This window comes from Trematomus bernacchii, unplaced genomic scaffold (genome assembly GCF_902827165.1).
Source record: "Trematomus bernacchii unplaced genomic scaffold, fTreBer1.1, whole genome shotgun sequence".
Taxonomy (NCBI): Eukaryota; Metazoa; Chordata; class Actinopteri; order Perciformes; family Nototheniidae; genus Trematomus; species Trematomus bernacchii.
This window is the reverse complement of record NW_022988097.1, coordinates 7,377,037-7,521,215: the sequence shown is the minus strand read 5'-3', so window position 1 is coordinate 7,521,215 and position 144,179 is coordinate 7,377,037. Positions and strand designations below refer to the sequence as shown.

Below are 144,179 nucleotides of genomic sequence, written 5' to 3'. Positions count from 1 at the left end.
CAATTTTCATTACAGTAGATCATAGCAATCGTTTCCTTTTTAAAAAATAAGTTAACAATCAATGTTATATGAATGTTATGTTAAAGAAACTAATAAATAATATTTTAACCCATAAGAACCCGGACCCATTTCTACTTTTGGGGAAATTATGGGGAACATAATAGACCACATTTCTGACATTGTTTTCAAAATAACCCCCTCTAGTGTCATAGATCTGAAAAGTGACATACATTTAACTTAATAATTTGAATCGAAAGATATAAAATACATTGATTTAATATAATTGAATCAGCTAAATTAATTGAGCAGATCGTACTAATATTTCTTATTGAAACATATATGTTACTCTAGATTTTCTTAAATATTTTAAGGTTAAGGTCCCGATGTGACATTAATGTCAGAGCGATATTTATCTTACTTGTTTCATATCAATTTGATCAATAAATGTTCTCACAACAGGTTAAATGTAATAAAGGACATGTTATATAAGCATTATAATTCTTAAATGGCTTGAATCTTACCTTTAGCAACATAAAACAAGCTTTTGAAATGTAGCTAGTAGCATGTGGCTGTGTTAGTCTGGCACACAGACATCTTAGACTTTTTCTTTTTTCTTTTTTTTTTGGACATCATGGATATTTTGTTATGGCAACACAAAATTACATGACCCACCAGACTGTTCAGTGTGTGTCAGAACATTTAAATGTTACATCTGTGTCACCGTGTTTTGTTATAGGTAAAATGTGAAATATGTTCAAGAATACACATGTATGCAATTGTTTATAACAGATATGAACATTACAGTCACATACTAATAGTACGTATACAAACCATATAAACATGCTATACAATGTTAAACATATAGCACTAGTATAAAAACAAATATATATATAATAGGCCTAAAGCAGGGGTGCCCAATACGTCGATCGCAAGGGTAGTGTGGGTAGATCACATGGCAGTGAAAAAAAAAATTTATTTTTCAAAGTTAGCCTTTCATCCATCCTTACTATGGCATTTGCCACTTGATTGACGTACAGGAAAGCCAGTCTGAGTTGTATTGTGCCATACGGGTTCATGCAGTTATGAGGGGGCCTCACCTCCTCATCTGAAGCGCAAATGCGGCGCACTATTATACGCTTATGCGGCGCACTATTATATGCTTATGCGGCGCAATTAGTGTAAGCACGCCACAGTTTATCCGTCAGTTAGTCCCCCCCCCCCCCCCCCCCCCCCCCCCCCGCTCAAGACACAGATTGGCCAGGGGCGGCCCTGTAGGTAGATCATTTGGGCGTCATCATTTTAAAAGTAGCTTCCAAGCTGAAAAAGTGTGAGCACCCGTGGCCTAAAGTAAACATAGTTAGTGTGTTTGGTACCTTTCATGTCAACTGGAGGCCATTACCTCCAAGGCCTATTCTAGGAACTAAATACTACTCGTGTGCTGTTCACATGAGAGGCTGCTGGACAAGGAATTCTGTCTTCTGTAAGAATTTAAAATGTGAATGAAGTTAAAATCGGAAGCAATAGAGGTCATGCATTATTGCTGTACAGCCTCAAACCACATGACATTTTGTCTAACTGACTGGCGCAATGATCAGACTCCATTTAGTGGTTGGATAGTAAATCATGTCTTTGTTGTTTGTGTTGGTTGAGGTAATCAATTATATAAATAAAGCTAGAATTGGATTTACTTTTTTTTTTAGCTGCTACTGCAGGCGAGGTGGTGGTGAATTGTTTAATAATTGTATGAAGCACACAATCATTTATAGAGTCTAGCTCTCGGCTAATATCATATAAACTCATATCTGCGGCGCGATGGCTTTTACCCCAAGTAATGGATGTAATGTTGTAGTCAAACCAGGGCAAGGAAAGTTACTGAAGTGGTAGTTTGTGTTTTATCTCTCAAGTCTTAAATCACCAAAATAAGTTGTGTTAAGTACACATCGTCTGCTCAATACCAGGAAGGATACACGGGTTGTTTTGTCCAGTGTGTCTTATGTGTCTCGTATTGTTTTTGCCTTCGGTACTAAAGATATTTAAGTATTAACTTGTGTTGGTGTGAGTGTGGAAATAAACACATTCATGTTGATTGTTAATCTGACATTGTTGCATTGAGCCAAGTTTATAGGAAAGTGAAGCTGCCTTAATACCAACATTTGGTGCTTTTAAAGTCATTTTCGTTTCAGCAAACAGGTGCTACACTTGCAGAAAAACACAAAAATAGCAGCTTTATAGAAATACTGTGTAACATTCATTGTTAGGCTGCGCAGTCATCAAATTGCAGCAGAATTGTATTTCTTTGCCTGAATGGGCCACATCTCTTCATCATCTTTTGCAGCTATTTAAACTCCTGCTTTTGATTTCCTTATTCTCAGGATGACGTTTAACATCAATTTATGAAATAGGTCTGATTGAAGAGCTTTTTCTAGTGAAGAATCGCCAACCTGTTGACCGTGAATATGTGAAGACCCGATTCCTTGAGGTGCTTTGTATGTCAATATTTTAGATTTAATAAATTATTTAATTTCCACCTTAATAGTTTTTGTATTAAGTACCGGTAAATGCACTCTACTATATGTTTAAAACATTAACTGGATTATCTTTGGCTGTTTTTAAACTTGTGAGTCTTTTTCTGACCTAAAGCTGCTCTGCCAAGGAGGTCTAAAGGCTGTTTTTTTACCCTGCAGAAATGTAAGTTATATTTCAGTTGGTCGACTATATATATGATCATGTGAATGACAGCAGGGGCCTCGGTTGCACATCTTGGCATTCATGCTGTGTCCGACTCACCAAAAGTCATTTGTGTTCAGGATTTCACTGAGTTGTTTTAATCCTTTTCTGAGTAGCTAAATTAGATCCACACAGTTTGGAATTAGCCAATTAAAGAGTATGTTGGCGGCTCATTTCGCAACCTTGAAGGAGCTGTGTGGCCTCCATTCAACACCAAGAGAAAAAATGCCTCTTTCTCCCAAAAGTGTGTCACTCTGAGCTCAACCTTATATATTTATCCAAAAAGAAATGTTTTTGCAATATAAATACAATCCATGCTTTAAAAAATCCCCTTGCAATGTCTAAACTCTTCCACAACAAGTTAAATGGAAAAAACACAAACCTTAATATGGTTACACCATTTAAGCAAGCGTAGCAAATCTTTGGTTCAGACACAAATGAAACCCACAACTTTCGAGTAATAGGTGGACAACCCGCAACAGATTCAAGATTCAAGTGCTGATTGATCTGAAGGAGCATCAATCATCCAGGAACACCAACCCATTATGAGGCAGTGGGAAAGGTCCCTGTGGTTCTCCACGAGGGAAGGACTATGTCAGCCTCAAGACAGGGATGTTTGTCCCGCTGGCATAGACAGCAATTGATTTTATTGATGCGCTCTGCAGAGAAAACTAACCCCACCAAACTGTCAAAGGCGCCCTTTCAGTAGCGGGTGACATCACATGTGCATCAGCTAACTTGGAGAAACAGACATCACATGACAACACTCAGCTCCTTGCCTTTTCATGTGGTGTGTTGTTGAAGGCACTCTTTGAGAGCATCTAGGGCAGAGATGAAGCGGCATCAGGAAGTTATTGATATTCAGAGGTTGCTAGAAATATTTGGGAAAAAAAACATGAATATGTTAAGTTGTGATCCTTCCTCCTTATGTGTTTTCGTAGTTTGAAAATAATATAAATGTTTGTCTCTTATCCTTTTAGATTTAACCACTCATAATCTGCAATCAATTTAACAGACGATGGCCTTCAAACCAGACAGGTAGACAGCAATGATGTCATGGTGTCTGAACTCAGTGGCATTTGCTGTGGTCTACAGGACCTGATCGTTTGATGGTGTAATTGAATGGGTTTCTGGAATTATCTGAAAAACAGTGATCGAATCAGAGGCCAATTTAATTAATGGCAAGAAGAAGGATTGTGGCCCAAGCACAAAACTTGCAGCAATGCTCTTAATCTGCTGGCACCTCGGTCACAGGAGCGTGCCGTGGGGTTAAGTTGAAGGATAGAGCTTCTCAGGCCAACCATAATTCACCCAAGAGGCTCTGCTTTAAAGACAGAATCACACAGGAGCTAATTGCATGTCAGCCATTTTTAGCTGGAATATTTATCTCTGCTATCTATATTTATAGTGCTTTCAAGGCGCTTGACCAGGTGTGTGTGTGTGTGTGTGTGTGTGTGTGTGTGTGTGTGTGTGTGTGTGTGTGTGTGTGTGTGTGTGTGTGTGTGTGTGTGTGTGGTGTGTGTGTGTGTGTGTGTGTGTGTGTGTGTGTGTGTGTGTGTGTGTGTGTGTGTGTGTGTGTGTGTGTGTGTGTGTGTGTGTGTGTGTGTGTGTGTGTGTGTGTGTGTTTCTGAGCCAGAGCCAGGCCACTTATGGTGACACAGGTTTTACATGTAAACCAATTGATGGGGGGCTTTTTCGGTCTAAGTGGGGACCAATCGTTTCCACTACAGTTGCATTTATTACAATATACACATGCTGAATGGTTGCAGTTGAACATGCATTCCTCATGGTTAAGGTCAGCCTTTGCTGAATTAGCGTACTTGTAATTCTTTCTAGTAAAGTCTTTGAAAGACTTGTTGATACGACTCTCGCTTTCTTATGGGAGTGAGTTGAATGCCTCGCAGGAATTCACTGCATCCGATACAATGTTCTTATTGCTAGTTTTTCTGCTTGTAGGCCTACTTTGTTGTTTATTGAAATTATTTCTAGCACCCTTAACTACAATTGTGAACACAGTCAAACTTAATGCTAATCATCTGCATGTTAGCATTGTCATTATGAGCATATTTGAATGCTTACATTAGCCCAAAGCATCACTCTGCCAAAGTTCAACCTCACTGACCGGCTAGCATAGCTGTAGACACAGTGAGGTATAACTGACATTTAACTTCGGACAGACACAGGAATGCAGTTTTTCTTGGCTGGTGACAGTGTGTATGCTAAGCTAGGCTTACCGTTCACCGGGCTTTTCTTCATATTTTACAGTACAGACATGAGATCATTGCATGCCTGTTTTTGTGTGATCTTAGAGCTTGAAGAAGTTGCCCCAAAACACTAAAAAGGATTATCCCTGAGTGCCTAAAAAGAAGTCTTATTTCTCATCATAAATACTGAAGAATTAAAGTGTAAAAGTAAAGCTTTTTAAAGGGCTTGAATCGTGTTAATTAACGAGGCAATGGCTGCCTTTCCAGAATATTAGTCATGTCACACTCCACCATGAAGGGATCAGCTAATGGTATCCTGAAAAAGCCTGAAAGTGAAGTGCAATAAGAGTTCCTTACACACTTCATGTACCAAGCAGTTTAAGCTTTATTTAGCATGAAATATGGATTCCTATCCACACAGCCGTATGCTCATAATCACATAATTCCTCTATATATCATCAAGGCAAGGTTACATAACACATGCAGCTGCCAACAAGTCCTACTTAATCATATTTGTGAGAAACAGGTTTTTCAATACCTTTGACTTATCCCTTACCATCTTTAGAGCTGCAGATTTGTTTATCTCCTGCCTGAATGTATGTTAAACGAGGCCATTTCAGCACACGTCTCTTATGTTTGTTTTGAGTGAAGCCACAGACTGATAGCTACTGTAGCTGAGAGCGACATCAACCGAATAACCCTTCACAGACAGTCAAATCTTGAGGCAACCTTGATGAAAGGGACCTTTGTACTTCTCAGGAATGGATGAGGGAGGTTGAAAAGCACATGTCATAATCTTCATCAACAGATTGAGTCTGCCTGGTAGACAAGAAATTCAGAAATAGTTCAGGAGAACAAATGGAAATGTTCTTAATTTCCATGGATAACTGGATAAACTCCATCTGCGGATGAAGATCATGTGATATGATCAAAGGCAGCATAACAGCTAATTAGGCTAAGTGGACCCTGTGTTTACTTGCGAAAATGTGTGAATGTAACAAATAAAGTTATGAAACTGCAAATCCTTAAAAGTCTGACAACAAAGAATGCACAAAAGACTAAAGTAAAAAAGAATGTCCAGCAATAAACAGTTTTCTAATAGCCCTAAGGCTCTTTCATATCTCCACTGTCATTCTGTGAACTTTAAAACAAGTGTTTTAACATTTTCACTTTAAGCATTACTAGCATTTCTGTAGAGAAATCTCTCACCGACTGAACTGGTTCAACATTGTTAAAAAGCAATCGATAGCATCGCAAAACGCACCAGATGGCCTAAAAACAAGGCCATTCTTTATAACATTCTCCGAAAAGTTGACTCTTCACAGATCTAAAGTTCAACTGTACATGCCTCTCAGTCAGAAAAACATCATCAGAGTAATGCATACACACATTTACTGCAGCCAACACACACACACACACACACACACACACACCCACACCCACACCCACACACACACACACACACACACACACACACACACACACACACACACACACACACACACACACACACACACACACACACACCCACACCGTCAGCGTGCCAACACTGTTCCAATGATGTGTGGTTAACGATCTATATAATAAATGATGTACTGTACTCCAAGTGAGCACAGCGGCCTTGGTCTTGTCATTACTGTTGGCGGCCATATTTATATTTTAAACTCCAGAGCAGATTTGTGCACCGAGCGTCTGCACCTATTTAACTGGTCTGCTGGTTTTGGCTGCCAAAACTCTCGTCTTCTGGCCATTTATGGTCCCCTGAGCTCTGAGCCAATACCTTAAACCATATTCTCCCCTTTAAGCTCCACAGCGAGAACAGAACGTTCTCTGGCAAGCCCACTGCAACCACCACCACTGAATGTCTTTTTGCAGATTCAGAGTTGCCTTATTGCTTAAGAGAACAATATTAAAACTAGAAATGAAAAATGCTAATCACGTAGTTGCTATTGAGGAAAGACAGAAGATGATATTTTCACAACTTTTTTTGCCTGAAATGTATGAATGACTTTCTGTGGTCTTATAGAGTTTGATAAGAAATAGAATATGAACAACAGCAGGAAACTTTGAGCGGCATGTATTTATCGGCAGTAGACGTGGCCGACCAGCATGCACTGTGTAAGGGCTCAGCAGGAGTCCCTCTCAGAAAGACAAACACTACGGCCTCTGGCTGTGCGTATGAAAGCGGAAAAGTGTTTTTCAGCGCTGAAATTGAATGTCGAAATCGATGTTCAGATTTAGTTTTGATATGGCTTAGGGTTGTCATATCACATTAAGATGGATACCCTGTGGGAGGTATTGCCAGGAAGTGTGATGAGGAGAATCCTTTCCTCCAGGAGCAGCTAATCAATATGCCTCTCAGACACTCTCTTTTTCAGCCTGAGCACCACTTTTTTTAACACTGCTGACACAGTTCAATTAAACTTGTGCTGCAAAAAAAAATATGTCTGGATTCAGTGGTTGGAACTCATTTCAATTTCAGTACACTCAAGCATTTCCATCACTATTTAATCTAGATCTCACAACTTCCTATAAGTGGATGATCAAAACAATAAAGGTTTGATGCATTTGCATCAGCGTTTGAATGTAACCTAATCTCAGTCTCATAACTGGTTTATGTGTTTGTTTGAATGCATTGAGTTATGACAAATCACACCTCGCGAGCGTGGTTGCATCCTCTGCCATCACTCCATCAGCCACGCTCAGAAGGAGACAGAACAAGTGTGGAAGTGATTATATTGAGGTGCCCCAAGGCTGTACACAGGGTGCCTGATCAATATTCAATCTCAGTTATTTCACCCAACATTACCATCCCACACAGGGCTGCTCGATGACTGAGAATCGCTTAATCAGAGGGAGTAACCAGACACCATGCGTCAATAAGTGCATGTGAGCTCGTGTGTTTAAAGCAGGTGGAGATATCATGTTGAGCTTTTGATGCCCTGTAATAAATTGAAAAAGGACACCTTCCATGATGAGAGAAACATATGTTTTGGTAGATGTGCCAATGTGGGTTTACGTGGGTGGATGTGTTATATATTAGTTAGCTATTAGCTGTTGTTTGTTCTGTGGATAATTGCATAAGTGGATAACAGATATAGAAACATTTTCTTGGAAAAATGTTCTGCTGGGATGTGAGAAATGTGGCATTGGTTTGAAAAGATTCTTGAATCACGCAGGTTTACATGCATTAGTCAAAGAAATCTAATTGTCCAAAAGTTTCTCAATATCCTTGTGAAAAATCTCAGGGCCATTTCCACATCAATTAAACAAACTGATGAAGACCATGAGATGTGACTTGAGATTTTTTTGACACAGATCTTTATTTGATCCCCTTCTTTTGAGCATCAAACCCTCACCACATGTAGGTTTGGAAGATGACTGTCAAAAGTTTGTAGTTTGCTTCTACGTTGAGAGCATGTATTCTTCTATCTAATTTGTCATTTTTAACGTACCCACCAACAGAGGTTGTATACACGAGTTTACTTGCTTGAAACGCAGGTACTTACAACATAAACTGTATTTGAGATTTGGTCGATGTATGTGTACTGCAACCTACAGTTACCCATTACACCCTACTTGTAACTCCACTTTAAATCCACTGCTTCCGTTTTCCGCACAACCTTGTGCTCGTACGCAGTCACGATTGTTGGTTTGTGTGCTTTTGAGCACCCAGCATTTCTTCTCCAATGGTCAGCCCTCTAATTGGTTCACATAAAAACACCTCAGGCCCGTCTGGTAGTCTGTATTACTATTATTTTTTTTTTTTGTCTCATTAGAGGTAGGGAAGTGGTATATTTTTGGCATCAATTGGCCAAGACATTCATCAGAACCTCTTATCTAATTTGTAATTCAATGGGGTACCCCAGGGTGCGCAGTTTTTTGAAAGAGTCAAAATTGGAAAGTACAGCCGTCAATAGCTTCTAGCTATGGTTAGCAGTGGGCTTAATTATTTACAACATTTACTGAAATTCTATGAAGTGCCTCACCAATATTAACAGGCTCTCTATTTGACAAGTGCATCTTTCCTTTTTTGTGTTGCCTTGCAGTGAAGGCAGCTGTTGCCAATGCTTAAATAGCTACTTTTGCTGCAGGATAGTTTGCTATTAAATACGACTTGCACACACATCTGCATTTGTAGATCAGCCAATATGGACGCCATCTCTCTAAAAAGACCTGTGATAGTCTCCTCTCAAGGCTTCCAAAGCCTGAAAACAAATCCAAAAGAAGGTGACCAAGTCTAGTTGTCTCTCAAAACACTAACATATATGCTGAAAGGTTACTATTATATCTTCCCATTTAGTTTATGTCATATTTCTGCTCACTTCCCTTAGTCTTCACTCCATGAGATTAACCTCATATCGAACATCTTCTTGGCCACACTGTGTTTTGTATGAGAGCAGCTTAGGGCAAGTGCTTTACACAAAGTAAACACTCAGAAGATACGGGTATCTTTGTTGCACTAAATCACCCGGCACACTTAGGTTCTCAGAGAAAATACAAAAAGCTTTATAAAGTGATTAATTTAGTTCTCGTGTATTCTCCTTTAGAGACTAACATAATAGCGGTGCCATGTTACATTTTCTCTTTGTTTATGTTGTGGGACCGTGATGTATCCAATAATCTTGTTTACTGGACTTTGCCTGGAAATACTGCTGAGCAGCTTGCTGTTGATTATGGCAAAGAGAGTGGGGACTTTTACTAGAGTATGATTTTCCTAAAAGCCTTCACGAGAACACAGCACACTTTATCGATTCTTAAGTCGTGCAAGAATACACAAAACAGTCTTTCAACACAGACTTGTCTTAGTTTTCTTCAGAATGCATGAATGTTGGATATACAGTCTTTGTAACTGCAGATTCATTTTGGGCAAGGCCTGGAGGAAGGTGTTTATGAGAACAAGGCCGTTCATTATGTCTAAATGAAAGGATTGCATGACTTATGCTTTATGAAACTAGCTCAATACACAAACAGCTTCCAGTGTGGATCATTGATGCACACATTTAACTACATGAAACACTTAGCAAGTATTTTTTCATTTAAGACACCATGAACCGGTTTTATATTGCTTTAAGTCGCACTTTATTATTGCAATGAATAGTTGGAAGTATGGCTTCATATCCAGAGCTACAGTTTACAGCCTTTTTTGTGTGTGTACCTCTTAGTATTACATTATAGTGTCAGAAAGCCTTTCATGTTGTCTGACTGGCGACCAAACTAATTTTACCTCTGAGGATCAATGAAGTTATCCAATGTAATCTAATTGATACATGCAAATAGAAGAACTGAGGAAATGATGTTTGTTTTGTTCACAAACATCCATAGCTCCCCTTCCATATGTGTTGCCAAACCTTTTGTGACAAATTCTACACTTTTAAGAGGATTTAACGTGACACTGTAGTAATGCTTTACCAACCTTTATGAGCTGAAACAAAGGGATACAAAGCCAGCTGACTGAAGAGCAGCCTGCTCCTTTAAGTGCAGTCAAAAGCTAACAGGATTTAGTGGAATAACAGCATTTTCCTATTCATTGAAAAAGCAATGAAGACAAAACTGAACAGGTCAAATGAACCAAAAAATACCCAAGTTTAATCGCTGGAAAGAAAAAAGGAAAGTTTGAACCAAAGGTTAATGCAACATCGCTTGACCTAAACAGTTAGCTAATGGAAGCACGTGGGAATAAGGTTTAGCAAATTCAGAGCATCAGATCTGCACACCAACCGCAGAGAAGAGCTGATCTGTCCTGCAGAAGCATGCAGTTAAGTCCCTCCTGACTTTAAAAAAGTGTTGTGGTTTTCTGGCAATTGGGGAAACGTGCATCAGAGCTCTCTGTCGGGCCTATTTAAAGTCCGAGTAAGAGCAACAAGTGTTCACTCGCGTGGCTTTCTGTAAGCAGTCACAAGACCTCAGCTCCAATCTTTGGGAACATTGAGAAGGAGAAGAATTCAAAAAACATCACAAGACAGACTCTGGGAAGTTCTAAAAGAGAGCTGGAATGTGTTTTTTCAAATGTTTCAAGAATTGGTTAAAAAAAAAAAAGTCTGGCTGCAAACTGTGTGTATACTATATTTGATAAATAGCGGACTTTACAGATTTGTGAACTTTGCTTTGACAGGAGAAATCTGATTTATGACCAACTGAATGTTATCTGGGGTTATGGGCTGCGTCCACATTGATGGAAATTCAACCACAGGCAACTTTTATCCTTTGTGTCTTGTCAACACACCGTCCCTTGTTTCAGTGTAGGCGAGGACAACTGAATATTTAAAACAGATATGTTTGGTTGTTAACCTTCACTGTCAAAGTTAGTACTTCTGTGTGGCAGCAACGTGAAGAAGCCTTTCATCTCTCTCTTTGATCATATCTTATTCCTGTATAGCTTATCACACAATGGAGGTGTTGACATACTGTATCTTCATATCTTCACGAAAGTCTTCATTAGCAGTGACTTTACTAAAGAGCTCAATGCAGCAGATCAATATCACCATCAGCCATGGTGAGGTAGCACTGTTAAGCCTGACAAGTAAACTATCTTCTTCAGTCCTCAAACAACAAAATATAACGATGAGTCGACCGAAACGCTCATATTGGAGTTGAAAACTGTGATCACAGAAGGTAGAGAAGACTGAATACCTGCTGTGAAAAAGCACAACATGTCCAGACATGTTTTGCAAACGTGTCTATTGATCTGACCCCACTCCCTACCAGATGATGGCTGCAATGCACAATGATGTTGTCAACTCAGGAAGAAGGAAGCAGCTAGGAGACATGTAATCGTTTTTCTTGTTTTATATAGAAAGTTAACTTTTAAGTTTCAATTTGTGGATGACATTTGAGATAGGGAGCATCTTCAAATGGATCAGTGTTGGCATGGTAGTGTAATTAGATTTTTGGAGTGCATATAAATACTTCAATAGTAATTTGGTCCCCCGTCTGGTCTTGAGAACACCAAGAAAGTTTTTTTCAGTGGTTCATATTCAAGAAGTATTCAGTGCAGTGTGTTGCACCTAACTGCTTAAGGGTTTTGAGTCCACACTCTTAAGGCCTCCGAGTGCCCTTGTATTTAGTTTGTACTTCATTGGTGAAAGTGTCAAACACTACAGGTCCCGTTCACGTGTACTTCTCTGGGAAGCTGGGTTGTGAGTTGAGCTCAGTTTTGGGTCAAGTTCTGAATCATTTCATAGCATTTTTCATACAATTTATGTAACATGGCCTCATGAAGCCTACAAATATATAAAGAGAACTTTGATTGTGTTGTTTTAAAATGTATCGCACCAATGTTTAATTGATATTAATATGATATCTGTGTGTATCATTTTGGTCGAAAAAACAAGTTTAGAGAAGAAATAGTTTGAGTTCAGTGTTTCATCTTGTAAGAGATTAGTGGAGTTCGGACAGCGGGGGGAGAGTGCTTGTGAGAAGCCAGACGGAAAACTTAAATGCTGTACATATTGTACATTTTCTGCTTGAGTTAATCAACTGAAATGCAAAAGTGTAGTAAGGTTGCTGATTTTGAGCTTAAATTAAATCAGCAAGCGTGGAAGAAGTAGCCATATTGGTTGGTTGAATTAAAGGATAAAACTGGTGTATTTTCATATTTTTCTGATTATCAACAAATCCTTTTTTGTGTCTATCACTCAGTAATTTCTTTAAAAATGGGGCACAAATATATAACTTTACAAAAAAAAAAGGCATAAACATTTCCTAAAAAAAGTGTGGCCTGTTGTTCATAGAAATGACTCAGGAACAGGATTGAATGATGTATTTTTGAGGAACTAACTTAACCTGCGGATGAATACGCATTTGGTGCTTTAATGAATATTAGCTTTAAAGAAGCGGGATGGTTTATTAGAATTGACAAAAAATAAACTGCCAATGTTAGATCGAAGTAAGGAGAGTTTCAGCCAGTGCACTGGTGTAGCTTATTGATGTGTTTTATTGAATAGTTTGTTTAATGAAGCAGTAGAGGAATAGGCTATGTCTGGCTCGAGCTACGCAGACCATGCTTATTAGTAGGATCCTGTGAGTCATTTTGGCAAAACAGTTAACAGATAGAAATAGCAGCGTTGTGTGGGACAGTGTGATAATTTTAGTAAAGATTTAGTATGGACGATGGATGAGCATGAAATGTGCTATTCATTTATAGTCAAGCTCCTGGAAAGATAGTTGTCCACATCACCTCCACTTTCAAAGGTCAATATTTTCAAGTGTAATATCCATGTGATTGTGATAGCACTCTGCTCCAGTAGCATTTTAGAGTTAACGTGTGAAGTTTTTATGGTCAACAGTTTTCACAAGCCATAACTCACTACCTGAGAACCTGAAAAATGCTGTAAAAGCAGCCACTTACTCTACATGTGGTGATATTCCTTAATGTTTCAGCAGCAGAGCAGGGAATTTGTCAGATGCGCATCTTTTATGATCTGGTGATGATAGCACTTCCTGTAGTGCATGGGGGCGGGGGTTCGTTTGGCGTCTCTTCTTAGACCAGACATGAGTGTAAAGAATCCATATTTTGATTTATGTTGTCTCCGGTGGGACTCGGAGGGATCTGCTTCACTGAGATAGGAAGAAGAAGTCAGTGTGAAGAAGAGGTTAGAAGAAAAATCATATGATTTATGTGTTTTCTCCGATCATAAAAGGACTGCAGTCCAATCATTCTCCGAACAGGTGCTGTTGAGGTAATGTGAAGAGTTGGGTAGACGACATGTTTAACTCTTTTATCTTTAATAATGAACTGTCAACACCATCTCACTTTAGTAACACAATTTACAGGCACAAGAGAAGACATTTATTTCAGAATAAAATAAGATGCACATTCAAAACATACCATTTTTCACACATTTAAATATACACAGTGACTTTGTACGCTACTTACTGCCTTCTTTCTCAGCTCTTGTTTTCTTATGTATGCAATGTGAAAGGATTTATTATGGATATTCCACTACATTTTATCTGAAAAAATAAATCAAATCTTATATTTTTCCATTTATTTTTCTTGAATAACCCTGTCCTGCCAATTTAATTCAATCCGAAATTATGTTCTGGCAGGAAAAGTTTGACATTTTGAAAAATAAGCTTAATAGCTTTATTGCAGAAAGTTGGACTGATACAATGTCACATTTGTACTCAGAGGGTTGGAATCTCACAAATGACAAGTTATATCTCATCTCCTTCATCTGAATAGAGGCCCACATGTAAAAACAATGGTTTATGGTGTTAGCATACATGCTAAAATGGCGGAGCATGCACTACGTGAGGCTATGCGTCTCTCCGCTGTAACCTCACACACTTCTCTTCCCTTCTCTAGTCTTTGCACTTTCTGATTTGATGCAAACTGCATTTTGTTGTACGATGTGCAATGACCATGAAGTTCAATCTAATCTAATCTCATCTCATCTAATGATAGCCTATTTCTTAGCAGCTATCAGCTAAGAAACCTCCTGGAGTGTTGCGTGTTGCCTGGTAACCTCATGGTCGAGCTATGATCTGGTAAGACTACCGATTAAAAACAACATGTAACTTTAAAACAAAGCTTTAGAGGTTCTGGTCTGCATATGTTTGAGACTTTAGACAGAGCCAGGCTGTTTTTCTTCCTCTTTGTTTGTCTTTATGCTAAACTAAGCTAACCGGTGTCATAACTCCTGTGTAAAATTACACTTTCTGTAATGCAATGTTAAATATAAATATGTGTGCATGTGTTATGTTTTCCTCAAAGGCCAAATTGCACATTAGCATCACGTATCTGCTGTGTTAGTCTAGTCTGAAATTAAAGATTGAAAAAATTGCAAAGCAACTACCATGATAATTTGGTTCAACTGTGTTCACAACTTTCAAATCAAATTTCACAGAGGATCCATAATTCCCAAATAGTTTTGGCCTCATAAAAATAAAAAAGTCCTACATAAAAGTGCTGCGGGGACACAATACTTCAGAGGAAATTTTGAAATGTTAATGAAATCCTCTGTGGTATGAACCTGCAGTTGTTAATATAAAAATCAAACAAAGTGAACTTCTTATCCTCCTTGGTCACTTATATGGATGATTGATCGTGAGTTTGACACTGTTTCTGCTGTCAAGCCTCTGAGTTTGTGCCTCCTAAAGGTCATAGACCATCAGCGTGTCCCTCAACATCGGACAAACTTGATGCAAATAGACTCCCACAAGACGGCGCTTCTCATTTCCATGCAGTCCTTTCTACTGCCGCTGTTGGGATCCCCTGGCAGCCTCCTACAGTCATAAATAATTTAAGAGCTCATGAAAAACACTGTAAATTGCAAAGTCAAGTGTTTTTGTTTCATGCGGGCGAGGGCAATGAAAGGCAAATGCAGAATATTTCCTCAGCACCAATCAATGATTAAAAGCTGTCCAGGTGTTTTTATGTTTGTTAGATAAGAAATAAGAGGACTGACAAATGAAATAAAAGTAAAAGTCGTCTCTGGACAAGTTTGTTTGACTTTACTTGAATAACTGACTTTCAACGTACAAGCTGCAGTTTCTCCATTGACAGCATTTGGAAAACAATTAAAAGTATAAAAGTACCCTTTACAATATCAATATGAATCTTCACAAACAAAGTTTACATTTAGTTATGACTCACATAATAATCTATTATACGAGATCAGATGGCATGTTTTTACTGTAGACTACAACAACCACATGTGCTTTGAAAGATTTCATTGGCCAGTGGATACACAAAACAGTGAAAGCTACTCAACAATACCAAACACTAACAAAGACTATTTCAAAATCAGGGCCAGATAAACACATTTTAGGCCAACAAAATGTAACAATGAACTTTCATGAACTGAAAACACATTGTGAAAGGGTTACATTTCTAAGACGAAAACATGTAGAGCACCCAAACAAGGAAAACAGTGCCAGCAACCTGTCAATCACAATGTAGACCCTCCTCAAAGCATATGCTGCTGTATCGTCTATTTGACTCTACATAGGACCACCATAAACAAAATGTAATGAAAGTCAATTGTTAACTTCCCCTGATATTAACCGTGATTTGTCACAGCGATGTCATCAGGGGTCACTTACTGTGGCCCTGAGAGATCAACCTACGCAATTAAAAAAACATCCTAAAGTTAAAATGACCATACTGTTAACATTTTGCCTATATGTTTTAGCCTGCAAATTCAAAAAATGTGATGAATATAACCAAACACATTATTATTATGAACCTAATTATCATACACTAATTACCACAGAGTAAATCTACAGCCCATTTTGCCCGGCTGGTAATTCAATTTTGATCATAGAAAAAACAATGCCTACAATCTTTGCACACGGCACAGAGAAATATAATATTTGACATGACACACCTCTATTTGAACGTAGGCCACAAGATTAGTGTACAAGATGCACAGTATCACATTTAGTGCTCCAGTGCCATTGTAAACATACATACATTAATGAATAACTCTGATGACTAAAGATAATGCAATACATACATTTCCTGTACATGCCTCTCACTTTTCATTATGCAAATGTTCAATCAGGGCAGATTACTTGATATTAATGCGGGAGCATTGCCTGTCCTTCATGCTTTGTTTGTTGTCTCATGCAGAGCACTGCATTCGTCCCTTGAGTCCATTATGAAAATAGCTTTTTATCATAAACAATACACTTCAAAACCCAAAAGCAGCTCCTGAGCAATTTGGGTGAATACAGATGCATTTAATCTTTAATAAAACAGTCAAAATCTGAAGGACATTGTACATTAAATACAACAACAGGAGAACATGAATTGTGGATAGGTGTGAGTTAATATCTCAGGAGGCTTAAGGACTTGGATGAATAAACAAAGAGAGACAAAAAGCACAGAATGTCAGATGCGTTTTAAAATCCATCCACTGAGATCGTAATACATCCACTGGGATAAACCTCCCTGCCATGGGCCTATCATGACAATCTGACAGATTCTTGTTAGCCTTTATTTTGGTGCGACACCGACTGTAAAGCAGTCACTGGTGTTTTACGCTGCATGAGATTAAAGTCTCAAACAATCAGGAGGGGACTGTTCTGCTGAGTCTAGAAATAGTAAAACAACAGACTCTCAATCTGTGCGCATGGTGAACAACCAGTAATACTCTGATGTCTGACTACCGTGAAATATACCATAAAAGGCCTTCTCTCTTTCCTATGAAACAATGCCTTTATTAACAATTGGGATTTAAATGGATTAATTGCTAGTAATGGTTGATAAATCGTTTACATTTTTAGTTTGAATCTGTTATGGGCCATTGATAGGTACCAATTTGGGGTTAAGTAGTTAACCAGTTAAGTATACCAACATCTCAATAACAACAATCTATTAACTTTAACAGTGACATACTTCATTATATCAATAATAATAGCAGACTTTTCTCATAGTTAAACATTTATTTGTGGATTTACATGAATAACTTCATTCTTATCAAATATAAAAATGATAAACAGCAGTGAATGATCAACTTTTACAACCTGAAATTCCATTATGAGTTTGTAATTAATGGCTAATAACTGATCTATAAAGCACGAGTGCATTATTTATCAGCCATTATTATGCCAATTTATAAGCCCTTAATTTTCATAGTCATTTATGGCAGTCTAAGGACGTCACAATGAGTAAAGATAAAATCAAACCACTGTTGTAAAGTGGAATTACATTTCATGGTGAGCCCTGAGGAGGCTGGCTGATAATAAGAAATGTTAAACATATCACACTTGAACATTCTGATGTTTGTCAGTGACTGATCTCAAAGGCTGCACTTCAGTGTTGTCAGTAAACCAGCAGGACACTTGGTGCGCCCAGTAGTAGATAAAGGTTAATGAAAGCTCTCAGTCCAAAAGGGAATAGATTCACACTTGAGCTGCTCCCTCAGAGTCCTTTCTCATCTGTGCATCTTTGAAAGTCAGTGCTGTTATTCCCTGTAGGATTGGCTCAGAAACAGCCGCTTTCCTTTTTAGCGTTCCAACCTTCGTCTGAGGAGTGGATTTATTTTTGCAATATAATTTCGGTTGTTTTTGTGGGGAGTTTTTTGTGCGAAAAGACAGTCCCCAAACAGACACAGACAGAGGTAGAGACATACAAATAAAACATAGAAATAGGGACAATCATCTTATAATATGGACAAATTAGTCATATGTCTCCAGAAATATGACTAATATAACTAAACTGAACCACCAACCAAAAAATAAGAAGGATTTATGCAAGCCAGTTTCCGTTGCTAAGAGTGGTTATGTAGGGTTTTTGTGTATAAGTCTGTTTGTATCAATAACTGAAAAAGGAAAATATATAAGATGGAAAGAAAACTGAAAAAATGCACCAAAACATACATAGCAAGTAAAATCTGCAATTTGCGCCTCTGGGGTCCCATCCATCAGAGAATAAAATGATCCGTATGGCAAAAAAGGAAAACAAAAAGTGGCATTGACAAATAACATAACTTCACTTACAGAAATGTATATAAATGAATGAACCAATGAAAGACTCAGTGGCTGGATCTTAAGCATGTGTGTGATACCTCAGGTGTGCTTGGCTGGGCCCAAGTTTTAGGAGACAAATATAATACAAATATGAATCCTTAAATTAAACGAATTACATAGTAACAATCACTGAATGGTTCAACACACTGTGTAGAAAAAACATATAGGCTACTACAAATATTACATTATAACTAATCCCATCCAATTAATATGTTTAATTTATCATTATCATCATGAGTGTAGGGCAATGTGAATTGCATAATGTATGTTGAGTGAGTAAATGAGTGAGTCAGTGCATATTGCACTGCAAATGTAACAAATAATTTTACTTTTAAAATACATATTACTTACGCATGGTTGACTTTTATGCTAAAGCTTCATACCCAGTTTTTTTGTTTCTGTTTTGAAGGGTATCAATCTCCAAAGCTGCGAAAACATGACTTCACAGGCCACAAGTAACTTCCTTATTGGGCAAGAACATCGACATGTGTATGTACAAAAAAAAAAGAAAGGAAAAAAGTCCACTGTGATTAGATGACAGTGCAGCGGTAGTTGGGGTCGTTGGTCGTACTGGAGCCGTCCGTTTTGACCACCGTGACCTTGGAGGAGTGCTGGGAGCTGTAGAGCGCGTTCCTGGAGCAAAGACGCTCGCGGTAATTCTGGGCGAAGATTAGCAACATGAGCGGGTTGATGCAGCTGTGGGAGTAGCAGAGGCAGATGCTGATGTTGTAGGCGTAGACGAAGACCAGATTCTGGTTGTCGTTGCTCAGGTTGATCACCTGAATGACGTGGTAGGGCGACCAGCAGATCAGGAACAGGGCGATGACCATGAGGACCATCTTGGTGGCTCTTTTAGCCCAAACGGACTGCTTGCGCTTGACGCGGCGGATGGAGCTGAAGACGTGGTAGAGGGTGAGAGAGTAGAAGGTGCTGATGATGAAAAGAGGGATGATGAAGCCCAGGATAGACTGGTAGAGAGTGTACCAGTACATGTCCTCAGGCCCTTCCAGGTCCATTATGCACACCTCAAATTGCTGCCTGCGCACGGCCTTGGCGTACAGCATGACGGGGACGGTGAGGAGCATGCTGCCCAGCCACACCAGCATGTTGATGATGATGGTCCACTGGATGGTTCTCTTCTCGGAGGTGGGGTGGACAATAGCTATGTACCTAAAGGAGGAAGAAGATATTTTAGTGTGAGTCCTGTCAGTAACACAAATGACTGAAGCAACATCACTGAAGGGCAGTTTTGCTTCAAGTGGTCGTTTTCATTTTTGACAATCTCAGAGACTCAAATCAAGTAAAGGAATATAATTACATGTCATGCACTCTCAATATATTTCTTGCGCAAATTAGTATAATTTACCCAGGATGGCAGCAGTGGAAAATGAACACATTTCCATTTGGATTATTCATTTGATTGTTTCATTTTGAAAGCCGCTCAGCTAGTTTGGACAAAATTGACAGTCTTGAGGACATTTGCTGGAAATGAATGACCACTTTGTCATCACCAACATGTCATTTAAGTGGGGCAAATTACCTATTTCCAGTTCCTTTTTACAGTATGTTTATCCGTGTCCGTCCCTTTAGCAGTCCTGTTAAGACTCCGACATTCTTGTGATTGGTTCCAGGACAGCCTGCTAAATTGCAATTATCATAGACTATTCATTTATTTGCTTTCATGTAGTGTTTGGAATTCTGATCCTTGACAAAAGTAACATAAATAAAGTTTTAGTGTGATAGTTGAATCATGTGTGTACCAAATTTGGCAGGCCTGCAGATGTGCTGCCGCTGATCAGCCAAGCTAAGATATTGATATGTTCAAAAATGTGCACTTTGGACTGCCCAAACCATAGTGCAGTAGATATGTAATGCTCTGTGGTTGTCTCTGTTGTGTGAGGAAAGGCATTAGGCTTGAGCAAATAGGTTCAGGTGAAACGTTTTTTTTTCTTTTTGTGAAAGTTTCTCTTTCTACTTCTTGTATTACTACAATTGCTGTTCTAATAATGTTTATACGTGACTCTTCTTTGATTTGGAAACGGGTACATGTTGATATCCAAATAACTTGAAACCATGAAATCAAATTAAATTACACACTGTCCTCAGTCGGGAACACACAGAAATAACTCTTTCCTGTGTGGATTAAAGCAACTCTTTGTTGGTAGTGTGCTTTCTCTTCACCACTGGTTCAAGTTATATTGTTTGTTTGGTGGCTGGAACATTTTAAAACTTAGAGAAAGTTGTTGTTTGAACTAGACGTGCATGTTTTAGACAGACATAACTTTGTAAGTTTAGCATCAGAAGTTAACTTTTTCCATGTGACTTGATGCGCTCATTAACTTGGATAATCCATTGGACAGAAATGTGATCTTGTTTTGATCGGGCATGAAGCAGAGGAGTATTATTAGAGCTGTCAACTGGAATAATAGTCCCTTTTTTATATAATTAGGATTTTAAAAAATACATTTAAACAGCCCTACGAAAGAATTGTAATTATGTTGCTCTTTGTATTGTTAGTAATCTTAATGTTAGCTTTCTTTTGTCTGCTGGTGTGTGAATGGTTATATTAGTGACCTCATTTCAGCAGAAGATTACAGCCTATCATTTCTTGTGTTGAACACGTTGGAGCTGAATTTCTTCTTGATTTCCTTCCAGTATTTGCTTCAGCAAACCTTTGTGACTTTTTAAAACTTATAATTAAAGTTATTGAAAAGGATAGAGCTGAATTGTTGAAATGTCAAGGCTAGATTAAAAAATATGTTGATGAAATGAAAACAACAAACAAGACTTAAGTGCTCTACAACCACATGTGATGGAACCAGTAAATGCTGTTTTTCTCTGCAGGTGCTGCTCTCAGAACACAATTAGCTGGTCAAATGGCCCTACAGAAAAGCATTATGTATGTTACACTGAAGATGTGTTACATTAAAGCTGTGAGAGCAACTCCTGCTCCGGTGATTACCTTCAAATGGAGATGTTTATCAGTCCAACACTTGGCACACAGACTCATTAAAATGTCCTTGATGTGCTCAGATCATAAACATGACTCTAATTTCATTTATGTGGTGAACATTAGGTCTTCATGGGCTGTTGCACAGATGTTACCCTGCTCCATGAGTGTATCTTCAGATGGACTGCTGCTAAGTGACCTCTTTTTTTAACAATGGCATCTGTATACATTAAACTGAGTAACAGGGAATATGTAATACTTAAAAGTAAATGAAATGTAGACAAAATACATTGCAGCTGTCACATTTATTCCAAGAATGATTAGTTCAACAAAAAATTAATTGCCAGCTTTTTCAATAATCAATTAAAAGTCATTTTTCTAGCAGGGATGGCAGAACATGCCGCTTAAAGCCTCTTACAGCCTCTTAAATGTGGAGATTTCCTACTTTTTCTCAGTTTTATATCATGTAGGCTAAATGTAAAATATACATTTTGGGTTTAAGGAAAAATACATTTACAGACATCATCTTGAACTTTAAAAAAACACTTTTCCTATTTTCAAACAAGTCGAAAAGATTAATAGAGAAAATAATTGTCATATTATCTGATAATGAAAATAATCCCGAACCGAAGCCCTGGTAGCCTATATATGCTATATTATCTTCAAAACGTGATAATGGGATGCTTTAAAAATATATCTTACTTTTTTCCAACAACTTGTCATACACTTAGAATATAATATCGACGAACATTGGCACCAAGTCTGTGATATGGAGTTATTTAACACTTACCGATCAATGCACAACACAGTCACAATTCCCACTGTGGTAAACTGGTTGCTGACATCCACGACCACCACCGCTTTGCACATAAAGTTTCCAAAGACCCATTGCCTGTCTCTGACCAGCTGGTGAATGTTGAACGGCATCACCAGCAAGAACAGCATGTCGGCTATTGCTAAGTTCAGCACGTATATGTCTGATACCATTTTCTTCTTGCATGCTTTCACCGCGTAAATGACCAGTCCATTGGCTATAACTCCCACTGAACACAGGATGCCGTAAATTGAAGGCAATATGTGCATGAAAGTGGCGAGGTCGACCTGGCTGTGGGACGCGGGAGTTGGTTTCACACATGACGGGTCGGTCATGTTCCCTGTTTGGTTGTTTTTGCAAAAATCGTCCGAGTCATTCATCTTGAGATCCTCTTAAAAAGCCTCGATGTTTTAATAGTTGTTGACGTTGTTTTTGTTGTGATGGAGGCACTCGACACTCCAGCTGGCGTCTGGTCTCCAAACTTGGGAACCAAACTCGCGCACTCTCCAAAAGCACGTATCCTCTCCTTAAGTCCCTAACACATATTATGTGATTTAAAACTGGAAAACGCGAAATATAATCAATTCTGAATCCTTGAAGAGCGATGGTCCGTGGCACATGTTTATCCCTGGAAGCAAACTATGAGTTGACCATTAACTGTGCGCATCCGCTGTGCGCTTTACCAAACGCAGCTTGCGCCTCAGGGGACACTAGTTCCCTCCTCTCAAAGATCATTCACTGTGTCTTGTAACAAGATAAGCACATCTAAAAAAGCTACTTCAAACTGATTCCCAGAAATATTGTCATTTTTTGCACCTTGCATCACAAATTTAATCATTAAGGAGAGTAAAACAAACTACTCCTCGAAGCATTTTGATGCAGTGTACAATTTCGTGCATCCCCATAATTCACTCTCTGCTAGACGTTTATTTAATAATTTAATGAGTGTTAAGTAATGTTCATTCTTCAAATATGACAAGTATTTCATGTTAAAGTTAGTAAAATGGAAGAATCAATAACAGCTATCTTTAGGGTTACTTGAGGCAATCGGATGAAACAGAAATCTAACGGACTCTTCGACAGAAAATACCTGCACAATTGAGATACATGTTTAATTACTTTTAAATAAAGACGTGTGTTTATTGAATTTTAATCACACAGCACATGGCCAAAAAGCTTTTAAATATTCCACGGTTTGTTTTTTCCTCAAATTCTGATTAGTTTTAGCCTTTAAGAAAATAATCTGATTCAGGCAATTCTTTTTATTTTATTTATTAAATACAGCTACAGATAAATACAGCCTAAAGCAGGCATTTTCAATTAAAATTCCAAGAGGTCCAGTCACTAAAATGTTTGTCTATATTGTGTCACATAAACCTGACTTCTGAGAGGAGCTCTAAACTGACACCAATTTGATAAGAGTTTATCCCGGGGTCCCCGGTATTTATTTTATTTTGAATTTGTTTCATTACTGAGTGCATAACAATTGTGACCAAAATAAAATAACATGCATTTTGACAGTCTTTACGGTATGTTCAGTTTGAAAAACCAACATGTATGGCACACAAAGCTATCTTTAACATTAAAAACATCAGTTGTAGCACAAAAACATTTAAACAAAAAGAAAACAGGACCTGTTCAGAAAAATGTTAATTCTAATGCAGGATTGTAGGTGCTCATTGGTGAGGTGATGGAAACAGGGCAAAGCTCTGTAGACCAGGGAACAGTGAGAGATACGGTCTGTAGACAGAAAGTAGCAGGTCACTTTCTGTCATCTCTCACATCTTTCACTCTGTCACTCTCTGCAGCGGACTGTCGTGGTTAACAATAGATCTGATCTGAATCTATTGAGTGAAGCTACTGTGTAACCTAACCTTCTCACCAAAGATGGAATTTCTGCCATCATTAGAATTCAGCTGGAGAGGAGAGTTAGTCAGAGTTTGATCCAACTCAACTTTGAGAGCTCTGCTGGGATCTGACCACAGGTGAGTGAGCTTTCCCCTGACTGTACTGTTTATTCATTCCTTATGATGCTTCCCTCTCTCCCAACTGATGTTCAAAGTGGACCATAATATAATTTGTTTAACACAGCCACTTTGAGCTGTTATTTCTGCTCCAGGACAATAGCTGACCTGCTTTAATTAGCCTGTTGAGCTCTATTGGCTACTTACAGCAAAAGAAAAATACAACCCTGAATCAAAATCACATAATTAATTTATAGTATATCATTTTTCCTCCCTTTCGTTTTGTATTAGTTATAACCAAGATGTTGTCAACAAGTCAAAATATCTTACGTGGCCAAATGTCTGCAATGTCAAGTTTGCTTTGACTTTTTGCTGCAGATAAAGTAGATTCAGGATAAGGAGGGATTCCCAGAGGGGAAGAAATGGATGACTCATGCTAGCTTTGATGATCTTCTGTCATTTCATTTAGCGCGAACATCATGTGAATAAAATGTATCCTATATTTTGATTTATGACAAAATAACTGATGACATTCCCATCAAGATAAGTTATACTTTGTGTGTAGTGCTATTTGCTAATGGCAGTATGCTAACACGCGAAACGAAAATGATGAACTACTGTACCATGTAAACATTGTCATTGAGAGCTTGTTAGCATGCCGATGTTAGCATTGACCTCAAAGCACTGCTGTGCTCAGATGTCATTTACACAGAGGACACAGGTCCACCACAATGTTGTGTTTCATGCTGAGTATTTTTGTATTTTCTATAGGCTATGCCTTTTTAATGCGCCTTAATGCCATTTTTTACCAACCCGCCACTCTGATCCTCATTTTATTTCCTTATATCTCATGTATGTTTCATCGGAGCCCTTTTGTCCCAACCACTTTAATCACAAACTGACGCCTTCGGCTGTGCTTGACGGTGCAGTCTCACTGAGCTATTATCATGACTGGACTTAGTAATGTGATGTGAATACAAGCACACATAATGTGATATTTCTCGACACAAATGATTGTATTATTTGCAAGTTGCTGCTGCTACCATCGTCAAACTAATGTGAGTTTAGGTGGAGGCGTTTTGAAGAGAGAAACTGATTTTGATGAATAAATTAAGGAGGAGGTTTAATATTTTTCAAGAGCAGCCTTTTGTCAGTTTGAAAGTCATGGCCAATGACAGCCCTGCTGTGTTCATACAGGGAAAGGTGCATGCTAATTTCTCAGTGAAGTATGGCAATGATGCTGTAAGAATAATGATCCAAAACTCCACTGAAAAGGGACTCTGAGAGTTAATATTACATTTGAATTGACAGCAGATTAAAACCTTCTCCGGTGCACATTACTGTCAAATTCACACATAACAAAAGCTCACATCCTCAACAGCAAGCTGTCAGAGAACGTTGAGTAATTAGAGCAGGATGCCAAAGACAAGATGTGGCCTATAAAAACTCAATCTAACAATTTAAATCTTTCTATGCACTTGACCAGCTCCGTTCTCCCCCATAATTTTTAATGTCACTATTTTGAAATGATAAACATATATAGTATATATTCTGTGTTTATTCTAAACATATTTTGCTTCTCTTGAAAGAAATACAGTTGTCCACATCTGTCCATGTGTTGTGTGATTAGTCATGTCTTAGAAGGCGCTTATTTATCGATTATTCACAGCCGCATAGATAAAGCATTGTGTGAAATTTCAAATGAGACATGCCATTGTTCAGTTTTGTGCAGCCTGCTACAAAACAAAGTTGAACTTTCTTCACCTGATAGCTATCAGGTACATGGAGCTTCAATAATTGTACTTATGGCTGCTACAAATCTCCAGCAGTCTTTTTGTTTTCCTTCAAGGTGCGACTGGTGCAAACTCAGGTTACGAGTGCAGGGTCAAACCTCATCCGCTCAGTGATCCATACGACGGACGACGGTGCTAGCCCCGGGTCAGCTCCTGAGATCACAGGTGTGCACTGGTATGAATAAGAAGCAGGGCATTGCTGAAAAAAGAGCACAAGCACTCAATAAAGCTCGGAACAGGACCAAGTGCAGAACAACCATAAAACCGTGTTAAAGTATGTAGACAGTTGTGGCCATTCATGCTATAAATTAAAGCCAAAGCAGGTCCGAGTAGATTAACCCAGGCCTAAAAATTGGCTTTCAAAAGACGTCTCAAATATGATTAAGCTACTTTTTGACAATGGAGTCCTGGATTACTAAATTGCAACAACCTACATTATGGTAATCCTCATTAATGAGATAATGTGAACAGAACACTGACCGGAGGCGGCTCATAAAAGCTGGAACAGATCACATAAAACCACAGTATGAGAGGATATTACAGACGCTACAGCAGAACAAAGTCACAAACACATAACCCTTAAAGTGATCAGCATGCGGAGATGAAATACTGGCCTTGTTCTTTGTAATACCAATTTAATCTCAAAGAAGTGAACTGTCCACTGCTTTTTAAACTGCATGTAAAGGTAGTGCCATCTACAAAATGATTGCACATATTGTTCCTTTTATTGAAAAAATGTCTGGCTTGTTCACTGAAATTGGCAAGATTTCCAAAAACCATCCATGTGACTAACAGCATTGTTCTGAAGTTAAATGTGCTTCTTTTGGGGTTGAATTGACTTTAATTGACTTTACTGTCCTGATATTTGTTCAGAAATTCAGTACAGTACATTCTGTACAGGCTAGTGTGCTGTAAATGGTTATCTACAGTATACAACATCCAAGAGAGCCAGTTTAAATCAGCTTTAGCCTTTGCAGACCTTTTACAAGCACAACACCCTTTATAAATCCCTACAGGAAAGGGAAAACCCCCAAAAGCATAATAGAGCCCCTTGATGAAGTTTGTGTGTAACAGTGTCATATATGGTTTGAACTTGTCCCTTGACTTGGATCCTTTATATTTCCAATATGTTTAAATAGCATATTGACGCAACTTTTGATGTTTTGGGGTGTTAATGTGCTGGACTGTTTATTTGGTGCAACTCCACCAGTAACAACAGCTGTTTTTATACTTTAGTTTGTATATTAATGAAATAAAACCATGTACAGTATGAAATTGAGTGGCTGGTAGGTGGATTTTGCTTCCTTGACAGACAGCCAGGCTAAGTCATTTACTTTTCGGTTTTCTTTACGCTAAGCTAACCATCTGCTGGCTCAAGCTGTACATTTATAATACAAAAGCAAGGTTGTAAGCAATCTTGTTATCTAACCCTCAGCCAGAAAGTGAGTACTGTACGTCTATTTCCAAATATGTCAAACTGTTCGTTTAAATTCCTAAAATCCATTTCCCCCCTTGGAGTCTAAAGACACTGCCTGCATTGCCTTTTAATAAACTATTGATTATTCTAGAACATTTCTAAAAATGTAGAAGAAAAGGTGATTTCAAAATGTCTAAAAGCTGGGCTGTAATGTCACTGCAGGTGGCCGCTGAACATCATCCTCTTCCTGATGAACCCTATTTATAGCGAAGCGTATCATTTTCTGTGACATAAAGTTATTTGACAGGATTAAGAAGATTTCATCATTCCTTTCTTTGCTTAGGGCTGTTTCCTGTAGTATAGGTGAACTGTATATATACATCTGTGAACGCAGCATTTAGATCAAGTGTTGTTAAAGGGGATGATTCTTCAATGCGGGTTGATGCTTCAATTGCAACAAAAGTGACTTGAACACTTGACGAGTTGGTATTACCAGACTTTTTAGAAACTCCCACATTCACAGAAGAACCCATTGAACTTGCAAGCAATAACAAAGGGATATGTGATGCGTGTCTTCCCAATCGGAAAACTAGGAGGAGTTCTTGAGCTGATCACTGAAAAAGCATTACATTTTATTTTGTATCTATATAATATATAATTATAATTTGCCTGGTCTGAGGTATAGAACATCAAATATATATAATTTGTTTTTTTTGGGAGGATTTTTGCAAACCAGCAGTAAGCATTAGTACTGTCTTCATCAAATCTGTTTGCAAAAGTTTCTAAGGAAATGCATTTTATAAATGCTGTATTCAATTATTTTAATAAACACAGATCTTGTATCAGTTTATTATTAAGAGTTATACGGAAATTGTACAAGAAGTAAAATGCCACCTTGATTTTTTTGACTTTATGCTTGCAAGTTTAACAGAGTTTTGCGATTACAATTTCATATAATTACTTTTAAAATAATTACTCTTTTTTCAGTTACTCGCATTTCTTTTTATTAATATGCTACCATGAGCCTTTTTTTACTTTGAAAGTGTTTTTATGTAGAGATGTCTTTAGTTAATGACATAGATTAGGGTTTGTTTAAGAAAGTTCATTGTATGCAATGTAAATGAAATGGGTTGAACAACACTTTATCAATGTCTTCAGTATTCAAGCCACAGCTTTTTGACAGCTTCATTATGTAGAAAGGAAACAGACTAACATTGTCCTTACAGATTCATGTTGCATGTCATGTGACTTAAGAACCCAACGTTACGTCCTATGTTATGCATGCTATGCTTACAATATGCTCAATAATAATGATTTGGCAGAAAGTGTGTCCTTATGCCTTGGAAGCCATTCATCTACAGTAAACAAATACAAAATAATGTACAGCCATCCATATAAATGCAGTACATTCATGCACTCATATTGTATATTATGTTTTAATGGTCCACAACACATTATATATGGATGATTTCATAACCTTTAATATATAGCCTACTGATCAGCAAGTCATTTTCTTTCGCATCAAAGACCTGAGAACATCCTGTCCTCTGTGTCCAAAAATAAACCCTACAGTATAGACATGGGGCCGAAAACAGTGAGTGATAAGTGCTCTTTGCAAATAACTAGTAAAACGTGGACAAAGTGGAGAGCTTAAGTATTTTTTCCAAGACTATCTTTAATTTAATATTTGCTGGTATGCCTAAGGCCTGTAACTGAATTAGGAAAATGTGAACTGAAAAGCCTGTTGCCAGAATGTCTGTTTGTATTAAATACAGGGATTTTAGGATAATACGATGATTATTTGTCTGATTTTCCACAGATATCAGACCAGACATGTTCTAATTTATGTCAGATACGGAGATTGTTGCATCGCAGATATACTTTAGCCTTTGCTTCATGTCCAGAAACATCTGTTGATGTCAGAGCTGAGCACAAATGCAGAGAAAAACATGAAGCAACAAAAAAAGTAGCCTGCCGTGTCTGGTTCCGATTTAATAGTATCACATGCCTGAGATGTCATATGATTTTTTCTAAAGACAAGATAAATATCTCATTAAATGCCCCAGGCGTTTGTTAATGCTTTGTACGCTCTAGTTTTGTGTATATTTATGCTACACTGCTGGCTTTGTGTTCACATTCCTTGCAGATTAAACACTAATGAAATATGTATAATCCAGTTTTCACACATAGAAAGAAAACATGTGAATAAAAAGAAAATGTTATCCTGTGACTGTGACTAATCTTTAGTCCCAAACAACACCATGGCTTTTATTCCTGTCATAACATATAGATAACATGACGTGTGCTTTCCCATGCATGTTGCCGTAGTAATGTACAGTTTCCTCTGCTGAGACGGTTGATAAGATTATAAATCGCTACCAGCAAGACAGATCTGTCAATATGAACTAGTGTCGGAAAAACTCTTCATTAACATCCAATCATATACATTACATTATCATACTGTAGCGTTATGTAACTCGGCTCAAGTTAGATGACTTTATGATTGTTTGAATGGAAAACCAAACAAGCTTTGACAGGCAATGCCCTGAAATGAACTGACCATAGCATTTTTTATGCTTGTTTTCTTCTGCACTGCTGCTGGATGACACAGATCTTGTGGCCGATCTTTGGACAATCATATGATCTCCTTCTGCAGCTCCTCCGGGGGATTAAGCTAGATGAATTCACACAATGTGGTGAATCTGTTCCTTTGTAAAGTAACCACATATCTACTCCGATGTTAAATACCTCACATACCAGAGCCTCAATTTTCTGAGAATTGAAAATCATAACAATTTTCGACAAAGTTCTTTATCTTACGGGCACTTAACAAAGTTGGGCTTTTCCCCACATTTTATAGTACAGACATTTCTTTCATGTAAATAGGCTGTTGATTCACATGGAAAAGTAGTGTATGTTACTAGAAGGCAAGACAACATGTTTTTATTATTAAAAGTCTCATAAAAGAAAAGTTTGCTGCTAGCTGTGTATCTGCTTTGACACAAAATATATGAGTCTAGTTCCTGCATGCCGACAATGATCATAATCACAATTTTATTTTGTCTCTGCTTGCCTACAAAGTCCAGAGGTTTGACAGCAGATTGATGCTTTTGCTTTTTAAAACATTGGTTTATTAAGATGAGAGCACAGTTGTCTCAAATCAGTTTGGTATGATTTGTGTAATCTAAGAAATTAGAACATATTGTATGTGATTAGACATTTCTGATATAAAAGAACTTGCAAAGAAACGTCTTTTAGCTGCATATTCGTCATGACATATGTTTCTTTGGTGACAAAAAGAAACAGCTGTGTTTTTATTTTTGAACAACACTTTAAGTGTTTATTGGACAGGATATGGGAGGAAAAACAGAGTAATTATGGCTTTGAATCAAATGTATTGTTATTTTTCTTAGTCATTTCAGGCCGTTTTTCGGGGGGGTTTATGTGACAAAGAAAGCAGTTTGGAGCTCATTTTATTTTTGGCAACATTTTCTCAGAGGACTTCTACTTCCTATTTTAAATTAGTCTGTAATCTCCCCTGCCTGAACTATTTAGACTCTTATCAGCGGCATGTCATATGATTAATATTCTCCTTGGTTTGTTTTAAGAATCTTATCAGATGGGTTTATGTTTTCCTTTGACTACTGTTTTTCCTTTTTTTTTAAATTCTCTTTTTATTCAGCTTTTCACATGTTTACAGTCATAGATAATACAATATTCTCTGTAAGCCTTCTGTAGTTAACAGTGAAATCACAAATCAAACTTACATATTTGTGGATAATACAGAGGCAGGCCTCACTGACCTTCAAACATGCTATAACATGATATACAGTACGAACAGGGTTATGGGGGTGTACCTGCAACTTATTCAAACAAGGGGGGCATAGAAAACAAAAAGATATACAAATCCCTTCTAGACAAATGATATATTATCCATTTTTCCCATCTTGACAAAAAGATTCCCTGTTGCAGTCTCAAAGCAAGGGTTATCCTTTCCATCTTAAAAAGATCATACACAATGTCAATCCAGTCATCCAAAGTAGCTTTTCCTGGTTTTAACCACATTCTGGTCATGGCCTTCTTGCAAGCAGCACTCAAGATTCGAAATAGATATTTATCTTTTAGAGGAAAATATTTCTGGTGGTAAAGCACCCAAATATAACATTTCAAATGTAAATGGAATGTCTACCTGAAAAACCTTTTGTAAAACTCCATGAGCCTGCTGCCAGAAAGGATTCAATGATGTGCAAGACCAGAATATATGAAAATGGTTTGCCATAAGGCATCCACACTGTCGCCGTATGAGGTTTTTCCAACAAAACTCTCGCCATGAGGTTGAACTTGAAGTTTTCCATTGTATCTCACACAAATTCTCCCAATCTTCTTAATTCAGAACTAAGTTTCCTTCCCTTTCCCATTTTTGTTTTGCATACAGCGAGTTACCTTTTGTTTGTTGTAAACTCCTATAGATTTTTGAGACAACTTTCTTGTTTGAGCCCTCAAGATAGGCATTTAAAAAACCTTTTAACAAAGTGTTATCCCAGTGCACTTGTGTACTCTCCCTCTGTATTTGATCAATGTAATGACGAACTTGAAGGAACCTGTAAAAAATCACCACGTTTCAAGTCAAACTGCCCGTTCAGATTCTGAAAGCTGTACAAGGACCCCTTGTGAATAAATGTGCAGTAGGCTGTCAGGCCTTTTGAAGACCAAAACTTAAATCTTGCGTCCCATCTTCCAGGTAGAAATTCTAGATCATACACACACCATCTTAAAACCTTTACAGCCTCCCTCAAGTGATTTTGAGTTACCAGTCTGTTCCACACCTTAAGTGACAGACAGATCCATGGGGTTCTCAGTTCGTTTAGTTTATTCATCAAGACCGTATCCCCAATTGCAGCTTGAATTGGAAATTCTTCTGATATAGCACTCTGAATCTCCTTCCATCTAGCAACGTACTTTGGATTGCACCAGCATATTAATGGTCTCAATTGAGCCGCAATATAGTAATCCTTTAAACATGGGAGCGCGACACCACCCTTGTTTTTAGCCAATTGTAAACTCTGATATTTAAATCTTGGCCTTCGTCCCTGCCTAATGTACCTTGAGATATGTTTATCCCACTCCTGAAATTGTTGGTCAGATAGTTCTAGTGGAAGGGACTGGAAGAGATACAGCAGTCTCGGCCAAATAACCATTTTGACCGATTCAATGCGCAAACTAAAACTGAGAACAGGAACAAGGTCCCATCTCCTTATGTCTTCCCTAATCTTTTGGTTCAAAGGTAGGTAGTTAAGTGAAAACAGTTTTGTCAAATCTATTGGAATATTTACTCCCAAGTACTTCATGGATTCAGCATCCCACCTCGATGTATAGTTTGTCTTCATATTTACTGAGGGGCAGTACTTAAAACTCAGAATTTGTGTTTTCAAAACATTCAGTTTATATCCAGAGAAGGATCCATATTGTTCTAAATTGAAAATAACTGTACCAGAGATTGTTCTGGGCTGGATAGATACACCAATATGGCATCAGCAAATAAGGAGATATTTTGTTCCACCCCATTCATTACTATTCCCTTGATATTGTTATTCTGAATAATCCACTGGCTCAGAGGTTCGATAACGATCGCAAACAAGAGAAGGCTAATTTGACTAATGTTTTAAGTACTGTTAGTAAAACAAAGTTAACAATGTGGTTTAACCTTGTGCCCTGTGCACACTGAGTCTTACTTTTAGAGCATGACAAAAATACTTTATTACGTTTAGCTTGGTCTAGAATTAAAAAGATCTGTGTCATTATTTCATTCTTTGTCATGCTCAGATTGTTGTTAGAGTTATTGCTGACCTTTAAAGGGGGCACAGAAAAGAAAGTGAACACTTTGTGGAAAAAAGTTGATAAAAGACCACAATAACAATCGTAATGACCATTGTGTTTTGTTTGTTTTAATATTAACATCAATCTATGTGCTCTACATGCTTTGTAAACTGTCAGCCATCCCCCCTAATCTGCTAACAGAAAATCACTTAAAGAGACAAATACTTACCAGAAAGAGACTCAACAGACAAATAAAACAAGTATAAAAAGACTACAAATATCAAGCCGCAAAGGGACACTCAAAATACCAATGAAAATAGGCAAAACAACCACAGACAGAGACAGGACAATGACAAAGATGAGGCAAAAAGGGGGGGAAACAACCACAGACAAAGATACCAAAGCAATCAAAAAGTGACATGACCACAAACAGGAAACCACAGAGAGATATGCAATGACTACAAAGAGAAACAAAACAACTCAAATAAGTCAAATCAAGTTTGCTTGTCTTTAAAAGTCTGTGATGGAGCCTTTTGCATGTTTTTTTACAGGACCAGATGTCTCATAATTTGCCAATGACCCGAGCATCCCCTCATTAAAACATGAAACATTAAGCAGAGCTTGAAGAGGCTGACTCATTTGTCCCCAAACTGAAAATACTTGTGTCAAACGCAAAATCAAGAAAATCACGAAAGTACTACAAATTGGTTATGAGGATCTTTTTCACCAAGGGTTTAATTATGTTGTCGACTCCCCGTGGCTCACTACAGCGACACTGTTAATGCTAATTTCTCATAACACATTTATGAACCCCGGTGTCGCTCATCCTCCTCTCTTTCCCTGCTGTCACTCTTTTCTTTTGAATACCAAAAAGAAGAGAAAGTAAATTGAGAGTGAAGTGATCAGTCTTTCATTTGTTCCATATTAATTAAAACCTAAAAAGCTCCCAATTTCTGAATGAAGAACAGTACTCTTCACCTATTTTGTGCCATTTTATGATTTGTCAGATTGCCCCTCTCATGAGTCTCATGTAGAACATGTACAAATCTTCAAATTAATCTAGTGATGAACAATTTATAGAAGGATTTGGCCCCTCTTGGATCATGATCATTTTCAGTCTCACTTTATTTTAGCTACCTAACATGTTCACTCAAGTACTGTATTTAACTCAAATGTTTAGGTACTTGACATAAGTATTTCAGAATTATGTGATCGTTTGAGTTACTTTGCAGGTTCATTGTATTTCACAGCATACATCAACTCATGAATTATGATTCCTGGAAGTATAAATAGTCATTTAAAGAAATATATGTACACATTAATGGATCAGTAATTCTTGTGATTAAAAATATATTATTCTGAAAATGGCCTTTCTGCTTTGCCATTTTTTTAAACTTTTGGGACTTTAAATATAATTTGGTGCTAATACTTGTACTTCAACTAAAATAGGCTGTTACTATAGTACTATTTGTACTTTAGTAAACGCTCTAAGTACTTTTTCTTTCACTGGTGCTGTCCTCTTCATACTGTATGCTGTGAGTGATGGCTGATGAGGATCAGCTGTGTCAGATGATGAGATAAAGGAGCTCGTTAGGTTAGTGACGGCTGGTGGGCAGGTGTGGAGTGGCAAGCTCGAACATAAGGAGACTCCAATAAGGAAAATATGGGTTTAAATAATATCATTTATAATAACTGAGTTCCAATGAGCTCTTTCGGTTTTTGCGTGTTCAGGTTCTGTGGTACTCCCGCTTGATACCAGTGCTGCATTTGTTGTAACTTATTGTATTTGACGCAGTAAAAACATTTGTTTATTTGCTTCTTCCGGCAGTGGCTCAGTCAGTAGGGGCTTGGACTGGGAGCTGTAGGGTCGCTGGTTCAAGTCCCCCACCAGACCTCAAATATGGAGTGTGGACTGCTACTTGGAGAGGTCCCAGTTCACCTCCTGGGCCCTGCCGTGGTGCCCTTGAGCAAGGCACTGGACACCCCCCACCCCCCCACTCCCATTGCTCCCCGGGGGCTGTACAATAGCTGCCCACTGCTCCTAGTACCAGGATGGGTTAAATGCAGAGGCCACATGTCACTGTGTGTGCTGTGTGCTCTGCACGTGTGACCATTAAAGAGGGTTTCATCCCTCCGATTCTATTCTATTTTATTCTTGATAAAAGTTAAAGGGGACCTATCATGCAAAATGCACTTTGTACGTCTTTTATACATGAATATGTGTCCCCGGTGTTCCAGGGAACTCACCAAGTGTCAGAAAACACAACCCTCTCTATTTTCCTCCATACCCAAATCTCTAAAAAAGGGGCTGCAACGGATCTGATAAAAACTGATCCAGATTTGAACACTGTCCTGACGTTAGGACAGTGGCGCTACGGCTATTGGGCCAACTCCACCAATCAGGAGGAGACAGCCACGGCCATTGCCGTTCGAAAGCGCTGGAGACGTTGTAGTACATATGCCAGACCTGTAGATGGTGCTGTTCTCACAGAATCTGCCCTTGCAAAAACAGAGCTAAAAAATGTCAAATTGAGCCAAATGAGGCATGGCTAAAATGCATGATCTGTTTGGTATTTTGAAAAAAAAAAAGTATAAATATGCCTTATATAGGTATGGTCCTATACTATATTATTCAAATATAGCATGATAGGTCCACTTTAAGGGTGAAGTGTTTGACAGGAAATGCTTTTATTTTGAAGTGCAAGTATGTGTCTTTCATGTTATGATTTGAAATGAATACGAGTATGTCGAGTGCATTTCCCCGTCTTCTACCGTTCTTGTTGGAAACTGTAACAATAATATAAGTAAAAACGTTCAGTTTGGACTATACACTCGCTTTGTTCTTCATTCGAAGCATCTATTACACAACAGCATTTTCCCCATGGGCCTTCTTCACAGTACTCTCCACAAGTCAGGAAACTTGTTTTGCAAAAAGTAATGCATGCTTTAAAAGGTCATTGACTTTGCTCAGTGCATACACATTATTCCAATTAACGATTCTTTCAATAAACCTTTTTTACGGCAGACATTGTGGCTTGATACAAAAGGGTAATAAACGATGAAAATACGATCACATTTCTCTTAGGTGCTAGTTTCAGGGTTGGCTCACTGGCATGGTTTACCCTTAATTGAACTGAGTCATCGTTAACTTGTTTCACCACTGTGCTTTCCTGCTATAACAAGTAAAAATACCTGCCATTGAAAAGGCCTATTGGCTTCCTTTCACTTATTCAATTGATTTTTAAATTGTACTCTTGACATACAAAGTGTTGAATCATCACTAAAAGGAGTTGTTACGCCCTCTGAAATCTTGGAGGAGCTTACACATTCTGAGCAGAGACTACACTGGCCATCTCACTTTTGTGACGTTGTACATTTCCCCTCTGCAGGACTAATAAAGGAATTCTGATTCTGGTTCTGATAGCATCTTGCAAATTCTCAAAGAACAACAAAGTCAAATCAGTACACTTTTTGTTGTTCAAAAAATGTGGTTCCAATTTTTTTTCTTAATTTTAAGAGTTAGTACACTTATGCAAGTTCTATACTGTTTATGCTATATAAACAATATAGAACTTGCTTATATAATTGGAAATGAGCCATTTGTTGATACGATTTAGAGCTGCAGAAAGCTTTTGTTATTGTTGGGTTGTCTTACCTAACATGCCATACCAGTTATGAATGGAGATTATATACTGTCTTGTGGATTTGCAGGCTGCCACTCTTGTTCAAGCCAATCTCTCTTTTGTTCAAAGGGATGGAGCATGACATTGACAGGAAAATTGGTGCGATGCGGGTGTTACCTGGCTGTCATGTTGAGTTGGGAACTTTCCATAATCCTGCTCTTTAGTATTCAGAAAACTATTTTTATTCAGCAATGTGCTGCATAAACAAGAAAACCATAAAAGATTCTGAATATTCGGGTCAATGTTGTCATGTCTTCTAATGTCTTCTGTCTTGTCTATTCTCACCTGTCATTTCTCCGAGCTTCACTTAATATATATATGAAAAAAGAATAGAAAACGTAATCATAAGAGACCAGATAGTTGTGAAAATGAAGAAAATGTGTGGTGTTAAGCCTGATGCTCAAGATTGAACCTGTGAGCCACAATAGTTCTGACATCTATAGTCATGCTTTGATAATGTGTGGCAAACAAATCATGAACTTCAGATGGAACACATAGCCTCTGTCTTCATATGACTGTGGAGAGAGCGAATCAAATGAAAGCAAACGCCTTCATACAGCAGCAGCGGAGATATGCTGAATTAGACATTTATCTTTACTGGGCATTATTATGTAACAATATGACTGAGGACTATATTCATGTGTTTCTGCCAACCGAAGGGAGGAAATAGCACGCTTCAAGGCCTTGCAGATCACTGCGGGCCTGGTTTGAGCAAGTGGAGAAATGTGGCCAAACATCACATCTCTGAACTTAATGGAATATTCTAGAGATTTACAACTTGATGTGTTTTTCTCATCTTATTTTCATTGCATATCTTGTTGGTAGAATTTAATCAAGTAAAAGTCATTACTTTTTTAAAGAAAAGGAAAACCTAGAGACTCATACAAACCTGGGGAAAGGTTACATGTCAGACATTTTACAACATCATTTGTCTTTATCTTACAAAAAACATTGGTGTCATTGTCAAGTCATTGTTGTTAAAGCTTTATTTTTTATTATGAGATAATGCTATGAGGTACAGTTGTGTGTTTTTCACAGAAACAAATTGGTTAGGTTTAGAAAAGATGCTGAAATTGCTGCTCCACGAAGGTTAGGGAGCTCCATGTCATGGTAATATTAAAGAGGACATGCTCATTTTCAGGTTTTTACTTGTATTTTGGGATTTATTTTGGAAACATTGTTGCATGCTTTAATGTTGAACAAACAGTGGGGGGAATGATGTTATAAGCCTGCCTGTGACACAGTGAGGAGATCCATGTCTAAATGGCTTATTGGATCCCACTGTGAGGCAGCCGGCTAAAAACTGTCCCCAGTCATCTTATTTCACAGTTTGTGTGTTGTTAGGCACTCCATATCCCCAAATGGAAGTGCACCTGTACTAACACTGTTCATAATGGTTCCCTTTAAATCACTATGGTTGGGGTACAATCATGGTCATGATAATATAAGAAAAACGGACACTGGAAACCCATCAAGGATGTTTAAGTACGACAATTTGTTTAGCTATCCATCGCCCCAACTATCCCCTAACAGACAGAGTACAACACGTGATAAGCAGAATAATACTCTCTTGTTACGGCCCGTCCACACAGCGGCGTTGGAAAAAGCTTGCCGGCGAGTGTGTCTGAAGCTCGACCAACAACCAATCACATGAATCTCCCGCCCCTGACACACAAGCAGCAGTTTGATTGGCTAGAGCTTGTACTGGCATATGATTTGATTGGCTGACGCTTCCACAGAAAGCTTCAGAAGCTTCAAAAGTTGAACATTGCTCAACTTTTGCAGCCTGAAACGCCAGGAAAGCTCCGCTCTGCTTCCCACAATGCAGTTCGGCGAAAAGTGACGTCACCCCATTCAAAGTGAATGGGCAGAAGCGTTGGAAGAAGCTTCCAACGCCGCTGTGTGGATGGGCCGTTACTGGCACAAACATAGATTTCCTGGAATTGTTAATCCTGTTGAGCACATATTGACCATAGTCAACGTTGTTATCCAGAATCTTATTTAGAGAGGCATATATATTTAATTCCAGAATCAGTGGCTTGCGTTATGTGTGGGGTTACATATTATTGTGTGTCATGCCTGCCTTTATATGTGGAGTAATTCTATTAAATAAAAAGGGCAAAATGTTGTGAAGTTAACAGCATGCGGCAATCTAAAGAAAGATATTTACTGTAACAAATTGTCTTTATGATTTAACTCTTGCCTGGCTCTTTTTGACACCACTCTGTAAAGACTTGTGTGCCAATAAGGCAACTGATGGAGAACTTTGATTCGCTCTTCTTTAATCACAGTTTCTGAGAAGGCCCCTTTCATCTCTTTATCTTTATTTCTCCTGTCTGGGCTCCTATTAATGTCCTAGCTCGAGTAGACCCATCGATGCGCCAGGCAGTGAATGATTGCCTTCCCGTGCTTTCAAAAACTATAATACATTTGCCAAACTTGCTGGATGTGGAAGATCCATCAGTTAAACTGCAGAGTCATGTGTGTGCAACATTTGGTTACAGATCTTTTAAATTGATTTTTCTTGAAGCTACAATCAAAGTACAAAATCACAATTCATCTTTCTGCCATGCCCCGTCGCTGTTTCATCTGGAGTGCCAAATGTAGCATAGTTATATTGACAAATTCTAGTGCTGTTCTTTCTATGTCATTTTAAGTGTTTAATGGCATAGATATTCTGTTCTTCAGGCTTCAGGGAGGGCACTAATGCTTTGTTCAGAAATGCCTCCAAGTAGTTCATCCAGTGCAGGTCTTTTGATGGGCGTGTGAAGAGTGCAAGTGCACATCAGTCAGCTCTCCAGAAATAAACAAAATTCAAACAGCTTATTTTCACCTCCAAGATGTAAAAAGAAATATGTATGCTGTATTGATAGTGTTGGACCCAGGGGGCTCTATGAATTAGTGCTCAGCATCTCCACAGTGAGAGCTCTCACCTCACTGTAGTGTCTGGGGATTCATACAGTGTCTGTGGGGTTTCAGCACTATCTGTATGCAGCACACGCGCCTGCAGGTCTGCAAATAACTCTGTGACGTGCCCCCCACCCGCCCACCCCGCCTCTTTGTTGATCCATACTTTATTGCTATATTTATGAGTAATACACAGGCTCCAACACAGTCGTTCCAATCAACCGGGGGTTGTGCACATTTTTTCCCCACCAGCCATAAAATTTGATTAATAATTTGAATAGGTGCTGATGCAGATGGAGCTGGTGGTCAAGTGGGTTTATCTGATGAGTTTCTAAATATACTGTCCTGAAGTTAGCAGACACCACACTTTTGAACAAAGAAAGTCTTCTGCAACTGCTCAACTGTCAGCTGGTGAAATGAAGAATATTAACATGTCAAACAGAATGCGTTGCTAGATCAACTTACAAATGATGTATCACTTGTAGACTCTTATGGCACTACTTCTATTCTATTTTATTGTATTTACTTGCACTATGTTATCTGTTTTATTGTGTTGCACTGTTGGAGGAGCCTGGGACCTAAGATTTTCATCGACATAACTACACTGTAGCAATGTACAAATGACAATAAAAGCCTTGAATCTTGAACATCGCTCAGCTGCCCTATCTTTACAAAAGTAGATACTGCATCAGTGCCGATGGTCACAAGCAAATCAACTCTGCAGCTAACCTTAAATATAATCCTCTGTTGATTTCACTGATTTCACCATGGAGATAGTGTCAAACACTAAGCCTGTAGAGCTGCAGGAAGCAATAATAGATTTTATTTTTAACACCACAGGTGAATGTTTTATACCTAGCAAGTGACAATCATTTTTGTATTAGACATTAATCCACCTTGAAATGTGATTTAGGCCACATTTTTTTAATAAGAAACCTAGCAGAGACGTGGAACAAGGAACAAAGTTATCTTCTGATATCTAGTCCACCGGATATAACATGAGTACAGCACGGTGCTGTGGATCAAAAACCCATTATCTGTAGTTGTCTTATATCACTCTGAGTGAAGGTTTTCTGTTCATGGTTGCTTTTCAAGTATTCTGGTCTTGTTCTCTGTGCTGTTAAAATAAAGGACAAAGGGCAACATTGTCCATGAAGTATAGGTATAGACCTGGGGTATATTCATCCAATATACGTTATTTGATTTGATTTAGAGAACATAAAGACATGCCATTAGATTTAACAATTAAATATAGAGAAACAGAAACCAATCAAATGCAGGTGAACGGCAAACTGCTAAATTACCCAATATACTGAAGAATAAGGTGATGGGGATAATACACCCCTGACCTCATGAACAAGCGAGTGGCTTTTCAGTGGAGTTTTTTTTGTCAACAGCTATCTAAGGGCAAGCTCACTTGTTTGCAGATGCTTACATCATGGAAAGTTTTAACATTTCCATGGCAACTGAACAAACTCTGGTATCTACTGGTGAGGAGGGTGCTGTGATCGGTAAATACAGAGCTCGGCACATAGATTTTTTTTTATAATGATAAGACTCATTTCATAGTATATACAAAACATCATGACACAATTACTCACAGCTGAATCATGTTTAACTGGAATGACACTGTGGTGTTTCAGTGGCGTAGTGAATGCGTTTTATGTCATCATAGTTCAAATATATCATTTCGTTCAAAACTGATACTATGCTTGATATTGTTTGTAATAAAACCTGTGTGTTTGTTTGAACACTTTCAGGGTTCCTGCTCCTGGCACTGCAGTAAAAGCTCTTTGGCACTGACTCACTCACTTAATATGCATGTATTTCCCCCTACTGGGCATGACATAATACTGCACAACCTCCTCGCCCCTTTTATTTCCCAGCTTGTGATACAAATCTAAATTACTGCTGCAAAATAGAGATGTTGGCAGATAGTGGACATGCAAGTAACATTTTAGCATATTTATATAATGGATTGCAGTCAGTGGAGCATATCACTGGCAGCCTCTAGGGTTTATAGCTGTCATCAAAACAGGCTGAGACAGGCTGGCGTTGATTTGTGCCTCTGTTGTCAGGTGTCCCTGCATGTAATTTGTCCAGGATGTCCCTTTTTGATCCATGCTGCAAATTTGCACTCAAATAGGACGGCACAGCATGCAAGCCATTCTTGTAGTGCGTTTTACATTAAGCCTGTCATCCTGCTCTGATGTTAAGCTATTGGGAATAAAACAAGTGGTGCCTCCCCCTCTTGTGGTTTGATGCAATATTACATTGGCTTGAAGTTGCAGCTTTTATAACCGTGCCAGGTCATTAGAGCTCTTCATAACCATATTGAAGCTGAAACTGAGCTTGGGCTATGCATCACAATCTGAGATTCATGAAAAATATGTGTGAAGTGCATGGGTATGACAGAGCAGTATGTGAGTATAATGTGGAGTTATGTGACTGCCCGTGATCATGAAGACAATGTGTGAAAGGAAAGTGAAAGAAATCAATGTCAGGATTGAAGTGGTTGCCTTATTTCCTTTGGAGTGCAGTGTATTGCTGATTGAGCGTTCAGACCCATTCAGAACCAAGATTGCCTCTCCTCTTCACAGGCAGCTCCACAGCTTGGATTGACTCAGTCTCATGATGCTGGTAAAAATAGCTTTATTCTCAACAGGCTAGATTTAATTTAGCAGGCCCATGTCTTCACCGAATAGGGGATGGAAAGAAGTTTATTCATAACAAAGGAGTTGGTGAATCAGAGTTTTATTATTTTTCATCAAAAACAGCCATTTTCAACCTCGCCTTGGTACAAAACAGCACAATAGCTAATGTAGTATTTTGCATTATTAGCATTTGTGTGCATGTGAACAATTCCCTTCTACCGTCATACGTCATTGTGCATGTGTTTTCCTTTGACAGTAAAGGCAAGTGTTCAGAGTGGTGAATCTTTCTCCATGCGTTCCGATAATTTCTTCTTCAATCTCCTTCAAGGAAGCTCCTGGCTTCGGCTGCCAAGCATGGGTGGCTGTGTGAGTTATAGCATGCAAGCTTTTTGGAAGAAATAAAGGATTTCACCCAATAGTGAAAAATACTCACTTTCAGAGCAATAGCATTCCTCCCAGATACTAACAAGATATGAAAAAGCTACAATAAAGGACATACAGTATCGTGCACAAGGGAGTATTGGTCCCTCAGGGCGACAGTAAAAAAGCCACGGGAAAATGTGTTCTCTCCGCAAATGAAATTGTGTTCAAGGAAGTCTGGATCCATTTTTCCTCACCTTCCTAAGGGCAGTGAATTCATGCCTCGTTTTCTTTTTCTCTCCCTCCTCTTGTGTTTTAAGTCATTGTGCATGCTACATTCTGCTGTGTGTTTGTGTGTATGCACACTATCATTGGGTTGAAGTTATGAGGGATGGAATTTATCAAAGTCAGTGGAGCATTGTGATGAAGGCTTTGTGAGGGAGTTTCAACCATGACTATAGCCAGGGTCCATGCAAAGTGGTTAGTTTTCTCTTGCTTTTTAATGAAAATTCTCCCCAGCTATTTTGGTTCACGGGGTCTCAATATAGCGTTTACCTTTGCTGTTTCTACTATCAGCTGAATTGGCCTGTGCCATCAACTGGGAAGGTTGCAAGAATTAAAAATCATCTAAAGGTTGTTTAGCACGCTGAGAATTTCATCAGGCGTCTATCTGCTGTTTCCCTAAAGATAGATTTTCTCTATTCAATTTGTATTTGTTCTATCCAGTTTCCATTTGGAAGCTGATTGACTCAGTGCTTCCCCATCCACCATAATCACCAAATAATTTACCTTGTTGTTATCAAGAGCCAGATAATGGAAAATAAAACAAATCCCAATCTCAGCTTTGTTAGGCCAGAACATTACAATCATATGCTTGAGTTGTTTGTGAGGGAAAAAATAGGGAAAAGGAAGAAAATACTCTATGTAATACTTATTCATGTGATTGCTTTTGTGTTTCTTTACCAGTGCTCTGTATCTCTGTGTCCAAATGACTTCTCATACCCAAGGACAGTCATTTATTCACAATAACCCAGCACATTACTGAAGATGGCACGGCTGAGACCGGCTATGATGTCCTCTGCTCCTCGCAGGATGAGCACAGCCCATTGCCTATGCATTTACAACCTCCAGGTAGAGCACATGATATACAATTGACATGAATTCACCACCACTGGAAATGGACCACGGCAAACACATTCATGATTGCAGCACAATGGCCTTGCGTCGCTGCATGATGGATGATACGCCATCAAAACTGTTTTTTGATGACAGATCTGCTCTAACAGTTTTTATGCTGCAGGTTTGTCAGTGTTGGGAGGGTGGCAGACATGAGTTAAAAAAACAAGTATGCATCAGTACTGCACTGCTAGCAGTCATGTGTCAGTTAACAGATCATTTACATTCCTTTTTTTAAGGTAATGTTCAATTTGACACGTTGCATCAGACAATTTGGAATTTCATTTTAAACTGGCAGTGGTTAATGACGTTCACACTGCGACCACAATATGATTAGGTGGAATATAACTGCAGTTTCCTCAGGAGCGCAGCTGAGATTGTTCTGCATACTGAGAAATCCTCCTTTCACACAAACAGAAATGAGAGCACATCCTTAGGTTTAATATAGCACACTCATGCCAGGCCCAGATTTCACAACACATCATTGACTGCTGTCTAAAACCCCAGTAATATATTTTCACATTTGTATAAGACTTGCACAACATGATAGATAACATTATTAGACAAATACTCCACATCATTACTTTCATTATAATAGGAAATCCCAATCATCTCATACTACATTCATCCACTTTCTCCTATACGTTTGAAACTAACAGATTTTTGCAATCCATTAGCAGCTTGTTGTAACACCGATAGCATCGTTCTCACCCACTCACACCTCTGGCTATCATTTCTGTATTTGTAAACTCTGGTCCTCTGCTGGTTTATAGTTATGATGCACTTGGCACCATTTTGTTAAAGAGGCCTTAGGTTTTCCATTTCCTGTAGATGCTATATATTTGTTTGTGCATGTAAATGGTCTGAAAAAGGCTAAAATCCCAAAGTTCCCTCCACACGCCTGAAACGTCTCCATTTGAGGCTCCTGCAGCATAGTGTCATCACTTTGTAACACTCGCACTTCTATTGGCTAGCATTTCAATACATTGTACGTGATAGGCTAAGGGACAGGACATCTCAAAGTGGTTTACCAATCACAACAGAGCAGAGAAAAATGATCTGAAAGGCTAAAGCATAAAATGAACACTCATTTTACAGTGCTTAGACACGCCGCATATTCACAACTCCAAATAGCAAGCCTATCTTTATGTGGAATAACATTGTACGCAGTTAGAGTACATAAATATAATGTTACGAGGTTTATTACAGGCCTGAATGCTTATTACCTCAGTTTATTCAATCATTACCACATGTATTTTTAATCATGCATTACTCCCAACAACACTGGCCAAGTTAATAGCAGTGCATAATAACCTCCATAATTAATACATGATGAGTTTGTAGACACACACGCACAGAAGGTGCATTTAGCTTTATGTTTTTCTCTCAGTCACACTAAAAGGCATTTACATTTTAATCAACCCAAACAAATGGAACTGGAAAGGAAAAATCTATTCTGATCAGCAGAAACCTGACCTCATGCTAACAATGAGGTACAGAGTCACTTAGAGTAACTGTGTAAATTGGAGGCTGACCACATTAGAGGGCAATACATAACATGTTCAGCCATGGCTTAAAGGAGATCTAAAGAGCCTTAAGCAGACAGCCCGATCTTACGCAATGGAGTATTGTTAAGGCTATGCGCTGGCATTGATTGATAGTAATGACTCTGCGAGGCAGTGTATTTCATTAACAATATCTGATAAACAGGACCATGGTAATCCCAGTAATATTTCATATGCTAATGGGGGCACTATTATGCTTTTTCATTTTTTCTCTCTCCTGTAGTGTGTTATATAGGTTTTTGTCCTCCAGAGGAAGGATGTTGTAGGTTAGGGTTAAGATAAGGCTAAGAGTAGAAATGATTGCTTCAAGTGAGGGATAGAATATGACAACAAATCTTTGGCTTATTAGAAAAATCCATATTCAAGCCAGCAAATTGCAAAATAGAGAGTCTAACTGTGACGTCCTACATAAGATCCTATCAGGATACACTGACATACTTTATATTCTCTTATTATTCACTTTGCACGTTGTGTGACTTTCAATATCAAGAAAAAACCTTGAGCAAATAAAAGGAGGAATAGACAAGAGTCATCAGCGCAGAACAGAGGTTTATTGAGCTTTAAGGTCATGCCTTTTTATACTTAAAACCTCCTTCACTGCCTTCCAGCTGTTCAGCATCACTGTGAGCAGGTTTCTTCAGCCTTTTAGAGGAACTTGTGAGTCATGCATTAACAAATAATTGTTGAGAAAAACTAGGCATACACTTGAGACTTTCCAGGTGTTGGTGGTTTTCACACTTCATATACATCTAACGCACAATTTATACGTAATATAACACGTGAACTATAGATAGGGTGTTGACAACAATATATTTTTCATGGTATGTTTTAAAGTTTACAGAGTGAGGAAGGACATAAATGCTGAAATAATTAAATAACTAAGGAATCTGTCAAGAGTATTAACCGTCCTTCTACTTTTTCATTAAGAGATTAGGTGGCGGCTCATCTTTCTGTGTAGAATGGCATCTGCTGACGAGTGAAGGGCACTTATTATGAAAAATGTGTTGACTCAATCTACCAGCTCACAAGACGCCCACACACACACACACAACACACACACACACACACACACACACACACACACACACACACACACACACACACACACACACACACACACACACACACACACACACACACACACACACACACACACACACACACACACACACACACACACAAAACATATATTACTGACGTTGTTATTGAAGCTGGTATTGAATCATTTTTAAACAATAAGTGAGGAAATGTCAATATTTTGCACACGTCCATATGGAATGTCATAGTAGCAACCCACTAATGAAATTGAAGCTACTCATGCTACTTTGCCATAAATCCATATCAAATGAATTCATGCTGACTTTTGCCAGTAGGGGGCAGACAATCAGTAATTGCCACACATTCAGTCACAAATGATGGCCTTACAGTACATATTAGCCAACAATTGCTATGCACACATTAATCAGACAAAGGACTACACACGGAGTTATTTAAAACATTGTTATTTTGAGAATAACTGATGCTTTTAAGTCTCATATTAAATTGCCATTCAGCTCTATTTTAAACTGCTGAGAAAGATTTTTAGCTGCTAGGTGTTACATTTTCCTCACCAGCTAGTAGCTACTGTTTTTTCTGTGTTAAATGCGAGCGGCTCTTACTTAACCTCTCACTACACGTGTGGGCTGATAAACCAAAGCAATGAGCAAAAACAGCCTAAAAAGATCTGCAGAGCTGAAGAGTATTGATTTTTCATGAATTTGAGCGACACCCTTTCATATTAAGCATATTTTGATGAATGTTACTATCCAAAACATTGATTTATTCATGTTTAGAAAAAATATCTTTACTGTATGCATTATTAGCCCAATTAGCCCATTCGTGTGCTTGGAAAGCAACTGGATGCAAGGCAGCGTTTGAAGAATGTGTATCCTCACAATGAGCATAGATAGCTTTTTAATCAATTCTCTGTTGGCTTGAATGAGCGTTACGTGGCAGTGGAGGCAGACCTAGACATCTGTTGGGATACATATTTTATAAGGAAGCCCTTCTTGCGGGCATTAACTCTCCAATAGTTTATGAAACATTTACCACAATCAGTGAAATGAAGCTGAGCAATCAGCAGGAAATGAGTGGAAAGGTGCAGGCTGGGGCCCTGCATATGAGAAAGGGGCCAACCAAAGCTCTTTGACACACACGCAACAGGGGACCTGACGCTGCAACACCCAGACTGTCTGCAGATTCTTCACATACTCCTGTGCTTTGATCAGTGGCTGCCCCATCTCTCACTTTGCGATTTCCTTTTATTCTGCCCCTTCAAACCCATTTTCCCTTGAGGATTCTGTAACAACACAGCTGGGTCATTCCTCTCATCCCACTTGTTATTCTCCTCTTTTCATGCTTCATGCTTAATGGTTTCATTATACTTAAAGAATGACACATTTTTTGATAAGTGGCATTATATTCGTCACAGACAGGCTGCATTTTTTCAGGCTTGTCTCCTGTCACTAGATAACCTTGGTATTTTAAATGGAGCAACACATAGTTCTTTCTCGGATGAAATTGCAATATGACAGTCTCTTTTATTATCACTTTGTCTTGTCTTTGTCTCTCTTCAAAGACATGTCAGCGCAACAGTCAACTGTAGTTTAACCCTGGGATTAGTTTCCACTGCCATGTATCCTGCTGTGGACGTCAACTCTGTCACACAAAATGTAAACTGACAGGGTGCTTTTTCCGGACACTTATCCTTTTCCTCCAGTTGTTTGTACACATCAGAGTGCGATTAGAGGACATTCAATACCAGGTCACTAAGTAAAATGTCATTTTGCAACACTAATTACTGGACAAATAATTACAGTTTGTCAGTGTCAGGACCTTGTATTTGGAGTACAATATTAGAGATGTATCATTCCAACAGAAAATGCCATATCATTTTCTTACACAATCTGACTTAATGTGTTTTGTATGTTTGAAATAAAAAGTTATTTTTCACCTCCACACCTCCCTCTGGTCAGATAATGAAATGAACTATAGTCCCTGTAAAAACTGTCTTTATCTTCCACTTCATCGTAGACTACAGATTGAATATTACATTTCAAGTTGTAACACTGACACATTATCACTTACGACCTTGGCAACAAACAGTGGCTTTTTTCATTTGGAGTTCTTGCCACCTGATGAAAATAAATCAAATTTTCACTCTCTTTTAGCTCTGGTATTGGTCTCTTTCAGCTCCTGAGGGAAATATCAGGCTCATGAGTGGTTAAATGCTCCACTACTAGTTACTAACTGTGTCAGTCTGCAGTTTGGTCCCAAAAGGACAGGGTACAGTGGGTTTTTAGAGATTTCTGTCTGAAAAAAGATGCCTGCTGCAGCTGAATACGACGCTATAAGAGTAATGAGAGTGAACCAAACAGTAAAGCTGTTGGTCAGACAGCTAAACAATAAGCCGGAACCTTCTATAAAGCCTGTAAAGCCGAGAGGAGCTCCAGATTAAGAAGATAATTCCCTGTCGGTTCTTTACAAGCTACCCCTTTCACAATGTCACATTGTTATTATTAAAAATATCGATTAGAGCCGCTTAAAGTGTCTCAGTAAATTACTGAAACTATTGTGACTCCATGGCTGTGTACCGTGTACAATATGCATTAGAGCTGAATCAATAAGTCCATTGATGAAAAATAGATTAATCATTTGAGTCAGTTTTTAAGGCAAAGATGGGAAAACAATTCACTGGTTCCAGATTTGCAAATGTGAGTATTTAATGTTTTTTTTAAAGTTTTCCATTACAGTAAAACTGAATAACTTTATTTATTTATTTATTAACATTATTACAGTATGTTGGCCAAAACAAGCCATTTTGAGACATCATTCTAGGCTAAAAACTTTATGATGGGCATTTTTCATTTTTTGCTGCACAGACCAAACACTAAAAATAAAGGTAAGTAGATGAAAGACGAAAAGTACATTAAGTCTCAGCACTAACATACTAATTTCACTTATATGCTGTGGAGAAGGCAATCTGGTGTTAAAAGATCGATGAATAAAAAATGGCCAATCTAGGAAATCTGTCCATTGATTTTATGCCATACCAGAATGTATCTCTTCTTATGAAATATCATGAACTTTTGATAACAAACGCATGGGATTCCCCGTTATTGGCAACATTGACGCGTCAAAATAGAAATCCATAAACCTCCCTTGACAGTGCATTAAACTGGACACATCCCCATGATTGATTAGACATCCAGCTGACAGATACCCAGCGATTGTTTACTGTGGTGGACCCTGGCAACGACCGGGCGTTTATTGCTGTCTGGTCCAGCCGTATTTCAACATTGCATCTCACTCCTCAGAGCATGCTCAGAGCCATCAGCAAGCAGCTTCACAGCAAACACACACTTCCAAGCAAGCGGTGATGGTTTGTTACCAAACTGCAGCACAGACCTAATTGCCTCCGCTTCGGTTCTTGAAACTGATGTTTTCACTTGCAGGTATATTGAATTTGCAGAGAAAGCAATGGAGAGAAATGTCACTCTGGATAATTTATGGGTAATTATGCATCGCACTCTGACGATCAACATTTTTGTTGAATTCCCTTCAGGTTTGCAAGTACTCTTAGAGGAATAAAATCGACTGTTTACCATGTTGTTATTGGGAAATGGTAGGCACGTACAACATTCAATGGATAATCACTTTGTAGTTTGTGTATATTTTATTTCGTACAAGATTTTTGCATATGAGTGGCTCAGCTTTTCACCAATCTCGTATTCATTATTCAAAATGAATGAGCAATTTTCCCGAGATGCTTCTTGAATGTTAAAGCCTTTTAGGTGGGAGATGCATTTTTCCTACCATCAGGTGGTGCTTAAACTCTTACACAACCTCATTATCCGTTTATATCACAGCAGCACATCAGGTGAAAGTGTCCGACAACATCTCCAGATGGAAACCACAAATAAACGATGATAACGGTGACATCCTACGCACCAGGAGTCCTTCCATCGGAAAGAATCAACGTCAGGCCGATGGAGCACCGCTTTCCCTCGCTGCGGTTTCTTAAATGTGCTAGAATGTAATGCTTTCAATGACCCATGCTTTGCACTGTATCAAAAACAAGGCGCTGCCAAGAACACAGAAAGAGCAACATTACTTCCCCCCTTTTTCCTCCGTTTTGTTGCCTGAAGAAAAACATGTGAGAGTGTGATTGCATTTGTGATAATTTGAAGAATATTTGATTGTACAATAGATTGTGTGAGGTTGTTTTTCGGCATGCCAGAGAACAAACAAGTGGGTATCAGTTCTGCTTGAGCAACAGAAAAAAGGAAAGAAATACTGCATTTCAACAAGACATCTTTAGCTGTGTGGAGAGTGGGAGGATGTGCTCATTGAATTACTACACTTCTGCTGCTGCATTCAATAAAGAGCTTAGAGCATCGTAGTTGGTTTGAAACATTTTTATTCAACTAAATATGGCGTAAATGGGGCTGTGGGTGAGCTGGTACTCGTGAACAGTCACATCTTTTCATTTCCAATGAATCACATGGACCCACACAGGTCCTGATGATGTCATGGCTCTCCGCATCATTAATATTGAAAGGTCATTTCCCCCTACTTGGAAGTCGTGTCCATCACATGCAGGGTTCAATTTCCAATTTGCCACAAGACTGCCTGGGTCATTCCTACTATTTATCTGGAAAAAGACTTCCTAACAGTGTTATACAATTCCTTTGGAAATTAGCTGACTACTTCTTTTATTTTTTCCTATGGAGCCTTTTACTTGGACAGGCAGCACAATGTACCATCTACTGTTTTACTGCTGTAGCCTGATGTACTGCCATTATTATAGTGGATAGGTATTTTAAAATTGACTGACAATGTCACTAATTTAATAAATCATAACTTCGTATGTGCTTTGATTTAATAAAAACACAATCCACTCCATATGTAATGTAACATGTTCTGACTTCAATAGTATATTATAGAGTAATAAACACAGATGTGTTGCAATTCTTAGGGGATTGTTTTATTTCTCATAGGTGACCTGTAGTTCAGCTCATTCGGTACATTTCAAGTCACAAGCAACAACAAAAGACTGATTTCATTTTTATGAATCCAAAACTAACCCAAAAAATATGAGTGTTTCCTTTGCTTTGTAGTCTTCTAATTAGGAACCTAAGACTCCAGAGAAAGGCATAATGAGTTTTGAAACCCCAAATAAGTCTTAATATCTAACAGCCCTAAATCCTTCTATGCATTGTATTTGATTTTATTTCCATACCAATTTCATTTGAAAATATCTGATAACGTTTGATTATGGTATGCTTTTTATTCAATTGACAAATCAAAGCTCAACAGACGCATTTATATCTACATATGCAGACTCTGTGAAAAGAAAAACATTACTTGGCTTCCAATAATCACAGATGACATTTGTTTGCCTGTGGCACAGATGTTCTCAGAGGTTGTTTAAAGAATATAGAAAAAACATACTGGAATTTCTGTCTGATGTTTTATTTATTGCCTTCAGTGCAAGTTATATTGTGACCTTGCGCATGTTTACTACTGACATCTACAAAGAACACTCTGTAATGTATATGCGAAGCACACAGACCACTGGTTTTAAAGCTTTTGATTGCACATGCTTTATGATTCATTTTGTGGCTTCCTCCACATTCTTCACCTTCCTTTTAGCTTAAATCCCATTTTGAAAGCGAGAAATTAGGGCAGTAGCTCCCTGGAGAATTTTGGAATAAAACAAGGTTTCTGGAATAGTGTGTGCACTGTTAGTGACTCACCGGTGGGTTTTCAATCTGTGGTCTGCTGGTAATTGCATTTCAGTCAGTGATCATTGATTATGTAAAAATTATTATGAACATGCAATTGTCTTCCCATCTATGAAACAGATCCGGAAACAGAGGTGATATGATCACCAAAAGATTGCAGGGAGTGCAGAAAAACAAATCACACAGAAAAGTCAACATCACATCTTTAATCAGTCAATCAATTTCATTCAGAGCACTCAATCACCATGCTGGATGGTTGCAGTACATTTCATGACAAGCCAATAAAATAATGAACTTTAAAATATAAAAGAACCCCATGCAACCATAAACGTTTAACGGATGTTAATAGTGTAATGATCCGACTTTGTTATGTGGTAGGCTGCAATAAATATGAAGGACAGAACACAGAGCAATATCCTTTATAATAAAACAACCACATTAAGAACATCAGTGTTAAAGGGATGTTAAAAAGGTTGGAGGCTTGACAATGTTGGATAGCTGCATTGAAGTCAATAAAGGTAAGTTATTAGTCTTGATTTAAAGATTTTAACTGAAAGAGCTGATTTTGTAACGAAGTTGGACTCGAAGTAGGACTTCAGCCAACTCAGAACTCAAACATTTCCAACCTCCCACTAGAAAAGTCAATGCCACTAAAAGTCGGTTGTATACTCGGTGTAAATCCGTCTACCCTGGCTTCATGAAGAAGCAGTTGTCTGACGTCAGACAACAATGGAAGCACACATTGTAAATGGTAAAACATCAACTTAGTATTTTCATGTGTTTAATACATATCACATATTTAAACCATTTTGCGTTTAAAATGATATGGTTATTTGGTAACTAGTAATGATAAACAATCCTTGAAAGTTATCTTCTCTGCTCCACATGTAATTATCGGAAAAAAATGTCCCCCAACATAATGTGGAGGCTCTACTGCTTAGAGTTCAATTGTGTGTACACTTGCCAAAGAAACATCACTTTGTCACAGTCAGCCATAGTTTTTTGTTTGGCAACATTTCAACTGGGAAAATGCCAATCCTCATTTGTGTGGAACGTAGCATAAAAACTTGAGATGGCCACTTATAGATCTGAGTTTCCAGAGTAAAAACAAAATCTAAGAGGAAATTATTCTCTATCAAGGTTACTCAGTGGTCCCACAATGGCATGTGATTCAAATACTTCCTGCCCTTCTAAAGCCGAGGAGAGGCCCCACACCAGAGCAGAGGGCAGCAGTTGGATACCTTGGCGTAAACCGGCAGGAGGAGCTCTCACTGCCGACAATGGGTTAGCAGCAGTTGAGAGCTGCGACCTTCTCCATGGTCCAATCAGATAAGCAACGCTTCCTTCTGACACCACGACATCACTGTCCCAACGTCTAACTGTAAACATGTCTGATGTGTCCTCCCATGGGACTTTTTGTGAAATCACTGCAATAATGTATGTTTCTTTTCACCTCTGTAAGAAAGTCACAGTGAACGGCTGCTATTGAGGATAATCATCAGTGCTGCTGGCCTGTTGACTTTCCTTTCCACCCCTTGGGTATTGCCGTGGGAGATTGACGCCTACATTGCACCACACACAATTCCAATTATTGAGGTACAAGGTCTTCTTCGGGACGGGAGAGTCAGCAGATGACATCATGCAGCTTCATGGACAGCTTTCAGGATGAGTCAGGTGAATGGGGGCAGACTGAAAGTGGCTGTGTTTGTTTTGTCAGGGCTCAGAATCCTCCTTAAGTAAGGCAACTTCCAGTTTAGTCAATGTCAAAGAATGAGTAACTCTGACAGGAAGCACAACTGTACAGTAACTTCCATGTCTGCCAAACAATAGATAACACAATTATGAAAGAAGCTCACCTGTGGCTCTACTCAGGAGTGTTTCTCTTATCAGCATGGAGCACTGCCAGGACTGCAATTCAATAGGACATTGTGTTTCCTGAATAGAAATGTAAAACTAATCTATAGTATAACTTAGCAGAAAGATTAGAAAAAAAACCTTTAATAACATAAAAAATATATATTTGATCTTTTGGAACATTACATTATGACTACAAATATGAAGATAATCTATATATGCCATATTTTCTACTGTTTGATGCACCATAGTGCCATACACAGCAAACAGATTTGCTCATTATACATTCAGTGTGTGACAAACATGTGCACTTCCTCATAATGAGAAGGAATTATTTATAGCATGCTGTGCTCCTATCATTTGTCGGGCCCAACAGGTACAAAAAGATTGAAGTTCAAGGGCACCCAAACTTGTCCTCCCAGCAAGCTGTTACTTGGACAAACATTCATCATTCAAGCACACAATTGCACCAAATATAATCCCTCTTCACTACACGGTATTAATTGGATAAACAAATCTCTGCACTGTGGAAGGAGCAGGTCCCTCTGTGTGTCTGAGTGAAATTAATATTGCACACAAGATAGTTCACTGATGTTACTCAGTTTGCAGGGAATTTGATATGCCCATTTAATGCATGACCCTTCAGTTTTGGCATGGTCAAAACTCTGTTGGGAAAAACAATTAGTTGGCGAATTATTAATGCACAAAAAATATATTCAGGAGCATCTTTCCAGAGGATAATTATATTCTGAGGCCTTTGTTAAGAGCTCTGTGAGTACATTTGTAAGCTTGTTCTCTTCAGGACTGTAATTCATGCTGCACTGGTGCAGCTTCTTAATTAACACCTACTCCAGCCAACAAATAGAAGTGTGTGAGTTGTACTTGCCTGCAGAAACACCATTGTTGTTTATAATGTTTTTTGTGGCCACAGCTCTGAATTGTCTGCTCTTTTTCTTTGCCATTTCTCCACATATATAATTAGCATTATAACATTTCTACTTTCATTGCCTTGTCATATTTGATTACATGTTTTGGTCTGTAAATAGACTTATCTCTACACAATAAAAAAAAAAGTTGACTGAACACCCACAAAAATGGAAAGGTGCTAAAAGGATGCAGGCTGAAAAAAAATTACGTGCAAATTTAAAAAGCAATCCAGTTACTTCATGAGGTAAATTCTATTAGCATGCTATGACTGTTTAAAGAGACAGTAAATCCATTGTGTGTGTGTGTGTGTGTGTGTGTGTGTGTGTGTGTGTGTGTGTGTGTGTGTGTGTGTGTGTGTGTGTGTGTGTGTGTGTGTGTGTGTGTGTGTGTGTGTGTGTGTGTGTGTGTGTGTGTGTGTGTGTGTGTGTGTGTGCGTGTGTGCGCGTGTGCGTGCGTGTGTGTGTGTGTGTGTCTGTGTGGAAAAGTGAGGAGGGAGGGGTGGCACCTGGTCTCGTTAGATAATCTATTTATGGCTTCCACACTTCATTAGACCCAAACCAAAATACTTGGCTCTTGAATATGTTTATCAAATGTCTGATCAAACCATGAACGTGTGACTGGTCAGCTTATATGGTTTTTTCTTGACCTTGAAATTGTAAAATGTGTGGCATCTGCAAGCCATTTCTAGCAATCTGAATACAAGTTTTATCTGCTATGTCAGTGCTGCTGAAGTTGGATGTTTATTATACAGTATATTAATAAAATATGAGAACCCAAAGCTTTAACCTGCTCATCGGGTGCTTGCACACGATGAAGCAGCAGCTGACTTTTGAGCACCTTCTTTCTCTGTGGTCGTGTACTGAATTTGTTAAACCACATTTGAACCCAGTGACTTTAAAACACATTTTATCTTAGTTGATGAAAGTCATCAGATGAATGCAAAACAAAATATTATATTGGAGAAGGTGTTTATTTACAAACTAAAAAGAAAGAAACAGATCAAACTGAATTAGTTAATAAAAGATAAGCTACCTAATAAATAGTTTTGAAAGCACTGATTATCTGATTATTTGAAATTGACAGTGGATAAAACACAACACACAACATTTAAAAAGAGAAAAAATTAAATAGTTTCCCCAAGTGAATCCATGTTGCCTGAGAATGACATCCTTAACCTAAATCGTTATTATTGTGGTGGACAAATGCTGTGTCATGGGGGTTTAAGCATATTATGAATGATCCCATTATTCCAAGGTTGTAATAATGGGATGATTTTTTACATATTAATTTGAGTTGTGTCATGGTACAGCTAGACATTATTAGAAAAACTGAAGAGAAATTAAATTTCCCTCCAACTGAAAGTATTAAAATCCCTAACCATGAAATGGAAATAGGGTACTTTCTATGTTGCCTTGTGAAGATGACCAAAAATGAGTTCTGGATCAAACATTTCTCAATGTAATTAAATGACTAGACACAATGTGAATTTCAAAGAGTTTAGAAATACATCTTTAATAGTGTTATTTTACATACAACTTCAGTATTACATTGAACATGAACACATGATCCATGATTATGAAATAGCATTTGTTATCACATTTTCAAATAAGCAATACCATATATTTTTTGTATCTTTATAGAACATTGTGAACATACAGACATAAACAATCTTTGTGAAAAAAATAGATGTCAATTAAATTAAATAGGAAAAGTACATTTTATACATAATTTAACAAGTAAACGATAAACTTAAAAACCTAATATTCTCTAAATCTGGGGCTACAGAAAATAAATGTTTAAAATATTTTTTTTTAAATAAGGATAAACAATAAAACAATCATTTGTATTACATTTAAGATTGTAATATTTATTATATTATATTGTATTATATCATCCGGTAGCTGTAAACACACTTTTGGGAGCGAATTTGGAAATCTTGTCTTACTGTGAAATCTATTCCAATAAATTGCTACGGAATTTTCAGGCATTTGAACCAGTTCTTCTACGAACTAAATGTTAATAAGGTGAAACTGTTATCCCACAGCTTGGCCCGGTGGTACACTGAAAGCCATAATTAAACCTTATATGGACACATACAGTTAGTGCCACGCCCTGAACACCTCCTTGTTTGCGGGCCTGCTGTGTCCTGTGGTCGCCCTGCCCCGCTGCCAGGAAGTTCAGGAACTCGGTCACCGCCCCAGCCCCCCCTCTGCCTCGTCCATTGTTGGGCAATATTCTGCGACATCGAAACATTCTTCACCGAAACTTTCCAGGTAACTAACTGCTAAATATCTGCTCTTGTCTTTACTTATTGGATAGTTTTTCGAGAGTAAATCCAGTGTGCGGTTAGTCACAACTAACCCGTCAGAGAGAGGAGGAAAAGGGAGGAAAACTTTTGAGGCAAGCAACTCCGTAATTCCCATTCCTCCATTTTGAACTTTTAAACTCCCAGTTTTGCTTGAGGATTGTTTTCGGTAAGTTTATAGCGTTGACTTAATACCCTATTTATAACATGATAAAAGTCATCTGGGCAGCGCATTAACACGACAGTATAAGTGTTCAGCCGTGTTTGAATAGGCGTATGGAGTTAGCGTTAGTGTTTGTTGTGTCGGTTAGCATTAGCATTAGCAAGGTGCCGTGTTTGTAGGTTAGCAGGTAACGTTTCCGTACGGTGAACTAAATTGGCGTAACATGACCTATTAATTAGACCATTCCTGGTCAAAATCGGTTCATTCGCTCAACACCAGTCTTTATTTCTGCAAGTCACAACGTTCACTTTTTAAAAGTTAGACTAGCGTTACGTTAACTGGATAAAACCAATGTTAACTTGGGTAAAGTTAGCTACAACAGGTGCAACTTAAGCTAATTAACTTCAGTATAAGCGCCTGACTATCGTTCGTTAACCTGAAACCCATGTTGTTGCTTCTCCATTTGTAATGAGTTTTATGTTAAGTATAGTATCATTGTAGTAAGGGCGTATCTTGTTACGAAAAGGCATTTCAATGTTCATAAATACGCCATTTTGCTTGTGTTTCTTAGGAGAAATAATTTAGGTTAATTTGCTGAGAAATTAAAGATGTATATCACCCAGGTCATATGCATATACCCCCAGCTGTATCTAGCCGTAAAGAACGTTTTGGTTTCTGTTGACCAGATTTTCAGATAACAGTCTCTGCCACACCCATACACAGGAAGTGAACGAGATATCACATGCGTTGTCCCAGTTACATGTTAGTAAACCAGTTTTTAACTACTTCCTTGGTAGAATCCGTTTTATTGAACATGGGCCATACTTCAGCAAATATCACAACCACTATCTGTATGGTTAGATGCTGACACAGAAATTATTTTGGTTGATTTGTGTGAGGTGAACTTTACTAGATGAAAAACCCTGTAGTAGTTGACAAGTAATTGTAAAATAAAATGTCTGTGAGTAGTAGTGAAGGGCTTTAACATTTGTTCGATGATAAAATGAGTTACAACTGTGCCAGACAATTTGCATCCATCCATACTGGCTGCCTTTTTTGATTAAAAGTTAAAAGGGGCCATAGCTCACAAGTATAACCCATCCAAATGTTAACTTTAGTCAAGATCTTTAGGCAAAATTGAAAGCACACCCATTCATAAATATCACAGTTCAATATTACTACTCCTAGCATTTGGTAGTCATCATTCACATGTTCTCCTGAGGCTTCTAATATGTAGGCCTCTATGGTGACAATCTAGGTTAGTGGCTGTCTACGACATTCTTCTCATAATGCTGCTGACCAACTTTCAGCTGAGGCCCCTCAGGGCTGGCTGATTATCCCTGGCCCTCCATGTTTGAAAGCTAATCAATGGAGTTGCAGTGCTGCCTGAAAAGAGAAATCGAAATTGGGCCATAGTGCTACTGTGCTCTACCTCTGGCAGGCATTCTGCAAGGAGTGGGGCATGGCTGGCTCAAATAACGACCTTGATATGTGGATTACGTCTACAGACCTTCTGGAGACTAGTCTAAACATCTTAAATAATGCTTTATTTAGTAAGAAAACATTGTTCTCTTGGCCACCTAGCCTTCAATGTATAAAGTACAGCCACAATCATCTTGGATAGATATTCAGTGTTTTGCAAGGCAGAGATGTTCATGTATGATGCAGTCTAAAAAGTGTTTTATCTTAGCATCTGGAGAATTAAAATGTACTCTTCCACCCTACTCATAGGTTTCAAACCTTTTTCTAAATTGTCAATTTGTTTATCCCTAGAGTTCCAGACACCATGACAAACATCAACACGGCTAACATCAACTTTAAATGGGACCCAAAGAGTCTGGAGATCCGTACTCTGGCAGTGGAGAGGCTGCTGGAGCCCCTAGTGACCCAGGTAATGAAAAACAATTTGCATTTTTATTTTGAATAATTACACGGGGTCAGATTTAAAACAATAGCAAGTGATATATTATCCCACTTCTTCTATTCCTGCCATAGGTCACCACTTTGGTAAACTCCAGCAACAAAGGCCCATCCAACAAGAAGAAAGGACGCTCTAAGAAGGCTCATGTTTTGGCAGCATCTGTGGAGAATGCCACCGAGAACTTCCTGGAGAAAGGAGAGAAGATTGCAAAGGAAAGTCAGTTCCTGAAGGAGGAACTGACTGCCGCTGTGGAAGATGTCCGCAAGCAAGGTATATTGAAAATGCATATTGCAACAGTGTGTGGTTTCCAGCATGTACAGAGTGCGTCTTTTGATAGGCGGGATGATAAATAAATCATAAAGTATGTACATATCATCTGCCCCAGTGGACGACCTTGAAGTAAGGATATCCTTTGAGCATGATAGATTTCTCTTTTGCTATGGGGAATTCAGAGAGCCCATTAATAGAGGCTTTCATTTAAGTATGCAGACGGTTCACATTTATATTAAGCTATACACCATTGTCCGTGCCCTGCCTTCTACCATGATCAAATGTAGCCAGTAGTTTGGTATGACTGCCCTTGTAGAGCATATTGCGCATTTATTTTATTTAACTCTGGTTCAGAACCGGACTATATTGTAAATAGAGCAACATTTAAATTGCGATGTTGGTCAGAAAATAAAGATATTTCACACTTAGGGCTGGGCAATATTATTAAATATAATCGTTTATCATAACAGTATATTTGAAAAATACAAACAAAACATTAATTTTTGTTGTGTTATATGTTCTAAAATCCCACTAAGTGTTCATTTTTAGGATGTATGACATTAAAAAGATACTGGTGATTTAAATCTATAATGGGAGCCTTTTCTTAACAATATTGTGATCATGATTTCAACCATATTGTCCAGCCCTACCCTATATCACTCAGCCCTGCAGTATAATCCCACTATAGTCATCCATTATAATATGAACCTGCCTTCACCCCATGCGTTTGAGCAGCATCTGACATTTGAAAGACATTTGTCATGAGCATACAGTCAGCTTGATTTATCCGTTATCCCATTCACAACAGTGGCAACAATGGATATTGAGTCGGCCTAAAAATATATTTGTTTTTAGCTTATTTTCCGCAGCTAAATATGGCTATACTGTCGATGACGAAATAAAGTAATCACATTTATGCAGAGTATTGAGGGAAGGCTTTCGTGATCCGGGTATGTCTTACAGTCTGTGTTTAAGATTATCTGTTGAGAGATCAGATGAGTAGTACCAGATAATCGTTTGACAAATTAACAACTTGTGCATCTCGAAACCAGAATGTACCCTCGAACTACCAGCCTGTTACCCAATTAAATTACCATTTGGCTTGCGATAGCATATTCCTTCATTCAACAACCACACTTGATAGTCTCATTTATTCCCCTCTGCTCCAGATATCTGAATGTATTTTGACACACTAGCAGACCGTTGAGACTGGGGAGCTCTGACTTGAGGGTGGCTGTTATCACCTTGTGAAGCGACATCTGTGTCACTGTCTTTCTCCCCAGATGCCCAGCGAGTTAGATGTCCCCTGCTCGAGCTGCGCTCTGAGTAGTTGGGAGGTAGTTGACATGTTGCTTGATAGCCTGTGCAGTGCTCAGTGCCCAGGAATGTTACTGTAGTTGTGGTAAGCTGTCACTGGGCTGGAATTCACTCACTGTTGTTAGCTGGTGCCGAGGCCTGGCTGTCAGCTATGCCATGCTGCTCGGTGGAGCGTGCTTGGACTGATAATACGGCTATTGAGTGGAGTAACACCCCCCCACCAACCCCTCGATTCAGAAAGCATTTTCCACCCAGCTGTGGCTTGCCAGCTGTTTTAAAATGGTAGAAAAAAAGTCTGACATGATCATTATCAATGAGGTGCTGTACCCAGTAGTTTGAGTTAAAGCTTTGTGGACATGGACAGTTGAATTCAAAGTCAACATTTGAATGGTGCCCTCAGTGTTAAAGGTAGGGTAGGTAAGTTTGAGAAACCGGCTCGAGATACACTTTTTGTTATATTCCATGGAATGCTCTTAACATCCCGATAGCAATGAATATCTTAAGTGCTTTGACAAAAAATCCATAAAAGAATATCATCTGTGGAAGCCGTAGTACTGTAAAAAGTACGACCAATCATTTTAGCCGGCCCGGCTAAAATAACTGGATGGCCTACCTGCCTGTCAGCCTTCCATCTGTGCACAAACTTATCTCGTGCCCTCATTGGTCATGTGCGCGTACGTGTGTGTTACCTACCCTACCTTTAAGTGTAAACCTACATGTATTTATGTGAAATATGTTAACGGATATTCAAAGCGTCCTTCGAATACCCTAATCAATGTTTTGAAATAAAATGAACGTTAAAAACACGTCTTTTCTGAAATAATTTGAAATTTAGTGGATGTTTTTCCCCAGTTAACATATTCTGTTAATATCTTAAATCCAATTTATTTACCCCATAAAAAATCCGCAGACATTTCCTCCCTTTTTTGCAGATTATATTTCTATACGCATCCCTTTCTGTCTGCCTTTGTCCTATCGGTCTTGCCCTTCCCTCCCTCCTCGTCTGTGTTTTTGTTGTCCTGTTTTGTGCGCTTAATGTGTGATATACATTTTAATCATTTCATCAAGTACCTGGTGGGCTGCAGGTTAGCGTTAGATGGATGGAAGTTTATTAAAGGAGCACTGATCACTATCTGCCCCCTGAAAAATGGCTTTATTGATTTTGTTCACAGGGGGAATAACAGCCTGAAGGTGCAGACTGTGTTTGTGGTTTGTGTTGTCGATCATTTGCACAAACTGCTTTCGCTCTCTGTCGGGACAAAATGATCAGAATCTGTGTGATGTGAACAACTTTTTTGATGGCAAAAATGTTAGGATTCAATATAATTTATGTCATGAATGATAACAATATATTTGGGTTTTGGTCTGGTAAACCGGTGGAAAGATTAAAATAACACCATTTTGGTTTCTAAAAGGATATTATGGAAATTTGACACTATTTTTCATTATACATACAAAGAGATTATATTAATATTTTATTGATTTATTAATAAGAATCAGTAGTAAATTGCACCCAAAGCTGCTGATGTTGAACTACTAAAGCCACGGACACTTATTTTTCACAGCACTTTGTCCATTCGAAGGAATAGACATGCTTCAATGTAACTGAATGACGCTATGAAATGTCTATGCTGGCTCGGTAAAAAAGAACCTTTTAAGGGAGAGAATTAAATATATCTCTGTTTTGTAGCAATGCTTGCACACATCTGAACCACTGTTTGTTGAGTATAGAGTTTCAGTATGTAATTGTCGAAGTGCGCATTTATTGAACTGAAAGTGCTAGTGGGCATGCATGTTGCTGCCGTAAGCTAACGTCGGGGGATGTGTGTATTAGCACAGCAAGCAACATCTATCAGGGTTACTCACAGGTTGTCAGTTTACCTACCTCGGGGGGGGACGACTGCTGATGGCTTGTTATTGATGTTTCATTTACGAAGCCCAAGAGTTTATATTTTTTCAGACACTGAATTCTCCCGGTACAGTCAATACACTAACTTGCTGCATTAGCTTACTCTTATACTGCTCAGTGAGGTTGCATTTCAGACAGTTTCCATTTTTCTTTTACAACTGATTCACAGAACCCTGAACAAACTTCATGTGTCAGACAATTCATTTTGAATATAATTTGAAGGCTTCATTAACAAGAACCATCTTTATGCAATGTTTTGCCAGTAATAAACAGTATTAAAACCAGCGTTATAATGCTTCACCTGTAAGATCTTTTTGTACATTGCATTAATATGTCTGCTATTGGATATCCAAAATAATTGACTGAAAGCAGATAGATACGCTTCATATTGGAAGCAAAGAGGTTGAATAGTCTGGCTAGAACATGATGTTCTTACAAAGGTTATGAGCAAATGTATAAACTAGCTTGGACTGCTGTTATATAAACGCAGTCCAATTGACCAACACATATCTTTTGAGTATTTACTGGAGCTCAGTTAAGATTTTACCTAGATCTTAGTTAAAGGGGGCATTAATACAATTCAGTGCATGAATACAAACATGGACAGACCAAAGCACATTTGTTTTGCAAATTACTTCTGCTCAAGTTAGACATTTTGCTACTGAAGTTAAAATATGTAGTTATTCTGAGTTGCATGACTCAATGGATGTTCAGACCCGAGGGCGGAAGAGTGGTGCGGTGGAGGAAAATAAGAGGAGCTGTAGTTCCAGATACATTTGGAAAACAATCTATCTAAGTTGTCAGTGGTCGCCTTTTGTTTTTACAGCACACATCATTTTGGGGGACAAATGTCCACATGTGGCCAGAACACAGAAAACATTACAGAGGTCAAATCCAAGAAGTCACTTAACCTTGTTTCTAAATATAGCTTCCTCGTTATCTTGGAGTGATAGAGTACACTGACACTTTAGCATCCACAGCACTCAGCTCTTACTCAGCGTTCACATAGCCAGTATATAAGATTTAATTAATATTGCTAAACCATTTTTCGGTGCTGCCTTTTTGCTTTATAAAATAACACACCACGGCATGTGTTATATTCCTGTAATGTCCCCATTGTTGGTCTCTGATTGGTTCCCATGCGTGGGAACTTGCCATTCCCCAGTCCCACAAAAGACCTATTGGCGTTACAAGACCAAAGGACGTGATGTGGGCTTTAGATGGCTCAAACCAGGTTGCTATTAATTTAGGCATTTGTATTGGCCAATTAGATCAAGTCATTTGATTGGCCAATTAGATCAAGATCTCAGTCGAATCCAGTCCAATATATAATTATTGTCAGAGTGACGTAAAAGGTCCTAATGGTTATGATTCTCTACAACGTTATTGACGTCATATAGGCTAGGAATAAACACATTTATTTTATGCCCTATCAATAAATGTTTATAGTCCATGCGGTTATTTCATATATGCTATTTATTTTTTGAATCAACGGAAAACATACTCTATACCATATCAGGATGTATATCGGTGCCAAGACAAAGCTTCCCCATCTGAATCTGGCTATCTCTCAGCTGAAGTAAACTATTTACGGATGTACTGTCTTGTTCATAATGCGTCTATTTGTGTGTCCAGTCAACTGTGCAGGCCCATCCAATGTAGGACAAAGCATAGTGCTGGACAAACCAGACAGTGAGCCCTTTGTAGGGGCTGTGACCTCTTTTTTTTCATTTTAAGGGGGCTGTGTGAGCAAGCAGAAATTATAACTGGACATTGAAGAGGTGTTTGTGTCTGTGTGTGTCTTTGTCGCTCTGTGTGTCACATGCTGACCTCTAAGCAGGCAGGGGAAACGTGTCAGACTGTTGCCTGTTTCCCCACACTTCTCTTTGTCTTGGATGAAGGCTTCAAAGCAATTAACTGTAGCCTGAAAGGAGTGTGACTGCTCTCAGACTTGTGCTGTCAGCTCCGGTAGAGTATTACTACGACTACTAGAAATAAATGGATTTTATACGTGAAGAATTTGCTCTGATATAATGCGTAACAAAGGAAGATTCATTGCATTTAGTAAAAAACAGAGTTATATGTGATATTGTGCTTTCTTCCGATCTAGTTTTTGTGTCATATCAACATATCACATCCTTTTGCTGAGATATATATTTTTTTGTTTTTATTGCAAAAGATTCAAAGTCTGTTTCCTATTTAAAGACTACTAAAGCTTTGAAGGCTAGTTCATAGTGCAGTGTTTAATTTGACAAGTTCAAAAGTCAGTCTTTGAACACGTTTTCATCTGAAGATTCATTTTCAACCTTGTATTTACAGCAGACATTTTGTTTTGTCACTCATTCTCAGGTGATTCAATGCGGCAGGCTTCTGGAGACTTTGCAGAAGACCCCTGCTCATCTGTGAAGAGGGGCAATATGGTTCGTGCTGCTCGAGCCCTGCTGTCAGCAGTCACGCATCTGCTAGTGCTGGCAGACATGTCTGATGTCTACAAGCTTCTACTGCAGCTTAAACTGGTGAGATAGCTTCATTCTTTTGGATCATGTACATGTCAACAATCTTAATATAATATAAACACACATTTGAATTAAAGGTGGGGTAGGTAATTCACTTCAGAAACACTTTTTGTTATATTCCATGGAATGCTCTTAACATCCCGATAGCAATGAATACATTAAATGCTTTGACAATAAATACATAAAAAAAATGTCATCTGTGGAAGCCGTAGCGCTTTAAAAAGCACGACCAATCATTTTAGCCAGCCCGGCTAAAATAACTGGATGGCCTACCTGCCTGTCAGCTTTCCATCTCGTGCACAAACTTATCTCGTGCCCTCCTTGGTCATGTGCGCGTTCGTGTGTGTTGGAGGAGGAGCTCTGTAAGGAAGTCTGAAGGACGGGGCAGATTTTTTTCGGCTGCGTACTTTCAAATTGTAGCGCACTCGAGCTGGTTTCTCCATTCTTACCTTACCTACCCTACCTTTAAGTCATATTTGATCAGCTATCATTAAGAACACAATTACCAACTAAGAGATTATTTTGAACACTGAAATAGCATTTAATGAATTATAGGTGCATTTTTTTCTATCCAATTTGGATCCAAAATGTTCTAACTTATATTTAAGAACTGTATTTTTTTTGCAAAGTATTGTCTAACTTTTTCCTTCCTGGCTCAGGTGGAGGAAAATCTTGTGAAAGTGCGAAATGCAGGAACAGATCAGGACCTTGGGATCCAATATAAGGCCTTGAAACCAGAGGTGGACAAGCTGAACATGATGGCTGCCAAGAGACAGCAGGTAATATTCCATTCGTAGAATTAATGATTTAAATAAACCTTATGATTATGAACACGGGCTGGAAGGTTATTTGGTAACTGAATGGGCATTAGTGGTTATGTCACTCATAACAAAATAGGCCTTTCAACCCTCAAACGGTAAGTACATCAGTGGGAGGGAGTAAGCAGTGCTTAAGATGGATGATTAGATGCTGTAAGCATGAACAATCTTCTTATTACCACTTGCAATGAGGTGGACCGGGAGAGCAAGAAAAGAGCATATAGGCTTCATTCTAAATCTGACAAAACCCATTACCTTGTGATGAGAAATAGCGCATCGTTTTTCTCCACTATGGTGTAAGTGGTAGTCAACAGGAAAGTGTGTTTCATAATGCATTTTCAAGATGAAACAACTTCATAAGATTCTTGGTGCAGATCCTTGAGATGCATATACTTAACCAATATGGGTGTAACGGTATACGTATTCGTACCGAAATTATTCGGTATGGGCCCTTCGGTTCGGTACACGTGTGTACCGAAGTGTACCGAACGAATATAACGTTAAACGTAAAAAAAAATAGAACGTGAACAACTTTTTGGAAGTAATCTCAGGTGCTCAGTGTAATTTTCTCCCATTGGGTTCAACGCGTCATGGAGCAACCAAGTCATTTCATTGGACGAGAGGCATAGCAAATAATTTCCTATACTATTCCTAAAAAAAAAACCTCCAAGACGATACAATTATTGTTATACAAAACACCTCTTAAATGGAGAACCTGCCAAAAATGATCACTGATTATCCTGTGAGGAAATTGCTTTTACTTGTAATTGCACTTTTTTTTATGAATGGGAAGTTATGTTTAACCAAAGTGAAGGCAGGAAGTAATGAGGCTTAAAGACTGCTTTTTTCCTAAGCGCATGTCTTAAGCAATGCTGGATGAAAGCTCTGGGAGAGTTCCATTTAGAGGGGAGGATTTTGTTTTGTGTATGCAAGCGGCTTTTTTTTATGCAATAAATCTATGCCAGCGATCACTATCTCTTCTCTTCTATGAAGATGTATTTGTAATATAATGCTGAAGTCTGAATAGCAACGCATTAATTTGCAAAGGCATATTATAATGGCCTGATTATGACTGTGTTGTTTTGCCGCAGGGGACAGAAATAAATCTGGGTCATCCTGAACAAACTCTGTCACACTTAGTGTCTCTATAAGGGCATGACAGGCCCATTCTGAATCTAAAGTACATTACCATCCAGCTCCCTGTAAGAATTCCATCCTCCAGTTCAACCCATTACTTTTTTCATCCTTTTCTACTTTGCTTTTCATCTCAATCCGCTAGGAGCTCAAGGACGTCCACCACAAGGACCAAATGGCTGCTGCTCGCGGCGTGCTACAGAGGAACATCCCCATGCTGTACACGGCGTCCCGTGCCTGCCTCCAGCACCCTGACGTGGCAGCCTACAAGGCAAACCGTGACCTGATCTACAAGCAGCTGCAGAGCGCCGTCTCTAGCATCTCCAACGCCGCTCAGGCCACTGCCACTGAGGACTCGGCGCTCAATCACCCAGCAGGGGGTGGAGAGCTCGCCTATGCCCTCAACAATTTTGATGTAAGTCAAATGAGTGGCTTACAAGTCACAACCCATTTCACAAGTCCAACCAGGCATGCAGGTATCTGCCAGATTAATAAAACCATTCATTTTAGGATTGAATCTCTTAACAACGTGGCTCAGTTCCAAATGTATGATAAACTATTTATTAACATGAGGTGGATGAGGTCTTGTTCAGAAAGGTTATAGTAAGGTCAGAATGTTAGTTCATGGACTTAACCCAACTGAATCATAAAATGACCAAAAACCCTCCAAGGGCTCGGGTCGAGGTGGAAATTAGAACGAGATATGTGGACAAATTGGGACATGGCTTTGGGGTACATTGAATATGTTCCTGAGTCACTACCTATTCATTCCTTGATTTGCTTCTAAGTCAAATGAAGGATGTCTACACAGCTCTAGCTTTCAGACGGAAACATCACATGGTCTTATAAATATATCCTGTAAATAAATAGTTAACCTCTTCTCCGCTGGTAGCTGCTAAGCTCTGCTCAACTGTTGCTAGGTTGCCTGCTTCTAAAGCATACCGCTGGAGTACAGCTTGGCAAACTCAATAAGTGTAGGCAATGTTGACATTTAGTACAGGCAGGAACCCTAATTTACTAAAAACACTTTCCGTGTTGCTGTCTAGTTTTTCATAAATTCATGCTCAAAACCTTAAACCCCTGAAAGTAAGTTGTCATCCAGTGTTTACTCAAACTGTATACAGCCCTAAAATCTACATTAGACTCAGATGAACTAGTTTTTAACTAAATTAATTATTGGCCTAGCAAATTGTAACATGGTTGAGATTGAATTTGGTTAAAGATAGCTTACTATTTATAAGAACATTTAACTATTAACTTATATAAGAGCAATATGACATTTATTTGTATCATAATATTGACATGAAACAACATCAAGGTAGCAGCTGGATAAAAACGTTAAGCTAAACGTCTTAATGCTGCCTGGGGTGATAAATGCAAACATGATTACCCTGATTTTGTTTTCTTCTTCCTCTGACTTCTGTCAGACCTGCAAGGCACCTTTTTTATTTACACAAGATGTTTAATATTCTGACAAATTCCAAAGACATTGAACAGATCCACAACAGCAAGATAAATCTTGCTCAATGAGCTCTATCGAAGAACAGGTTTCTACTGTGCCACTTTACCGCTAGACACATCACTCATCTTTAGTTGATCAGCAATTTAGTCATTTAGCAAGGAGCTGTGTGTAACTTGATGTGTTTATCCTGCAGCAAAAAAAAATGTCTCACTTGACTGATGCAATCTGCATGCTAATGTTTTCCGTGCCCCTAGCCATATGATGCAATGTTTAATTACTCTTAGCCTTTGTTACTCTGTTGGTGCAGCACGGGATGGAAGTTGGTATTTGTTTTATATATACAAAAGGAGAAACAACCGTTGAAGTAAATAGATGTGTTTGATGATTACCTAATGATAGGATCTCAAGCAATTATCCGGATGCGCAGTTACACACATGTAATTTGCACTTAACATGTGTAATCCCTCTGTGGACATTGACAACATGAGTGCTGTGATAGGATCTATGTGACTGTTACTTACCAGGCAAAGCTGCTCCCGAAGTGAGCACACAGGCAAAAACAATGTTTTGGAGAATATTATTTTATTTAATCTTTAATTTAGCCAGGAAGTCTCTTTTCAGGAGCGACCCTCCCAAAATGGCAGCGTAGAATGGGTAATATATAGTTGAATGTTGATATACTTTACCCTGTAGGCCCACCTTTTAGACTCTCCATTAGAGTCAGTAGCTCTTACCGAAAGTTAATCAAAAATGTACTTAAGCTAAGCTTTTTAGGAATCAAATGGAGTATTTCATCAAGTGAACATTCCTTTCCAAAATAGTCTCAGTACTGAGTAGACAAAAACACGCCACTTCTGTTTTCAACAAATTAGTATTTTTAACGAATGGTAACCTGATGATTGTAGGTACAGAAATTCGATGTACTTGATAATGCAATAAGCCACACTCACTAGATGTTCCTGTTTGCAGTGTTGAAACAACAATTTGCAAGATTTTGTTTTCAGGATCAGACTGATGTCTGGCCACTCGGGCTGAGTCGATTTACAGCCCTGGAAATTTATGTTACACTGTTATAAACTATAAAAGCATTTCCGTCTGACAGATGGTCTGCCAAATGATTAATCTACATAAAACAAGTGTCAACAATGCAGTCTCAAACTGTTGCCTCAGTGATTATTTTACAGGTAGCCATGCCTTTCCCAGAGTAGCTCCTTTCTGTTGCCCAATTTCAAGTGCAAGGCAAAATTAGCAAATGAGTCAACCCCCCCCAATTCTCTCTTTTTGTTCTCTCTATCTCTCCTGTGTTTCCTCCTCCGTGTCTCTCGTGTGCCTGTTGCCATGGTGATGTGAAACGCAAGCAGAGGAGGTCAGATGAGACTGAAAAGAGGGGGCTGAAGGTGGCTGTGATAGAGGGAGGGCTGCCTAATAAACCTCACTTCTAACAGATGAATTGTTTAATATTTAGTTGCAGCAAGGTGTCTGCTGAAGCCCAGAGTTTCATTCTTTAACCGCCCCAAGTGTCATGTGGATACCTTAACCCTCTGCAGTGCCTCTCCAGCATGTCAACTAGTTGCCTCTCAGCACGCTTGCCCCTGTAAAATCACACATTCAAGTGTCCTCTCTCATGCTGCAGATATTAAACAGAGGGCAGTGGTTTACTATGGCAATTCTGTGAAAAAAAAAGTAGAAAAGGCTATGAAATGTAAAAATCCTTTCACATAAGGGATTATATAATTTAATATTCATAGGCACAGCTGTTGTTTGAAATGGATCTTGTAGTCTACATTCCAGACATGATGGAGCTTTCTTTTCTGATTTATTCATCAGATACTCAGAAGAACTTTCCTTTGCTGTGTTGCACTATTCCAGATGATTGGTTACATTTTAGGACTTGTTTTTCTCTAGTCAGCGCACTGAGAAAGTGCGTTTTTGAAGCTGTATTCATCTTTAATGATTCAAAACACTGATAATCAGCAGAGCAGAAGAGCAAGCCTAGTCTTAAAGAGGATATAGTTAAAAGGTCCCTCAACTTACTGACTAAAGTATTTGAATAACCAATTATCCTTTTCTCTGTGTGACACAGATTAAAAAGGGGCAGTCCTGAGTCTAATTTGGAGAGGCCACTAAGGATTTCCCACAAGCCACTCAGATATTCCGCTGACAAAGTATATGTGCTGAATGTGAGGCAATTCTTTTTAATTAAAGGAAAAAGTGACCACACCTTCATTTCCTGGTCATACCATAGTTAGTCATGAAACGTACATTATTGCAGAGCTACTAAAACCTTAGGCAAGTTGTGGTCGTTTGGCCCATAGACAAAAAGGAGACCGCTTCAAACGTTCTTCTCTTCAGCTTCCCAGCCCCCCCGTCAGTCCGTCCCTTTCCCTGCCTGCCAGATTTCTCTCTTCGTGGCTTGTAGAAGGAAAGATCAATGTCCTATGATGACTTTTATCTTTTTTTCCCTCCCTGTGTAATTTCCCCTCTGACTCTTTCCTTACAGAAACAAATCATTGTGGACCCCCTTGCGTTCAGTGAGGAGCGCTTCCGCCCCTCCCTGGAGGAGCGCCTTGAGAGCATTATCAGTGGAGCTGCCCTCATGGCCGACTCTTCCTGCACACGTGACGACCGCAGGGAGCGCATCGTGGCCGAATGCAATTCTGTGCGCCAGGCTCTTCAGGACCTTCTGTCTGAGTACATGGGCAATGTAAGTACACCTTTCCATTTCCTACACCTTTCCATCACACCCAACTCCACACTTTGTATCCTCAACACAGCGGCTCTCTCATTTTACTTTTATATTTTGCAGAGCCCCTCTGTTTAACCAAAACTTATAAATACTTTAGTTTCTTGGATCCAAGTATATCCTAGTATGTAAAGCCAATAATGTTTATATTTGCAATCCATATAATCCCTTCCCATACTAAATGCCCTGAAAAGAATAATACCAAGAGTCTTCTGATTCTAAAGAGAAACATCACCTATTTGCATTTAAATCTTGTTTTCTTTTTTATAACCTCAGTTAAAATTGTTATTTATATAATGTTGTTTGGGAGCGAATCCCTCTCAGGTTATCGTGTGGGCAAAAGGACCATACTCTATATTGCATTAATAATCTATAGAAACAGCTCTGCGATCAAGCAGTCTTTTGTTAATCAAGTCTTCGTACTTTATATATAACTCGTTCTCTTAAAGTAATAGGGGCCAAAGATTTTATATAAAAACTCGCTGGTTTTATATTTATGGTGCTTAGTTTAAAGAGCCTTATATGTCAAACTGTAAATTGGCCCAAATCACAATGCGGTGGGCTCTCTGGGACACCGCATTGCTGCAATTCCTTAGCAAAACATTTTAATAATGATTGTTACTATTTAACTATTGATTAATATCAAAATGACCATGATTTGTTTTATGACGGTGCATACATTGTAACGGTCTTGCTTCAGTTAAAAAAGACTACCCTAGAATCAATCCGTCTATTTCTCAGTGCTTCCTTCAACAAGCTCCACCCATCAAATGCTTCAGGCTATAGTATGTCAGCTTAGGGCCATATCCGGGTATAGGCTCAGCAAATTCCAGAAAAAGGAGATGGGATTTGTATTCAGAAAAATGCAGTCACTGGTCTGCCCGGGAGGCTAAAACCAGGAGCCAACACTCCCCTGGGCAACACCTTAGCATGCAGAGGTTCTACACACACTTCGTAATGGCCTCTGTGTTAGTGGGCTGTGTGACCTGTGTGCTTTGTGATTGTGTTTTCAACTGGAGAACAATATTCCTGGATTTGATGTGGACTGTTGGAGTTTTTGATCTGAATTTTGTATTAATGTTATAATCTTCACAACCCTAACTCTCACTCTTTCCTCACCCAAATATATCATTTAGTGGTAGAAATGATAAAGTATAAGAATGTATTTTTTTCATGTGTTATGGACAATGAGACAGAGAACAAGGGCTAACTTCAGTATAATGTTAAGGCAACGGAAGATGCCTTTATCACAAGGACAGAGCAGACATGGATGTAATAAGAGCATAAGATGGGGAGTTTCCACAGCTGCTTACTGACATAATTACTCTTTGGGATGAAAAAGATGGCATATGTGTGTTGGAGAAATGGACACATTTACTCTTTTAACATCTGGCTAGAATGTGTCAGACAACCTTGGATTACAATCAGTTTTAATACTTGGACACATTTACACAGCTTTTTAAGATCCTATAGCTATCCCAATGGTATGAAGTGAATGGGATTAATTAGGGTTGGTGTGATACCAGTGGCACAGATGGTCTCCTATATTAACTTTTTAAATAAATGATAGGTTATTATGTCAATGAAATCAACATCACTGTTCAAGGGTGAGAGTAGTCATTGGGCAACTACCCAATAACATAAAGTACCCTTCACTACAGTCCAATCCTTCAGGGATTTAATTTTCCAACTTTTCCGCCATATAAATCTAAAGTCTGGTGTGACAGTGGGTATCAAGTTCTATAGTTTCTCAAGTACTGAACCTAGCAAACAAAAACAAAACACTTTGTATACGCCATGGAAGATAACTTATTATGGAAGAAGTGAAAGATATGCTGTTATGCTTAACTTACTTTTGACATTTATCTTCATAAATAAAGTAATACTAAACAATTGAGTTTCAGCAAAATACAAACCGCTTTCTTGTTGTCAGAATTAAATGTACCCTTTGCTAATCCGTCAAGCTGTTTGAGTGAAGAATTGTCTTTTTTTCAAAAAACTAAAAAGCAAATTCATAGAGAAAACATACAGAATGTTCTTCAATATGCATTTTAAGAGTACAGGTGGGAACTTGTGTTCATATTACCTCAGGTAACAAGATATCATATGGATAAGTTAGTTCAGTATTGGACTATTTGTTTCCCATCTGAAAATCTGTTCCTGTATTCAGTGTAGAAAATGTGACTTTAATGTTTGAATAATGACTGTTAGGACTTTATCTCTTACTAGTTCTTCCCCAAGATATCATTTTAGTAGAAAATGATAATGTCGCATGGGCTTTTTTGTTAAGAAGCAGCAATGACACTGAAAAACTATTATAATTTATCCATTCTGTCCCTCCACTGATCTCTTTTTATTTTACAATATCTTTCTTCTGTCTGTTTGGAACGGCTCTGTTCAACCACTCCCTGAATATCCTCACTGTAACGGCAGCCTTTCAGTGTGAGCCACTCACCCAGAGAAATGTCCTTGCTGTGGTGATTTCTTATTTAGTACCGTCTATAAGCCTGAACTTTATCCGTTTCCTGCTGTACTCCCTGTCTTCGGAGGTAACATTTTAAAGAGCACAGCTTTTCTATTTAATTAGTGAATTCTTACAGTGGTCCTGTGGCTGTTTTGGATGTTATGCCAGGTAGGGTGTGATACTAGTGCATATTCAAGCTGTTATTCACACACTGCAGCAATCCTGCCAGAGCACAATTATCTTAACAATGCAAATGCTGCAAATTGGTTTACAATTTGTACAGATACCTACTATAGGCTTAAAGGGTGACTTCTAATTTTAGCATTACTGTCTAACTTGCCTATAACTTGGTCAATAACCTTCCTAAGCCAAGAGGTTACTAAAATGATTTAAATACAGTATTTTATGTGTATATAGGTTATATTATAAATAGGCCAATTTAGGGCTGGTACATCCGCAGCATGGCTTCAGAGCCTGGTTATTTACTATAGCAGAGCATTTGGTGATGTCCTTAGCCTGCCTGCTTAATAAGTAGGCAAATCTGCATCCAAAAGTAATCTGTGTCTTGGCTATTTACCAAACTCTCCATGAAGAGTCTGACATCTTCAAAGTAGGTTTTGAGGGATTTAGCTAAAATACACTCAAACATACAGGACCAAAAACACAGCCTTTCTGGCTGATATGATATGAACTGCACATCGAGGTAGCACTTAAATATTTATGAATATTGCATTAACTCAGCGGTCTGGAGAAAGTGGCTTTGGTTTCTTATGGTAAAGTAATATTACAGTAGTAGTCTGGCTGAGCTTGGTTGTCCTTTGGGGAAGGCATTTGATACTTAAAGGGGACCTATCATGCAAAATGCACTTTTTGATGTCTTTTATACATAAATATGTGTCCCCGGTGTGTCGGGGAACTCACGCAGCGTCAGAAAATAAAACCCTTTCTCTTTTCCCCCGTACCCAAATCTTTAAAAAAAACGGGGGTACAATGAGCGGATACAGATTTGCTGCTGATATGACGTGATTTCGGATGTTGGACCCACAGAGAGTTGCTATCAGAAACAATGCCTGACTTGTTTTGGACGTAATCTCGTCTTTGTTTACATTAGCAAGCCTCGCTAACACTCAGAGCTAACCTGTACTGGAGAGCACATGTGTTTTAAAAAGCAGGAAATAAAAAAAGGAACTCACCTTGTGATAAACCCGCAAGAGAAAAAGTATTTGAGCTCCATACTGTTTCAGAAATAATCCTTGATGTGGTTTAGAACAGGATGGCGTTTTATCACAGCAGAATTGAACTTTATCTCCGGTAGAATTCTAAGCAGGCATTAGCTCCGCCTCCTCTTTTTTTTTTTTTCAAGCTAAGGACCCAAAATCAGCAGTTCTCTAACAGGGCTGGAATAGAGGGGTATGAGGGGTGTCTAAAATGCATGATCTGTTTGTATTTTGAGCAAAACACATAGACATGTTTTTATATATTTTTATATATCTGAGACCCATAATATATGCCTTAAAATAGCATGATAGGTGCACTTTAAAGGATATATATATATTGATTCATAGCTAAATCCCTAATATTTGTTTATGCTCCATGTGGAAAAGCTTTTTCTCTTTTAAGCTGTAATAATGTCTTATTCGATTTCATGGGATACACTGGATATGAGAAATAGAATAAAGGTACCGAATACCTGTTTTCAATAGCATGTTCATAAAGGTTTTCAAGCATTTACGCGCTGATGGCTATTTTATTTGTAACCAGATAATTATAACAAAGTCATTGACTGTTGACAAATGTTTTTCACTGGACATTGACGGACAAAATGACAAGCTGTCGGATGTCAACTAAGTTTACATGTCATTTTGTCTCAATACTCTCCTGTCCATGCTCAGGCATTACAGCCAGGGTCTGCTCTCATTGCTCATCCAGAACACTGCCAGTTTATTTTAAGGTTCAGGCCATTCATGCAGCATCTCTGTTTTGCTTCAAAACAAGTTTTCTACTTGACTGGACTCCTCCAGCCCTTGAAGACTTAGGAACTCAGATTTACAGAGGAACACATTTCATCACCGCAGTGATGATGAGTGGACATGACAGGGACTTGGTTGCTCATTTGGCCAAATGAAGGAAACCAATGAGAAGCATAATATGTCCACCTTGTGCATTAAATGGCCTTGGATAACCTCTTAGAAGAGCAGCTGGCACGTGGTTATCATGGTGAGATGGCTGGTGTCTCAACCTGGAGCCTTAAAGCAAGGGCAGACAACATGACAGGTAACCTGACTGCATCTGTGATTAAGCGTGGCAGACTAAACAAACCTCACATTGGCCTGATGAGGATGTGTTCGCTCTCATTCTAGAGCAGAGCTGAAGAGGTGCAATGAAATATGTAATTCATGCAGGAAAATAAATGCCCTCCTCGAGAAAAACACTATAGTGCCATACTTACCTCTGATTTGGCTGTATGTGTTTTGATGGCCATGATTTCCTGTGCGTATATTTCTGATTTTAAATGGCATACTGCAAGTCATTAAACAGTATCTAGCCATTACAGCATATGGGTTTGCACTCACAGCTGAGGCTGTTGGATGGACTCCTAACTCATTCTCTTTCTCGCTCCCATCCCTTCTGCTTCTTCAGGCCCTCCAGCTACAAGTTGTGTTTACCCTGCTTTTCATTTCTTCTTCCTCTCCCTCAGACTCTTTGACAAGCATTCGGCTGGATGTCCTTACCTCACCATCTTTTGAGTAAAACATGTCTAGGACTAAAACTTGGGCTTTGTTCAAAATCAATCACTTAGTGTTTAGTGTGTTGGTCATGCTTACGGTCCATTAAATAAGACTGAGGACAAATCTTTGAATACAAAAGGTCTTTGAATCCTACATATATTGTTTGAATAGGAGTATTCAATGCAGGTCTCCCTTGAAAAAGAGATCTATGATCTCAATGGGACCAATCTGGTTAAATAAAGGTTTGAAATGAATGTACTATAAATAGTACTTTTGAAACGGCTCACAAATAAATGTCCTCATTATTTAAATGTAGTTGTATAAGACAAATGAAAGCAGTCAGTACAGTGGATCAAAAGCAGTATTTTTGTCTTGTGTGGAACCCTCTTCCAAATATGCCAGATTAATTTTATCTAAAGAATAATGTAATACATTTTAGAATGTATAGAAAGCATGTATATTATTGTATTACTTGGATAGGGCCAAGTGTTGAATTACCCATGTCCTGTAGTGCAAAGTGTGTACTGTTATGATGATCATTTAACAAGACTAGAGCTTGTTTACTCAGCCGGTGAAGGGGAAAGGCGGGCAGGGGCAATGTAGCCCCAGCACTGCCGCGTAGCGTGGCCTCAATTATTCTATATTGTCATGACAGTTTGGCATGGCACGTGTTGAGTGTAACTGTTTCTGCCACTTTGGATTAATAATGCATCTCTAGTTCCCAGCATCTGTCAGGGTTTTGTTTCACATAAGAGAGTGATGCTAGGTAGCTTTGACATATTAAGCCTCTGACATTTAAATTCCTTTAATGTGAAGTGATACATTATTATCTGGACCCGCATGTAAAGGACCCCTGCATCTCCCTTCACTGGTGTTTTTTTTTCTGTGTATCTCAATAAAGTCCTGCCACTCTGAGCTCTTTAGCATTTCCCTCATGGTGCGTTCACACCGGACGCGATGCGATTTTTGGGGGCGGCGCGATTACATGTAAAGTTAATGCAGAGACGCGGACAGACACGAATTCGCTCCGGCGGTGCGCATGAAGCGGTTGCCGCGAATGCTGCGGCGCAATTGAAGCGATTCAAGGGGGCCGCGATAACTGCTCGAGTTCAATTTTTTCAACTCGAGCGTCAAATTCGCCTTGCGCGTTCTCACGGTAGCCAATCAGCGGTGAGGATCTCAGCCTGCTGTCACTGACGTTGGAATCAGAAAACCAAAACATCAGCTGTTAGCTGTTAGCACTCGGAGCACACGGCTCCTCATATCTTTTCACAAACTGGACAAAAGTTAAACATGAACAAAACACTTTGTTTCATGTGTCATGGCGAATACAGTCGCTGGTTTATTTATGTCCGTAGGCCGTTGTGAGTGTGGACGGATCATATACAACGTTAGCTTAGCCTGATCGATCCGATCTCCATTCAGAAAACACGTGCATTACAATTAAATCACGGTAAAATAGGTTCATTTTGTTGTAGTTGTAGCCCCCTGGCCAGCGCGTCTTGTTTGAATGATGCGAGTAAACACAGCTGACAGCCGCGGTGAAACTCGAGCGTTTAGAGCGATGCGATTTAGAGCGAAGCGAATATTCGCATCGCGTCCGGTGTGAACGAAGCATTACACTTTGCTTTCTCCTTGCTGAATCCTCTTTTTCATATTCTCCATCTTTGCAATCTTTTCCTTCCAGTTTGTGTCCCTTTCTCTCCGGACAGCTCACTCTTTGCGTGGCTCGGGTTGTCTTTTTGCCTTGGGCATCTACAGTGAGTGGCAGAATTTTGCTTTATCCCTATTCCTCTGTGCCTAAAGAATAGGCTGGAGTTGATCTTGGAACATTTTCCCTGGCTATGTTTTACTGAGCTATGTGCAACCTTACAGGGAATCATGATACGTTTCAAGTTGAAAACAACTGCAAGTTCACTCTAATGGAGTTTCAATTGGGATTTTACATTTTTTATGTACTGGGGCAAGCTCATGAAATGTTAAATAACGGGTATGATGTAAATCCTATAGGGTGAAAAAACAGTATAGATCCAGAGCTAGAAAACCAACAGAGGATGTGGAGGATTGGTCCAGTGTTTTCCTTTAACCCATTCTTTTGGAAAAAGTGAAACGATGCCCAAAGGAGCTATACCTAATGCAAGACCAGTGTGAAAGCAGTTCAATTTATCTAGTTGTAATCTCATCTAAATGCATAATTAAAACAAATTAGACTCCACACAATGTAACAGGGAAAAGATTTAGTGTCCCCAAGGCTTTTCGTATATTTACAGCCTCCATAAAACACTGGTCTGTCAGTAACAGCCTGTCAGGAACCGTTTCCCAGACCTGGCCCCTGATCTTTTGCTGGTGAATTCTCCTGCTTTTAGATTGGCTCTGCTGGCAGGTAGATAAGATGCATCATTTACCCCCCTCAACAGTTAAACGGGATAGAGAATGGCTTCAGAAAAATACATTTTGTGAGGCTGTGATTGAAGTCTTACTTCCTCCTTTATCAGTTGTATGGGTGAATGAACTTAACCATGGGAAACATGCCTGCGGTTTCATTTAAACTTGTCTGGCTCTTTTAGTAATGGGTGATTTTATTGGCAAATATGACAACCTTTGTCTATACAGGTTAATATGTATTTCTTGAGATTGATATTTTATAGTTTGCTTGTCTGAACCTTTACCCTTTTGTTATGCAGTCTGAAACTCAATGAGTTGTCACCATGTAGAGCTGCAGCATTGATTTAAGTATGCAATTTGCCTTTCATCCTAAAAAGCTCTCCATTTTGGCACTTGGGATTACTTAATTGCTTTAAAATATCCCCTTTGTGTGCACATGGCAGATGTGATGCTGCAGAGCAGCCAAATTCATTTAGCATTTTTCTTTTTAATTGGAGTTTTGTTAACTTAAAGGTAGGGTAGGTAAGAATGGAGAAACCAGCTCGAGTGCGCTAGAATTTGAAAGTACACAGCCGAAAGAATTCTGCCCCTTCCTTCAGACTTCCTTACAGAACCCCTCCTCCAACACACACGAACGCGCACATGACCAATGAGGGCACCAGATAAGTTTGTGTACAGATGGAAGGCTGACAGGCAGGTAGGCCATCCAGTTATTTTAGCCGGGCCGGCTAAAATGATTGGTCGTGCTTTTTACAGCACTACGGCTTCCACAGATGAAATTTTTGTATGGATTTTTTGTCAAAGCACTTAAAATATTCATTGCTATCGGGATGTTAAGAGCATTCCATGGAATATAACAAAAAGTGTATCTCGAGCCGGTTTCTCAAACGTACCTACCCCACCTTTAAGGAGTGAGGGAAGGTAGTTTCGAAGGTTAAAAAGTGAACCATTTGATAACAATAATATTTCTTCTAGTGTCCAGTTCAGCTACGTGTCTTAACTTAATTTGACAATATGTATGAAAAGGAAATTCATAACAGTAAATAAAGTAAATGCTTGAGGCTCCTATTTTACTGGCCTCTGCATTCATTTTGATTTATTGCAACCAAGTATTTTTCATTGACACACTAAAGTCTAATGACAAGGGCATACAAAATGTGCGCTCTTATCGTTTTCAGTTTTACAGTAGCTGTAGAGTCTTACATTTATTTCATGCTGTCTTGCAGACATATTGGATATACCATTTTTTTTTTTTTAATTGAGTTTAGTGTTTTGCAAATGTTATTAGTGTATATAATATTTAACTAACATGTCTAATATGTGTAATTGTAAAGCGCTTTGAGTGCCTTGAAAAGCGCTCTAATAAAAATGTAATGAATTATTATTATTATTATTATATAAATGCTCTTTAGAGGTCCCTAATTACTGAAGAAGTAAAGAAATATAACCTTGTAACAAGCGAATCTTGTCATTTGTGACATAAGGTGGTCATATTTAAAGATAATATAGACTATAATAATGATTTACCTAATGGAAATCCAGTTGCTGTATTAACTCAGACTATGGAACCTATGGTTGGAATTACCCCAACCAGCTGGCAGCTTATCAGACACAAATGAACAGCAGCATAATGGAGCCAATTTAAAAACTACAACACAATCCAGAACAGAATGCTGTCTTCTGTTGTCAATATGCTAAATCATTTTTTGCTCTGTAGTTCAATTGATCAAATGTTATGACATGTTATTTTCTTGAGACCAGTTTAAGAGAACAACACGCATGTAAAGACTCCCATGCACTTTATTACATAATAAAGATCACAATTTCACATCATTAATTATATATTTGTATAAGTCTTGTCATCTTTCATTGTTTTATAGTTCCTCATTCACAAAGCTGGCATATTATCACTAACTTGATATGGCACTTGTTACTTTTAAAGCGAGGTCCTTCTTCTTGGGAGAATTGTAATTATTTATTTAAATATCAAATACACGCATGAAATAAAACCTAAACAAGAAATAATGCTAATTATTATTTGTCACATAGTGGTTAAAACTGACGAGAAATACAGAATGTGAATCTGCTGTTAACAGTTGTGTTAAGCCAGATCATTTCAGTGGCTTGCGGTTGAGGTAGACGGATTTGAAGTGAATCGGGCTGTGAGGAAATCTCTATATGAGGGGGAGACGACATCTTGGTGTGTTTTAATGCATGCAAACACATTCACACACACTCATCTCCAGCAGGTCCCTTTGTACTCATCAGACAAACCAATGACCTTGGCGGTTCATTTATATTAAATTCTATTACATACGAGAATGGAGATTGCTTTACTTTATTATAGTATTACCAAATAACTAATTTTATATCCTTATGTAGAAAGAAAATCCATATTTATTTTCCTTCTGAAACAGGTACTTTCGTCACGTACTTAAGATGATTAATATGTATTTGTTGTAACACTTACAAATATCCATTCGAAATGTCCCGTCCAGGGCCCATGGGACTAGAGCCTATCCAAGAACACATTCAGCACAATGTATTTCACCATGGACAGGTCACCATGCTATCACTGGGTTAACACACATAAACAGACAAACACTCACGTTTAGATACTTTAAGGCCGCTGGAGGCTATGTGTTTCCAGTTCACCTGACCTGCATGTCTTTAGACTCAGGCACCTGAAGGGCATGCCAGCAGACATGAGGAGAAAAACACATTCTACACTGAAAAGGATCCGTTTGTATTCAGTCAGAGTACGTCGTAGCGGTCATAGAACAATACAAAGCACTGGTGTTTGTAATCAGGCCGTTTGGGGAGGTATTCAGGATAATGTATTGTGTTTGCTGTCATCCATTTATTTTGCACAGAAAACGTTTGTCTACACTTGAGGTGGAGCTGTCAAAGCTGTTACTTAAAGCAAGTGCTTTCTGCAGTGTGTTTTATGAAATGTTGTATGACATTTTGAACCATTTGCCTATAACTTAAGAGTATTGCTTTCTGTGTAGGAGGCAGCAAAGACAGACTTTCCATCTTGACTGTTCTTGTTCATACTGATTTGAAATGAAACAATGCCTCACAGAGACAAAAGAAGGATTATCGCATAACTGGATCTCTGCCGACACTTAGCTTCAGTGACTGAGCCAATGGCTGATGCCTTCCGTCATAGGTGCCTTCAGTCTTTATTATTAATTGCATATTATTCTAATAATAACAAATGTTTCTGCTTTGAATGTTAATATGTTTTTATATCTAGTATAAGTATCTTAATAGTATTTGTAACAATCACGTTTACATTGCTTATTAGGATAACTGCTTTTTTTTCAGTATGGGCCACTTTAATAGTTCCTTTAAATTATTAATAGTTCCTTTACATTTTTGTAGAACTATTTTGTATTTAAGTCTGTCACAAACTTTGCCTTAACCTTTTTAATATGAGAAATGATTAATTAATTTAAATGCAAAGTACAAAGATGCAAATTGATAAAATCTTTTTGTGTAAGAAGCAAGGTTTTTGTCTTCAACTAAATCAAAAGGAAAGTTTTGGATTTTGCTGTCAGTAGTTTTGCTCATCCCCGTTTCCAGTTTCCACCTGGATCCTCCAAGGATAAGGTAGAAGACTGATTTGAAATGTGCGGAGTAATACATATTTTAGGGATGGTGTACGTAAGTCCAGAAGTCCTTGAACTCTGCAGGCTACTGATGGCATGTAGTCAGGCTCTTGAGTTTAGTGCCCCCCCTACCTGGGAACTCTCTGCAGGTTAATTACTGAAGCCTGATGTCAAGAAAGAGCTGGTCATATTGAAGTGGTTCTTAGAGTTGGAGGGCCATGTCGGCCTTTATTCTTTGCGATGCCTTGTCTGACTGAAACGACAGACCTTAAGTATTTTATGTAAACTGTTATTCTCTCTTTTTAACACACTGGGCTTTTCATTAAATGTTCTAAGGAATTGAAAAAGCTTGGATTACAGTTGTTTTGATAGAGTTGTTGTGTTTTGATCCCCAGTCTTTTCGGAGTCCTGAAATATTAAGCATCTGTCCGTACCAAGTTCTGATCTAATTTATAATATAATTCCTCTGTTGGAAAAACCTGCAAAAAGAAGATATAAGCTGAATTATGAAAGGTTAACGGTGTCTTCCTGGATTTGGTATAGTATCCCATAGCGGGGCAAGCTTACTTTTGCAGCCTGATATTATTTACAATACAGCATTTGAACTATGCAGGTTCTGATTATGATCAAACGGCTATGTATGCTGTGCAGTGATGGTGAACACCAACACTGGGGGTGGGTTCACTACTACAGCATTTAAGTTGTTTATATTCTTTATGGTGAACATCTAACTTCTGTATAAACATTTGGTTGTGTTAAATAGAGACTGTGATAGTATCTGCCATATATCTTGCAATATAAAAATAAGACTTCCTCTGATGTGAAGAAAACTCCAAATTGGATTGTTTTTGCAAGTTGTATGTCTCGAGTACGGTTTGCTAAACATTTCACATTATTATCTTGAAAGAGTGACCGTTAAGTTTTTAGAGTGCTGGCACATGAGTTACTTTTGGTATCAATTACACATACATTGTCTCTTTTAGAAAATGGTCAGTTTGAAGAGCAGTTTCTCCCTCAAATGTGTGATGCACATCTTGCATAGAATCCCTATACGGCATGTGGAGACATAACTTTGACATTTATGTTTAAACAAGCAACTTGCATTATGTGTTAGGAAGATCCAATTCATGCTGTGCTCAAAACCTATTTCCTTATTTGCTACATGGTAGACTAGGTCAATTTGCTACAGCTTTTAAAATATATGTTCACCTTGTTACAAAAACTTCCACTGGCATTTCCATGTTATTACTCTTGCTTTGAGCCTTTTTGCCTAAAGATGTTATAGTTTTACATTTGATGGAAAAAGGATTCAGAAATCATGTCAGTGATTCTTAGATGCTAATTATACATTTAGGAACAATCAATCAAATGTATTGCGACCTTGCAATAAGCCATAAATGCTTAGCTAGTTAGTTACTTAGCAATAACTGACAACTCATGAAACATGCTGAAGACTAAATAACATTTGTGAAATCTTAGTTTGTTATCTGAAGGTTGAGCCGTCAGAATATTTTTTCATTGCATGACGCACTTAACTATTGAAGTTGTTCTCAAACGGAAAGTCAGTTAATCGATTATTCACTATAGTCATTTACGTAGAAAAATCAACCCAGTGATTTTACTGTATCCATGTACTCAAATGTGTGATTTTCAAATGTCTCTTTGTTAAAGTATCATTAAGTCAATATATTTGAGTAAAAAAAAAAAAGCTATTTTAAGACACACATAGAATTAAGTAAATTAATGTATAGCTATGTGTAAACATTTGATAGACAAAACAATTACAAATTAATTGAAACAAGTAATTGAGAAAGTTATTGATAATGAAAATAATCAATAGTCGCAGCCTCCAAGCTTCAAGGACCCTTCTCCGGTAAACAAAACATTAAACGGGATAGATTCTTCTGCATCACCTGTTATTCTATTGAAATGCCCATATTCAGAAACTAGACACTGCATTAAAGTAAGGGTTCCACAGAAACATCAGCTTTGCATAACAACATCATTAGGATTTTTATATGATCCACTTTCAATGTAGATGATCTAATCTTTATGTTGACATGTATTGATAGAAGAGACTTTGATGCGAATGAATCCCCCAACCATGAGTGCATTAAACCGTGCCTAGCAAAGATTATATTAGAAATGGAAAATGTTTCATTTGACAAATGCTTTCAGGCATTTCACATATACTGATGCAAATCCACGTCACCAAGGGTTGGGTGTGATTTGGTTTGCTAAAGACTTACACACTAGACCAAACTGCAATGAAAGACCAAACCAAGTTGTGAGCATTCATCAGTTAGCAAACACTCTGTAAATTATAACCATTTTATTTAAAAAATATATGTTTTGAGGGGAAAATGTTTTTTTTTTTCTCAGTTTGGCACATATTATCCACTATACAGATATGAAATTGTACATATTACAATACAAAAGGAAATGGAAAGAGAAAAGCATTCATTTTGCACAAAGAGATTGGGTAAGAGAGAGGGGATTGGTTCACTTGTTTTTTTCCTTTTTTTATTTTTCGGCAGGGTGGGGACCAGGGCTAGAGGATGACGAGAGGAAACAAAAACAGTTTACAAAGAGCCAGAGTGCAAAGGGATGCATATTTCTACAAATGTGTGGATTTTCAGTCATTTAGTACAACCGTAGTCTTTAACAGTGAAATGTCAAATGATTGACAGAACTCTATAGGAATTCCACACACACACACACACACACACACACACACACACACACACACACACATCCCCATTCTTGGTGTTATCAAAAATGAAGTCTCTTAATAATGTTTGCTGAATGACATTAAGAAATATTCAACTCAATTGACTTTTGAACATGCAAGACAGATAACAAGGGCAGTAGTAATAGCAGTGCGAAGCTGGAAGAAAACAAAATTTGAAACAAGGTGGAGGTGCTTGACTTTGGACATCATTACGATCAGTGTATGTTTTTCATTGAATGCAAATGTGAAGTGTAAAAATGTTTGGTTTACACAAACACTTTCTTTGAACTTGTAGGCATCATATTATGTGTACAGAGACATGACTCAAGCTTTCATTTAGAAGATTAAAGCCAAATCTTGACACCTTCAATAAAGAGACAAATCCACAATTGTCACCTCTAGGGGGCACTATCCAGCAAACTGCATCCTAAATTCTCAAAGCCAGGTTTCTGAGTTGGTTAAACGTAGCCAAAAGTTGGGCTTTCGAAGAAAAGGCCATATTTAAGTGTACAGCTTTAAGGCTTCATGAAGATGCCATATTACAATTTTCAGTTTTTAGAATTGTAATTGATATTTTATACTTTGTGTACTGTTCAAACACTGGATAGCTCATCAGTTTACTTGTGATCAGTGTGCATTTCAATCCCATGGTGCTCATTCAGTTTTTATCCTACTACCTCCACTTGGCCAGAAAGATTGGTTGGTTGGTTTTAATAAACGAAGACATTACCCTATCATTGCCCCCTCTCCATCGTCCCATCAATTCCTCTCAATCCCTCTCTCTTTCACCCTGCCCCCACTACCAAACTGAACACAAAGAAGTGCGGAGCTGCGGCAGCAGCAGCTTTAGTCTGATGCTAATGCACATCCTCTCCCTGCTGCATACAAATGTGTCCTGACCCAGGCTTGCTGTTTGCTTATCACTGGATCTCCATTTGCTTTCAGGCTATTGACCGCAGTTTAACTTGACACTTGTGACTGCTAACCAAATAACTATTATAAGATGTTTCCTTTCCCGTAATCTGTTTTTAATAATGTAAACGGCATCCTTAACACGGACAATGTCTTAAAGTAAAAGGTTCAATTATGTTTTTAGGTGGTACAGAGAATGATTCTACTAGAACTATTTTTGAGTGGCTGAACAAGCTAAATGTTGCTGGATCACTGGTGTGGGTGACAGAATATTAGATTATTTTTGCCTTGCCTTAATTGGTTCAATCTTGGGCCTGTCAGACCTGATTAGTGTGTGAGCAGTAAAGAGCCTGGGCTACTGCTGAAAGCTTTTCTTTTCAGAATGAAATGCTCTCCTATGTGGCATTTGCGCTGGTCATTACCCTTTCACTTGTGTCCCTTACACATCACACTAACTCCTCTGTATATTGATCTTATTATGTAATAGCAAATCGGCAAACTGTACTTACTAGGTTGAGCTGTTGGAAATATTATGGTCACAGTGTGTGTGGCATTCAGGGGCTAGAGAATCCATGTACACGTCAGTGTAAATGTAAAGGTCTAATCGTTTTGTTCTTGATGTCCCAGAAGAGGAAGACATCCATATAATATGTGTAATATATTGGAGATTAAGCACATATGAACAATGCTTAGTGTTTAACCACAGGTTGAGAATGTATTTGTGAGCTCATACATTGAACAAGCTGCAAAACTACATTGCATTTACGAGTCTGATTTTAAAAAGGTCATTTTTCCTATATCTATATATATATATCTATATATATATATATATATATATATATATATATATATATATATATATATCTCTCTCCCTCTCTCTCTCTCTCTCCCTCTCTCTCTCTCTCTCTCTCTCTATATATATATATATATATATATATATATATATATATATAATTGAACATAAATTCTCAACGTCTGCTGTCTTTTCAATCAGTATAGACTTGTGGTTGCATTTTTACACAGAGTACATTTTGTAAGAAATTCAGATTTAAACGAGTTCCTTTTTTAGCTAAGGACAGCTGTTTTTTGGGGGGATGGCCCCCCCCGTATGAGTTCTGTAAACAACAAGCACTGAGAGGCCTTTGATCTGATGGAAGATTATAAACCCACCTAATTGATTCATGTCTCATTTGGTAAATGTAATATACATGTGTGTATACTTAACCGAATTTCATGGTTATTGTCTCCTCAAGAAGATTTATATTTTATTTGTAACGAAACAGTAATGACATTTATTTTTCGGATATAATTCAGAGTTTTGGTCTTGGGGTCCTTTTAATGTATAATAGTTCTCTTTAAACAATGAAACTGAAAAACAAAGACATTATGATTGATCCGATTCAAATGCCCTAGTGATTGAGTGATTGGCTTACAGTGCCTGTGGTGCAGTTAGAAACATGATTTCAGATATTTACTTTTAAAAAGAAATGAGACATAAATCACATTTCTCCACTTAATGTATTCCGTTAGCAGAGGGCCATTTGGCTAAGTATTTTCTCTGTGCTCCAGAATATAGTGACAATGTGGAGACAAATCTCACAGTTATACAATTTTCTTGTTTAAAATGATTGCCCCTGCCTAATATGAACAACTTTGCATTCATAGAAAAATAAATGTGTGACTATCTCTACACCATCCCTAAACTGTCATGTCCAACCTCTGTCACTGTAGCACTCGGCATTTCTCACATATTCTTAAATCTCACTTGTAGAAATTATGCTTTTTACATAAACTGGAGAAAAAAAACCCAAAAAAAGCAAACCCTGTATCATCTGAAATGGTCAAATGGCAAACCATATGCTCTAGGAATAAATAAGAGTTCATACTTCACACTCTTTGTAAGGCAGTTGCTGACACTTGCACTGCCCATAGCCGTTTATGATCACGAGTGCCCCTTCTTCATGGCTGGGCTCATACTCATTATAGGGTACCTGTGTAGCTAGATCTGCCATAGGCTGCCGCTGCTGGGTCCTCATCTGCCTGCGGTTCTGAATAGCCGAACAGTGGCGTATCCTGCGCAGGGTGGGAGGGCAGCACTTCCGTGAGATATACACAACGAAAATGATGAAAAAGAATGAAAATAGAAGGGCCATAGTTCCAATGATAACCCTATGAGTCATTACAGTGTTGTCCATTGCAGAGAAGTCCTCTGTTACAGCTGCCTCTTCCATTGTAGCAGTGGTTGCTTGAGCAGTACGTGGTGTTGTTGTTGTTGTGGTTGTTGTGGTAGTGACTGTGGTAAAGCTCCCAAAATCCTCTGCATAGTCCTGCGTTGGGGTAGGCTGCATAATTCCAAACAGGGAGCTTGTCATCTCTGCAGCTATAGTAGCGTCCGTGGTTGTACTAATGGTTTGAACAACCGGCGCTGAGAAATTCTGGCAAAGTTGGAATCCATAAACAGCGTCAAGTATCTCCTCTCCTTGTGCATATTCAGGACTATGGCAGAGGATGGAATGTTCCCACCTTCCCTTAAAGGTGCTGAGCCACGTGGCCAGAGAGCAAATCCTTTTGGTACATTCCCAATAGTTGCTTGACAGCCCAATAGTACCAAGAGACTGCCACATATCCATGACTGTGGGATCCAGACTGCTTAGTTTGTTGTTATCCAGCAGCAAAATCTTTAAATTTGGCAGCGTTTGAAACACATCAGATGTCAGGACACGGATCTCATTTCCTGTCAGGTCCAGTTTCTCTAGAGTGGTCCAGGTCCACTCCATGCCACATGTTAAGTTGCTGATTTTATTCCACTGCAGAAACAGAAACTGGAGGGCAACAAGGCGAGGGAAATGGGCCAAGTTTATCTTGGTCAGCTGATTGTGCTCCAAGTGGAGCTCTTTGAGCTTAATGAGCCCAGCAAATCCATTCCGGGCCAGACTCCGTAGACGGTTGCTGCTTAGGCCCAGATATTCCAGGCTGCGGCAGTCCCAGAATGCCCGGACAGGTGTGGTGCGGAGTAAATTGGAACGGAGGTGGAGTATCTGGAGTTTCCTCAGTCCATGAAACAGTTCTGGTTCCAATGCAGTCATCTGATTGAAAGACAGGTCCAGTATCTGGAGGTTGATGAGGTGGATGAAGGTTGTGTTGGGCAACTTGGTGATACGATTGGAGCTCAGATTGAGGTCCTTCAGCTTGTAGAGCCCTTGAAAGGCATCCTCTTGTACTGTTGTAATCTGGTTGTGGTCTAAATGTAGCCATGTGAGCTGGCTGAAGCCATAGAATTGATCAGGGCTGAGCTCAGTGATGCTATTGTGGCGTAGCGACAGCCCCAGGGCCCCTTTGTCCACACCATCTGGGGGTGCCTGAAGCCCCTGGGTGTCGCAGTAGAACTGCAGGTCCTCACAGCGGCATTTTTGAGGGCAGGTCGTGCACGATGCAGGAGGCAGCAGGCACACTACGAGCATGCTGATCACACACAGACACAGAGCCGCTGGTGCAGGTCCCACCAATGGCCACCTTGAATGGAAACCTGGGTGGGTTCAAAGATAACAAAATGAACTGTGGGGCGGGAAAGCTTATCTCTGCAGAGCACTTATTACCAATTCATGGTGACGATTGTGCTTTTTGTATGTGCTCTCGTTCTTTCACATGCAGGCATACATACAAACACACAGCCGTTAAGATCTTTTGCATTGACAACTTTCCCAATGTATGTACAGATACTTTTTTATGCTGAGGTATAATTCTATTGTAATGTACTTAGATATTTAATGATGAATTACATATATGATCTTGACTTTGTTTCCACACCCTTGCTACTTATATTAACCCTTTTTTCTGCACATTTTGTGCTCTGTAATCTGGTTAAAATACTTATATTTATATTACTGTCATTCATCAATTATTGCGTATTTTTTTATTGATTAAACATTTTTTCATCATGAATAGTTAAGCCTTTAATAGAAAAGCTATTTAAAATGTATATATTCCGGACTCGTGTCGGTGAAAAAGGAAAAATGAAGGGCAATCGCAGCAAATAGACTAGGCTGAAGAGCTTTTAGTCCTTAGCCTCCCTCGCTCTTACTTGTGTTCCCTATTCATGTCCAGACCTGCCATATAAAGGGACTAACTTACCCATTCTTTTGTGCACATCGGAGGCTGCATTCAACTGTCCTTTTCCGCAGACTCTTGGAGCAACCAGATGGAAGAAAAATCCAAAGGGAAAAAACCCTTTTGAGTAAGCACAAAAGGAATCAGCTTCTTGGGAAATAAAGCAATTCTGAGCCCACCTAGTTGAAACAAAATATGAAATTCCATGTCCCAAGATGAAGATTATTCCTCTTATTTTGCTACTTGAAAATCCGTGCTCAGAGAAAGGGTTGAATCTTTTCCTTCATCCCACGAATCCTGGAAATAATTATTTAAATTTTTTTTTTTTTTAAGTTGATCAGTTGCATCCAGAGCGACTCCGGTGAACAGACCCCCCCTCCTCTCCGTTTTTTCTTCTTCTTTTTTTTACCCTTTTGTTTCCCTTCCACCGCAATGGTGTCGGCTTAGACAGTTAATTGGAGATCAAGCCGTCCTCTTCATGGCTGTGTTCTTCCGACCCTAACTTGTTGATGGCAGCCAGAGATCCTGCTTACGACGCCGGCTCAGTCTCAGCATAGCCTCTGCAGAGCTGTGAGCGGAGCCCTCCTCTGCTAGCCGAGACGCAGGGAGAGAGAAAAAAAGCAGAGCGGGGAGTCGGGGATGTTATTCTGTGCTTTTTGTTGCAGCCACTCACTGCTACAGAGTGGTGGCAGCCTGGCGTCGATCATCACTACTGTTTCTCTCTCTCTTTTTCTCTCCCACACTCACAAACACCCTCTCACTCTTTTGCTCAGTCACTTGCTCTCTGCCTCATACACACTGCTTGTGCACCTCAGTCTCCCTCCACCTCCCCCCTGCATACCCACTTCCCTCCTACTGGCTCGTCACCATCAGAATATTGATATCTTGAACGTGTTGCGGCAGCTTGCTGTTGAAATTAACCACAGCTGTAAATCTCAGCCTCGCCTTGCCGTTGTTCTGTATGTGCTATGTATGAAAGTATGCTGAAGACATAAACAAAATAACACCAAAGCAAAACGTAGGTCATAACATGTGGCTCTTGACAACATAAACTTCACGAGAGGGGGGGTGTGAGGTGTGCTGCATTCTGTTATCTGTTATCTCTGTACAGGAGTATGCTATAGCAATGCTAACATAGGACGTCTGGCTTATATACATAATTTACATATCCTGAGTGCAGTGCTGGCATGTGATGTATGGCCAGCTGCCCCGAAGTTAAATTAGGCTTCCAGCATGTAATAGGCTAGAACAAATACTTGTTTGAGAATGTGAAACAAAAACATTTCATATGCAGATCTTGTTTTTTTTTTGAAGAAGGCTTCATTTCAGCACCATTTTAGAGTGCAAAACAAAAAGAGATGTCGGTAGTTCAGTGCATAAAAATGCTGACTTTTCTTAATTATTTAATGTTGGTTGAGATGGGTGTGAGGGTAATTTCAATGAACTACATCTGAACCAGCCAAAGACTAGATATAAGAGGCATTAAGAAGAACATGTACTCAGGTGTTCAACTTTTGCACTTCAACACCTTTTATTCCACTCATGCATCATTTACTTAAACGTGACCTCAGATCGCTTGAGCCTGCCACACCCCTCTCTGATTTATACTTGTATATTACTCTGATTACCTTGCTGCAATGTATTTGATATGGATTTTAACTCTTGTTGCAACTGCTACAGGCAATAAATTGTACCTAATGAAAGCAAAGAATTACATTTCCTCTGTGTGCTTTGGCAGGAGATGATAGTGAAAGAGTTACTTGTACACATCTTATATCATTAGAATTAGAATTGATCTGGATTACTTTATGCATTTATACATCCTAATTCATTTCATGACAAGAGTTTCAAGACAAGACATGTATCTGGCTGGGACTTTCCAGGTTACTGGACCAGCATGCTGCTTTCATTCTCCACGCTCATTGTGGTAGACTGGGAGATGTAGAAAAAATGAGGGGGAAAAACTCTTAAATCTCAAGGGGCATGATGGGATTTTACTCCATTTGATGTGTGGTAGCTTCCCATTTCCAATTCAAGATGTCTTTTTTTTAAAAGAAAGAATGTGAAATTGAAAATGGACATTCAATTAAGTGAACTTGCTGAAACAATATCATAGTCAGTGATCATTTGACACTTGGAGCATACTTATTTTTCATAGAATTTTTCAATAATTGAGCGGACTAGTGGTTTTGTAGAAAAGGGATGTTCCTAAATCTGTCCTAAAGGAGATGGATAGAGACTCACGGGTATCATAAAAGATGCCGCAGAGAAACTGCCTTCATAATAAGCACCTGAAGAAGTGCTTTGGAAGCCTCTGGCGTGGAAATGAAATATAGGCTAGGCGTGAAGGAAATGGGATTGAGAGAGAAGGGGCTGGGCAGAGTAAAGCCCCACACAGCACTGCATCCAACCAGCACAAAATCACAGGGGATTAGTGCCGTTGGATCTCCCCGGCCCCTAACCATGTACACAACCCCCCAATGGGCAAAGGGCAGTGGGGGATGGGGCAGGTCAATGCCACCACCTTCCATGGTGTTGTGTCGCAGTTGATTGGAGCAGTATAGGGGGACGAACGGCCCTGAGACCAACTGTTTCTTTGCCTTTTCTCCATTGCCCTTTCCTGTTCATCTAATTTAGCTTTAATGTTATTATCCTCCAGTATCTGTCCATCTATCTGTCGCTCACCCTGTCTTTCTCTGCCTCTTTCTCTCCATCTCCACATCCTTCCTGAAAGTTTTAGATTTTCCAACATTTCGCTTGAGCAGTTTGCAGAATGTGACTGAACATGCTATCTGCTCAGTGGGACCAGTAGTTAGGGCTTTGACTGCTGCATAGTGCTTAGCGTCGTGACAACTGCCAATGGTGTTGCAGTATTAAGAGACATGATTTACACGGTAAGCCATGCGTAGTAAATTAAAACCTTTTAATCAACACCATTTTCTCATTTAATATGAGGAGATTAGAATATTATTTTTGAGTGTTATTGTAGATTACGAGTGGTCATGGAGTTTAACCTTTTTACAGATTGAGTGTTTTTTTATCGACAGAGAATTGAAAAATAGATACAAATGAAGAACTATCATTAGACTACTGCAACTCCCTCCTGGCTGGTCTACCTGCATGTGCCATCCGACCTCTGCAGCTCATCCAAAATGCAGCGGCTCGTCTGGTCTTCAACCTTCCTAAATGTTCCCACACCACACCGCTCCTCCGCTCCCTTCACTGGCTTCCAGTAACTGCTAGAATCCACTTCAAGACTCTGGTACTAGCGTACCATGCTGCGAATGGTTCTGGCCCTTCCTACATCCAGGACATGGTTAAACCATACAACCCAGCACGAGCACTCTGCTTTGCATCAGCCAAAAGGCTCGCTGCACCCGCACTGCGAGGGGGACCCAAGTTCCCATCAGCAAAAACACGTGGGTTTGCTATCCTGGCTCCAAAATGGTGGAATGAGCTCCCCATTGACATCAGGACAGCAGAAAGCTTACACATCTTCCGGCGCAGACTGAAAACTCATCTCTTTCGACTCCACTTCGAGCGATAGAATTACTAACAAAGCACTTGTATACTAATAAAGGACTGGCTTATCTAAAGCTAGTTGAGTAGCACTTGAAATGTTTTGGCTCTATGAAACCTGATGTACTTATGATTCTATCTTCTTGGGCGAATGCATTTATTGTAAGTCGCTTTGGATAAATGCAATGTAATGTAATTAGTAATCAAAAAACAGCTCTCACACAAGCCAAGACAGTCCTTGCTTTGTTGAGAACAGTGTTTACAAGTTTCCTACAATTGTTACAGATAATATAATTTAATTAATCAAAAAAAAAATACAACTGTCAGTGATATTGATCTATACAAATGGCTTCATACCACAGAAAATGCTTTTGGTCACACCAAGAAAAACCTTTTAAAATCAAGGATTCTTGAACCAAACCGTATTGGTCCCTTATCCTCTTTGGAATGATTACAGATTAAAATCTGCCAAAAAGAAATTCCTATACATTGAATATATTATTTAGTTTTTCACTGTGGTATAAAATAAATTACCGAGATCTGGAATTATACTGGTAAAGGTATCAACTTCAACATTTCTGGTATCATGACATTATAAAAGTTTAAATAAGGAGCAGACATAAGAATTAGTAATTAAAATAATGGAATCCGAGCTCTGTATCTATCTCATTAAGAAACTAAAGCCTGCATCACAGCTTGTCTTTACTGGATTACTGTGATATATTGTGTTCTGTACAATATGCATGTAGAGAGAGCTGTGGTGGCAGGAAGCTTGGGCAGGATTTGGATAGCCTCTTTTGATCCCTGCGTGAATGCAAATTAGAATTTAAATGCAGTTTACAACGGCAGCACTTAAGAGGGTGTGTTGCCTATGAATTATAGCGCTGATATAGATGCAAATCAGTGCTTTTTTTTTAACCAAAAGCAGCTGTGCCTTTTTACTGATGCATTGTTTAAGTGTGTGTATGTTATTTATTGAAACTCTTGGCCACTGTTTGTTTGTGTGCTCCAGTGTTCGCTCACAATGGCATCAGTTAGGAAATGATTCCAGTGTTTTAACAGAGGCAATGTGGCAGATTTGACAGCTGGACTAAACAATAGTTTCTAACAAATAAAAGGAACAGAAATGAATTAGGCTTTGCAGAACACTAGCTGCACTAAAATGTGAGTTCAAATCTCGCTGGAACTTTTTCCATTGAAAGGACTGAATAGAGGAATAAATAGATATATTTTCGTGTCTGGTAAATAACACATTACATCCTTCATGGGATTATTCATTTCAAAACAATGCAACAATTCTTGTATCAATACCCAAAAGCATTTAACAGCATTATGACTTGATCTTATGCAGTAACTTCTCAAAACAATATTCTTCTTTTTAAACATTTAAATACATTTTGAATTTGTCCTACTACCCTTGTACTTTTAAAAATGAACTAAAATCAATAAACTATGAACATTTTCTCAACTGTAAACTGAAGCTACACAATGTTTACCGAAATGTCCCTGTAAATTGAATTGGACCTTTAGCGTGATCACAATGTATTTCATTTGAGCATCCACAACAGATGTGTTTGGAACATTGCTCTCCCTGCACCATAGCCCTCTCTAATTTCTCTGCCATGTTTATGTTTCAGGCTGGAAGGAAGGACAGGAGTGATGCTCTGAACACAGCCATCGACAGGATGACAAAGAAGACCAGAGACCTTCGCAGACAGGTTTGTGCTGAAATGTTTTTTAAAAAAGCCTACTTCATATATACATTGTATCTATATTTTCGCTTATAAAGTTAAACATCTAGGAACGGTGTACAATGTAGTAGAAAAAAACAACTGCAAGTGTACATTTATTTCCCCCTATCACAAATGCATAGAGGCATATATTTCCTCAACAGTGCCCTTTTTATAAATATATATATTGTTTTACTTCACAGCTGCGTAAAGCTGTAATGGACCATGTCTCTGACTCTTTCCTGGAGACCAATGTTCCCCTGCTGGTCCTGATTGAAGCCGCCAAGAATGGCAATGAGAAAGAAGTCAAGGAGTATGCACAGGTGTTCCGCGAGCACGCCAACAAGCTGATCGAGGTAATGTCGAATTTGGAGTGCTTTCAGAAACAAAACCTCATGTGACCCAAATACAGATTATTCGTACTTTTTCTGTCCATCCTATTGTTTTTTAGACATTTTAGCTTATAGTAAACGTCAGTCTTCATCCAGCTTCTCTGTTCTGTCTTTATGACTTTTTCTCCGAAAGATTACCTCTTGATAAAACTGTAGGATTACGGCACAGCAAAAATCTATCTGGGATTGTTTTCCCAAATTGAAACAAAACAGGAAAATGTTTTCTGTGGTTTCTGTCACTTGTGTGTGTGACACACGGTGGAAGACACACACATTTACATAAAGGGGATGCGGACTCTAATATGATGCTGTGAGGATATAGTGAGCAAACAAGCAAAACAGATAAAGTGGTCATAGCAACAGATGACAGTTTAAAGCGGATCCAAACGAGGGAAATAACCACCACATAAGGATAGGGGCTCCCTCTGGGAAAATGTTGTCTTTGCCACAACAGGTTGATGTTCTGCTCATTGGACAACTCCACATGTGTGCTGTACTGATACCTACAAAGATAAATATCTTAAAAGGGGCCAGGTTCCTTCTGTTTACCCCCCCTTTCTGTGCTTGGTGTCATATCTCAAGACAGGGTCATGCTTTGGCATAGACCGGGATTTTAATGGCTCTTTTGCTGTAACCCAGCAACAATAACACAGACAATGGCAAAGTGTTGGACATGGTAAGCAACAAGCTTACGAAAACACGAGTAATCCTCAGTAGTGGTATTTCCTTCGTTTTCTGGAACACTTGTGTCAAAGCATATGTTGACATTTGAAAGTGACTTCTTCCCTCTGGCAGATGACCATGAGTGTAGCTGGAGCAGGGGGTGCAGTATAAACGTTCACTGGGGAAACCAGTGGAGCATTAGAGGGAAAAGGGGACCACACAGGGGAGCAGACCCTGAAGGCCTCGGTGTCAGAAGTGGCTTTAAAGCATGACATTAGTGGACTCCCATAATGCTCTGGCACTACATCTGCTTATAACACTTGGATGGGATAGACAAAGAAGCAGAGCTTTGATTGAAATGTTACATATGAATGTCATTAAATAGAGAATACAGTTTTTACATGTTTAAAGCAGTTTTTCTCACAGTGGACATAATATGGTGTTAATATAAGTGTAAGATAAAAGCTTCAAAAATATTTGTATGGCAATAAAGCAAAGTGTCTTAAATAGACCATTAAAAGTCAACAATAAAACAGAACGAATATGAAGTGTGGGAAAAACTACAACACAGTTATATTAATGAATGGCAGGGATAGTTATCATAATGTCTGTTGTTTTACCTGGCAAATCTCTTGGTCTATAAAATGGAACTAGCTTGATCTAATTAAAATATCCATCAGGTAAAGTATCTTTTGACACACATAAATTAGGAATGGTAGTTGCATATCCAACAAAGGACAAAGTGACACTGATCTCGGGCTGTTTATATGACATCACGAGTTGTGCATGTGCAGGCTGCCTTAGGGCAAATGGTCCATTAGATCACACACATTTGTTTGAAAGCAACATTATGACTGACCCACATTCATTTATAGGCCCCCTTTTAAGCAGCTCCTCTAACCTCATTATCACAATATTGTCTTTTTGAAATCTAGTGTTTTATATAATTAAATAAAGCATAATTTCAGGTCTTACTTTATGGGTTTCATTTACTTGATGTGTCAAAGCCTGCTGATACGCTTTGTGTATGCGATCAAACAACAGCCTGTAATTGTATGATGACAAAGTTCACTTCATCATACACTTTTAAAAGCATGATAACACTATAAATGTTTTTATTTGATGAGGAAGGGTAAATGAACTAAATAGGTTGAATTTAAATCATAAAAGAAAAACTTTGGTGGGGGAAGGTTGGTCAGTTATGTAATCTGTAAACAGGTTAACACGGGGGAACACAGGTAACAGTCACCACAGCAGCTAACCTAGTTGCAGCACTGAAGACCTTTGCTTTTGGGATTCGGTCTGAATTAACCCACATTGCATTCATAATATATTCAGTGTTATAAGGCTGTGTTAAAATGTCTCCACATCTGAAAGGTAACTATGGCAATACATGTTCATATTACCTGTTGCCAAATCCATTGGGTTTTTCTGTCCCATGTTACCAGGCATTTTTAAGCAGTAATATTCATCATCTTAAGAGCAGGGGGAGAAAATAGACTAAGCTTTGTGTGGTTGCCTCAAGGCTATGTTCTCAAAGGTTCCAGGGTACTCAGGAATATGTGCAGATTTAAGCACGGAGGTATATGTGCAGATTTAAGCACGGAGGTAGCAGAGGAAGAATGTAGCCGTGAAAAACAGCTGTAAATACTTTGCATCAGTAATGTCCACATATAATGTCTTTATTTGAGGCTTCAACCATGGATGTAGGTGACATTAGATAAGGGGTTGGTTAACATAAATGTAGTTGCTTTTAAATGACATGCCACTAAGAGTTATAGAGATTTACAACTTGACAAGTTGAGATGCAGAGATGCCTCTCTTGAGGTGGGACCAGTCATCCAATAGATTAGTGACATCAGCCTTGGAAAATCCCATAGTTTACTGTGGGAACCCTCTTTTTTTTAAAGCATTAGGCAATCTTACATTTCTCATTTCTTTATTAACTGTATGGTGAATAACTCAATGTTCAAGCCTAATGCCTTAAGATGCATTATTTAAACAATGGAAGATATTTTTGATTTAAAAATAATAAGAAAAATTAAACATGTCAGTATTTTAGCATGAACACTTAAATGATACACAAGAGTATGGAACATGGGATTTATTGCGATTGTTTTTTTACCACGGTATTGAACTGGTGCTGGTATTTGGATCAAATTATTGTTATTTCTGTTGGGGAACAAAAAGTAAGCTTTTAGGGAGGTGCATTTTAAAAGAAATGATTGCACAGACTTGGTAAACTCTGACGTCCCCTGACACTCAGAATGGTATGGTTACAGCATGCTAAGTGGAAAAACATTACTTTACTTGAGGGTAAAACATTCTTATTTGGCTTCAAGCAACGTCCCTTTATACTGAAATGTCTTCGTCCCAGTGGTATCGTGGTGAGAGCAAGAAAAAGCTTATGTGAAAGATCATGAAAGTAAAAACACAGGTCTCTCCATAAAGTGGCAGTTTTTCTTCATGTAAGCGCTCTCTCACCCAGCCTCTCGGGTTACTGAATGTTCTCTCTGTGGTCCCTGCATGGGTTTGCATAGTGATGGAGGATGTGTTTATATCAATGTTTCAGTGCGTCACCAGCACTGTGGTATAAGTGTCTCATCAGGAAAACTGCTCAGGAATCTTTCAGGTGGTAGTGGACATGTTCATGTGGAATGGAAGACGATGAGGAGAGGATCCTTCACACTCTCATTCACTCTGCCACTCCTGCAGCCAGTTATGCTTCCAGTTATGCTTCCACCGCCAAAGCTTTAATGGATTTCTTTAACAACCAGTCTTATTATTATAGATTTGCCCCACATTTCTATGAGTTTATAATAGCATTTCATCTACCAGACCCCAGGCCCAAGGGGAGTTTATTACGGCCAACATGAGCAATCAAAAAAATCACACAGGTAAAGAATAAGCCATTTTGTAATTGCAAATGTTAAAATGAATACACCAGCTGTGCATTATTAACATTATTGTCACCATGATTTAGCGTCATCGATTGGAACTGACATAGCTTTGAAGGCATGTAGTGCTAAAATGCAGTGTCTCATAACTGTTTCACTCAGATTTATAATATGGAGGTAAAACCACGGCTCATTTTGCCGTGTGACCCAGATCTGGGTAATTACATTGTGGAGTAAAATATAACGGATTGATGGCTGAAAGTACAAAAATAGGACACAGGTTGTTAGAAAAAACCCCATTTCAGTTCTTGTTCCTGCTGTAGTACAATCAGGAGCCGTTTTTTTCCTTCTGTAATTGATTGTGTTTCAACACATTTTCTGTCCTTTTGATAATCCTGCTTTGGCACAGTTCCATCACATCCCAGTCATTCTGTTTCAGCATTGTTGCCGGCACATCTCAACCAACAAATGGGAAGAGTCAGACTCTGACCTAATTTTTTGTGAATATGATTAGATACATTATGTTGTTCTGGAAAATGCAAGAATATTGAAAAATAATTGTGCCAGAGCATGATTTGTTGGTCTATACAAGAAAATATACTCACAAACCATTAATATTGGCAGCCGAGAGGAAGACTTGCTTAGCTCAGCACTCCAGGTCTCACTGTTTTTTTGAAAGTGTCAGGAATATTTGCCTCTCTGAACCAGGAGTGTAATGGCAATGTGGCAGCCGTGTGATTTAGTCACGGAGTACCCTCGTCTGCGAGTCCCACAGCTACAACTCGCATTTACATTTTGGGAAATCTAAAGTTTTTTTTGGGAAAAAATATAAAACTTGTATTTTATCTACTCATTCAACATCTTTTGTTTTCACTCCTGCTTCTTCCCTTCTCCCTCAGTGCTATGTTTGTATTATTTTAGCAGCTTTATGAGTTCATCCTCCGCAGTGGGTTTGTATTCCACAGGGATGGATTGTGTTGCAGAGCTGCTCCATTTCTGATACATTCATTATGGTAGCCTGGGTTTGGGATTCCTCTCCAAGTTTAATTATACTTTCTTTGTTTCTCAAAATAAGACTGTCAGTGTCCCTGTGTGTGGCTAACATGTAGATGTGTGTGTTTCTTGTTTTAGGTGGCCAACCTGGCATGCTCCATCTCCAACAATGAAGAGGGAGTGAAGCTGGTCCGCATGGCAGCATCTCAGCTGGAAGCTCTCTGCCCACAGGTACCGTATCTGTTTTTGCCTGCAACTTACGCCAAGCTCATTGATTGTGCACCTGTTCCACATTGTCTTTTTAATAATAGCACAAGGATCTGCCAATATATTTGATTAGTTTATACAGGTAGTGGAGTCAATAATTAAAGACTATAATTCAAATTGCAGCGATAACGATTCAAATCTAATTTTTTTAAGACTCCAAATGTGCAGGCCTGCTTAAATGTTTCATAACCAGATACAAATAATATTAGTTTAAATAATAGGTCTAGTTTTCTTGCAATTTTTTGAATCTGGTTGTTACAAATACAATGCAGTCTAATTTCTTTCAGTGTTGTGATCCTGCATTTGTGCTAGAAAAGGTGGTGGAGAGAAATGGACACAACACTGTGAGTGGGTGTTGTCCTACTGCCCACAGTGTATTCATTTAACAATGATTAAATAGAATAAAATATGGAAAATAGTCACAAACCTGCCACATTAAAAAGTGGCATAGCTAGAGGTAATGACACAATCCCACGCTGGTTTCCCACCTGATTTTTGTTGTTAGTTGGATCATACAACCATGCCAAATCGAATTGCTACCTGGCATTGAATTCCACGTCTCTGTGCTGGGGAACTAGACATTCTCCCTGATACGGAGAGGTACTGTGCACAAATAGGAACACAATACTTACATAACATATATCAATATAGGCCATTTATTTTCATATGAAGATGTGCATTTGTTTACATGGATCAACACACTTTGTAAAACTGTGAAACAAATGCAAACAAGAACAAAACAGTAATAAGACTAGGGCTGCAAGTAGTGATTATTTTCATGTCTGTACACCTTTCTGTTGTTTTCTCAAATTATTGATTAATTGTTGAAAAATCTTGGTCACTGTGCCAAAGCCCGAGATGACTTCCATTTTTGCTAACAACTCAAATCCATTCAGTTTGCTTTCATAGAGGCGTGAATAAACTATATTCACATTATATGATGCTGCAATCAGAGCATCTTTACCCTTTAAAAAAAAAAAAGTAAGATAACCGATTAATGCATTATCAAAAGGTTGCCAATTAACTCAGTATTTAACAACTAATCAATGAATCTTTGCAGCTCTAATCAAAGCTGGAAATGTTTTGATTCCACTCTGGTTTGTAATTTCACAAAAGATGAAAAAAAATCAATACCTCAAGTCTTTTCCATCGGTCTACTATTAAGCCCATCTTTTCAAACCCCTTACCATTTGAGCTAGCAGTCTCTCATGTGTGCCCCTGCCATCTCTCCATGGTGCTGCGACTGCTCCCCTTAATATCATCTAATGAGTCCCATTCATCCTGAGCTTTGATATCCACAGATGTTTCTTCTCCCAAAACAAGCAGCTATTAGTTTATTTCATTCACTCGTTCAAAACCCTCAGTGTCTCTAATCACTCCCAGGAATGACTTGGCTTCATGCTGCAGTCCCAACATTTGGGTGGCAGAGTGGGGGGGCTTCACGCAATCAACCTATGCTAATGTTTTGCTGAGAGCTATGCTGTAATGGAGCTTTAATGGCTGTAATTGGGTGATTACAGGTGATTAATGCAGCGTTAGCCCTCGCTGCCAAGCCCAACAGTAAGGTGGCCATGGACAATATGGATCTGTTCAAGGAGCAGTGGGAGAAGCAGGTCCGCGTCCTCACCGATGCTGTTGATGACATCACATCCATTGATGACTTCCTCTGTGTGTCAGGTGAGTGGTACTCTTGTGCCATGTTGGAGCATCATCCATTTTCTTACTGTCTTAAAAGATCAGTGATTATTTGTGATCTACTTTCAATGTAAAAGCAGACACTGTTGATTTGTTGACTGTGCTTTCCAGTCAGATTGAAGATGGATATGCACAAAGCACTTTAGACCATTATGAAGAGGAGGTAAATAGCTGTAAAGTATCCATGGTATTAGTCTTTTCTGATGAGAGCTATGCAGACAGAGGCTGATTGGGCTGTACAGAGGAAAGCACTGAAGCATCAGCAGCACTACGTCTGAAATTGACATCCTGTCACGTGTGTTAAAGCACACAAATGGTTTGTCGGGCATACCCTTAAAGAGTTCTCGTTAAGCATTAAGCAGAGTGACTTCTCTCACCTCCAGCCAAGGACGGACTGTAATTTACACAGTGGACATTTGCATTTTACAGGCTCAGCCCCATTAATAAGCAGTCAAAGAATTTGTCTTCAGCCCTACACATCCTGTACCGGAGCTTCCCTCTTAATTTGAGGATGAGGATGAAGGCTGAGGGTTTCCTGACAATATGTGTTTTCTCAATATTCCTCACGTGTTTCATACTTCATTAAAGCACGCGTTTCTACTCTTTTCCATTTTGCACTATTTTAATTGTGTTGTTATTTTTATAAATGGTCTTTTATGTCCCATATATATATATTGCATTGTTTAAGGAGCTCGGGACTTGAGATTTACATTGCCATAACTACACTGTAGCTGCTGTGCATATGACAATGAAGCCTTTGAAATTGAATTGAGTCTTGATGAAAAAAAGGAAAGAAAATACCATTTCAAGTTAACCTCCTCACTTATGTATTTGCACACAAACAGGCTGATGTCATGTTTGGATGAAAGTGTTTGAGTAATACAAAGCATATACGCTGCTAAGTACAACACCGTTTTATGTCCCCAGAGAACCACATCCTGGAGGACGTGAATAAGTGTGTCATCGCTCTGCAGGAGAAAGATGTGGATGGTTTGGATCGAACTGCTGGGGCCATCCGCGGCCGCGCTGCCAGAGTCGTCCATGTGGTCACTTCTGAAATGGATAATTATGAACCTGGAATCTACACAGAGAAGGTCTTGGAGGCCACCAAGCTCCTCACTAACCAAGGTAACACAGAAACTGCATTATGTCATGAGCCAGAAAATAGTTATGCTTATTTCTGCCATAAGACTGCATTTACAAACATTGAAATAATTAGGATTATTCATATGATTAATATGTCATCATTCGCTTGGATACACCAGGAATGACTTCTCTAGGTCTTAAATTATTGTAGCATGTTTCCCTATTCTCAAAAGGTTGGTGACCCCTGAAATATAATAACTTGGACTGAGAGCTACCTGAATAATAATATAGATCGCAACAAGCGTGTTTCCCCAGTTTCAAACCCCAGGCGCTCTTGTGAAAACAGCCTGTTAGAGCGCTTTGGAGGCGCAGAGTTTTATCTGCTGATACGGTCTGGTTGCTATGATACGAAATATAAGCCAAAGTAAAAATGTCTACATATGGTGGAGTATTTGCTGTGGCTTTTGCTCTGGATAAAGGGAAGGCTGATGCACGTATAGTGAGGTGCATTCAAAAGGGAAAAGCTGTGTTCATGAAGCGACATTCCGTAAAAAAGAATGCAATGGCTGCTCCAGAGATACCAGTCCGACTAGAAAGAGGCTAAACATGATTGCCTCTTTTCTTATGTGTCCTTACCTCGTCAGTAAGTAGAACATGCCAACCCTCTTTGAGTTTTATGCTAAATGTTGATCATCTGAACCTTCTAATCATGCGAGGGATGTGTTACTTTGTCCATTTCATGCCTGATATTGTGTTTTAAACAAAACCACGCCCTGATATATCCCCTAAGTTATTTCTCGAAGAGCTATTTACCTTTTCTGTGAATGCTGTCTGAACTTTGAATGTTACTGGCATTTCTATCCTCCAGAATTCCCTTGGAAAGCTGCATTTTCTGTGAAGTGAAGTTGAGCGTTTTTTTCTGCCCTTCCTGTATTTATTATTTTTGCTGCATTGTTAGATCCAGCCAGCTCTCACTCAACTGGCACTACTGATTTGCAAAGCCGGCACTATGTAGTTGTCAGATTCCTCGACGATCTAAAGTTGTATTGTAGGAGTTGTTTTTGTCCATATTCTGTTCTTTTTCATTATCAGCCAGTGTGCGAGTTGTTAGCTTCCATCACGAGCAAGCTAACAAGACGGCAGAACAATTTGTCGGGTGTCAGATCTGGAAACTGTTCTTAAGTGTGTGCCTATTAAAAAAAATCAGGATATTCAGGCTGTAGCTGAATATGGATTGTTTATGTTGGAGACATTGGCTGTCGTTAGACTTTTTGTCAGATTTCATGATGTCAGCTCCAAAATAAAGTGATGGAATTCAGGTTCAAACTCGCTCTTTAATGTCACATTTCTGCTCTGACATGAACTGACAACCATGTGACAAATAAAGGCAGGTATTTGAGCATTATACCAGGCACGGATTTAAAGTTTTCATCGGTATACGTGCGGGAAAGTTTTCAAAAGTTGAATTGCATCAGTATGTGTGTCATTTCATGAGTTTGAATGCATTTTTCCTTTAATATCAAAATGGTTGTAATTATTCATATCGTCCTTTCAAAAAGCTAATGATGACAAAAAAAAAATCTGCAATCTTTGTCCTAACAACTGAATACAAAGTATTGATTGCAATGGAAAAATGCAGGGCATCTATTTGACAAACATTGTGTGTGCTAGTGTTGAATAATATGTGATGGATTTGGTAATAGGATTGTGCCACGGAGAGAGAAAGAAGAAAGCCCTGGAGTTCATTACCTTTACAATTGACAAGAATGTCAATGCCTTGTTGCTATTTTTTCTCTTTGAATGTGGAATAATTTGAAATCATCAGTGATGGGGAAGTGATCGCTTTGACTGAACCATCGCAGTACTACCAGATTTTCAATTTTTATTTGAATATAATATCTACATAGAAGCCTTCAGGTTATAAACGCTCTGAAGCACAAACCCAAATCCTCTTTTTTCCCCGTTGCCTCTGCTGGCTCTCTGCATCCACGTCTACACACTGACATCAATGCTTCTCCCATGAAGTCCCAGCCCAATCCCAAATTGTGAATTTGAAATGCTATGAACGCATATGTTCTAGGTAGCCTTTTGGAGCTCTTATTATATAGTCAATGGGGCAAAGTACAAGCCTACTGGGAGAGCTATCTGAATTATTTTCTTTAAAACTCTGTTATGCAAATTCTGAATCTATTCCCCTGAGCCTTTTGTTCCCATATAAAGCAAGAAGGCAGTAAGTAAGTCACCCAACAAAATACACCCTTTTGAATTCATCATTAAAAGGCCACTATCTTCGCTGGCACACTAAAACTCAACCTCGCCTTGCTTTGATTTTCTTTTAAAGCGATCATATATGATATCTAATATTATTTCCTCACTAGACTGATGTTGCTAATTGTTTATGTCAGGTAGCTTTTGATAACCTGCTTTCTCAGGAGGATTGTATTAAGTATGGATAGTGAGGAAGCTGAGCAGAGGCACGCTGCTTAAAACAATTCTCACCTCAGTGCTAAAGCTTTCACATTGGCTTGTTTTGGAGGGGGTGGCTGGACAGTTGGTTTTGACCATACTTGGCTCTGTTTTTGTTTATTTTCTACTTTTTATATTCTTGTGGTTAAACACTTGTCCTCCCTCCCAAGGTGTCTGTGTGTTCTGTTATTTTAGGCTGTGCTTTCTTTGGTTATAAACCTTCCTGTGTTTTTTGGAGCGAATCTTCATCAATATTGTTTTCTTTCCCTTCTTCCTCCCGACCTTCGTGTCACCTTCGGCAGTAATGCCGCGGTTCACAGAGCAAGTGGAGTCTGCGGTGGAGGCCTTGAGTGCAAACCCCACTCTACCTGTGGATGAGAACGAGTTCATCGACGCGTCCCGTCTGGTTTATGATGGAATCCGCGACATTCGCAAGGCTGTGCTCATGATCAGAGTAAGTTGCACTGATTGTTTTCCGTTGGTTTTTAAGATTTATTTGTATTATCTTCCCCCTGTTGTGTATAACATCTGGATATAGCAAGAGGCAACTTTGACCTTTTCTCCACTAGAAGATGGACAGAGTTGAAACTGTCAGAAGTAAATAAAGACTGTTCCACCTTATAACATGTATAGAGCAATCTGCCTTTGGACACATTAAGAAGCTGTAACTCTTGAAAACCACATAAGTCCTGTTTAACGGTTCAATCAACGGTACTCATTTAATGATTACTATCTATTCAGGATTTTGTAGATAATAACATAAACATAGTAAGAGAAAATGTAATTACAAATAAAAGAAAGCAAACATTAAGAAACATTAATATACAATAAAATAAGCTACATTTAAAAGAATGATAAATACTATTCCAAATAAACACAAAAGCATTTACAAACATCATTAAATATAAATATTGGACTGAACAAACTAAAATAGAAATGAATGCGCTCTGCTGTTACACATAGATATAAATACATACACATAGTTCTGTGGACCAGATGCTCTTTTTAATGGTATGAGAGAAACTGTATGTGCGTGCAGCAGCCAATGATTAACTTGTCTCATGCAAGAGCATACCTAATTGACCAGTCTTGCAATCTAGTGCAACGACAGCCTTAGTTGTCTGCGGGTTAATGGCCTTTGCTTGAAGGGAACTATAACTGAGACAGATGGTAGTTGGGTACCTAATTGACTGACAATGAGCTAACAACAAAACCCACTCCAGTTATAAAAAGAAATGGATAGTTCTTAAAGCTTTATAGTATAACTAGTTTGACTACTCAATACAATTAGATCCGGTATATGTTGAAAAGTAAGTGGATTTGTTTTAACTGCATCTAATGTGTCCAGCACCTAATTAGCTATTTACTTCGGTGAAATATAATGTGCTGCTTGGTTGTATTATGCCATCTTCCATTATTTTCAACACTTTCATCTTTTGAATTGGAATCATTAGTCTTGACAGCACATTTTCTGTTGACAATGGTTCTCAAAACGGTGCCCGGGCAACCATGAATAATGCTGCTCAGACAGACAAAACCAAAGGAGAGGGGGACCATTATGCTGTATTTGCATTATAATAAGCAATTGATTTAAGATGGAGGTTTTAATTAGCATTCTTGAGTTGGACTGCAAGGCAGAGAACTACATTCACTTTCCCTCTGCCCCGGCTCCTCTCTTGTTATCCAGATTGATTAAGCTGTTAACATTGGGCCTGTGGGGCGGGCTGAGCTCAACCTGGTGGGTAGGAGTGTGTATGTGTGTGAGTGCAGGTGTGCATGTGTGTTAAAAATCTCAGAGGATTTCCCAAAAATCTTGCTTACTTCGAATTAGGGTTGCAAAGGGGCGGAACATTTCCGGTACATTTCCGGTACATTTCCATGGGAAGTTAAGCTGGGGAATTTTAGAAATATTCCATATTGGAAACTTTCCATGGGAATTAATGGGAACTAACTGGGAATTGAGGGTAATGTAATCGAATTGTATCGTATCCAAGCATAAATATAAACATTTTGTTTTGTCATAAGAAAACATCCATGCAAAATTATACAATTAAAAAAACATGACATTTCAACAGATTTATTTGTAAGTAGAACAGAACAAGTTTTAATTATTTTATTGAACAATCATTTGTTTCATTGAAGAACAAAAACATGAATGTTGAGTTAAATATTACTTCTAGAAATCATCTGTGCATGTGATGGAGGAATGCACAGTGCCTGTAGGGGGTGTGGTCTCAATAGCCATGTAGTAAGCAGTGTGCTATATAGATGTGATTGAGGAATGGCATGGATATTCAAGTGTACTTGAATGGCATCTGTTTGTTTTAGTCAAGATTATGTTAAAATATACTTTCCCCAACTATATTTAAGTTCCCTATGAAGAGCCAACCTTCAATTTAGAAAATTCCCAGTTTATTCCCGTTTATTCCCTTAAATTCCCGTTAATTCCCATGGAAAGTTTCCATCTTTGAAAATTCCCGGAATTTTGTAACCCTACTTAGAATTCATCCGTGAGATACATTCTGACATTCTTTGCTGAGCAAGAGATAGTGATGAGACTCAACTCAAACTTAAGCCACTATCTTAAAAGAAAAACGATGCAGTTCCCCATGGGTTTGCCATGGTTTCTTGATCAGGTGTGTGAGGTAATTATCCCAGATTGTGGTGTTTATTCAGAAGGAAGGGCCTCAGATGATCAGCTGGATAGTTGTGAACTTTGCTGCAGCATCTGCACAGAAGTCCACTTATGGCACATTTCCACTACACGGTCGGCCTCGGCCACGCTCGGTACGGCTCGGTACGGCTTGGCCTTAACAGGGCCGACTCACTTCATGCTGCGCTTCCATTACAGTTTAGGAACTGGGGTAGTTACTATAGTAACGCAGTGTAGGCGGAGCCGTGACGTCATCTTCAATGAGAACTCCAGAAACACAACACAGCCGTTAGCTGTTAGCACTCAGAGCTCACAGCTCCTTATATATGCTCAGAAACTAGACAAAAGTTAAACAAGTACACACCACAGACTGCCTGTGTCATGGTGAATACAGTCGCTGCTTTATTTATGTCTGTATAGGCCGTTGTTGTGAGTGTGGACGGTCGGAGCATATACTGCGTTAGCTTAGCCAATCTCCATTTGGAAAACACGCATTTTAAAAGGTTTTTCGCCTGCCGTCTGTCTGCAGACTTGACAAAGCATTAATTCATGGTTTTTACTAACCGGTATCAGTATGTTGTTACTTCGGCATCATTTTGAAACGTGTATTACTATTAAATCACGGTCAAATATGTCCATCTTGTTGTAGTTGTAGCCCCCTTGCCAGCGCTCCTCTCTCTAGTTTAGCATACTCAGCCCGCCCTGTTTGTTGGCCCCGATAGAACCACAATTTTCTCGGGCCAGAAAAGACGTGAAAAAGTGGCCCCGGGCCGGAACTAGGCCTAGTGGAAGCGCAACCAAAAACGGGAACGGCACGACACGGCACGCTTAAAGCGAGCTCCGCGCTGTAGTGGAACTGCGCCATTACACTCTCCTATCTGCTGTTGTTTGTAATGAAGTTGGGCAAGTGTAGCAAAAACCATGATTCCTCTCGAGAAGAACCCTTTCCCGGCTGAACTACCCTTCAGTGGCAAAGTTTATAGATGAAACTCGGCATGTTTCACTCTGAAATATGATATATCTTTATATGAAATATCACAAATCAGCTGAGTTTAGCACTACAAGGCAACTTCTGTAGAGGGCATGTCCACACACACAATTGCACATTCGCTCTCTAGCCATCTCACTATAAAGCTCACATGCACGCGCGGCACAGTGGCCCACTCTTAAATCAGAGCAGACAGTTGTGTGGTTGGGGCTACTTAAGATGGACAAGTCTTTAACCTCTGTAAGTGGCGCCCAGGCGGTCCATGTTGGCCGTCCCCTGGATATGTGACAGGCGGACAGAGCCCTCTCCCCACCTACAGCGACATCAGAGAATATGCCTCCCAGACATCTAACTGTCTCAAAGTCAGGGAGCCGCTGACAGCGAGATGCGGGGGGGCAGCTGTCGCTACCTTATGATTTGTGCTGTGCATCACAGCCCAAGGTGAATTTTCTGGCTCAGTCCTTAAAAAGAAACCTGCTCCTATCACAGAGGCTACCAGAAGAATGTCACAAAAAGAATTGTAATAGGCATTTTGACTGTTGAAGTGTCCCGTTCACATCAGTAAGCAGATATGAAAGGAAATACTAGAGCCTTCTTTCAAGGGCTGTCGCAATGCTGTTATTTCAGAACATTTCTCTTCTTCTCTATTACACTTCAGAAACAGGTGGAAATGAATATTTCAGCTTGCAGGCAGACAGTGGAGGGTCTGAACATTCCAAAATTAAATATTGATTAGTGTTTAGCCACAACATGAAAAATAGTATAATTTAATTTGCTTCACCAGCAGTGCTACCTTTTCATAACCCCTTTTAATTAAAACGGTAGCCTATTGTTGTCAAATCTCTCCAGTAGTGTCCCATCGGGTGCTCACTATGAGCTATCGTTTCTGAGCCTCCCACATTCACAGGTTATCTGTTGCACAGGCCACAGCAGGTGATATCTGCGCCCCACTGAGCAGCATTGTCTGGGTTGAAAGAGATGCCTATGAGTCACAGTTACAGCTTTGTATCCGAAACCCATAGCCCCATTCCCCTGAGAACAAGAGCATCTCTACATTTCATAAAGCAGTGTAAGGTTGTTCAGAGACCTTTAGCTATTTTTAGACGTGGGGGCTCCAAATCCATTACAGAAGGGAGGTATTGAGACAGCTGGATAAGCACAAGTAGCGGCACAGGCGTGATAATGCACCTTTATCTGTCCACATCATCTTCCCTGGGCCCGTATCACCACCAAATACATTTCCCTGTCAATCAGCATTGTATTTTGCCTCAAGCATGACCTGTCGAGATAGAAATCCTTGTGAATATTAATATTTATGGGGGAAAAGCTTGCTGGTGGCTTGTTTTGCATTCAAAGCTGGGGCAGAGGTGAAGGATCAGAGATGAAGTAGCAACACTCTTGAAGAACGGCTCATGCCTCACACGCCTTTCCACAGAGAGCAGCGACAGATGGGACTCGGATGTATTTTGCCCCCAATATGTTTCATACCAGCTTGTACCTTCATTTTCTCTCTCAAAATGCACATGCTGCACATCACACTTGATTTACAAATTCATTTAGAGTTTATGGTTTCTTGTACCGAGCTATGGGGAAGAAAACATTTATTTGATGCTGCCCTTGCTGCAGCGTCAAGGCATTTCTCTTAGATGGTAACCAGGTTGGTTATTTGATAGTGCTCAAAAGGCTGTAGTGTGCCAATATCTTTGTATGTTCTCCCCTAAAAACGATCTGCTTTTACTGACCTTTCCCTCTTGTTTCTTCTCTTCTCCTTCCCCCCCCCCCTCTCCTCTCTCTGTTGATCCATTACAGACTCCAGAGGAGCTGGACGACTCTGACTTTGAGACTGAAGACTTTGATGCTCGCAGCAGGACCAGCGTGCAGACGGAGGATGACCAGCTTATTGCCGGCCAGAGTGCACGGGTAAGATGTCCATCACTTCTTGTGGTATTAACAGACATTAATTGCTCTTATCTCCTGCCTCTAAAATCGTACGCTTTCAAATAGCATCAATAATACCTGATTAGAACGTAACTACATATGTGAAGAAGAAAAAAACACCCATACATTTGATTTGAATTTACTAATGAACCATAGATGTACTCTCTCTCTTGCAAATGTAATAGTAAAGTAGTAAATTAATATAGCTCGTTTAGATTAGAGGAAATATGTAATGACTCGCTTAGTACATAAAAATATAGTTCAGAATACTATAATCACAGAAACAATTTATCACCAGGCTGTAGTTTTAGAAAATAATTGTACACATTTAGAAAATGAGTAACACCGTTTATTGAGGGTCGTTGTACCGTCATGTGAGCGCTTTCAGAGCCTCTGTTGTTCTCTAAAACACTCCACCCTCATACTTGCTGTTAATTACGCACAGTTGGCTTAACGCCACCATAACTAAAGTTTTCCCTCATACAGCTCTCGTTTACCACCACCTCCGTTATGTGGAAAACAGTTGCTACCCACAACTCACTGAAGTAAATCAAGACTTCAAAAGATCCAACTCCAATCTTGTTGTTGTTGGAACCAGTCAATTTCTGTTGCTGGTTGAATGTTGAGGTTACATTTTTCCGCAGCCTACCTCATAACAATACAAATTCATTCTGTTGTTGTTTGCCCTCTTTATAAAAGCTGGGGAAATAAAGTGTTTACAAAATAAAGAGTAATGAATTAATCTCAAAATTCCCTAATGGTGGAGCGATCCCTCAGTACATTTCCATTCTGTTTGTTTTGTTCTCCAAAGCTTATCCGGATGTTTTTTTAGGTGTGGGCTTTTCATCTTTGCTCTGCCCTGAACAGCTTTGTATAAGCTTAGGTGACTCTAGAGAGAGACTCCCATTTACCAGTAATGGAATGAACGCTCACGCCATGATATTCGATTTCCTGCTCTTAAGTGTCTGCCCACTTCGGCCTCACAAGCTCATTCATTGAATGTCTGATTGCCTGTTTGGAAACTGCCCTTTAACCGTCAAGCCCAAGAGGATTGATAGAAATGGCGCTAAACACATTTGCACATGATATTAAGTACCGCTAAACAAATGCCCTTATATTGATCTCCTTCTCTGGCCAGCAGGGCAAGGAGTTCAATAGATGTATATTTTTCCAGAAGCTGTCACGTAATATTACTTAGTGGCTGTGAACCTCCTTTTGAACCCAGAACAAATCCCCACTTAACCTGGGCCAATCAGGGAAATGTCTATTTGAGAGCATTGGTGATGACATTTATTTACAGAAAAGAGACAGCAATTTATGAGGTCATTTTTTTTGTCTTAAGATGCAAACATGCCAAAAACAAGAGACATACGCTACACCTTTTTCATGTGCACCAATTAAGTTGAATGCAGCCCAATTCAACAGCTGAGCTATTCGTTCTGCATTTACAAATACAATGAAGTATTATCACAATTTCACCAAACCGTCGATCTACTAAGTTATATGGGAACAGTATGCCGGCTCTACACAATGCAAAATAGATAAATAACTCTTTACTTTTCACTTGTTCTTGGGCAACTGCACAAATAATTTAATTGCCTGATTTAAGCAAGTGTAAAAATGTAAGAATAGTAGTGTAGTGCACCATTGTGTCACAGCACCATGCTCTTCCCTGGCAAGAAAACACGTGTGCATCCATGGAAACCATAGGAGATGATGTAGAACAAAATGCCCCGGAGACAGCAATGGCCTCCCTAACAGTATGTTAGTATGCTAACCCTTTCCGCTTCCCATAATTCCTCCTCCAGGCTGTCATGGCCCAGTTGCCCCAGGAGCAGCGAGCGCAGATTGCCGAACAGGTGGCTAGCTTCCAGGAAGAGAAGAGCAAGCTGGACGCCGAGGTGTCCAAGTGGGATGACAACGGAAACGACATCATTGTGTTGGCTAAGCAGATGTGCATGGTCATGATGGAGATGACAGACTTCACCAGGTGAGTGTGGACAAACAAGCTTGGCTCACACCCAGGGCCTTTTTTTCTCTCTCCTAGCGGCTGATGGCCCATTTTTATTAATTGTAGATATTTGTCCTGGCCTCAGCAGACATCCGAATGAGTGGTTTGTGTTATGGCTGCACATTTGTTTACATATGTCATCCCACAGTCCTCACATTAATATTCCAATAGTAGTGCAATTCAAGCAGAATGCCTCCAGGACAAAATGCATGTTTAACTTAAGCCAAATACAATCACCCTGTAAGCCTACATTTTTTTTTCCCAACATTCGCCCGTATCTCAATATTAATGCACCCAGTTTAACACTACTGTTCATGCATCAACGCTCTTCATTTTCCCTAAGCAGCACTGTAGGTAGAATTTTCATTTCTTGATTATTTTCCCTTCCTCCCCTAATCTTAATATGCACAACCATAAGCAGTGCATCAAATCTCTCTCTCTCTCTGGTACACAAATAAAGCCGGTGTGCACTGTAAATCTCACTCTGCAGAGCTGCTATAGGGTAGCCATATTCCCCCCTTCAATGGTTTGTTGGGACAATAAACATAGTAGAGAAATGAGTAAAAACAAAAACATCTTAGAAATCAGGATTTGCCAGATTGCTAAATTACATTTTGCAGTTATTACATTTTCTCTGCCTCTACTTGTGTAACGGTGTTTGAATCTGTGGTTACAAGCAACTTTCAAACGTTTCGTATTTCAGAAGTATTGATTTAGCAGAAATGCAGTTTGTTTGGCAACTCTTGCTAGTTTAACCAACTACTTGAGAGAGATGAAAAATGTATTTCTTAATCAACATCAAGGATCCAAATAAAAATGAAAGCATGGAGCCACCACCGAAATAAAAACAGAATATTAGAAGCGATGTTTAACTCCAAAATGAATCAATACTCTTGCTCAGACAACATTTATGTAATTTCTTCTCATCTTGCTAAATGTTTTCTTCAAGAATCCTGCAGCAAAATCACAACAAGAAAGAAGAACTGATATGATTATAAACTGCATGTTATTTATTTTTATTAATTTAGAATTTTATATTGAGTAGTTATGTAATTGTGTAAATGTATAAATTACATCAGAATTCATCCCTAGGTGTGGTTCTATTAAGACTTTCTGATGAGCCTTGGCCAGCATTTCTTAACTCTGCACGATCAGCTCAGGGGTTCCCAAAGTGGGGGTCACGACCCAGATGATTACAAAATAAAAATAGAAAATAAAATAAAAAACCCCTAGCTCACACAGTACAGTGTGTGTGGAGGATGTGAGGAAACATTTTGACTGTATTTGCCCCTGACTGTATTTGTATGACTGTGCCTTTTTTAAATTCAAGTGAATTACTCATGAGTACATTTTGTGCCTAACTGTGAGTCACATCCGTAATGACGGTGAAATGCTGCCTCTCAATCTTCATCCTTTGAATGGCTCAAAGATCCCGTCTCCTCGGCCAAAGACATAGAATACTGGGAAACTGAAGCCGAGTTTCAAATAGTAGCACAGCAAGGGATCCGACTGAGGTCACACAGAACCCTGCCATTTTTTATTTGCTGCCTATTCATCCAAAGGACCAAGACAAATAAATGCTGCCACTGAAGACACACATGTCAACGGAATGCAAATCATGCTGATTCCAGAGTGCCAGCCATGTTTCTTTATTAGATGGCGTCAGCTGTGTGTATATATTTTAAAAGGTTATTGATTGAGGTGACACCTTTATATCAACATAAAGGCTGCTTCTCCCTCTGTTTTAGAGTATAAGGCAGACCAAAGGCATTCAAATGAAAAATATCCTCAATTAGGATAAAGCCTATTGATGCTTTCTTTATACTGCTCTTACTGGAACACATTTTCTACATGTGCACCATTCCAAGCCTTATGGCTCAGTATCTGTATACAATGTTGCATAAATCCAAATGTAGTTCAAAATCAGGTCTGTAGGACACTTCCAAAACAACAAAGCTACGTTGGTAAAACACAAACGATTATAAATCATTTTTTTAGAATCCAACAAAGTATCTCAACACATCTTGGTCAGATTCTGGCTGCATATACATATCAAATATGTTGGTGCTAATCGGGTGTCCTTTTGCTAAATTGTGGTTGCGTTACTTTCGCAATTGTTATTTGAGTACTACTTAACAGTACACGAAACGATTCAAGAAGAGAAGTACTGCTTCATGTTGTTCTGCTGACGAGGCATTTTTTTAGACACTGACTGGATTTTAAACCCTAAAAGATCCAAGCCTCTTATCTCCTACACATTTCATCTAGGATTTAGATCAATCAAACCTCCACCCTAAATCTGCTTGAAAGAACAGATGTGTTTAATTTGGAATGCCATCCCAAAGTCGAATATCTTCAGCGGCAAAATAAAATCCAAATTAAATGTACATTTTAGAAATCCACCATGTCTAACCTTTGCAACTGTCACCTAGCAACAACAATGTGATGTCCCAACTGGAGCTTAGGAGCCTTAGTGTGATTCTCCTGATTTGATGTTCACATAAAATCCAGTTTAGCATCTGGGTTTGCATTTTAATAAAACCTTTCTACGTTGGCTATTCATAAGTTACTTTATTTGTTCTTTAAATTATTAATGTTATCTGGGGTTGCCAAGTTCTGTATTTAGGGAGTATTTTGGGTCAAGCTTTAATGTCTATGACCTTAGCGATCAGTGTAATAAGTACATTACATAATATATGTTCAGCGTTTGGCCATTAGAAATAGAGCTTTTAAAACAAAGCAATGGGAATGGCTTGTGTTCCTTTGTTGTTAATAGTGCTCAGTTTTCTTATTCATGGGCTAATACCTCAATTTAGTATTGTGACTTATTTGCTGCCCTGAGCCTTTGGATTTAAGTCTGTATATATCCAAGTTTTATTGTCTGACGGAACACGCACAGATATCTGTCAGGATGGATATACATCTTCACAAAATGCCTTGACTCTCTAGCACATAGAAGGTCAGTCGCTGGCTAATTCAGCCACTGCCCAAAAATGATTGCTCCTTTACCTTGAGCTGGCACAAAGCCCTGCCAAGGTTAATGCTGTGTGCAGTAATTGTTCTGGACCTCTCTCCTGACAAATCTGCCCAGAGTGAGAGACATTCTCGTCGACTCCTGCATCGCTTATGGCTGTGTGGAGGCACTCATGAATAAGGCATGTGTGGCTTGGAAACATGCAACATATTTGGTAGCCACCTGTCTTCGAGCATTCTGTGCTGCAAAGTGCTCGTCCCTATGTGGCTTACACCCATTTGGAGGCCTGCAGCTGTCACCAGACCCGAAGTCTCCCCGGTTTCTACTCCGTGTGCAAATCCACTACAAAATGCCTCAAGGGTTTCTTCCTGTCAGGACTCTTTTTGTCTTTATCTGTCCACTCTTTGTGCTTTTCCCTATCGTTACATGGCGACCTACACAGCTGGTGAAGGTGAAGAAAATGAGCAGCTGGCACTTAATATCTCTGGGCTAAAGCAAAGGATATTTTTAGGAAGGGAACAAGTGGTTAGGGAGAAATCAGTGGTTGTTGGGTTTTTGCATTGTAATGTGAAGTGTTTATATCGTGTCAAACTACAACACTATACTAGCAACACTCTATTAAACAGACTCATGCTGAGTCTTTTTCCCAGAAACGCATCACAATGCCTCTAGCTCTGTCTCCAGGGGTTTACTGGTCCCAGGAGAGCTTCCAGCCTGTGCTCTGAAGCGTGGCCTCTTCCACTTGGACCCTGACTAGCTTTACGGCAGAGCAGCAGAGGCAGTGCAAGAGAGGGGAAGGGTTGGTGAGGGAGAGAAAGGGAGAGAACAGTACACAAAATTCCATCTGTTCTGGGTTGGATTGCTCATTTTTTAGCCTGGAGAGAGCAGCTTTGAATCCAATTTGTACCTCTCGCCAACTGTGTCCCAGAGTCCCTTGTGGGGACAGAAAAACCCTCGCAAATGGCTGACAAGCTTAACAGTGGGTCAGGTCAGGGCCAGACTGACCTGTGTTGGGACGGGCTTTGCTTGGCTCCAAAATGGTCAACGATGGATGTTTAACATTACCACAATGACCAGCCTTTAAATGGAATTGTAATCTCATCCGTCTACTTTCAATTATCTCCTTTTATTCTTTGGCTCTCTGTCTTTTGTCTGTTCTTGGACGAAAATAACCATACAAATGTTGAGCTACTGTCTTTAACGGTTTAAAGGGCAACCAACTATTCTCCTGGTAGACATCACGACAGAACGCACTGAAACCAGTCGGGTTTACGTCTTATCCTTTAATTAAACCTCTTGAAACTGCTTTAATAGAAGGTTCTGGGTAGATTGAACTGCTCATTTCCATTGTGATAGAAAACATATGGCACTGGTAAGCACTACAACATGATTGCCTACGAGGCCATCTTGTTGTAGTGCTTACAGGGTTTCTTCACAAATTATGAAAATATGAATAAAAAATAATGCTGCATGTTTCTTAAAGACATTTCACCAATGTATTATATCAATCGTATGCTGAAAACATGTGGGATAAAATGTGTATAACACCTGATTTTGATAGCGGGGTTATTGTGCTACAAAGAGTCTTTAAGGACGGCCCTCTAAGTGTGTGTGTGTACACATGTATTTCTGTGATGATTCCCTGAACTATTCCCATAAATCACGCTTCTCTATCCATCCTTGGCTCCGACTGAAAAATTGAATAAAGTCCTTCCAAAACAAACAGCCGCTTCATAACTGAGATGGTGCTCCTTCATATTGGATGAGATCAGAAACATTGACTGATCTTTCCACTTTTTTTCTCCCCAGGGGGAAAGGTCCACTGAAGAATACGTCTGATGTCATCAGTGCTGCCAAGAAAATTGCAGAGGCAGGATCACGAATGGACAAGCTGGGCCGCACCATCGCTGACAATGTAAGTCGCTAATGAACCTCCGTCTCAAAGGGTTTCATGCACACTACACCTTTGTGCTAGGGACTCCAATATATAATTGGAATTGTGCTACGTCGACACTGCCGGGCCACGATAAATTAGCAACAAGTGCGGCAACACATGGCACAAATGAAAGAAAAGTACTCATTTTTGTGGATGACATAACGCTAATGGCATGACCATTGCAAAATTAAAAAGGCATGAAAGATGTTACATTTGGAGCTACAAATTAAGTGATTTTCTTCTTGAAATATTTTCCAGCATCATATTAAATATATTTCACTGGTATGAATTGTCCATGAATGTGCTCAAAGAATCAGACAGATGTGTAATTGCTGTGTTGGACGATACATTGTTTATATGTCCCTAATCCTCCTCCTTTCAGCACAAATTACAACTGCATTTCATCATTCTGATAGTCACTAATTGACCCCAAAGTTACATTCATTATCTACTAAGTCATAAATGTTCCGACTACTGTACGCAAGTTGACAGCATGTGTAGAGTTGAGTAAAGTTTTTCATTACACAAATGCACAACTCGTTCTCCGCTCCTGTGTTGCTGAAGGAACTGACATTGTTGCGTGCTGTTGTGCTCGCGCAGGGTTTAAAAAAGCAAAGCTTTCATACTGATTGCATCTTGACACGGCTTCCTTTTGGTTTTTAAATGTTGTCCTTAACAGCGCTGCGTGTAAGTCACATTTAAAGACTCAGAGTAGGAGGAAACCTTTGTCCTGTGCTCATTACTTAAAGAGTTGTATACAAACATATAAAAAACACCCTCAGTGCTCACTTTTGCCCATATGCCTTATATCACATTTTTTCTCATTTGCTCGTTTAGGAGCACATTCAAGTAAAAGTCCCACACAGCAGGGCCCTTCAGATGTTAACAACTGTCATGGTCTGTGTTATTCATGAGAAACACCCCCACAAGTCTTTGCCAATTTCTTTCAGGATCAAACATTCTCCCCCCCCCCCTCTCTCTCTAATTCTACCATCTCCCACTCCCCAATTCCCGATTCCATCATCTCTCCACATCTATCCCTTACCCTAGTGACTAGGGTCCTTGACATTGGGAAACACACATTCAATTATCCATGGCCTCATATTTCACTTAAATACTTGCACTGTACCTCTCCTCAGGGAGTCACTGTACATGATTTATCCCCCCAACTTATTCATTTGCCATCTCTTAGGCAGAGAATGATGGCCCCCGTGTCTGCAATATGTATACATTTTAGTGTTAAATCATGGAAGAGTTAAGTTGTGATGTTTGCAACAAGACATGGTTGTCAGATTGAGGTCTTCTCTCGTAAAGACATTGGTTTCTTCTGTGGTTTAGATGTAGCAGCTGTGGGTTTCTTTCATTTTTATCCGAGAACACACAGTCGCTCAGAAAAGCACACACTGGCTTTAGATGTTTGCTGTAGGATTCCAGTTTTGATAACATTGGCGGCCTTGTCGCACTCTTTTGCTCTGGTTGTATTGACATATCCACTGATATGTTGGCAAAACGTTGAAACGGCATGAAAAGTCTTTGTCAAAGTCAAGTCTAGTGTTTCAGGGCTGACTACAACATATGGATTTGTAATGCTATGCTTGGGTCATTAGCGAATCTGTTTGAACCTATTTAGCAGCGTAATTGAATGTGTCTCCAAACAGTCCATTCGTAGATGATGTAGTTTTACATCATAGCTTTTTTTCCCTACCGGCTGTTTGTGTGATGAGCAGAGGTGTGTGGAGGCTGCTGCAGCACTTGTGAAATCAATTCTGACATTTGCAACAAACAAAAAAACATTCCATGGTTATAAAACATTTTTATTCCATAACTTATCACATTAAAACAAACATTTGAGATGTATCAAGAACCTTTGTCTTTTTGATACATGACAAGGGAATTCAATTATGCCAACACGTCATGGAAAGATCTGCATTTATATCTCTCGCTCTCATAGTCTCACATAATGAGCTGCTGGCTTCCAAGAGCCCTGCACGTTTTACCTTTTATTTATGGTGACCTCGGATCTTTAATATTGCAGGAGTACGTCGATCACAAAGTAAAACTCTTATCTGTTGTGACCTAATTGCATCTGAATAATCTGAACAGGGAATAAGCCGTTCTGGAAACTGACTTTTTGTATGCCTCACTGCCGCTTTTCAAGATGCTTATTCACTTTAATGAAAACAGTGTTATCCCCTAAAGAAAACAGATGGGCAACTGTGCAGGTGTGTGCGTGTGTGTTTGTATGTGTGTATGCCTACACAGGAATACGTCTGTTGACTGGCCTGCCTCTCCACAAGCGTGTAGTGTATGGAGTGATGTTGGATTTGTCTGTGTGTATGTTTGTTTGTGTGTTTTTGTGTACACTATTTGGGGTTTTTGAAGCACTCAAAGTTTGAATAAATAAAGAGCTTTGGCTGTTGGAACAGAAGTCTTTGCCAGGAGAGAGGACCCCTCCAGCCTCTGAACCCATCCAGCTGTCCCTCTTAGCCTTCGCTCTAAGCAGAGCCACTAGCAGAGCAGGCGACACTCACCCGGAACACATCAGCCACGGCTCCCAGGGATGGACATTGAGCGGGGAGAAGAATGATGGAGAGATAGGAGAGGTAGAAAGAAGGGGGAAGTGTGTTTGTGTTGAGAACAGAACATCCCTCCTGAGAAATGCATCCATTAAGAGTGCTTCACCTTTTAATTAGCAGTTTAATTGCCAGGTGGCAAAAAAAAAATGTATTTATTTACCCAGGCAGTTTATATTAAGGGCTATATCTCTAACAAAGCAGGATATGCCACAGGCCCTCCTACAGCAAAGGCATTGCATGTTGGAATGGTCTACTCCAGCAGCAGTAGTTAAGGGAATCAGCACCAAGCTGCACACACACTGACAGTCAGAGCAGCAAAGGCAATGCTGGGTCTGCTCATTAACCTAGGCATATTAATCGCTTGTGCTCTGTGCCTCTGCCTGGAGGGCCTATGAGGGTTTAGTCCTCATATAAAACACATCAGCAGATGGTCCCAGACTGATAGCACAGCATCTCAACACACATTTGCCTGCGCAATACCGTGTCATGACATGTTTTCTTACAGGCAGATTGTGTTCAACTGGGATGTTTAGGTGGACAGGGTCTGGTATGGAGTTTCTGAAAAACAGTTAAATATGTGTAATAGAGCCTTATTAAAGTTTAAAGAAATAAGTGTAGTGCAGAGATGAGCTGCAGGATTTAGGTCAGTGCCGTTCAAAGGTCTGCACTGCAGTTTATTAAGAATTTATGACCCTCCTCTGCAGGGCACCTTATGAGAATTCCATCTGAGCAGGCTGGTAAACAAATAATGCTATGTAATTGAGATTTATAATGCAAATGTGTTAGCCACTATGTTAGCCCATAAATTTCTGCTGCTTGCCTGCTCACCACATAAACACTTGCATGCACACATACAAACACATGCACATAAAATAAGGCTTGCATATTTAGAGAATGGGCATGTGCTTGCTGTGTGTGTGTTTGTTGTGCAAGCTTTCTTCTCATGATGTATACTGACATACATAGTGTACTTTTCCAATTTGCATTCAATCAGTGGAGATTTATGGTGATCCATGGGCTCTGTTGCTGGTCACAGTCTAATCCCGGCTCTGGCCCTAGACGCTCTACGGCAGACAGGGCTGTAAATTACCTACTGCAGTGGAGGAGCAAAATTACCCCGATAGCCTACAAATTCTCAGCTCAGCAGTTCAAGGGTCAGCCCTCCGCCAACTGTAGTTCAGCCCAACCGAGGGAAGCCCACCTTGTGTGCTGTTTGAGAAAATGTATCAACTCCTGATTGATCAATTAGAAAGGCATTTACCAACGATAATTCAGTATTTTAATGATATGTCAATCCTGAAGGTCCAACATAGAGTTCGTATCAGTGTGGTTGTGAAATAGCGTATAACTGTTGAATTCATTGTTTTGTGCCGCCTTAGTTTAAGTCAACCTGCAGTAGCATTTCTGATGCTGTGAAGCAGTCGGGAATCAAGTGAGCCAAAAAGCAGTCAAGGGTCAGGCCAAATAAAAGTCTGAATGAATGTATAAATGTTTTAGCATGCCTGTTAGCACTTAGTCTACGGTAGCAGCCGTGTTAAGTTATAAGTTTTGCTTACAAGTACAACAGTGAAACGCCTGACTGACAGGTGCAGTATGACCATTAAAAAATGATGAGGGACATTTAATTGGTCCCTCTGGTTACCTCCAAAGTCGGTCTTTTTGGCGTGCCCCCAGCTTGATTTTCTCCTGTCATACCCAGACTCTGTCTGCTTCAGTGTCACATTAACATTCCCGAGTGCCACTGTGATTGAATTGGCCCCACGGAAATATGCAGCATCTTTTTAGCAGATGCAGTGCGGAGAGAGGTCTGGCCATCATCATTCTGTTGAAATGGATCTTGATTGATATTGGTAAACCATGGCAGATTTATATTTAGCCATCAACGGTAACATAATCAGCACCAGACAGACTAAATCTAATGTACAGCACATTAACTGTAATGCCCATTAATTAGGCTGTGCACAACAAACACCAGCACACTCAACTTCTTCAGAGTTCTGAAAGGAAGTTCAAGGTTTGATCCAGCGGTAAAACAGTTTCCACATTTTATATTCTGTTATAAAAATGTTCTTGTTTTATAGTGTGTTCATTTTGAAGCGTGGCGGGATTAAAGGTTGGAATAGTTTCCTATCCCTGCATTGCCCATCCTCTTCTTCAGTTTCTGCCTAAAGTAACAGACTGGTCTTTCCAGTGCTTTGTTTTCCGTATCTCTTCAAACCTTTCCTTATATCTGTCACACTATTTTGACCATTGGCACTCGCCACACTGTAACCTATATACGTATATCTCTGCGTCCCTGCAACCCCTGTGGCAGTTTAGAGGTGTAATGGCAGATAAAGGTTCCCTGTGGCTTAACCTAAAGCTCTTTTCTCAGGCACTGTAGATTATCCACAACCCTGTACCGCACACACATGCACACAAATGTCTGTTTGACCCTTTCCCCCGGTAGATGTTTAGTATGTCAGAGCAGTAAAGCATCATCGTGCCGGCTGGTCTAAGGTTTTGGTTTCCCTTCAAGCTATAAAACAATCCAGCAACACAACACGGTGAAGCTGGCCTGAATGAAGGTTTTTGTATTTGTTGGAGGTTTTCTTTTAACTTTGGCAGGATACAAAATTGGGCTGTCACTAAGTTATGATATGGGGGGGATTTATACGGTGAAGGCATAGTTATTGGTAAACTTGTGAAAATAAAACCATATATTTTTAGCTGTTAAGCTGTACTGCCTCTAGCTATCCAATAACCAGGCCAAGGTCTAGAGCACATGTGTCAAACTCAAGGCCCGGGGGCCAAATCCGGCCCGTGGTGGATTTAATTTCGGCCCGCAGGATCATTTCTAATTACTATTAGATCTGGCCTGCCGGTATATTGCACGCACACCTTCACTCCATCCTGAGGATCTCCTCAGCTCAGAGCCTGACCCCAAACATTGATGAGCTTGCACCCAAGATGAGATGCCAAGTGTCTGGCTTGAACTAGCATCACCGAGCAGCAAACTGAGTTTCAATGGATGTTTCCTTCTGCACTTTTTTTCTTGCGACAACAGGGCATGTTTTTTTCTTTGAGGGAAATAGTTTTTTTGAAGCTGTTATGTAATCATAAGAAATGACTCCGGAAAAGCTGCAGATAGAGCCATAAGAAATTAATACAACTGATAATTTAATGTTTAATGTTGTTTTTATAGGCAATAATTTAAGCTTAGTTATGGCGCGTTTCCACTACACGGCCTCGCTCGGCCTCGCTCGGTATGGCTGGGCCTCGTTAGGACTGGCTCACTTTATGGCGCATTTCCATTACAGTTTAGGAACTGGGGTAGTATCTATAGTAACGCAGTGTAGGCGGAGCCGTGACGTCATCTTCAATGAGAACCTCAGAAAAACAACACAGCCGTTAGCTGTTAGCACTCAGAGCTCACAGCTCTTCATATATGTTCAGAAACTAGACAAAAGTTAAACAAGTACAAACCACAGACTGCCTGTGTCATGGCGAATACAGTCGCTGCTTTATTTATGTCTGTATAGGCCGTTGTTGTGAGTGTGGACGGTCGGAGCATATACTGCGTTAGCTTAGCCAATCTCCATTTAGAAAACACGCATTTTAAAAGGTTTTTCGCCTGCCGTCTGTCTGCAGACTTGACAAAGCATTAATTCATGGTTTTTACTAACCGGTATCAGTATGTTGTTACTTCGGCATCATTTTGAAACGTGTATTACAATTAAATCACGGTCAAATATGTCCATCTTGTTGTAGTTGTTGCCCCCTTGCCAGCGATTCTCTCTCTAGTTTAGCATACTCAGCCCGACTCAGCCTCGTTGTCTCTGGCCCTAGAACCACGATTTTATGAGGCCAGAAAAACTGTGAATTAGGACCCGCCGGCCGGTACTAGGCCAAGTGGAAACGCAACCAAAGACGGGCCGCTGACGTCACAGCCCTCTTAAACCGTGCTCCGCGCTGTAGTGGAAACGCGCCATTAGTTCCAAGTTTAATATGTGCAATAAGTTCATTTCAATAAGTTCTGCAATAAACATTGAACCAGTCCGGCCCTCGACTAGTACCCATTTTTTTTATTTTGGCCCACTGTGTATTTGAGTTTGACACCCCTGGTCTAGAGGATAAAGCAACAGGCATTGAATGTAAACACTAAGCAAAAACCCTCAAAATCACCTCACTGGGAACTGAGAACAGTGGGTGTATCAATTCTCTCATGACAGGGAGTGACTGAAAAACTAAAGTTATTAGAAAAGGCCTCTGTGTTTACCGCCCTGGAGCACCAACCAACAGGTCGCCGGCAGCGGCACATTAGGATGCTGCCTTGTCAGTAAATATTGGAAATTGGCATTTCCTCTGGGTGATCGTCCTGAAAGGTCAGTCCGGGCGGAAGCAGCAGCACAGTGGCTCTGCCTCTGTTTAATAGAATTCAGCGGAACTGCATGGCATTTCCAATGATGGGACCTGACCTTCCTGATCATCATTTATATCATGCACATTACCCAGCACGTAGCACAGTGAAATCCTTTTGTTCAACATCCTGCTCTGTCATTGTTATTGCCTCATTTCCTTTTATTTTGTTGGGCGGTCTGTTGTTAAGTGAAAAATATGTTTTTGGTTCAGTCAGTGCTTCTCTAGAGCAGACTTTTGGAAAGTAATCCTAGTGGTCTGTGAGTAGATCTGATGAAATACAATGACTTACTTTAAAGTCCAAATACAGTGTTTCTCAAAATGCCTTCTAGCCCAGTAGAGAGTAGCATACATGTTGTTTTCAATATCAAAACCAACTTTTATTTTAAATTCATATATTATCAGATAAATTGGTTGTTAGTTTTTTGTTCAACCGTTCATATTGACCACAGTGAAAATGTTGCTTTTGAAGGCGAACAAATGAGTCACAGCAGAATTATTCATTTGATAAACCTGGTATTTTAGAAATCTTTTTTTTTAAATGTTCTTGACTATTCGTCATTTCAATTGACTGTTATTTGTAATTTGGTTACTCTTGGCAGCAGATTTATTCTTTTGTTCATTTGGGGAGTTGTCTTATATTAAGTAAGTGGTACTTAGTCTGAAGTGAGAAAAACAATGCTCTTAAGCAATAGCTTAAATGCCAAGAAATGCTAAATAGAACAACCCACACACAGCTAGAAGTAAAACCATCATGAATATAGAGCTTAAGACATTCAATTAGCAAATAAGAATAATAATGAGCTACCCTTTGATTCAACTTTAATGTTTTTACATTTATTTTTTGGAAAAGGCACTTAAAGCCAGCAGTGAGAAGGCGAGCACAACAAGAAACGTTGACATTTCTACCTTTTACTGCGGTCTGCTTTTGAAAGAAGGTGACTCACCTTCTCTATTAGTTTAAAAGATATTCTGAGTCTTGTGTGGAAGTCTCCAGTGCCTCTCTCCCTTTTCTGCCATCTCTCAATAGTAGCTGACCAAGCAAGGTTAGCTGTCCCAGGCCATAACTGGCCACACAGCATGTAGGGAGAAGCACAGGGGCTATATCATCAGGCCTCAGGAACATTTACAGCAGCAGCCGGAGACGACGGGAGGAAAAAAATTACAATGATGGGCTCTAATGGTGGAAGTCACTATTAGAGGAGAGCATCGCTCACCGGGAACAAGAGCGATGATCCTTCTCTTTTTCACACCAGAGCAAATTCTGTTTTGTGAAACGGAAATGAATTGTTTGAATAGTGGGGATAGATGTGATTTTCAACATGACTGCACGGTTATGGTGTTAGCACAACCGGCAGAGCATTAACATATAAGTGAACAAATACACCCACATTATATGCCCCATTTATTATTTGCACTTTTAATTATTCATACCGTTGAGTTTAAAAGCAGAGGAACAAAAAGGTTTTCTTTGTGCGATTTGAGTCACCTACTGAGACATCTGGTTTGTAGCACAGCGCAGGTATCAGCTTGTGAACAGCGCGCTGCTTAATCACACGCAGTGCTTCTATTTGCATTACCCAAAACAATCCAAGGTGTTCTTGTCTCTTCTCTGTGCAACTTCTGTATGCACATGTCACACTCAGAGCAGCCTTTGCAGAGTTTCCTGAGTGCTGAGTGAAGCCAGCAGCTGAGCTGAGTACGAGCACAAGTGATGCTTTCACAGTGCCCTGCGCTCAGCCGTCTGAATACTTCCCCGAGCCCTCATTAGCATGGCTGCTGCATTCAGCCTCATCCCAGGTCTGTGCTACTGCTCCCGCTCTCTCTCACTTGCTTATACCCCCCCCCCGACTACAGTTGAATCCTCCTGTGTACGTCCAGCTTCCCCAGTTGGATTTAGCCCCCTTATTTACTCCTCCATGCTGTTTCCCCTCTGGCTCATTCTTCATCCTCGTCTTTTTCTCCAACTACCTATTTTTCTCTGGTTCTTTCCTCTCTCTTTAAAAAAAAGAAAACACTTCCTCCCACTCCCATTTTCTCTAGTCTCTCAGCCATGTATGATGATCATCCCCTCCAGCTCTCTTTCCCCTCATCTCCTCTTGCATACCTTCTTTAATAGAATGCCAACTGTTACATTTCCCTCCTCTCTCCTCAGCCCATCCCTCTATTAATCAGCAGTGGACGCTAGTGACAGAGAAGGCTTAAGGTCCATTTTATTAACACTGTCAGAGGACATCTTTAGAGCTCTCCATAAGGAAAGACATCATTTTGAATGGTTTACGTAGGATTTGTTTGACCTTAAATATGTGCTTGAATACGTTGAAAGAATATTGCTTTTATTTGTGCTTCACTTTCTCGTCCTCCTACTAAAGCACCCCGCCGCTCTGAGGTATGATGTGTACAAAGGGGCACAGTTGTGCTGGCTGGGGAGAGTGTGTAGATGCATGCATGGCTGTGTTTCTGGGAGTGTGTGCACTGTATTCAGCAGAGCGCTCTACACACCCACCAGGGATACAGACGCGCTCAGCAGGATTAGAAGCATCATAAGTCCTAGACTCTTTGAAGTGTGGTAAAATGTTGATAGCAAAGATATTTTAGTTTCCTTCGTTTGCATAGAGAAACGACATCTGGGGTTTCCTCGCCCTGTGTGGATTTAGTGCACGATAATAGCGGTCATTATTGAGAGATGTCAACTCTGTGTCATACGCTCCGTTATATCCAGACAAAAAGCCTCTTGAGTTTGTCTAGACTCATGCAAACACAAGTGTTTGTCAGCACTGACCTCAACATTTTCCTCTCTGCAGAGATTCTATCAATTAAAAAGATTGGCTGCTATTACCTCCCTTTCACCTTTTTCCCTGCACTCAGAATTAAGCTCTGCCAAAGGACTCCTCCTTCAGACTGCCAAGCACCTGCAAATACTGGACTTTGGAGCCAGTATTTTCTCTTGGCTTGCTCACAGACATGGGGTGTTTCTCAATCGCGAGTAAAGCTGCTTCAGAGCCACTATTTCAAGCATACTACGTCATCGAGTGCCGCCGAAGTACTGTTCCAATCTCCAGTATACTTGGAAATCTACCGAGCCCGGCGTACTCCGTTTGGAGAAATATCGAGGCTGCACATGAGTAGACTCCGCGGTCTTAAAATCCCCACAATGCTTTGCGCACGGACCAATTTCCCCAAATCTGTGGCGGAAGATGTAAGGCGGGGCCTCTCATATGACGCACACCTGCACACTTGCTAGCGTGTTCCACACTTCGTTTTCCGAATGCCAGGAAGTATTCTTGCCTCGCTTCTGAAGCAAGATGCTCGGCAGACATGTGCTACCAAGCAAGCGTACTCGCGATTGAGAAACACCCAAGGTCACCCAAGTGCTTTTCACAGGTAGAGTTAGTTTAGTGAGTGTGAAAAGCTGCCAGCCTCTGATTATCTGTAACGAAGTCCGTCTAATGTAATGATCATCGCTGACATATCCTTAGTGTCGTGTCTCTGAGATCTACAATCGGATGCAAAGCATCAGACACCCATCAATGTGTCCTAATTAACATGCTGGCAGGGGGCTTGTTTAGCAAACTAGGAAAGAGATTGGAAATGGTATTTAAAGGCAGGGCTCGAGTCCTAATTATGATGAGATGAAATAATTCAAAAGGATTGCCAATGCTAAACGAAATGCATTTGTGGAGCTCTTTGCATGCTGCCACTTTCAAGTGGGTTTTATAATTTATTGGGATTTCTTGAAGTTGATGGATTTTTTTATGGCTCCAATGTATTTTGTTTTGATCCCAGCTGACTTTTGGCAATATTACAATGCATGGTTGGGAATAAGAGGCTTTTTGGACTAGGTTTTGAGTCCATAGTCTCTGTTCTTTCACAATTTAAGCTCGGATCCGTTGCATGTTTCCTCCGAGTACTAATTGTATTTATTGAAGCCGGTTAGAGTGCTTCTCCAGTGCTGCGCTTTAATTCGCACCTTGTTGTCGGGTTGAAGGCAAGAGCCCACATTAGTGACAGGAGGTGGGATGATGACTTTGTTACATTTTGAAAACATTACTCATCTGCGAACCAGGGTGCTGTTAACACTTCAGATCATGTATTTTTGTTTCTAAAAAAACTTCACACCAGATTAAAACTGTTACCCAAAGGTAATTGATTGACAGCCGTGTTTTCCTCCTAATAGAATTGGCATGCTGTGTGACTTGATCGTGCTTAACCCTGTGAAGATGAGTTATCAATCTACCAAGTTGTGGGCGTACGTTTGTCATTTTGGCTCTGAGCGCGGCCCTAATGTGGGTGTCTACCTTACCTGTCACACTGCTACTAACTCATCTTGATAAAGTGTGAGATCATGGCGTCTGTACAATCACATAAATATTCACATTGAGTAGTAGCAGCGAGTTCCAAAAATTGATTCATTGTACAACCAGCAAAAGCAGGTAGCATTGAAACCACAAACCTGTGTATGCTCACATACTAAGTGATGTGCACACGTGTTGACGCCTGTTCTCTCTCTCTCGCAGTGCCCCGACTCCACCTGTAAGCAGGACCTGCTGGCCTACCTGCAGCGCATCGCCCTGTACTGCCACCAGCTCAACATCTGCAGCAAGGTCAAGGCTGAGGTGCAGAACCTGGGAGGAGAGCTGGTCGTCTCCGGGGTAAGTTCAACACCTTTTTAAACTATTGAATTTCAACCAGTAAGAGATCGCCGTGGGAAATGTTCCAATTTCACTAAATCAGTCCAAAAAATATTATTTACTTGCTGCAAATAAAATCCAACAATGCCATGTTCCCAAGGAAGCTTAATCGTCAACTCCAAACAAAACACCTGTCACTTCAAAAGAACAACACGGACCATTTTTTTTTCTGCCTGCGTAAACAAACTGAGAAATGGGTAGCTGTTATGAGAAAAACCACAAAGAGAGAGCTCTCAAAGCTAGTTACTTACCAGCTGAACTCGTAGCCAAATTGAGAGACTCTCATTAAATATAATTCTGCTGTATAAAGCTACAATGTGTCATTTTGGGTTGTTAATATTCCGCAGGATTTATTTAATGTAAAAAATGAACCGTGGCTCTAAAAAGGTTGATAATCACTGAACTAAACCATGGACAAGTATGTATGTGATCTTCATTGTAAAAATATCTTAAGAGTTCAAATGGAAGTGGGGCTGGTAGCAGCAATTCAGCTTCAAAATGATTCGCACAAAGGGGTTCAACTTTAATGTAAGTAGGAAATGCAGTCTGTTCCTGAAGGAAGGATACACACAGAGTATTTTGGGTTAGAAGCAATGAGGGAAACAGGATTGCAATTGTTGACAAGGAAGTTTCTGGCAGAAACATAATTAAATCAATAGAATGCATTGGCTACTTTCTAAAGTTTTATTATCCGGCAATGCCCACATAAATTAAAAATACTAAGACTTAATGGCATCGGCTGTTGCTTGTGATTAGTTAATGATTAATTCTCGGCACTGTAATCTGCAGCTTATATTTTATATCAAATAAACAGATAACAGAAATAATGGCTTTCCTTGTGCTGGACTATTGTTGGCCAACTGTTTCTTAACCTTTTTGAGCTCACTGAACAAGGCCAGTGTTTACAGAACCCTGGAGCATGAATGAACTACTTACTTGCCACTCTGATGTTTAAGATAGGTTACCTTTGTGTGCAGGAAATCATTATTTCCACCCTCTTTTCTGTAGGGCTGAAATGAGCCTGTGCTTCCAACTCTTGAAGTCAAGTGTCACCACTGTCTCTGGGCCTATTCAATTGTGGGGATTAAATTAGAGTGACCTTTTTCCATATTCTCAAATTTCTCACATCTGTTCTTAGTCCAGACCAACTCTGTGGTTGGTTGGTTAGTTATTCTGTTAATCATTGTTTCTCATTAAATTGGAAAAGGTTAAAAGGACAGAAACTTTTCATTTTCAATTTACATTCATTCAAAAAGGTGTGAATAAAAGAAAAAATGTCAGGTTATTTTTACAATGTTCCAAGGCTAACCGTTTCTCTGTCTTTTCCACAGTTGGACAGCGCCATGTCTCTCATTCAGGCCGCAAAGAATCTGATGAACACAGTCGTGTCCACCGTCAAGGCCTCCTACGTTGCCTCTACTAAGTACCAGAAGAACAAAAACATGGAGGCCCTGAATATGCCGGCCATTTCCTGGAAGATGAAAGCCCCCGAGAAGAAGCCCCTGGTGAAGAGAGAGAAGCAGGACGACCAGACCAACCGGGTGAAGAGGTCCTCTCAGAAGAAGCACATCAACCCCGTGCAGGCTCTCAGCGAGTTCAAGGCCATGGATAGCATCTAGACTCCCCTTTCAGTCAAGAGAACACACATATTGACCAATGAGTTTATATATAGATATAGCTTGTCATTCTATCTAAAAGAAAAGGTTTTATCCTATTTGTTCCACTTTTGCATAGGCGGCCATTATATTCCTACACTGCCTCGTTTCTATTCCATACGTTTGGATTTGCTCTAGTCTGTAGCAATAACTGTCTCTCCTTTGGAAAATACAGATAGAGCGAAATCAAACTGACTAATGCATTAAAACAAATATATTTCCCATGTTTTATTTCATGTTGATGGAAGGAAGGTGACTGGATTTCATAGATATAATAAGAGCTAATTCCATAAGGCTTTTGGTTATTTTGTATTCTAACCAGTTTTATAATAAGGCTGTTGGGTCGCTGGTGTTTTTCACTACAATGTTTGATTATGGCAAAAATACCGTCTGTACTGCAAATATGTACTATGCAAAATCTGTTAGCTTTTTTTTTACTTGAGGAATAACTAGTTCATTTGGATGTGCTGGGCTAACTGGTAATATTTTAAATGTGTTTTGGTTCAGGCATAAGGAACCAAAGTCACTATTTTTCCATGTGTACCTTTTTCTAACTTTATACGTACATTGTTATGCCACTATACATGCTTCAAATAAGTCTAAAGAAAACATATGTTCTGTGCTGAATGATTTATACCCCTGTACTGGTAAATGTCATTTCTTTATAATTTAAACATCTCAAATTCATTGTATTTTCAGTTTTTTGTTTTTATGTATCCTTGCAGCAAACCAAAGGCAACTGAGTATTTCCCCCCAACCTTCTGTTTTGCTGCATAACTTGGTCAGACTTTGTTTATTGGCCTGGCCTCCTGAGAGACTGGGAGAACCCAGTGGGCTAAACAACGAGAAGACCCAGAGTCTTTTCTTTCCAAAGCCGACAAGCTTCATTAACTGTCAATGAGACCAAACACCTCCACGATTTAAGATGTGTTCAAATGAAGGGATCAATATGTTTCTCTCCACTGCTTAGACGTATCAGCAAGGAAGGGAGGGGATTTCTTCTACTTTAAACTCTGCTTATTTTTTCCTTGTCCTTAAGCTTGAACACTAATCAAGGTATTATGTCGGGCACAATCTATATAGAAAACTAGAATCAAGTTGCCAGGAGTTGGAGCTTTAAAATGAAACGGGAGAGAGTTTGTTTTCTTTTTAACTTCAGGTAAAAAGCAGGAGTTCTCCAGTCATACATTGAGGTGCATTGTTGTTCAGAGGCTTTGACACTCTGCTGTTCTGGTCTCGAGCTGAAATTTGTTTTGCTCGTTTGACATCTGTGATCTTTGGCAGTGAAAGATATGATTATCTGTTAGGTGGATTTCTTTTTATTTTATTTTCCTGTACAACTAAACATTTCGACAGTTTGTCTTTTGCTGTAATTGAGTTTGGATTTGAGTGATATCAACTATTTTGCTGTGGATTTTTTTGTTGAGAGCTGACCTATTAGTGCACACGTTTCTTATATTCATGTGCCTGCTTTATATCTTAATAAACAATTAAAAAGGAAACTACTGTTTTTCTCTTTATTTATCTGATGGGATTATCCGCAGACTGAAGTAATGTTTTTCTATCCTCCCTTGAACCTTCTTTTTATATGCTTTGTTTTGCCATTATACCAGATTTATGTTGTAATAACAAGGAGAGCGTAAGCCCTAAGGAATCATTTTCTCTCAAAAGTAAAATTAATTTTAGCACCCCCTCCAAATATGCTGCTGTGTATAATGAAGGCATTATATTATGTATACATGCCTCCCAAGACTGCATTATTGACTTCAGGGCTATATACAGCATGATCTTTTAAGTTCTGTAATTAGGTTGCTTTACTTTTGTTAGTTATGTTCTCCTAAAGAGAAATAAGTGCCGCTTTTAAAATCAAACGCATTCCTCAGTCTTTAGGTGGTGTCTAACAATAGCCTGTGAACAAAGTGCCCTTATGACGATAAACATGTGAAGCAAGAAAGTATTTTGAACAAAGTGTGTATTTTTCCAAACTCACACATATTGACTTAGCTCTGAGGAGAAAAATCCATTCTCTAAATGTTTTGTTTTGACAAAAAGGCAGAGGCAGGTGAGCTTAAGTATAACAAAATGTGTTTCTTTCTGATTGTTCTTTGAGCTGTCCTAACTAATCTACATACACTTTTGATTTAGATTTCTTAAATTTCCCAGAATAACTTTGAACGACCCACAGAAAATGCTTGGGAAATAGATGGATAGCAGTAGAGTGATAAGATTTCCAAACCCTGGCCTGGTGACTTTTGGCAATCAAACCGCTCATGGAACGCTGCCTTACTTCAGGATGTATTTTACAGATTGTTTTATCACATCAAATGTAAATACATTGACACTAATAAATAAAGATACCTACAAAGCCACAGGGGAAAGTAACAGAAAACAAAGACTCAAATAGTATGCTATGGTGCAAAATGAGAAATAGGGTAACTTTATCTCAACATTACTGACCATCTTCGAGACTCATCTGAGATTTAAAACTGGAATTGTACTTGAGAGGTGTATCAATTAATTAAAAGAGTATAGGACACTCATGTTACATTATAAAGATAGTGCTGTTGACCTGATCTTTATTGGCCCCATTCTCCAAATGGTGTTAAATTGCACAATAGTAAAGGTCTTTAGCAAAAATGTAAAATCCCCGGGTGAGCTTTACATGTAGGTCATAACATCCCTTGTGACCCTTGTTTTGTTTGACCTACAAAAAAGGTGATTTGTCTAAAATCAAAAAATTAAAACAACAGGGATTACAGCTGCAGCAAAACATGAAAGTGAAATTGAAGGATGCAGTAGGAAGAACGAATAACAAACATTTCTCCTCACATATATTTAATGCTTGTCACATGCAATGCTTGTTGTGATAGTATGTCATTAGTGGGTATGTTGGAAATATTTGGACGGTTGCTGCCCACTTTTTAACTTGCTTTGACATTTATTTTTCAAACCACTTCCTCTCTCAAAGAGGCCCTTTGCCAGGCTGCCATTGTGAATAAGAATTTGTTTTTTAATGATTTGCCTGCCTGAATAGAGGCTGAAAAAACATTGAAATTAAACATCAGTAATTCTAGCTTTCTGAGAGGAAGTACAGGAGGTGTGAAATGATGGAAACATTTTTTCTGGTTCAGGTTGTGTATTTTGTATTTGCATTTAGATATAACGATTTGTTTAAACTAATAGGAACAATTAGAAATAATTATAGAATACACTTTTATCAATATATTATGGAGTGATAGACCCCTTTTTAATGGAATACTTTTTCAGTTGCAGGAAGAGCACGTGTGAATACAATGGCACGATTCGAATTAGCGTCCCAGTTAGTTTTATCAGTGAGTGAGAATGTACAATAGTGTAGCTGTAGCGGTTGAACTAACCTCACTAAATGGAATGCAGCCCTAATCAACGTTATCAACCTCACCTGTGCTGCATTACCCGCTAACTCAGAATGACTGCCATTAAAAGCGTCTGCTAATGAGAGAGAAACCGTCATAATACAGTTACATATACTTTTATTATTTGTGTTAACCAAAAGTTTTAACGTTTACGAGTTGCTGTAGCATCCGAGGAAACAAAAGGGAGACGAGTAAGGGAGTTAGCACAGTTTTAATGCAGCATTGTTAGCACAAGTGCTAGCATACGTTTCAGTGAAGCTAACTCCCGGGCCCCGGCTAGCTTCCATACTGGCCGCTGCTTCTCAGAGGGAAGCACTGCGACTGACAGGACAACCAATGTAAGTGTAACCAGCCCGTTTCAATAAAAACGACAAGGTACATTTCAAGTAATTGAGCTATGGTAGTGACAGAAATTATGCAGCTAGTGTTTTCACAGCTAAGTGGACCCAGCCAGCATGCCCCGACTTTGTACGTCGTATACTCACTTCACTTTCATGAAATGTTGTTTGGACTGGTAAAAACATGTCATGTTCTACACCCTGTAGGGCCAATCCTGAACTGTTCATCCTGCTGACCTTTCAGAGAAACACGACCTGCAAGTGCTGTGTGACAGTTCATGAATGGACGGCTGTTATACTGAAATGGTTCAACACCTACACGCTGCCCTCAGAAAATGTAATGGTAAGTGACTACTTTTATCATTTTTGCTGGTTTTATTGTTGTTCTTCTCTTATGTTGTAAATCGTTTTTGAAAATTGCACACAGCAGCTGCAGCCTGCTTTTTCTATGTGCTGCTAATGGCTGAAAGACATGGATAACTTGTTTATTTATACTACATTCTGTGGTGTGCTGTCTTTTGATGTGGTTCTGTATAAGATTTGATCTCAAAACCCATTGATGCCCTTTGAGTCTGGTTTATTCTCTTTGTTCAGCGACCTTGTAGTCTACCGATACATGTTGTGACTTAGAATGGGATACTCATGTGTTAGTATACTGTGAAGTGGTATTTGAATAGTGCTATGTATCTATGAGGTTGGATCTTTCAGGTTGAAAGTACACAAGAGTTTTCCAAATGCAGCTCCAAGTAAAAGTTTGAACACAAGACTTATGATCCACAATTTTTATATATTTTTTGTTACCATACTCTCTCCACCACAACAAGTTGAAACTTTCCTCTCACTCCAGAAATGTCACTGACACCGGGCCTTGACATCTTCACTGAACTTTATGAAATGAATCAGTATGTGGTACCATGCACACGCTGTTGACTGAAAAGAAGCAACAAGAGAGATGGAGAGGAGGCCACTAGTTTCATAATCACCTTTCCAATATTACACATTCATTATCATGAAAAGACTTTCAAAATATAGATCTCCATATCACATCACTATTACCACTGGCCCTGTAAGGAAATAATCTGCTCCCTACAATGTTAATAGATTCAGGGTGCTTTGAATTAGTCTGCCGTTAGGAAATAAGCACATTCTAAAAATGTAAAGGCCTCACACATAAGTTAATGATGATAAATCTCCCATATGTTTCGGTAAGTCCTGTGTGTTGTGTAGTCTTTGACTTGGGTTGACAGGGTGCATGAAGAAAATGAACAAAAAGCAAGTAAACTTTCCCTTTCACTCGACCATGCAAAGGTGGAATGTAGGTTACAAACATCATAGGACAATAAGCAAACGTTCCCAGAAAAGTGATTGATTTGTCTTGTTCGGAATCACTCTTTGTTGTTGAGTTCTGCCCCATCAGTGCCTTCCTAATCCACAAAGCCGTATCAAAAAAGTTGTTACCCCTTGGAGGTCACGATGGGAACTTTTAAATATGCTTTTACATTTCATTGCAATATGCTTGCTTTTTCCCTCCTTACTGTTTGCATGCAATAATAGCAGTTAACAATACTTTCCTAGTTTTTATAAAGGTATTTCTAGAATTCCATAAAGCAGAAATCCAGCTTTCCTCGGTCAAATTACAGTAACTGTCATTTTTTAGATATATAGGCTCATAAAAGATTACATGTTTTAGGTTATTTAAAACCTAAACTTGTTCTCGTAGGGCTACATCAGTGCCAGATAAATAAAGCCATGTACTACATTTGTTTAGCACTGTTGTTTCTATTTAATCGTGGGATTATAGTAAACCTTGCTTGAGGCGGAGCTGTCCAGTCTACTGTGGTGCTGATCACTATCTGAGCAGAGGAGCCCGTTTCCTTTTTACAAGTAAGGATTAGTTCGGCTCAGAGTCCAATGCACAACTTCAGCTACAGAGGAAATCTCAAAGATCTGTTGCTGAAATCCACTGATCTCTGAGGTCAGTGGAAGATCAGCCTGATCGATTAATCACCAGACATGCCACCCAGAAGCCTTTTCCATACAGTGCAAGCATCAGATGCTGAGTTTTGCACAGCAAGCAGAATGGCGTTCGAGTCAGTCACACAGTGAGCGCAAATGAAACACTGAAGCTGGGAGACCCGCCCACTGACTGATGTACATTCTGGTTTTCTTAAGTGTTGATAAAGATTATATGTACAGATATTTGCTTTATTGTAATTCTAAAATATTGGTTAGTTTGTGAACAGTAAGAACAGAAAAGTGCTCCAACACTAGAAGCATACCTATCTTGAAGGTAAAATATTTAATCTTTTCCCTCATACATTGGTGACTTGTCAAGGTTAAAAATCAAATTGCACTATAAAAAGATAAAGATAAAATCTAAGACCGCATTCCTCCTAGGGGGATTCGCATCGTTGTCACCTTTTTCATCCCTGATAGTCTGCACGCCAGTTTAATATCTGGGTGTTAGGTCATTGAGGACATAGAAGCAGATCAATGAGCAGAACCTGTTTGTGATGGTATTGGATTTTTTATGGGATTTTCCTAAGGTATTCAATTCACTTTATTAGCTAAAGACATACATTCCTACTGGTATGTTATCCATAAACTGTTTCTCAATCGATTGTCTATAAAATGTACTCTTATTACGATAGATATTGATATAGTGATATAAAATTACATACTGTGATAGAGGATTTTATTCATATGAGCCATCCCTAGCTGAACGCTTTTTATACAGCTTCAGCTCTCACCATCTAATCTGTAGTATAATGTTTATTAGCAAACACACAAAAAACATTTAGCAAAATCATACATTGCCATGGGTTTTCCTAGAAAAATATAGTATGAGGGCGCTAACGTCACTTGTGGCCAAAATTACGGCCCGCCCACTTTCCGGCGAAATTTAAGCATTAGAGCAAAGCGGAAAATAATTTCTTCATGTCTTTAAAGCTGCCGAGTCATATATTGCACCTCAAACAACAAATAAAACCCAGAGTTACGGTTTTCTTTACTTCCTCTACAGAAAAAGGAGTTTCTAATTCAGAAATCACAGTTGAAGTGTAAGCCTGCTGCCTGACACTCGTCCACCCGCAGACCGACCGGACATCGATCCCCTGTTCATTCAAAGCTATATGCCGTTTGCCGGTCTGTTCGACACGATTTTCACATTTTTTGATTAATTATAAAATGTTTCACAAACAGAAATATTGTTTTCTGGCATCAATTACAAATGTTACGGGGAAAATCTGCATTTTGGTATGAGGGCGCAGCGCCCCTGTTACCCAGTTAGGCAAACCCTGATTGCAATGACGTGTGGTAGGCTGTGCAATACATATTTGCAAAACTTAGTATCACAGTCTATTATTTAAATCAATTTCTAACAGAGATACATTTTCCACGCTGCGTTTTCTCCTTCACATCTATTCAGGGAAAGTCATGTCGTATAAGTGCCATGTTAGCAAAATGTTAGTCATGGATAGGGATGGTCCGATCGATCGGCCGCCGATCGTTATCGGCCGATATTCACTCTCTGCTGATCGATCGGTGCTCTCTATAAAGGCCGATCAGGAGAGCCGATCACATGACGTAAAATACATGACACTTTTCTCATTGCGCGGCAAAACAAGCTCGCCAAAATGGCTTCACCAGTCTGGCAGTATTTTAAGGTGTCCGAAAATGTCAAAAAGGTGTCAATAAAATTGCGGTATGCAACGTGTGTGAAGCAGAAATCCTGCAGCTCCACCCGCTGTGACGGACCGGTGAGCGGAGTAAAACACACACCAAGAGTTAGACCTAACACACTTAGCTATTTTATCTACCTCTGGAACTAGCTAAACTAGTTATAAATATATTTATTCTTCACTGTCGGGTCACTCATTACTGGATCAGTGAGCTGCATGAGACGATACTGACAGGCTGTCAGGAGAGAGAGAGGGAGAGAGGAAAAGAGAGCTCTTCTGCTCATTTCTCCCGTGTTATTATCCCAATTTAATGTAAACTTGAATAATGGACTTCATTTGAATGTAATAATGATGTTGGTTGTTGTTTGTGGAAGCGCCAGTGAATGAGCCCCATTAACTGAGTTTTAAACATCACTTTAAATGGAAGATCCCCATATCCCCCACCCACTCGATCGGATCGGTATCGGCCGATACTGATTCCGGCGATCGGCCCCAAAATTGGCGATCGGAGCATCCCAAGTCATGGAAAACACAAATTGCATTAAAGTTGTCTGAAGCATGTCTAAATGTTATGCATAGTTTATACGTGGCAATGCTTATAGATGCTAAACCCGGTTTATTGTTTCATTGCACTTACATTACCTCATGTTTAAGCCTGAACCCACCCTAATGTCCCCAGTCGAATACACCTCCATAAATATGGCGGGTCCCCAGAGACTAGTCGAGTCCTGGCATATAATAAGAGGAAGGGTTCTCCTCTGCTGTAAAACAGGAGACCTAAAAAGGCTTTGTGGAGTAAAGTAATACAGTGGGGCTATATGAGACATTTAAATGCAGATATGATGCAAAGGTGACAGCACAGACCAGCCCTTATGCCAGCCCCCCTCCCGCTGCTAGTTTCCTCCCATTTGTGTTTTGCTGTGTCACTCAAACTGCTGTCGTCGCATGACATGTTCGAATGAAGTTTTATCAATCACAGTGGTCAAGCGTGACAGTTTAATCAATAGAGTAAGTTTACCAGAGATTCCCATTATTTTAAAATTAGAGGACCTAAGCTGGGGGGGGGGAGGGGGGTTGCGGGGGCGGAGTGAGGGAGAGCAGGTTGTTGAGGAAGAGGTGGGTGGGCTCAGTAGCTTTTGAGCTATGCTGTACATACACAGGAGTAGGGAGGCTTCTGAAGTATTAGCCCTGAACCATGTGTGGGGGAATTGGCAATAAACACAGGCTGCTGTACTGGCAAATCTGTCAGTGCCAAGGTAGACGTCTCAGATAGATAGGCCCGGCACTGTTGAAGTATAAATGTTAAATATGACTGGTTCTAAGGACCAGTGAACCACAACATACAGATGCCAGAGTGCTGGCATGCCAAATAAGGTAGTCCTCACTAAAATGTCAATGGCATTACACAGGATCCAAGAGTCCATTGAGTCCAGCAGGACACCAGGGAGACTGAGTTGTATTGCTCTTCAGCGCCCACAAACACATCACAGCGGCTCTCTTTTATCTGTTGTGCTTAGCTTCTTTGTTGTAGAATAATTTGACGGGTAAATGTTTCAGATGTCCAATATCAAAACGAGGTAATGGATAAGAGTCAGTTCTTTCAACTTAGTTGCTTAACAGTCACAGCACAGACAATGTTTAGTCTCTCCTCCTATTTAAAAACACTAGAGGCAACTGGGAAGAGTAGAGACTTAGAAGTAAATTGGATGTCCTTAATCCAATTTGAAGGTCTTTATCAGTAACCCACACCTTATGAGTTTAACCTTTGCAGGGTGTCATTAATAATGACATATTCACATTAATAAATAATGTTTTGCTTGGAGCAGTCTGGAGGAAACAGACATCCCTCAAAGCCACAGCTCCAGGCTGAGAATTTGGGAGAACATTAATTACATCATGGCCAGCACGAAAAAATGGTTAGTGTTGTAAGGTACTGAATTGTACAGTATATTGGCCTGTGTCAGGTTTATAGTGGCCCAGTAACACACTTATCAGGTTTAATGGAAGTATTGTCCTTTGGGGGATTTAATTTAGCTTTTCTCTGTAGAAGTGTAATTAGTGATGTGGTATGGGGCTTTCAATCTCCTCCCCGATCATCTCATAAAGTTTGGAATTCCTCCCATGCATGCCGGTCAGAGACTTTTATTGTGACTGCTGAGTCTTACTGCTAGTCTCTTTACAGGCATGAGTCTGCCAATAGTGAGTCATGTAAGCTAAAGACATGAAGAGGTCTGTGTTGAGCACTACCATTCAGCCTCTCAGCACTGGTTAACAGTCACAGCACAGACAATGTTTAGTCTCTCCTCCTATTTAAAAACACTAGAGTAAACCATTGGGTGCTGCTTTAGTCAAATTACATTTAGAACTAGACTTTTAATTTTGCACTCAAATAGGTATTTGTAATAAGAATTAAGCATTGACTACAGGTTGAAAAGTAAAAATAAATAGTAAGCTACATGTTGAAATGCCTATTCAAGTCATAAAAACATAGCTTTTTTTGTTCTCTATAAAGAGTGTTGAGCACAATTGTATACCTTTTCTTTTCATGGCACAGCCTTTGAGACCAATTACATCAAATCTATATCCCCAAATCACCTCTCTCTAATGTGAGTGCAGGCTACTTATCCCCGGGGCTGTGGATCTGAAAAAACCCATTGTAGAGTTGGATGGTATGTAATCCGGTGAAATGGTGCCAGCATTAAAAAGAGCACTATCTTTTCATTTGAAGTCACTTTTTATAAGCAGCTCCCAAGGAATCACAAAAAAAGGCAGTAAGAATCCGCAGTGGCACAGACATGGGTAATTATGTTAAAAACTCCTTTCTCAACACAAGCTTTGAACAAGCCTAATACTGTAAGCCCTGCAGTGAGGGCGGCTGTCATTGTATTGCAGATAAATGGCTGGGTGAACATGTGTGTGCTGTCCGGGACGATTTGTGTGATGTAATTAGATGTAAAATGCTTTTTAGCTGGCGCTTTAATTGACTTTAGGCTGGATTGATTAGTGGCTATCAGGTTTTCCCTCATGGCAGGGTGTTGTCTTCGGTCAAGGCCAGTGGATTATTTGCAAACACCTAAATCCAGTTTCTGGAGATGGACTTGTTCGATCAGCTCTCTGTTGTGTGGAGGTGATTTCTTCTTTGACCTTAAGGAAGAACTGCTTTAATTTATATTCCTTATTCTAGGGATTGTGATTCCCTCAGTGATATTCTCCGGTGCTTTACTTGAAATACATCCTGACAGCTATTTAAATGGACCTCCATATTAAACATTCAGTTGAACACCTTTGCATAAGGTAATCTAGTAGTGTCATCCAGCATTGCTGACTACCAATCATCTCGTATGTATTCCGGGTACCCTGCACTGTATTTTAATGGCTGACATCTCAGGGCTGCAATTCAAGTGTGATTTATATTTTCTCAAGTCATCAGTTACAATCAGATCCAGGGATCTGACTGCGCGCTGGACAAGCAGAGCTAATGCTCAGGGGTGGGCAAATAAAGAGATTCGTCACATTCCCCAATTTTTGTGAAAATTTGAATCAAAGGTGCCGCATGAGGGGTGGAGAAAGTTAGATGGAGAGAGTAAGGAAGGAGTGACGGTGCGACGCATTGGTACACAAGCCTGTGTCTCATCCTTAAACCAATTTCCTTCCTCAATACTCTGGGAAGTGGTCTGATGCACCGTTTCCTTTCTCTGAGTAAGTGTTTGTCCTGCTTTTACAATTAGATCTCGCTCCCAGCTGCAGCATTAATCAAATAGCCAGACATATTCTCAGCATTTGAAAAGTGAGGGAATGTGTCCTACATGTCTCTGTGGTAACAGGCTGTGAAGCAGCACAGTTATTTGTTTAGTAAGCGTCTCACACATACTGTACACAGATTTGAGAGGTCAGGAGGATTGCATGGAGCTCTGAAAAGGAACCAGATTGAAGGTTATTTATATATGGTACAGGTAAACATGCTTGTGGCCTATTGATTTGAATAATATTTCTCTTATTTGCCTTGATTTTAAGTACTTTGCAGTGCGTTTTCAACCATACAGAAGAGCAAAACTGTTATTTCCTGGAAATATTGTTTTGTAGAGCACACAGTGAGTGTTTTGGATTATAGGTTGTCCTCAAAGTAGAACCTTGAAGGTAAAAAAAATACTTTGTGAGTTGTCTTTGAGAGGCATTGAGCTCAGCACTTCATAATAGTCATTTTGCAGAGAAAGCATGGTCCTCATAGTTCATGGTTCCAGTATTGTAGAGTGTGTGTGTGTGTGTGTTTCTCTCTTCATAGCATAATGTCAATAGAAATCCACGACAATCACTTAATGTACTCTACTGCCCCACTCTACATATGGGCTTTAAATGCTTTAATCGAAGACCTGCTCATTTTTATTGGTGTTCTTTATAGGTAAGGTTAGTGATGATTTTCAAATGCACTCAGTGATTTGTGGCTAATTAGGGCGAGAGTTGGTTCGACCACAAAAATGTATGTTTGCTCGGGGGCAGTGAGTTGGCTGGTGGTGAGGGCCACAATACACGGCGGGACCACTGGGAGCCAAGGCTATATAATACACTGCTGATGAAAAGAGTAGCATGTAGTTATTACCATACCAGGAGGGAGAGCAGTATTGTGGTGTCACAAAGAGATGATCTACCCATCGAGTAGTTGCC

At 39.3% G+C, this 144,179-nt stretch overlaps 3 protein-coding genes across 4 annotated transcripts; 1 reads left to right on the top strand and 2 right to left on the bottom strand.

The window, feature by feature from the left end:
* Positions 1-18,940: 18,940 nt before the first annotated feature.
* On the bottom strand, positions 18,941-22,554 carry LOC117475277 (melanin-concentrating hormone receptor 2). Its single transcript, XM_034121460.1, has 2 exons — positions 22,151-22,554; positions 18,941-19,580 (listed from the first exon to the last, which is right to left on the bottom strand). Exons 1-2 carry the CDS (start codon positions 22,552-22,554, stop codon positions 18,941-18,943), a joined length of 1,044 nt encoding a protein of 347 aa, XP_033977351.1.
* A 34,627-nt stretch (positions 22,555-57,181) lies between these two features.
* Positions 57,182-133,606, top strand: ctnna1 (catenin (cadherin-associated protein), alpha 1). 2 transcript variants are annotated; one of them, XM_034121472.1, is made up of 18 exons: positions 57,182-57,349; positions 59,318-59,435; positions 59,540-59,735; positions 65,311-65,477; positions 66,137-66,256; positions 67,575-67,844; positions 71,392-71,595; positions 95,733-95,813; positions 96,029-96,181; positions 100,909-101,001; positions 102,558-102,714; positions 103,660-103,860; positions 106,587-106,738; positions 111,735-111,845; positions 113,672-113,853; positions 118,658-118,763; positions 130,276-130,410; positions 131,781-133,606. In XM_034121472.1, exons 2-18 carry the CDS (start codon positions 59,331-59,333, stop codon positions 132,066-132,068), a joined length of 2,721 nt encoding a protein of 906 aa, XP_033977363.1. In that variant the 5' UTR covers positions 57,182-57,349; positions 59,318-59,330; the 3' UTR covers positions 132,069-133,606. The 2 variants fall into 2 exon arrangements, with proteins under 2 accessions (XP_033977363.1, XP_033977362.1); XM_034121471.1 differs by lacking the exon at positions 57,182-57,349 and adding an exon at positions 57,356-57,550 and having other exon boundaries at positions 131,781-132,068.
* Positions 87,460-91,356, bottom strand: lrrtm2 (leucine rich repeat transmembrane neuronal 2). Its single transcript, XM_034121473.1, has 2 exons — positions 90,601-91,356; positions 87,460-89,995 (listed from the first exon to the last, which is right to left on the bottom strand). The coding sequence occupies exons 1-2, from the start codon at positions 90,602-90,604 to the stop codon at positions 88,350-88,352; spliced, it is 1,650 nt and encodes a 549-aa protein (XP_033977364.1). The 5' UTR covers positions 90,605-91,356; the 3' UTR covers positions 87,460-88,349.
* Positions 133,607-144,179: the final 10,573 nt, after the last annotated feature.

What these genes read in the sequence shown, in the direction of transcription:
- LOC117475277 (XM_034121460.1), bottom strand. Translation starts at nt 22,554, where the DNA reads ATGAATGACTCGGACGATTTTTGCAAAAACAACCAAACAGGGAACATG. An exon ending in ACTGTGTTGTGCATTGATCG is followed by an intron (nt 19,581 to 22,150) that starts GTAAGTGTTAAA and finishes TTCCTCCTTTAG; the next exon opens with GTACATAGCTATTGTCCACC.
- ctnna1 (XM_034121472.1), top strand. Translation starts at nt 59,331, where the DNA reads ATGACAAACATCAACACGGCTAACATCAACTTTAAATGGGACCCAAAG. An exon ending in TGTCTGAGTACATGGGCAAT is followed by an intron (nt 71,596 to 95,732) that starts GTAAGTACACCT and finishes TTTATGTTTCAG; the next exon opens with GCTGGAAGGAAGGACAGGAG. An exon ending in TTGCCGGCCAGAGTGCACGG is followed by an intron (nt 111,846 to 113,671) that starts GTAAGATGTCCA and finishes TTCCTCCTCCAG; the next exon opens with GCTGTCATGGCCCAGTTGCC.